This window comes from Lepisosteus platostomus, chromosome 6, assembly GCF_059453375.1.
Source record: "Lepisosteus platostomus isolate fLepPlt1 chromosome 6, fLepPlt1.hap1, whole genome shotgun sequence".
Taxonomy (NCBI): Eukaryota; Metazoa; Chordata; class Actinopteri; order Semionotiformes; family Lepisosteidae; genus Lepisosteus; species Lepisosteus platostomus.
Window position 1 is genome coordinate 20123267 of NC_142616.1, and position 143581 is coordinate 20266847.

The following is a 143581-nucleotide window of genomic DNA, read 5'->3' on the forward strand; positions in this document are numbered from 1 at the left end:
ACAGTGTCCAACAATACCCCTTATATGTACAACAATATATATATGTACCTGTAACTTGCCTTTCTGTGTATTGTTTTTTTTCCTTAAATTACAGTTAAGTACAAAACCAGACACAACATAACATTCAGACCAATACAGATCTGTACATATGTAATGCATTTTGTTTTAGAAATAATGTAGTAATAGATCCCCCCCCCCCCCCTTTATATGCTGCATGGTGCATACGCAGTACTAGGAACAGAATAGCTCGCTGTCTGCATTGTGAAGGATAACAAATGAACTGCTGATGGGGCAGACACAAACAAAACGCTCGCGCTGTGCCATTGTGGAGGAGCCAGGACTAGAATTGCAGGGGCTGTCCAGCGCGCCGCTGAAACGTCAGTTCTGCACATCCCCTAGAAAAAGGTAACCACAGCACTTGCTGCACATACTGTTTAACAACATGCAGAGCAAACCAGCTGTGTAATATTTAAATTTGTCGTACGACGAAATATATGTGTTGTAAGCTAAGCCTACGTGTAACAGTGCATGCTTGGTATGCTTGGTATGACGTAACCTTAAATAGGAAATGAATATCCTTTCTCTTATTGGGTGATATTTACGCCTTTTGCATTGCTTTTTTACAGGAACATCATGGGATGTTTGCCGCCGTGCACGTTACGCACCAAGACCTTTGCAAACATTTTTTTTGTCATCATCATTTATTTGTGCACCGTGGAAGAGGTCTACTTTGCTAGACTCCCACACCTCTGTGCTAAAGAAAGTCGGAGCCTAACGAACACACCCACCTGGCGAGGCGACAGCGGGAAATTGTTATTGGCTTTTGAGCTGTCCTGCCCCCTCTTCTCTTCCTCTAGCTCTCCCACTGCTGGTCTGACGTCACCTGCGACTGTTAAGAGGTTACTGTAAGTCACAACTCCCCTTGGAAGTTCACCAGCCGCACAACAGCCTATAACTTCTGATCACAACAGAACCAATCAGTTACTGGGCTAGTACTTGTGTGATTCACTCTCGACCAATCCGGTGCTCGGTAATTTTAGAGAGACAGATGCGAATACCACTATGTAAATGACTCTCTTCACACTTCGTCGCTTTTGTGACAAGCATCCTTTCATAATACACAGACGCGTCGTGAAACGGCGCTGGCAGTCCGGCAGGAATCATTAGTTTTAATTCAGGTGCAAGCAGTTCTGGGAAAACTCGTCAGGGCGTTTGAGGTGCCCAGACTGAAAACAGCTGCCAGTGCAGCTTCATACCCGCTGCTAAGTAACAGTAACAGTAAAATACAAACTGGAGATTCACTGCATCCCTTGACCATTTAAACGTTAGTTAAAAAATTATAGGTATTAAGCCTTGCTTTGGAGACACTTTCCAGGCAACATGGAAAAACACTCTCTATTAAACTATTCACGGACAGTTTCGTTCTTATAAAGTTTTCAAGTTTGGAATAAATTAAAAGGCAAGGGAATTTTTTGTGTGTGTTTGTGCCAGATCTTTAATTTTCATTAAATGTTAAATGAAGTTCGGATTTTTTTCTCCTTGAAGCATGTGAAATAAGTAACGCGTTTTTCCACACCAAAACACTTAACAGAACATTGCAGGAGTATTCAGACCCTTGAACTGTTTTGACACCTTGTTGCTGTAAAGATGCTAATATTAAAATCTGTTACGTACACAACCTGCTACACACATTCAGACCAAAAATAAGTAAACTGATTAATGACAATGGGGTATGCAAAAGTGTACCTTGAATTGTTGTTACTAGAGTTGCTTTCTTTAGTGGGATTATTTTAATCTTAGAGGAGTAACAGAGTGAGCGCAAGTATGTCTCCCAGGTATTCTAGGTAAACCTGCAATTCTGTAAGATGGCATTCATAAAGTCTAAAAAGCAAACAACAACAACAACAACAACAATAATAATAATAATAATAATAATAATAATAATAATAATAATAATAATAATAATAATAATAATAATAATAAACTGCCATGAACTGTATAAAACATTATTATGAAAGGTCTTCATTCTCTGAAAAGCCAGTGCTCACGTTTTATCTAGAATCTTGTATATCTTTTCCAAACGAAAAGGTATGCAGGGTCATACCTGGTCAAGACTTTGTTTACATTAAACACTACTGCAGCAATGAACATTATGTTCTGCATATCAGATGATTTCTTTATTAAAAGTCCAATGTACTCAGTTTGGAGCACTAATACTTTTCAGAAAAGCCTTTTAATTTCGGAGACCCACGGGTTTCTCGTTTCCTCAACTTTTAAATGTTTCAGCATGTTACAATTTCCTTCTGACCTAGGAAAGGCTTTACACCCCTCCTCTGGTGCAGTTTAAGGTGGACCGCTCCACATCATGAGAGGGTGCACTTCCCTTTAATTTAGGCTGTATGGTAAAGGCAGCTGAAGACACACCCTGTAATTTCTGCTGCTGCAGATTAAAAAATATCAGTGGGTAGAGCGAAGTGTTGATTCCTGACTGATTAAATGTGCTATACCGCGCTGTAGGGAGCCTCAAAATAAATACGCTCTTATCCCGGATAGTCTGATTGCAAACCAGAGGTCTTTTAATACGGTGAAAGATGAAACAATTTAATTGCTGTTTGATGTTTTCTGGAGGCATACATTCATTTTAATGTGACTTGTGTGAATACAAGAATGGGTGAAAAAAAGGTCCTTTTATGTACTACAGAGAAGGTGAAAACTATCCTGAGAAGGAAACAACTACAAATTGCCAAATGCAATAAGACTCTCAAGAACTTCAGAAAGGTTCCTAATAGGTCATTCAGACCTATTTGTTTGCTAGGACCTACTTCATCTGAGAATTTCAGCCATTTCTTGAAAGACGTCAAGACATCAGCCTCTACCAGCATGGCTGGGTAGTTTCATACAAACTCCTACCATTTCTGTGCAGAGTAGTGTCCCCTTTAAAGCCACTTCGCATTATTTTCCACTCATAACTGGTTCATGTTTCACTGTTCTTGTTCAGCTTCATGTGAGAAAGCAGATATACGAAACTATTTAAAGAAATATGAAAATGCTAAAAAATAAAGTTACAGAAACTGAGCTATGGACTGCATGCATGTCATAAGTTCACTGCTGCTTAGTGATAAAAATAATGACATTGATCGAATTCTGGGAGATTATACAGCCACTCAACTAATCTACACTGTTATCAAGTGTGCTGAGAACCAGGAAGAGTGACGGTTTTGAAAGCGGAAAGATCAATCAGTTGCACACAGTTCAACAAGTCAGATGGAAATTAGTGGAAAGCTCTTTCTTCAGACAAAAGCTTCCTGAATTAAAAAAAGAAACAAAAGCTTACAGTGAAAGAAGTAAACGCATGGTATTGACTCTCATCAGGGAGACAAACAGTACAATATCTTGCCTCTTCCTTGACAATCACAAAATCAGAATTGACTGATTTGCTTGTTTTTTGTTGACTTGCAAATTAAATGATATTCCCCCTGGTTTACAGAATCAGAAGATTTTTAGTGCTTTTGAGCAACGGTACCTTTTGTTATGGTTTTGCCATTGATTTTGCTTTGGCTCAGTATTTGTGCTTAAAACGATGAAAAAGAATTAATGCAGAAAAGACGGTCTGCATGTAATTATAATAAAGTTTTAACAGTTTCTTTACCTTTTACTTATTTTGCTTTCACAACATAGTTTTCTCCTTTAAATCATTGATTCAAGAACTTGAGAACCATATAAGTGAACAATAGAACATTTTCCTCTGATTGCTGCATTTAATCTTTCACCTCTGTTCCTTATCGCTTTGATTAGGAACAAATTATTGGTATCATCTTATGGAAGTGTCAATTGAATTGTGATGATTATATTCCAGGGAGGTACACAATTCGGGTTTTAATTATAAAAAAACACTATGCCTGCACCAGCACACTGTTTACACATATACGGATGCAGTGGTCTGTGTCTCCACCTGCTGTTCGTCTTTTAGTACAGCAGGATCAGGCGATGAGTCAACCTTCAATCGAACCACGAGCCTAACGAGCATACGGATAAATGGTGATTATCACCACTAGTCTGATGCCTTCTTACCAGATTCTTTTTCTTTACTTTATTGTATCTATTATTAACTATTTCTGATCCTATTTTTTGTATATTAAAATTCTGGAAATGTTCGTCTGCAGAACTACCTGAAAACACGGGACACATGTGGAAATAACGTGGTATTGTATTTAAAGGAAAGAACAGGAAATACTTTACTCCAAGGGGTGTGGGACAATCTACCCAGCATTTCGTTAAAACTGTTACCCCAGCTTCCTTCGAGAAAGAGCTAGATGAGCTCTTGGGAGCAATAGGCAGCTCACTACCAAATGGCGCGGGAAGAATGGTCGTTTGTAGCCGGTCTTCTATTATTACGCGGTGGGTTTTATTAGTAAAGTTTTGTTGGTGTTGCCTGAATGACAGGAAATTGACCCTCCAACTACATACAGTATGTTGAAGTCGGCGACTATTGTGATTTCATGACGCAGAGCTTGTTCTTTTGCCAAGGGTAGTGAGGCGCAAATGAATCTTATTTCGGTCTGTCTATTACCTACTATTTTTGGTCATTTTCATTGCGTTTTAATATTTACCCTCTCCAGTAGATTTGGAACTGTCCAATTCTAATTCCCAGGCAGTATGTTTTAGAACAGTTCAATTCAGCTGGTGGTACCAGTTTTCCGCGAGCTTGCTAGAGTGTGCGCCATGTAGCTCTTGCTATCTTTACCGTTTTGAGTGGAAGAACCTCAACAAATTTATGAGTGTGCGTTCTTTTCCTAATGCTAGGTTATGTTGTCCGATGACTCCTCCTGGTGGTGAGTTTGTCGAGTCAGTGCCGCGAGTTACCCACCCTTGCTATAGAAATTAAGAATAAGGAGAGTAGCCTGAACTTCGCTGGGGGTGCTGTTAATTACAAGGAGCTCTCTGCGTAGGAGCGGAGTGACAAAATGCAAAGGAAAAGGAACAGCCAACAGCGGGAGGATGGAAAGACTCACGGTAGGTGTCTAGAGCTGGGATCTTGGTCCTGGGGAGCCGCAAACCAGTTTTATAGATCACACCGAATCACCTGCTTGTTAAAGGTTAGGTCATCTGCACAGTTAATGGGATTCTGGTTCTGTAGGACTGAAGTGCCTTCAGATTTGTTCCAAATGATGCCTAATTTATGTAATTAGATAAAAGGAATGCCCGTTTAACTGATCCCAGTCGAAGTTTCCCAGGTCCTTAACAGCTGAGCTATTGGTTTATAGTGAAACTTGCTGGAAAAGGAGCTCTCCGGCATCAGGATGGAGAGTCCCAGTCTATTTCATTGCCTCTTCGCCTGACATATTACCTTAAAGCACTCATTATTCTCATTATCAATGGCTTTTATAATAAAGGCACCACGAGAGCACAGAGATAAAGAAATGTGTGACTAGGAGGAGGTATGAGGCCACAAAACAGCCAGAGCACTGCACCAACCACAGAGCCCTGTACAAGGAGGTGAGGGGACAACTGGTCTCCGACAAAAGGCTGCGGGTTCCCAGACAAGTCTGGGAAAGGACACAACCGAAGGAATTGGACAACAAGCTGAAGGTCCTCACCAGGAACCCGCATTGCCCCCAGGACACATGTTTCGTCAAGGAGACTCAGGAGCACCTGTTCTTGAGCTGCCCCTTTGCCAAAGCGGCGTGGGGCAGAATGGACAAAATTACTGTATGCAGCTCCTGGGATCGGGAGCGGTGCTTAGTTACCAGTGTATCCTGCTGGGGCTGGCACCAACCGGATTGGACAAGGGCACACAGTTCCTGCTGTGGCTGCTGTTGTCCCTAACAAAACAAGGTCTGTGGGAGCGAGGAACACTCTCATCCCACACAACACAGAGTGGGGAGGGAGCGGTGAGGGAGCGCTGGAAAGGGCTTTAGGCCCTGTACGGGGACTAATGGACAAAAGCAAGTGGTAGGGCTTGGAGAGACTCTTAAATTGCGCAAATCTGGCCCCATCATCCACTTGCATGGATTGAAAATGGACAATCCACGTTCTGAAAGTTTTTATTGCATGTAAGATTCATACCATGCTGGAATGTTTTACTGATTGTGAGAATGTTTCTATTGTGAGATGTTTTTTTGGAAATAAAGTATATTTTGTTAGAAAATGAAAATAGTATCCTCATCCCTATACCGGGGCATTAGGACCCACACAGGCCACAGGGTGAGCACTCCTTACTGGCTCCACTAACACCTCTTCGAGCAGCAACCTTAGTTTTTCCCAGAAGATCTCTCTTCCAGGTACTGACCAGGCTCACGCCTGCTGAGCTTCAGTGGGATGTCAGTGATTAACTGCAGGGTGACATGCCTGCTGGCATATGCAACCCCCAAAACCTTCCAGGATACAGTACTCAGTGATACAGCCAGCTTCTGCGTGTATGACTCTGCCTTTGCTTATTACGATCTGCATGGAAAAGGAGTTGTTTGTATCGGATTTTCGGTGTAATTAACGCGTTTTCCATGGATTAAAGTAATATAAAAAAATTGCCGCCGCCATATGACTGAAAGCTTAAATTACCGTTACACACGACAGGGAACCCGAAAGAAATAATACACAGGCTATGTGCAACTTTCATCCTGTTGTCTTACGTATAAACCTTTTTATATGTGGAGGATGAGAAAAATAATACGAGATAAACGCGCATGCGTGTTTCAGAGGGGGATACAGATTTCCAGGAGATACCGAGTTGGATGAGACGCCGCGCTTCAGGGGAATGAAATCACCTTCTTAAAGCTAAATGATAAAGAAGTTTCGAACTTGACTTAACAGACAGAACATTTGTACAGTATGGAGCAAAAAAGGTAGAAGAAACAGAAAGTCAACTTTTTTGATTTTATAAAGTCGATTTCATACCTTTCCGCTTTGAGTCCTTTTCACCCGGGGAACCAAGGGAGATTTTTAAAACTCTTTAAACTGTCTTTGTTACAGCAAAAACCAAGATTGTCCTGGATAAATTATCTGTTAGTTACTTAATTATTTAAGAAACCGAATGTCAAGCCGGATAGAAAACCAGCAGACGAGGTTACCGACAAAAGAAAGGATTGTATTGGTTCTCAGTACAGTAACAGGTACTGAGCTCTAACCCTGTTTCATATTAGCCCAACTTTACTCTAAGATCGTTGGCAAAAACCATAATCAGCTCATTGATTAGGTTATTTTAAGCGTTTAAGTACTAAACATCTATGCTCGCTTCATACATGAAAGAAGAACATAAACAGAAATCGATCCTTACAGACATCTAAAAATGGAACAGTGTTACAAAGCGTTTTGGCCTATGACTATACGAGTAAACACATTTAAAGGTAAATTATATGTATTGTGCTGCTGTTATTGCATCTAAAATAATAATAAAAAAATGTTTTCCCAAATATTGGTCTCCCTTTGCTCAAAAGCTTAGTCACATACAGGTACAGTATATTTAAAAAGTGGGCACGTCTTGTAGTTTTTCAAAACCGTCTCCTGCGTGACTACTTTTCACCACTAGAGGTCCATCTATTTACATGTGTGGAACCTGAGGAAATGGACCGGGCGTGGCAGAAGTTGTAAATGAGCACATCAAAGAAGAGCAGCCTGCACGTGAGTTATTGATCGGCTGTCTTTCCGCAGCCGATTCCGCGAGCTTGCTTTGCGGGTCTTTCTGATCGTTTTAAAGGTTCATCTTTCAGAAACCGTCAAACGGCTTGGGGTAGCTTCAAAGTTTATATTGGTAATTGAATTTCTGGGCTATACTCGATCTGTGCTTTCATTTGTCAATGTATCTGTTCTCAATATTCTGTTTAGGAGGAACATATTATTCCACCTCAGTCTCTGGCCTCCCTGTCTATACAATTACCTGTATGGTGTCTATACACACTGTACACTTTCAACAGTGGGCAGATCTGTTACAACACTCACTGTTTTTGTAGTTTTTATTAGCTGTGCCACCAGTTTGTTAAAGAAAACCCCAGGAGAAATATCATAAAAGGAAAACATCGAATGGGCGTTTTATGGTTTATCATAACATAAAACACGTATAAACAATAAGAAAATACAAGAAATAAAATAACACTGAGCCAAGAATCCTCAAATGAAGGCTATCTAACATCTAACAAATAATATAGGGCCAACGCGGGGTGAAGACGGAAAGAACAGTTTTGGATTTCATAAGAGATGCCAGACTTCGTTTTTCATTTAGCAAGATGCAATTAGGGAAAACAACCTTGAATTATAGAAATAATCTTTTTTTTCCCCTTCTTGTCGGGCTCAATAAAAGACAATCTTTACAATAGTATACTAATGAATTTGCACCCTACGGTATAATGGGCGCTCAAATGACTTTGTGTTAATCCTTATTTGCACACAACAAGGCTCGGCGATATCAAAGCGAATGGAGCCTTTAGCTGCTTAAAAGGTCACCCGAGGGTCTCACGAGAAAGGAGCCCGGGTAACAGTGAGTTAAAGAAGCGCGGTAAGACTTCAGGTGGGACTGAACCTTGAAACACGACCGATCTCACCTTTTTAACACATAGAAGGTTTAATAATAACTTTGTAAATATTTTTAAAAATTACTCATACTAATACCCATCCCCTCCTTTGCTATTTATAGAAGTCTTTCGACGCTACAATCGTCTATCTGATAAACAGGCTATCTCACAATTCGCCGGCCGACACACATTGAGTCCATTACTAGTCTATTGATATGATTATCTAACTGGATCAGCACCAAAAATAAACAGCTGGCTCTGTTTGATTTTGACATTGCTTTTTCAGTTTGTTCACATTTAGGGTCTATTTTTGTTTTCATTCGCGCGTTGCCATCACCGTACATATTCAATTAAAACATATCCTAGACACGTACGCTATTTCCACTTAGAAGCATACTTTCCACAAAGTAGCGTTCATGTAGTTTTCAGGTCTAAATCAATTGCCCTAACGAATTAATAACCCTTAATTAATCACGTTTGTTTAAAATAATCTCAAGAGCCTTTTAGTCATAAAATGTTAAAGATTCATCGACGTGTTTCGCACTTCACAAAAACTTCCTTTCTTTCTTATTCTCATTGACTGATTCTCCAAAGACTAGTGGACGTGAGTAACTTAATGCTACCTTCAGCAAGACGAGAAATGTGTACCTTGTATTTAAATACGAGTCTGTTCTTTCAGTCATCGCCTTTCCCAGCTGCTTTAATAGTCGATCTTAGCTAACCGATAGTTAATTGTTTCAATTACAGAAAAAAATATATCCATCGAGATAGAAGCAAAATATTGCTCGAAGAAATACAAGAATTTTGCTATTTATATACGAATTAATTACAAGCATACAGTTAATCACGGTTAAACAAAAAATATTTTTCTCATTATGAGACCCATATATAAAATGTGATTTATTCGGAGAAACCACAATTATTTTTTGATAGAATATTTAATTGAATGGAAGAAAAGCCGCTGATATATTACTTACTGGAAAGAAAGAGAAAAGCAAAACGCAGGAGAATGTTATTTTAGCTATAGACTAAAACACCTTACTGCTTAAATCAATTTTATATTTTCTAACCCCATATAGCTTAGTGAGATATTTCGCTGTGGTTTACGACGTTTTGTCCGATATGACATAACTCTTTACGTCTTGCTGTCTGTAATTATTGGTACAGCACTGAAAATATGTTAGTTATTTTTCCATGAAAAGAAGAATTCCTAATATATTCCTACAATATATTGTTTTTATTGTTTTTTTTCAATGAGACAAAGATTCAGGCCACAAAAAGCAATCTCACTAAAAGAAAGCCAGCCAAAAAGGTATCGACATGAACTCTTCTCGATCAGCTTAAAAGAGATAAGCCACCCCATGGATGACTGAGCGTCATGGGAGAGATTTGACAGCTTAGAGTCATACTGCTGCGCTACTCTCACCATATTTTCTACTTGCTCCATTTATTATTCCCCTTTGAAGGTTTTCCCTGCCTTGATCGATCCATTTGGACTTTTAAGTCGTTTGGAGAGTAAAATGAAAAGTACAGGTCTGTTAGTTCTTTAGGTGTCGGATGTTCAAAAGTTTCTTATAATCTGTTGTTTATGTCAATGGTGAGGGAAGACCTAGAAATATAGGCTTTATAGTGGCTCAACACTGCCTCAACTGCCTCATCCTTTTCGATGTTGAGCCTGGTGAGGGAGTTACACCCAAACACCTCGATATCCAAACAAACAGCGATGAGCTGTTTTGCATTCAAGATTTTTGTTGACGGTCAACTATCAGTTGTAAAGTCGATCCTATTCCCTCTATCCTGAAAACTACAACCGCTGATCCAAAATGACATTGGTGCATCTAAATCAAAAATCTTTTGTGTATTCTCTCATCGATATCTTCTAGAACCATACACGACCCTTTGGGGACTTTGTGTATTGAGTAAGCGAACTTTTAAACCAGGGCTCGGGGAGACCAGTTATCCTGTTTTGATTTCTTAGTAGTTTACTTTGGCTGTTAGGGGCTGCCATGCGGAGAGGCTCTTCTCGGGGTTTGGTGTTTTTTGCCTCCAAGGAGCCCAGGGTGCCCTTCTGATCAATTCAATCTCTCTTTGGTAGTTTAGCCCTGATTGGCTGGAAGACTTAGAAGGAGAAAATCTTTAATTAAGCAGATAATCTCTTGTTGGGATAAGAGGAGCTCCATTTCATAACCCCCCTCGGCTCTCACATAAACCCTTCAACCTCCTAAGTAGTGAATGTAGGTAGACATCCCCTCAGCGAGACAGCCACCGGGTTTCCACATAGACTCCTGGGATACTCTCTCTTCAGGATGTTTCTACATTTGGATTTGTATTATTACATTTTTATTTTGATGGCCCACATGAAGACATGTTGCAGTTGGTAAGAATGTTTTGTTTTCTCACCCTTTTGGGGATTTTGGATTCAGACATAATGGAAATGAAATGAACACACCCAAATGTTCAAATTGGCTTTAAACAGTACTGCGCATCAAAATATCGAATTGATTTTAATACTTTATATAGAGGTTCCCTTCTTTAACTCCCCCTCCAATTGCGTTTGCACATGCCACAGACGTGTTAAATGTAAGATACTTATTAATGTTGCGTTAAACGACTGTACAGTAAGTAGCCTGCTTCAGAAACAACTGGGTAGAAGAACGATGGATAAGAAAAACGAGTCACAATATTTCATTTTCCTGAAAGTCTTCTTCACGCCGGTAACTTCGCCTTTCACTTTGGTTGATTAGTATTTTGATTTATTTAATCATGAGAGGCCCAAGCACAGATGATATTCTTTCTTACTTGAATCAAACCCTGTTAGACTTTCAAAAAAATTTTACTTACATCAACACCTCTCAGTTTAACGATTAAGGAGAAACTCGATTTGTGAGCGAGATTCGGAAACACGAACCATTCCTTTAAGCTGTGATTCGGATTGCTTTTAATCTTATTAAATAATTTCCGTTTTTTGGACCCTCAGAAAGCTGTTATTTGGGTTTCATTGCTAAAACGAAAAAAGATAAACTTTTTTAAAACAGGGGATCAGTAAACGTATTTATAATTGTGGAATTAAAAATAACCTTCAGTCCACCAGTAATAGAGTTACATAAATTTCTTATATATAATATAGAAAAATATATATACTTTTATATAAGACTTATAAATACGAAATTTTACTTTTAATTACATTTAAAAAATTACATTTCGATAAGAACATCTTAGGAGTCACAAGCTGCTAAAATATAAAATAGTAACTTTTGGTTATCTGGTATTGTTTTGCTTTCACATCCCAGATGGTGCTACTAGAATAATTATATTAAACAGTGTAGTCAACGAAGCTGTGAAATTCAAACCTATACCTTATACCTATTTAAATTAAATATAATGAGAGGCATCAAAAACGCAACAAGTGTTAGGACCGGCAGCGCTTGTCTCGCTGTCTGGCTGATGACGGCTTAGCCTGGAGTTTATTTATGGGATGCTCTTCCATTGAAGTACAAATCTAGGAGGAAATTTCCAAAGGTAATGGAAATCTGTAACTTCCGCGATTCTGATAGATGTATTCGATAGAGACTGTCATCTTTGCTTAGCCTATTTTTTTAAACACTAAATATTTCAAATTGTTCAAAAAATCCCCGAAAGCAGAAAATGTTAAAATGTAGTTATGCTACTTTCCTTGCAAATAATATTTGCACGGCAAGTAGCACATAGTGGTTACATTTTTGAATTTTCTACTTTCATGCCCTCCACGAAATATGCCTTTTAACCTAAATTAACTCATTAGTGAATATGTATTACATTGTGTTAGCTTTTATAAAGTTGACAAAATCTTATGTTCTTAAATTCCAGTGCTCGTATTAAATAACAGTGAGACCACAGAACACCAACTACATAGAAGCAACATCAGACTTAGCGCGTTCCGTTTTTGTCTGTTTTATATTGGCTGTTGCACATACCACTACAAAAATCTGTTCACGCAAAAAATAAATACATTTCAAATAGATCAATTATTATTCCTTGAAACTCCAAATGCATTTCGATTTTAATATTTTTATTGAAAATTGTGTAGGTAAGAATCCATTCATATCTTCACATTTTTTTGAGTTTTTCAAGTGCAGATATACTGGGGTTACATTGACAAAAAAAATAGTAAAGGTGAAATTGCACAGGACTGGTGAAGGGCAAATTTAGCTTCTGCAAAATAATCGGTTGTTCCTTGTCTTCCAGGTCAGTGAATAATTTTCTGATGACGGGCCCAAAGGTGAGCCATTATTCTTTTGATCTTTTGTTTTCTAATTAATCAAAAAACAGAAGATAGTTCACAGAGAATGGAAAACGTTAATGTTTGCATATTCTATACTCTTTCTAAAGGGAACAGTAATGTTTAAGGTGGTCCATCTCGATTTTAAGACCTTAAGATATACTCCTTTTCTGGGCTGTACTGAAGAAGAGACTGATGGGATGGTTTGGCATTATTTTAATCCTGGTCTTTGTTCCAGATTGTTACACGTAATGCCAAGTGACTTCTTCTTGGGAACTTAACATACATCACTTGAAGAACCTACATCTACTTGGGATTAGTGATCGTTTTGAAGTGACGCCTTTAATTGCATGCTTGGTTAGAGCTCTCCCAGCAATGTAAAACAGTGAGGGCTTTACACATTTTCCAGTTGAAAAGCGAAATTTCTAGTGCCTAGGAAAATCTTTCTAATTGTACACATCCAAGATAGGAATGGACATGGTGGTTTTGGTGGGTGGTCATCATTAGCACGCGGATTCCTGTGAGAGGAGGAGCTGCTCTGTCTCGCTGGGGCTACTTGAGACTTATTAGCACGTATCGCTTGCTCTCTCATTGTCAAAGGCGAGGTTCAACCGGCAAGGGAGAGCCAAGTTAAAAAGCAACAGGTTTAATCAGTAACACAGCACCAGCTACTGCCTATAGCACCAGTTACTTAATAAAATTTAACTGGCAAAATTTAACTAAGCTCTCAATGGAGATACTGATGACTTACAGGCTTATCTTTTCTGTTCCTGAGTCATTCAACACAAAACACATGGTTATTTTAGGTGGTTCACTCATTGTTTGCACTTACTGTTCACAGCTTTATTAGCCTTTCTTTTTCTCATGTACTTTTGTTTCCAAAATTACATTTTGCTTACCCATCAGTACTGAATAATAGGGGTGTCAGGCTCAATCCCCGGAGAGTCCAGTGCTTTCTGGGCTTTGTTCCACCCACATTCTGAGTTACATAGTTGTTATTAATGAGTGCTTAATTAGTTATATCATTGAAATACTTATAATTAGGCTCTGAGGATATATATAGGTAACTGTCTTATTGAATTAGGGTGTCTTACTGAATTAGGGTGGCACAGTGGTGCCATGCAACACAGGGGTCCTCCTGAGATCAGTGCTATCTCTGTGGAGTTAGTATGTCCTCCAGGTGTTTATGTGGGCATCCTCCAGGTGCTCTGGTTTCTTCCCACAATCCAAAAACATATTGGTGGCTTAATTGAACTCTGGGAAAATTGGCCCTGGTGTTTGTGTATGCCAACATGTGTCTGGGTCACACATGTGATGTGATGGACTGGCATCCCGTCCAGGGTGTAGCCTGCCTTGTGCCTGTTGCTTGCTGGGTTAGGCTCTAGGTGCCCTGTGAGCCAGTGTTGGAATTCAGTTCAGTTTAGAGCAGAAGTCTCAAACTCAGTTCCTGGAGGGCCTAGCATCTTTTTTTTGCAACCTTTATGTTTCAATTAAGTAATGAACCTAATTATTTTCTAATTAAGACATATAAAGGATTTTTTAAGGTCTTTTATAGTTGATTATACTAGAGCCTGTTAGAAAATAATGGATAGATGTACTGAAATAATGAAGCAAATGCCTTGTATAATCAACTATAAAAGGCCTTAAAAAATCCTATATATGTCTTAATTAGAAAATAATTAGGTTCATTACTTAATTGAAACATAAAGGTTGCAAAAAAAAGATGCTAGGCCCTCCAGGAACTGAGTTTGAGACTTCTGCTCTAAACTGAACCTAGCTAAAAGCCTGGAATTAATAATACAGTCAAAGGGTATTCTGAAAATCTCTAAGATTATTTTATTTTTTTAAATAAAAAGGTACTTTTCTAGGTTTATTACCTGGAAATAATTTACAAATCCTGCAGTTAGGGGTAAAATGCTGGCCTCAGATACCTGAGAAATTATTTTGTCGAGGCACACCTAATATTCTAGAACTGAAGAACTGAATTCACATGGATTTAAAGTGATTTCATTATTAAGGCTAATGTGAAATATCGGTTCCAACATCAAGGAAGCTTCTGGGAACGGGTCTTTGTCCGTGCATGTATCATTGACCTGGACTGGCCTCTTCCTCTTCGCGTTTTGTCTGTTCTAGCTGTTCAAGATGGGCTTAGTTCAAGGCTGAATCACTGCCACACTGCCAGAGCAGGAAGGACTTTGTGATTCACAAAGTCTGGCATGCATGCTGGTCTTCTTGTGAAGAAACTTGATCAGGTCTGTGCCCTGTGACTCAGGTGTTGGAAGCACAGAGGCTGTGACTGTGGAAGTGGCTCGTTGTCTGATAGAAAGTGGGATTGACTCCACCTGCTGCTCCCTCTCAATCTCCCCTCAAGCACCTGCAACAACTGTGACCACCAATTCACTTCCTCCAACCGGCTTCGTTCAGTTTTTAGGATGCATGGATCACAGCAGAATCTCAAGGTTAACGTCTTTGTTTCTTTCGGCTTCCAGGCTTATCTGATCTACTCGAGCAGCGTGGCAGCCGGAGCTCAGAGTGGCATCGAGGAGTGCAAGTATCAGTTTGCCTGGGACCGCTGGAACTGTCCAGAGAGGGCCTTGCAGCTGTCCACACACAGTGGCCTCAGGAGTGGTAAGAGGAGAGAGGGCTGTGCTGGGAAAAAGACCACATGTGTTCAAAACACCAAGGATAATTAGTTCAGGCTCACAAATGACATATCTTGCTGAGTTTTGCATGGTGAGCAACTAAACATCAACAGGCAACTCATTTATACGATTACATTGAGATTTTTGTTCAATCCAAATGTTTTTTTTTTAAAGTACAGTTTCCATTGACTTCTGCTTCTCTTGAGACCTGGAAGGCTTGGTAGGCTACGATATAACTGTACTAGGGCAACGCACCAGCCAGACACACATCAGCATTAAACTGCTCACATTCACAGTCTGCTGTGTTTGACAAGCACAACAAGCTGAAAGTGTATTTACAGCCTACACATGGTCCTTTTCAGAGTAGGTACTGTACACACATTTATCTTGTTCAGTTAAGATACTCTATTTCTGTTTAAGAAAAGGAAGGAAAGGACAGGTCGGTCCTCAGACTGATTTTATTATTTTGAACTTTTATTCGTCCTGAAAGAATGAACCATTACTGGATGTTTTCTCAAATTAAGGGTATCTATTGCTTATGTGAGTATGCAGAGCACTGGAATAAACATTTGTTTGATTTCCTGTGCACATTTCTGAAATTCTGACCAGGTAATACAATATAGAGACACAAAGAAGCACTATGCTTTGTATCTGTTGAATGTAGTGAGCCCAAAACCACTATGAATGATTTGGACATTCTGACCCTTGCTTGCTTGTATTCATGAGTATCCACATACTGTAAAGAATGAACTGATCTAACAGGGATAAGAGTCGGTAACTCATCCCTTTTCTTGTCTTGAAAAAAGATTTATGTAAAGGGGAAAATATGCCATTTTTTAACTTTATTACCATCACCCACGGCTGTCAAATCAGTCAATAAAATGTAAGATAACCTTGAAGCCAGAAGCAGCTTAAGGCGGATATTCACTCTGTGAATGGTCACGTTTGAAAAAGTAAAAGACTTTTTTAAGGTTAACCTATGAAAGTGCTCTATCGTCGGATCCTCTGTTAACTGCACTGCAGCTCATTGTCCTGGTCCGGCTTGCCCCTACTTACACAGTGACTTTGCTCCCAGCCAACAGAGAAACAGCTTTTGTCCACGCAATCAGCTCTGCTGGAGTCATGTACACCTTGACCAGGAACTGCAGTTTAGGTGACTTCGACAACTGCGGGTGTGACGACACGAGGAATGGCCAGCTTGGTGAGAGACACGCCTGTCCTGTCAATGATTAAGAACACCGTGCCACGATATTAATATATCATCAGCTTAAAGCAAAAACTACAAATGTGACAAGGGGCATGTGAAGAGTCTTGAATCTTGGCAACCGATATCCTTGTAAACTTCTCAAAGGATGTGTTCGCTGAAATCTGTAGTGTAGGCAAGTCCTGAGAGCCGACAACTTGGGGAAGACAGACGCTGACACGTGTGCTTTTCAAGTGAAATGAGCATAAGTATAGATGGAATGAATAAGAGATAGCGATGTAAAGGCCACACATAAAAGGTTGCAGCAGTACAGCACAGATCAGCGTAGTAAAAAGCACAGTGACATGGTGAAATCGTCCATGGAAGGTTAGGACATACTATTATGTACATCGTGGGGAACAACGACCAGGTAAGTGCAAAGCACAGGCATAGTAAAACCATAGGAAAACTGGACATTTACCATGCATGAAACATGGTGAATTTCTGTACGGGCAATTCAAAAACACCAAGTGTTTTAAAACGTGTAACAGTACCAGTGCTGTCGTGTGACCCGGTGATCGGGCCTTTTCCTGGAAAGAAGGTGTGTTTTTTCCTGTCCTCTGCAGGGGGCCAGGGATGGCTGTGGGGGGGGTGCAGTGACAACGTTGGCTTTGGGGAGGCTATCTCAAAGCAGTTTGTCGATGCCCTGGAAACGGGACAAGACGCCAGGGCTGCCATGAACCTGCACAACAATGAAGCCGGGCGCAAGGTAGATTCCAGTTTCTTGGCCGCAAAAGAGGTGGTTGTCCAACAGCATGGGGGGGAGACCGCAGATAGGCAGGTCTTCTGGGTGTGTGCTACAGCAATTTCCCTTGCCCAGAGAAGCCCTTCAAAAGTTCCAAGGAACTGAACTGTGCACATTCTGATGCAATGTCATTAAGATTTCAAAATAAGAGATAAAAATTCACAAGGCCACCTACACATCATTGAAGAGAAAGTTCCTTTTATTGTTTTCTTCCCTCAACAAACACTATGTACCACCCAAGAATCCTATTCAGACTCTTATTAGTAAGGTGCCACTCTTACCCACAACACTGTGTGCGCTGTACCAGAAGGGCCTATTACTAGTATTGAATGTCTTTTATGACAAGATTTCAACTCAAGATTCTTGGGCCCAGTGGTGCAAGTCTTAATTAGGAGACCCAGGGAGCCATACATTAGAAAGCTTCTTTATTATCTGGGGTTTAAATAAGTGTTTATTTTCACTCTTGCAATAAGGATCTTACATTTTATATTGGTCTTTGTGACACTTAAGAAAGCCATGGTGATCACTGCCATGGTACTTAAGTGCTCTTTGTTTTTACTGCCAGTGCTCTCCCCTCCAGTCCTGTATGATTCCCATGGCACCTGGGGCATCATTGGAGGAGAAAATGTACCAAAGAAACCCTTTTTAACTTCCTCCTCAAAAGAGCTTCTATTTAGTCTTCTCATAGCAGAAACATATTGACAATGGCCATGCTAAATAAATTCTCCTTTTTTCACAAGCAGAACAATCTTTCTCAATGTGAAATTCAGATCCCCTCCACCCGACCCCCCCCCCCCCAACTCTTCTCCTTAGAAAGCACTGTGACAAAAAGAGAACGTCTCCTTTTCAAAAGACCAGCTGTTTGTTTCGGCTGAAGTCAAGAAATATCCAGGAAGTGTAAAGAGTGAGACGGACCTCAGACTGAACCCTGACTCTGCTCTGCTTTCTTTTATTTCATTCACTTCTCTTTTTTTTAAAAAAAAAGCACAGAACAATTCCCCACCTGACTGAAGAATGTGCAAATTCAAGAACCAGTGTTGCCATCATGAAATAACAGGCTGAAAAGCTTTGCTTCCCAGGGACAGTTTCTTTCAAGTTCACAATTAAACACAAGCACCACATCTATTAATTCCCTATCCTGGATTTCCACTTCTAGATTCACGAAAAATGGGTGACAGAAAAAGCACCTCTGGGGCTCAGCTGTCGTTAAATAGCATGTTTTTCTATGGGCGACAGTGGGGTCTATGCTGTCCGTGATTGTGGCTGAGGCTGTGTTAATCAGAGACGTCCCCCCCACCTCCATCCCATCCCGTTCCTCCTGCAGGCGGTGAAAGGGACGATGAAGAGGACCTGCAAATGTCATGGCGTCTCCGGGAGCTGTACCACCCAGACCTGCTGGCTGCAGCTGCCGGAGTTCAGAGAGGTGGGCAACTACCTGAAGGAGAAATACCACAAGGGCCTGAAAGTGGACCTCCTCAAGGGGGCGGGGAACAGCGCCGCCAGCCGGGGGGCCATCGCCGAGACCTTCAGCTCCATCTCCAAGAAGGAGCTGGTCCACCTGGAGGACTCGCCCGACTACTGCCTGGAGAACCGGACGCTGGGCCTGCCGGGCACGGAGGGCCGGGAGTGTCTCCGCAAGGGCAAGGGCCTGAGCAAGTGGGAGAAGCGCAGCTGCAAGCGGCTGTGCGGCCAGTGCGGGCTGGCCGTGGAGGAGCGGGAGGCCGAGACGGTGTCCAGCTGCAACTGCAAGTTCCACTGGTGCTGCGCGGTGCGGTGCGAGCAGTGCCGCAAGACCGTCACCAAGTACTTCTGCGTCAAGAGGGAGAGGAGGGGTCGCAACGAGAGCGCCGGCCGGAGGAAGGGCGCGAGGCCCGGGAAGAAGCACTAGGCCCCGGCCGCTGCGGCGCTCCTACGGCGACGCCCATGGGGGGGAACCACGGCGACGACCCGCAGGGGGCTGCAGGGGGGCAGCGCTGCCCGCTGTGCCCCCGGGCCTCTGGCTGAAGGCAGCAGCAGGGCGGCTGTGTGACGGCAGTGTGGGGCAGAGGTGGGGAAGGAGGCTCCCTACTCCCCCGTTTGTGTGGCGTCCGGGACTCAGGGAGGTCACGCAAACGACAGCGGTGTAGAAATAAAGGCCCCGTGTGTACATTTTTGTTTTTGCGAATGTAATTGCTCTGCGAAACTGATGGAAGTCAACTAAGTTACAAAAGTGGGTAAAGCCGATATTAAATGCATTTTTTGCATGCGTTACACAGAACTGGCTTTGCTTTGCTTAGCGCTCTACGGTCTGTCAGCTTCCTTTCTGTTAGTAGTGAGAAAAGTAGTGAGGAGTATCGGACTGTCTGATAATTATGCTAAGACGTCTAGGAAGCAGGTACTCTAACAAGGACCTGAATGCACTGTGTAGAGTAGTAACTAGCAGTAGACAAGCTCAATTCTGAAAGCCAGCAGGAGGCCAAGAAAGGAAACCTTAGAGTGAACACTAACATCTGTTGTTTTTTAACTGTTTGTGTTTCCCTTAAAGCGCACATACAAATATATATATGCATACATAATCTCCATTATAACTGCACATTCTCAAGTAGTTATCAGAACGCAGCCTCTTTCTTATACTGTACATCACCTTATCATTTAACTTCATGTTACTTGATGTATCTTCCGCCACAAGTTAAATCTCTTTCACGTGTCTGCTGCTCAGCTATAAATTCAGATGTACAGTAACCTGAAAATAATGCATTTTCTTAACCGTCAGACATGTTATGCAAACATGGATATGCTGTAAAGAATCAAAAAGCTTCCTGGTTTTACACACTTCAACCTTTCATCAAAGAGGAGAGCAGGTCTGCAGATGCAAGCTAGTGTATCACTCTGACACCTACAGTAGAAAGGGGTTTAACAAGATTTCACAATGACAAGTTGCAAACAGTGCACCCTCCTCTTTCCCATCAGAGTATTTAATTGTACATAAATTTAAGCACTTTGTACATTGTTAATTTATTGCAGTTATTCTGAAGTTTGTTTGTTTTATTTTTGTATTTTTTTTTTGTAGTTGAACTTTTTCATTTGCTTGTAAGGGACACATATAATGGAATATCACCTCTTAAATGTCTGTTTCTTAGTAGCACGTTGTATTTCCAGATGCGTATACTTTACCTGTAACAGTTAGAGGTCTATAAGACTAAAAGGTTGCCTGTTCTTCAATAAACAATTGTAAGGGATTGAATGTAATCTGGATGTGCATTTGTGTGGCGAGACAGACAGACAGGCACTATCAGCCAGTTAGAGGGGAGGTGAAGATCCTGACTTGTGTTCCATATCGCAACACAGGTACCAACATGTTCCATCCTCAAAAATTATAGTCCAGAATAACATTTTTTTGTTGTTGTTTTAGGTTGGAAACTTTACAGAATATTTACAATTGCCAATATTGTGGAACCCAGTTAGTACATAATATAATTAAAGGATCAAGAAGAGGATAATGCCACATAGAAACGTATAGAGAGAGTAAAAACCTGTGGAGGTGCCTCAATACTAAGGCCTTGTGCATTTCACTCACACAGATCCGTGCTCATCTGTGATGATACATTATAGTAGCACAAGAATGAAGACATAACACTCCTTCCATTCTCTAAAGTCCAAATCCTCTAGTTACAACAAAATTGTTTTGTGTTCTGTAGGAACATTCTGAGTTATGTGCCTTTTCACCTATAGTTTGCAGGAACTATATTTTCACCTATAGTTTGCAAGAACAGGGTGTATCTTTACTATCAACAATTATTTCTTCTAGTAGAACATTTACATTTCGACAAAATACTTAATTGGGAATGAGTCTAAAATTTGTCAGTTGTAGTTTATGCAAAATGCTTCAATAAAGGCATATAAAATAAAGAATAAGAACTCAAAACTTAACTCATAAAATCTGATGAATTACTGAAGAACTTACTTGGCAAATTTCAATGCACCAGAATTTGTACAATGGAAGTGCAAACATTTTTTTCCAAACTCTTACATTCTCACCAAAACTAATCTAAAACCTCATTTCAGTATTTATGGACAAATCAGTTCCTTAATAGTAACTGTGATTGCACAGGATAGCTGCAGTTTTATAATCAGGGTGAAAAGACTAACATTTTTGTACCTATCCACCTTAAGTTACTACTGTTTAATATGAAAGTAAAACAACCATCTTATATCCTATCCAAGGATATTTTTATTTATAGAATTTCTTTTTTGCTTTATGTAAAGAATTTAAATTTCAGGTAGTGGTCACTTTGGTATCAGATAACCCCGGGGCAAAGCAACAAGAAGAAGAAAAAAAAAAGCTTTAATAATGATCTTCCTTCCTTAGTGCCTTTCTCAATTTCGCCTATACAAATTCCTTCTCTTTGTCCCATCGTGGTAATCCTCAAAGAAGCCCTGACGCTTTGCTGATTGGAAGTTTCTTTACTGTTTAATACTGGTTTAATTAACTTTGTCGGGATAGAGAAGGGATCTGAAGGAAAACTTTAAACAAGTTACCCTTGAATCCTCCTGCCTCTTCATTTTGTATGCTAATCTCCTTTTTCACGCCACCGTCTAAAAAAAAAAAATGTTGGGAAAACTTCTTCTTGCCTGCCTTGGGCTTCCTGTGGATTTCTTATTCCTGGCCCACCTAACTGGCTCTTGTCACTCCTCCAGGGCCTTCCTTTGCTCGATTTAACAATGAATGGCGAGCTAATCAGCCTCTCCGAAACCCACAGCCACTGAACAAGCTAATCCCCCTCTCCTCTTTTTTCAATGGGCCGTCGCCTTCAAAAGGACTTTGGGAAAAGACTTTGCACGGATTCACACTGTTTTGTGAATAGAAGTTAGTTCAAGTATTGTACCCAAACAAGTGGGTTTTATAAACAAATACTTGCCAACAACCGCCCCACCTGCAAAAGCGCCAACCCCACAGCAACACACCGAGACAAAACCCGGGCCCTTCAAATGTGATGTGATCTGAAAAGGAGATTAAAGTTCCATTGACTGAGGGCAGTGCATTTCAGCAAAGGCCTAGTGAAGTGACAAGGAAGTACCTTATTGACATCTTACTTACAAAAATACATTCAAAATCAAAACTTCCCTTCACAACAGCTCTTAACGACCGGGGCGAGGAATGTTTTTTTCCCTCCAAACTTGAAGTTGACCCTTGATGGCTCAGTGGGGGGGGGGGGGGGGTTGGTGCTTTTTCCAGGTGGGCTCAAAAGAACAAATGACATCAGAGCAAAAGTCTGGAACGTCAGCTAAAACTGCAGGTTCTGACCTGAAACGTTCAGTAGAACCTGACCTAAAAGAGCTCAAAACTGAAGAAGGAACCCGTGCTTAAGTACTAATGATCACTGTCGCATTTGTACCAGAACCCTTACAGCTGGGTCTCTTCTCAACACTAAAAAACTTCACGCCTGCTCATTTCCACACATTACATACAAGGTGAACAATTAAATAAAAAAATAACATTTTTATATTCATTTGCTCTAGCACCCCACTACAAAGACATTTGAATGCAACAATCTTCACGCATGCTTTCAAATACTGTTTCTTGTTAGAGGATTCATAGGCTCCTGAATTATAATTATTAGTTTTGAAAAGAGCTCTTTCCAAGAAGTGGTTCACCACCAGCTCTGCTAGTGACAGTGAAAAGAACCCCTAGTTGTACATCACACAGACTGGGAAAAAAAAAAATAATACGCCCTTATTTACGCCCTGTGAATGCTGACATTCATAATGTTGACATTACAGGGGACTTGTCCCTGTCTATTAAATGCGAACCTTATAATCAATTCATTAACACTCACTTTGTAATTGACCATATTTTGCAGTAAACACATCCAAACCTGCCCTTTGGGGAAAAAAATCCCTAATGTAGATGACTGCAGTGAATATTTTCCTTTGTATATGAAAGCATTTTTTTTTTGTCATGAACAGCACTTAAGAGGCTCAAGTGAGAGATCAGTTCCTCAGAATGACAGCCTGGGTTCAGTTCAGAGATACAAAAAAAATCCCCGAACAACCTAGACTTAACCTCATACCACCTAAAAGCAGCAAGGCAAAAACGACTCGTTCACATAGCAGTCTGAGACAATGCTTTATTTGAAAAAAAAGTTCCATTACATCACTGAATGACAATATTGGTGGAAATCTGGTTGTACAAATAACGGCGCAGAAGAGGGAGCATGGAGGCACTTGTTTGCCTTCAATAACTGTAACTGTACCCTCCAACAAGTGACTGCCCAGCTAACATTGACCTCACAGCTGGACTGCATCTGTTTTTTAACTCAGTGCCAGATTTCTGAAGAGCAGAAGAATCTGAAAAAAAGCAAAAGCTCTTCCACTGCATTTTAAAGGGGCAAGCAGTGAAATACTCCTCCTAGTAGGAAAGCAATACCATTGTTACAAAACCAACAATTCTGTTACAGACAGAAGTTACCTCTTATTTTATCAAGCACTGACAAACTGCTTGGGGTAACTGCTCTGGCTCCTGAAACAAAGATGCTCAACACCATTGTAATTTTCCTCGAATTCTACATGGAACCAGAGCTAACCACCTGACCAGGAGGAAGGGCTTGTGGTCACACTGTGGGCCATTCCGACAGCTCCTCGGTTTTTAGGTTAAATACAGGAACTTCACCAGCTGGACAAAAGCCTGATGTGAGGATTTTGTGCAACAGCTGCCTTTAACATTAATAAGTAAACTGTTGAATGCATTACAACATTCATTTGTAACACGTTGTAACGCACATTTCAGATGGGGAAAAGAATTAAACCGTAAAATTAATTTCATAAATATTTACTGCAGTTGATGCACAAAATTCCTAGGGCACATTTAAATAAATATGTTCTTAAATGGTGGTTGATATTTTCTTAAACAAGACCCAAATCTCACTGAAAATTATTTTTCAATTATAATTATTTTATAACTTCAACTGGAATTTCAGCATTGTAAAGCATAGCCTTGGAAACAGGTGTGAAATCCACAATGCATCAATACTTTTAAATTTCCTCAAATAATCTATACGTAGGAATGCACAAACAACATCTCAAGGTGCCCACCGCTGTTTCAGTGCTGCAGAGTGTCTCAAGGAGAAAAGATGTGACTGTACAGAAAGTATATAAGAGACCCCACAATAATAATCAGGTCTCAGTGAAGCAACTTACTTTCACGTTTGTATCAAAACTAATTGAAAACAAAGGGGTTCACCTAACAGTTCTGATAACTGAAAACTGCAGAATCAAAAACTGGCAACATCTCTAAAGTTACTCTCCGAGTACATTAAACATATTATGAGAAACCCAGTTCTTAGACTGCGAATGCCTGTATACAGAATGTAATCTTTCAGGTTTTGCATTTCTGCTCTTTTTTAATATATGTGGAGAAGCTTAATTGCAAGTAAGGTCATTAGCTGTCAAGACCCTCAGTTAAAAAAATAAGTAAGCTTTTGTGATCTCTAGAGTACCAGGCCACCTCCCACAACAGTAAGCAAAAAATTCACCTAAGAAAAGATGTCTACTATCTGGGTATACCACTGTGCACATTCATACACGATCGTTTTGTATTCCATTAATGTTATCTAGATTGTTTAGATTTGAGCAGCAAACCTCAGTAAAGCTCCCGACAGGAAATGGCACATTTGTTTTTTCTTTAAAAAGCTTTTAAAAGATTTTTTAATGCTATAAATCAATAACAATCAACTGGTCTTGTGCATGTAGGTATTCTTTGTATATTTTCAATAAGCAAATTCTGTATACCTTAATATCCCTCTCAGTTCGGAAATCTATTCTGCTACAAAATTGAACTCTTTGCCACAGCCCAGGCTCGGCTGGGGGGAAAGAAGACTAACGTGGATCCTCTAGGATGAGCATCTCCATACCCTCCATCCTTCCATTCCCATGGATTGAAGGACTAAGGGCAGATGAAGTGGTGCTCAGTCTTGTCCGGATTCATGCTACACTGCCTGATCCTTTTCCTTCTTTTATCAAATTCATTAACCGACATCTGATTGCACTTCACTGATACGCACGAGTCAAAAACCCAAAGGGTAGCTGGAAAACGACATGGAAGGATAAAGGCGGGGAACAGAATGGGTGCCCTCCTTCCCCCCACAAAAAACACACAAACTGGTAAACGCCACACACGTTCTTTTGCGTGAGACAACACTGCGGAAAACAGGAGTGGATATAATGAAGAGTCGGCACGGCATTGTTCAAAGCACATTTGTACAGGTCAAAAATATAGATAATTTAAGTATCTCTAACACTGGACTACTGTGAAGACGTCAGTGGCTTGCACTGGCTCGACCTGCTTCTCCGCGGTCAGACGCCGAGCTTGTTCGCGATGGTCATCACCACCTTGAGGACCGGCATGAAGGCGGAGATCTCGCTGAAGTTGCTGCTGCTGACGATCTGGGTGTGGACCGCCAGGGCCTGCTGATAGTTGCGGCCCTCGATGCAGCGGCCCACCTCGTGCAGCCCCGCCAGGATGCTGGGGGAGAGCTGGAGAAGGAGAAGGCAAGCGAGAAGTGAGGATTTCCAGGGCGGCGCTTCTCCCAGGGGACTACCAGTGGCGCACCAGCTGGGCTCAGTATTGGACTCGGCAGCGATATTATTAAGTACTTTGGTGGGGGGGGGAGATAAAAAGAAAAAGACACCACTCACGGCATGCTCTCTCAGCTTGTCGTACAGGTACTCCAGGCGCTTTGAAGCATCGTCAAGTTTCCGTTTGGTTTGCTGCAACGCGAAGAAGGTTTCAAGTCAAAGTAATGTGATATTTCCGTTCATTACGCGAGTTTTGGGCCTTCAGTTCTGATCAGTTGCCTGTTCCGACATGAGCACCTCGGATTATTTCTGTTATTCCATCCCCAGCTGTTTGTTTGTACTCCCTGGTTACTTTCGTTTCCACTTAGTTCAATGGGGAAAAAATCCCCAAACTGATGGCACGGTCTACTTTTCTCAGAAGAAACCTGTTTTAATAGGGGGCCACTTCTGGCACGCTAACCAAAAAACAATGAGGAAAACACATCTTATAACCTAAAATAGCCCACTAGCTTCTTTACATTTGCATTATCTACATTTCTCGAAACCTTCCTGGATTTGGAACGTGACTCGGTGTCAAGTAGGTAGCTACGACAGCTGCAAAGGAAAAAGTAAAGGTTTATTCCCTGCTGAAAAGACAAGAGACGCAAGGTTTCTTTTCATTTCAGTATGGAATGAACCTTCACCTGCTCCACTGCTCAGTGTCCGCCTGCTCTCAAGGCGGATGTGTGCTCATTCAAGTGGCCAGGGGGGCTGCAGGGGCTCCTGGTCACCCCGAAGCCGACTGAGCTGCAGGGTGAAGGACATACCGGGTCTCCTGCCGCCAGCAGGCAGCGCTGGACCAGGCTGTCAAAGGTGGTCTTCAGCACCAGGTGTTCTGGGGGGATCTCTCGTTTCTCAATCTTTTCCGCAGGCAGTTGATGGAGACTCTAGAGGGGAAGGCAACAGCAAAATGGAATCAGCCTTGGGTCTCCACTCCACACCTTACCGACAGGTGTGTTGTGTTAATTCAGCGGTTTGACATTTCAACTGATATCCACTTTTTAAAGTTTCATGTTGTAACCATTGAAGGTTGATTACAACCAATGCTTGTGGAGATTCTATCTGCTTTGGACTGTGGTACAGTCTTAAATGATCTATCGGGGGGTTTTCTGACATGAATAGACATGCTTGCCCGAAACGTCTGAATTCTTAAACAATCTGCTCAAAAGCATCACGGACACCATTTCTCTCCACCTTGCTTCCTGGGGAGGCTTTTGAAATTTTGTTCAATTAGCTTGTTCAGTTGGCACGCTGCTCATAACATCGCCAAAGTCAGTTGGCATACACACTGAAGAGTGAAGTTCGTGGACACAATAAAATATTCCCTTCTTATAGTTACCCTCCACATAACAGGGAAAAAAAAATATTTTTAAATGAACAAAATGAACCATGCAAATCACAACAGCAAAAAATGTTCGGGACAATCAACCCATTGTGTCCTCATAATGAGGAACTCCTGAATATGGAACTCCTGTTGATCCGCATTGTTCCCACAGGGGGAATTCTATGGCTGCACCTGGACGCTGGGCTCCTGCGGAGCTCCTGGAGGGGCCTGCACGCGCTCGTGAGGCGGAGAGACCTGGGGCTGCAGGGCGTGCTGCTCCACGGGGAATCCCATTACCGGAGCCGTGATCGGAGCAGGAGGAGTGTAGTTCTCTGGAAGCTACGAGACACAGGCAACGGAAAAAAATAAAGCAGGCCAAATTCCAGGGAGACTTCAGCCTGCTACTTGTTTTGAGCACCTCAACGGCCACACCGAAACACAGGGCCCCGGCACTGTTACTTTGACTTTCTTGATACAACTTGAGAAGAAGCCACATCTGTACGGAAATTCATGATAAGTATTAGTTTACACAGCTGATTAAAGAATATCATCACAATGAAATGTTTTCTGCTTTGATTACGCATTCTTTGCAACAGCTTCATTCCCACTAGTCTAACACTGACTTCAAAATGTTATGTTCATTTTTTCAAGTTGCTCAATAAGACTCAGCTAGACACACAGTAAAGTAAAACTGGGCAGCACTGTGCATATCCAGTAGATGAACTTCTGCACACATACAGTACATCTACTTGTGCATACTGTTGAGTACATTTAGGAAGGACTATTGCACAAAATGGCATTTTAAATGAGTCTGCGTGGAAAATCGAAAAATACAATTTCAAATACTTCCAAAACAATACTCTCCAAAGTACCATTTTTTAAATTTTAATTAAAGCTGGTCTTGATGTAGTTGATCATAAATCCAATCACATGGATAGATGACAGAAAAGTATGGAACCCTTAAAAAAATAAGATTTAAAATATATTTTTAAAGTCTTGTTTTTAACGATCCACACTTTTCCTTTTAGTCTTTGACTTTTCAGAAGCTAATTTGGCAAACACAGACTTTGATTAGTTCTGGGCCTCAGCCCATCTGCACATGCTGCTGCAAAGCGTACTGCTGTGACACCATTAACCCGTTCGGTCAAGACCAATTCCTTTAGGGATGAAGAGATGAAAGAAAACGACTTTAATGATGAACTAATCCGGCTCTAGTGAGCAGGATCTTTAGCTAATACCAAGCTTAACTCAAAATCTGAGGAGCTGTTTTCACGTTTTGATCTTTGGGTTTGTACGAGGATGATATGTGCAGTGTGCTACAAATGGCAACTACTCTCACAATTTACTACACCCTGGTATCGACACAATCCCAAGAGGTTTGAGGTTACTCTGGGACCTTTAACAGTGGGGAAAAAGTTGGATACAACAATTTTGAAGAGGAGGATTCACACATTTGATAAAAACAGTACTTTTACTATTAACTCCTTAACAAACTAAACCTTCTCTTTGCATTTATGATGTTATGCAGTGTCACACTCAGCTGAAAGGGAATTTGTTAAACGGAGGGGGAGAAGATATACAAAAACAACGTAGGTGAGCTAAGACTTAAAAACACCAGTTCCTCAAACTATCTTGACCTCTGACCTCTAAGCTGCACTTCCTTCTTTGACTGTCTGGACAAACTAAGGGTCAGGAAATGAAGCCTGCCCTTGCCATGTGCAATTTGTACAAGAGAACAAGTCAGAGGCACCTAAGAATTAAGGCCTTGCCTACAAGGGCTTACAGAAAAGACCAGCGTAGCCAAGTTCAGAATGCCATCATGGGGCTTAATCATCTCCTCTCCTACACAGGGAATGTACCAAACTACTACTGTTTCCAGTCTGCTTGTAATTTTTTCCAATTATTGTCCAGAATATCTAGATATCTTACTTCTCTATCATTAGAAGGTACTTAAGAAATCTGAAAAATTGTACCTCTTAATGTTGCCTTATGTTACTACGACTGGCAAATCTGCATTGTTTCATTCTTAATTAAGTCATGTTAATCTGCTTAAAAGTGGATAACGGTAATAAATATCTGTGAGTAAGGATACCCCCATGAATATATTACCCAAGTAGACTGACTAGATTTAACCAAATAAATCCATCGCTTTGGTCTTATGACAAAGATGATAGTAAGTGTAAATGACAAGTGATGATACAAGTGCTAGAACATGTGAAAATTACAACTAATGCTTCCAAGAATCCCTGACTAATAGGATTTGGGGCTTAGGCCTCCTGTACACAACATCAAGAGGGGGCCAGGGTCAGTAGGGATGAGAAAGTCACCAGGACAGCAGAGCTGCTGGGTAAAATGAGATTTAAGTTCTAATGTATTGGCCATTATTTACTGTTTTAAGGAAATGAGGACGACAGCAAACAAATAGTTAAAAATACTTCATAAAGGCATGCAAGACGTGAAAAAAACATGAGAGCGTTCCCCCAGCCAGTATTTTCCACCTTTGATACTTCATTTAGAAATTCTACATCTGAAAACACTAATAGGCTATTTCCTTGCTTTTACAGAGAACTTAAAGTGTGTGACCTCCATGTAACCCCATTAGGTATCATAAAAAAACAAAACGAAGAAAAATAGAGAGGCTTTGTACGCAATTTTTCTAGGTTGGACCTGGATGAGCATTTTCAAATACTTTTGTCAAAGTGAGTTTAAAATGAAAATGACTCAACAAACAAATACAGAGTTTTTGAACAGCTCTGAGATCTTAACCACCTGTGTCTAATCTCATTACACTACAAAGGTGAAACGCTTCTGGGTCTCTTTATTAAACTGCACACAGATTACTAAAAAAAATGGGGAAAAAAATGAACCTAACAGATCTTAGTTGAAAGGTGTATTATATTATGTGGCTTCATAAAAGCAGACTGTTATTGCAAGAGCTAAGCAGTGTCCATTGAGACAGCAGGACTGATTTAAGAGTGCAGGGAATACCTTCTTTTTTCTGGGCCCTCCTCGCACTGTCGGGGGATCATTCCAGCCATCCTGAGGGCCTGGAGAAGGAGTAAACATGGACAAGCACAGTCAGACAAGCACACAGACACGTTTCCTTGCCATCTGTCAGCATAGACACTTGCAAGTGCAAAAAGCAAGGGTAGCCCAAGGCAGGCCAAGACTGCACTTGAGTGTGAGCGCTGTGCACATCCGAGTCATGCATTCAAGTCTGCCAGCTTGACCCTCAAACCCTCACTGTTGCCCCCAGCTCCTCCTGGGACACACCAGGACACGTCTCCCTGTACTTCTCAGTTCTGTCTGGGTGTTTACTACCTTCATTCCCAGAAGTTGGTCACAACCACAAACTCAGCTAAATGGCACAAACGGAAACTCAACTATACAAGAGCACGAGCTGTTAACCATTTTGCGCTTGTGTTCCAGATGTACACATGTACAGGGGTTATTTCTCTCTTGTCTGAGCAAAGATCAAAAACAAATTGTAGACAACTTATTACTGTGTAGTTACAACAGATCTGATAATTACATAAAGGCTTCAAAATGAAACCTTAAATTAAGGCAAGGATGCAAGCCGATCACCAATACTTTTGCTAAAAATTCTAAATTGCTATACGTGCAATTCGCTGTAGGGCTGTTGAGTCAATCACAGCTTCATCCAAATCTCAGGAGCAACAAACATGAGAAATTCAAGTGACTATACTTGTTTTTAGGTGAGATGCAAGGAAAAAAAAACATCCTTAGCTTAACACAGACTGAATATTCTTTCAATTATTATGCATTTAACATCAAAGAACACTTTGCTGCCACACGTACAACTATGTGACAAAGGACTATTTGAACTATTTGAAGGAGAACTTGCTGGCATCTCAAAATCACTATTTCACCACTATAATAAAGTTACAGCATATATAAAACCTTGAATGCATTATAGCCTTTTCTACATTGTTCCATCACTACACCTCAAGCCACAGCTCAATCTGCCTTGCAGTAATTCGTCCTTTTGAATCTTCCGTCTCAGAAAGCCAGCTGCTTGTGTCATGACCGCTCGAAGCGGTGATTTCTTGTGAAATCACAGTTAGAAAGATCTCCGCACGTCTAACAGAACTAGAATTTGAAACTAGCATGAATGCAGGGTTTATGAAAAGGATTGTAAGTAATTTAGGAGGATAGTAGCTAAAAAGTCTAAATGATCAGTCTGGGGGAAAAAAGGCAGGTTGACGATTTAAAACAACCTGAGAATTCAAAAGCTTTAATTTACAAAGAAAATATGCCAAAGTCACCGAAAGATTTACTTCTGAAATTACAATTGTTCAGAATTTGAAATGAAGAAATGTCAATGAATCCAGTTAACAAAACAAATCAAACCCTGCAAAGAATTAAGGTACATACATGTATAGTGTTAGTTAAAAAAACAACACAAAGAAGTTTAATGTTCAACCAGAAATGTCTCCACATTGTCAGTGCAGCAGATTGTGTTATGGGTCACAGGATTGCTCTTTAAGTCAGAATTAACCTGTATGTCTTGAAAAACAGAAGATTGTAACAAATCACTTTACATGCTACCCTTGCATTTATACTTTCACTCAGTTTTAAAGACTTGCTACTAAATATTACATACGTGTCTGCACAATTTCAGAGAAGACCTATTAGACAGGATAGGTCAACGTTTTGTATCAAGATGTAGTTTATGTCACAAAAAGAAAATGGTCTAATGTAATATATTTATATTTGTTAATGGAAATGTATTATTTATATATAGTAAAAGTTGGTTATGACAGGCTTCAGTATAAAGTGTTTAAAAATCACCTGATTCACCAAAAATGTGTAGACAATTCTTGTTAGCAAAACCAGTGCAAATGGTCAGTGGTATTCCAGAAATGTAGGTCATTACTACAACTTTTAAATAAAAGGAAAAGGTAAATTCTACAATCCAAACAATCTGAAGCTTTGAAGAGGAAAGCAGAGTTAATTTCCTGGAAGAGACCAATGACAATGCTGCACAAAACGCAACGCACTGCACAAAACCACACAGTGGCGTGACACGGCCTACAGCACAGCCCTTTTCCCTTCACCTTCATCATCACAATGGAACTGCAGCCATGGGAAGTACCCTGGAAATCAGACAACAGGGAGGTCTGTACAACAGCACACTGATGAGCATCTCACAGAACAAAGCTCACGGCCCGATCGCCTAGATAATATGTGGAGTTAGAAAAGATCGCATGCTGTATATCACATTTCTTTCTAAAATGAAGATGTTCCCCATCATCATCCCCACCCTTTTTTCAGAGCCTGTTAATATTCACGCTGAATCAGCACCAGGCCGCTGCAGACCAGGAAAGGAGACAGCAGGGCCTGTGTGCCTGTGTGGGCCATCGCCACCCAAGCCTGCAGCTGCTCAGCCTGGCCGCCTGGCTACAGGGCCAGGTCTGCCCCTGGAGAAGGCACTGTCAGCAGGAGAGGGGCTCAGAACCCCCCGGCCAAATTCTAAGATATTTGCAACGTTTCTTTACTTCACTGGCATGAAATGTCCCCACCCCCCCCCCATAATATATTTAGTACAACCGCTAAATACACTTGTGGAAAAGTATAATGCTTCTACACTGAAGAGCAATCACACAGCTAAGACCCTGTTTCAGCTGTGGACATGTATGTACATACAGCTGTCACATCTGTTTAATGGTTTCATGCCAGATTAGGTTACAGACCAGAGGAGGCCATTCAGCCCATCTCGCCTGTTCGGTGTAGTTAGCAGTTAATTGGATCTCATTCAGCCATTTCTTGAAAGAAGCCAGGGTATCGGCTTCAACAACATGGCACGATGACTTGTTCCACACTCCCACCACCCTTTGTGTAAGGGAGTGCCTCAGGTACTTGGTTTTAAAGGCACTTCCAGGTAGTTTCACCTTGCGCCCATTTAAAGGATGGCAGCCTGCGCCACTGGCAGCGGACTTCCCGCTCCGTACCTGTGGGTGGAGGAGGAAGAGGAGCAGCGGAAAAGGATTGGGAGGCTGGGGCTCCGGGGCCGCCCTGCGAGTATCCCTGGACGGCGGGGCCGTAGGGGCCGGAAGGCTGCAGCGGTGCCACGGAGGCCTGGGGGTGATGACCACCAGGGTACATGTGAGGAGGCCCCCCTGCCTGGGATGAGGGTGGCACAGAAGCCGAGGGGCGGCCTGCCGCGGACATGAGGCTGGGCGGCGGGCCGGCAGGGCTGGGTGGCGCTGGAAGGGCTCCGGGGGCAGAAGAAGGAGGCAGGGAGGGTCCGGCCAGGCTGGAGGCTGGCATGGTGGGCTTGGAGGGATAGCCGCCACCGAGAGGCACTGCTGGCTGGCCGAAAGGCTGATGAGGGGGGAAACCTGAAAGACAGAAAGGAGTGTCTGGTGGTCACCCAGTTGAAAGTTGACCATGTTAAACCTGCAGGGTATTTTTTTTCAGACTTCACTGTGTTTATAAGAGATTTATCTTGTGAGGGCATGGTTTGACTGTGCCCCTCTAGTCAATATCATGTTTTTCACAACACGTCACTGAGATTTTTCGATGGCAAACCTCTAAGCGATGAAGGCGTCTGTGCCAGCTTCGTGCTCTTTTTCTCCAAAAAAAGCCAATACCTTGTAAACTGCAGAGCCAGACTGGAATCAAACACTGGGAATGCTTAGACTGCTGCAGTCCTAGGCCAACTCGGAGCTCAACTACACCTTTGTCTCTAAAGACAAAAAGGATCTCTGGACCATTTACTGCAATAGTCATTTTCAACATAATGGAAGGATCTCTGGTCTGAACCATGTGACTGTAGGATGGGCACAAATATAAAGAACAACAGCAGCTCCCTGTCACAGACTGAGAATAAGACAGTCTTTCAGAATCTGAAGAAAAGGCCCTGGTCTACCTGAGGCGGTGGCAGGGTGCTGAGGGTACGGCGCTCGTGGGCCAGCTCGGGGCAGGCTCGTCAGGGGCACGTGGGCAGAGTAGGAATGGGAGGGCATGGACTCGGCCGGCTGAGGAGGGAAAGCTGTGGGCACTGGAGGCTGCCCTGGAGGTACCATCGGAGTTGCAAAACCAGGCTGGTATATCCCCTGTAATGAGTAGCAACAGCCCGTCAGAACTCTTTCAATGTCTCTTTTCCACAGCCCTTACCAAAAATGCCTCTGGCCTTAAAGGCACACTACGAAGAAAAAGTGCCACTTAACACATTATGCAATGCAAACAAGCCAAGACACCATGAAGAAACCTCACCTGATGAAGGAGTTCTAACATTTATAAATCTGGCTTGTAAACTAGGTTTTACAGGACAAGGAAATCAAGCCCTCTTCAACATTTTGAAGTCTTCTGTGAGTCCGGCTAATGCACCACAAATGCAGAACGTCCATCACGAGCAGATAAGTTTATCCAGCTGTGTCCTGGCTGCACTCATGCCTTACCGGTTGGTGCACTTTCTGGCCCAGAGGCTGTGCTGGAGCTGGGGCAGGAGCAGGGGCAAGCCCTCCCACGTGGACCCGGGTGTAAGGGAAGGGAGGAGGCTGCTGGCCAACGACAGCCTCTCCCTGGGCGTGAAACAGCCGGTCCCACAGCTTCATGATCAAGGGCTGCAGCAGGAGGGGTCAGACTCGGGTTAACACCTCGCGCCTTTAACTACCTTGAGTCACACCGTTCCATGCTTTCTAAAGCTTCAAAACAGAACCGATAGGACTAGAAAAAGTGGCCACTGATTAGTGGCCCTGATTGTACATTCTCATTCTATGGCTAGAAAAAGAGGCCCAGATTGCACATTCTTTGACGATTGTACATTCTCTCTTTCTCTAAATATTCTCTATACATTCCCTAATTAGACATCCTCTCATAATTATACATTATCTCTTTCGCTACATGTTCTCTATGTACTCCCTGATTACTCATTCTGATGATTATACTGTACGTTCACTCTTTCGCTATAGATTCTCTATGCATTCCCTGATCACACATTCGCTGACAATGATAAATTCTCTCTTGCGCTATAGGTTCTCTAAAAATTCCCCGATCACACATTCTCTCATGATTATACATTCTCTCTTCCACTATATATTCTCTCTACCTTCCCTGATTATACATTCTGTCACGGGAAGCAAGAAGATCCCTCAACGTTCTTGCACACGGCGATCATGAAGGCCCAGAGGAGGTCCTGAAATTTTAAAGCGCCTTACCCACCTGGTCAGAGCCCAGTGGCAGATAGCTCATTGCCGCGACCAGGCTGCCCTGTGCAGCCAGCAGGCTGGCATACTGGGTGAGCTTCTCCGCCAGGAGGGGGCTCTGGACCTCCACCTCCCCACCGCGCAGCTTCTCAATGGACCTGCGCAGTATCATCACCTTCTCCACAAGGTCCTGCAACACGACAAAGACCTCTATTACCTGCAGGGCTTTCCTTTTGTCACCTATGTCTGCATTTACTTCTGCCTAATAATAAAATAAACATAACGATTAAGAATCAATTAAAAAGGCCTGACTTTGTTCTAGGCAAATTTATCCTTTAATTGTTAAACTATTTCACACGAGGACTAATTCGGCCTTAATAACCAGCATGAATTGAAGAATCTAAACCGACAGTGACAAGGGCTGATGAAAACAGTGAACCGTGAACGAATACTTCGCGATCACCCCTGGAAAACACACCCCAAACAAAAGCTAATGTGAGGTTATGCGTTTCCAAACACAGCTAAACTGATTTTTTAATCATAAAATCCATAAACACACAGATGAAGAGCTGCTCAGAGCAGCGTACCCCTGCTGGACACCAGAACAACAGAACACCCCTCCTTGAACAAGTCAGCAGGCACAGACCTCCAATGCCAGAGGAGAGGAGCAGTCGTTTCTATGCACCCAACACTCCACCAGCTTCTCGACGTTTCCAGAGCAGATGTAACACAAGCAGGCCTGTAAGAAATACCTCTCCTCGCCCTCACACTCCAGACGGGCCCCGAGAGTATCTGAGGGAGGGGAGAATTTCAGTCAGTAACGCCTGTGGCTGGACCTCTTCAGTTCACATTCAGGGCTTTGGTAACAACGAGTTCTGCCAGACCCTTTGTTTCAGACAACAGCAAAACATTCTCGCTATGCACGCATCACTATCCTGCGTGGGGAGAATCTTATGTCTTACAATGAACACTCTGCTGTGGTCACGTGTAAATAATCTTCACAGTCGTAGGACCCCTTGAACTTGGAAAGGGAATGTTTTAAAAGAGGGGACAACAGCCTCTCAAACCGAATAGCGATGTTGTCAACTGGTCAGAACTACTTTTGAGTTGTAAAGCTACCTTTAGCGTTCAAGTGTACAACCCTCAAAGTCAATTATTCTGACGCCACAGGGCAGTCAGTATTGTGTTCGTTGTTGTGACTTTCTTACCACACAGTTCGGAGAAGTCCTCGGGCTGGGCGTAGGTCAGAAGGGCAGCTAATGCTTCTTTCCAGTTGTCCAGATCACACAACTGCACAATGTTAGTCCAGTTCCGGGTGACTATGGAAGATATGAGCTGAGGAACCAAATAAATGGACATTTCCAGGTTTATTTTGTAAATGCAAAAAAAAAAACATCGACCATGAATTTACCATGAGGGCTAGTTTAAAAACAATCGCAATATGTATTATTTCAGTTTTCAAAACTTGGTTATAAACAATTCCTGTAATACCATAAATCTTTGAAAACTGCTAACCATGTTAAACTGCTAATCATTATTTTATTTTAATGGAACTGGTTAACTGCTAACCATGTTAAAAACACATGTCAGGTGTGTACAGTATGTACTGCACCTGTAATGGCAACCACGCCTTAAAGGATAATTAAAACAGCTATATGATACAGAGCATCATAAAAGGGGACTGTGGCTCCTGTCCACTTAGCTGTGTAAGTCAGCATCTGCAGTGCTGGGGGGTCATTCCTGTGGCGAACTATTGTCCCACTCAGGGGGGAGTCACTTTCACTGTGGTAACCAGGATGAGCTCCGGCCCAATGAGCCCCTGTGCTCTGGTATAGACTTTGTCTTGGTCTAAATCCACACATTTTTAAAAACAAAAAAACTCATATTCAATTCTCCACGTACCATTGAAATGCTGGTTCTCTGCTTGTCGAGGTACCTCTGCTGGGTCTTCCTCAGAAGCTCCTCTCCCCCACTGATCGCCAGGAGGATGGCCTCAGCGTAGCGGCTGTCACTGAGACACAGCTCCACCGCGCTCTCGAAGTTCCCCACCAGAAGAGCCTGACTGATCAGACCGTCAGTGTCTGAAAAATCATACACATTCACAAGCAGTTACTGCAGTGAAGGCATTCGGCATTCATGCTTGTTATGATGTTATTTTACTACATTAAATCTGCAAACTCGGCAAGATCTGCATCTGTGCTCCAGACAGCCTGGGTTTCATGGGCGGCGGCGTGATTTTTGTATCTTGTGTCTGATTTAGCTCCATGAAGTGGGAAGAGGGACTTTGGCTCATTGCCCAAGGCTGACCACTGTCAAAAAAAATAGCAAACCGTCTAAAATCTGATTTTGTACCATATATGGCAACAACCAATCACTAGAATGTATGTTTTTGTATGGAAGTTTTGCGCGTCTCCAAAAATAAAAGCCTGTTGCTGCTCTTGAGAAAGTGAGGGAAAGGCAAGCTACTGGCTGCTCTGTCCTCCTTTCTTTACTGCAATCACAATGCAGAAATCTCCAGCTTGGTCCACCAGAGTGGTTTTCTGAGAAGGGACCAACAATAGGAAAAAAGTAACAACTCCCAGCACTCATATTACTCCAGAATGTTTTAAATTGCCTGATATTTCCTGGGGTTTTGAGCTTGTTGAGCTGTGGTGTACTGTTTATTTTGCAAAAATAAACTGCACTCCAGTAAGATTTCATGGAGGAAAAGGAGCACCTTTGACATTGAGAAGCGTGTCTTCCTATATCTCTGTGGAATTGGTTACCGGCAGTGACGGGGATCTGGAATTTGGGCTTTTCCTTGGGTAGGTGGCTGAAGAAGTCCGATGGCGAAGAGGAGGAGGGGGAGGAGGGGGTGTCTCCTGTAGCACTGGACTCGTCTGACCTCTGTGCTTGGACAATCGAAGGATGCAGCTCAAAATGTCAGCAAAATATTGTATACATACAAATGTAGCTTACGTACAGGGAATAAAGTACCCTGAATTACCATACTCTACATGGGAAATGTAGAGTGTGCGTTAAATACACATTAAAATAAAAAATGAGATTTTTATCCGAGATTATTGGAAAAGTCTTATGGAAGTACAAGTTAATTCTCAGTTTCAAGCACTACATGAATTTTAACGATGGATTTTTTGGCTGACCTGTGCAGACAGGTGCTGCATCTTCTCTGCCAAATCGTTGGCATCAATGCCGAGTCCGTTAGGCCGGAAGTTTCTTCCTAAACCTGAAGAAATCTGCAACAGGAAAAAGACCCCATCAGCACGAGCCTCCGGAGAATCAGACCTTCCCGAGAAGCCCTACAACAGCTAAAAATGTGAACTAACATGACACTATGGTCCTTAGGTTTGAATGCATAACACTGAAATTGTACAAATATCTGCCTTTACCTTTTTTTCAAGTTCTTCTTTACTGAAACCCAAAAGTCTTAAAAACTTGACACGAGCATCCTCTTCAAAGTTCACCTAGAAGGGCAGAAAGCAGGAATATAAATACAGCATCTCGCGCTCATCCATATTTTCAAACCACAGCCAACTTTAAAGCCTGAAAGCTCGATTTTGTGTAAAAGAGAAAGATGTCCTCATATAACAAAGGCCACTATTCACATCTGGCTCTCCGGAAGACGAGCTCTAGCCAGTGTCCACTTTGATTCTTGTCTTGTCACTGCTGACTGACAACCCTCCCTTCCTCCCCTCTGAAGCCCAGAAACAGTTCATACTCTTTCTACTGGTGGAACTTTCAAGCCCAGACAGGCCACAGGGGGTTACAGCCCACTTCATTACTGGAGTCGAAATCCTTGAACACAGTAAATTACAAGTCAGCAAAGACTGCACTGTGGCTACAAAGGCAAATCAAACTGGCGTTTACAAATTCTTTAAATGGAATGACAGCAAGCTCTAGTGGTCATATGCAGTACTACTAGTGTGTTTTTACTCACTGATGTTAGTGTAGCTCTGATCTCTGGAAAACAGAAACTCCTTTACATAAAAGCTGTATTTCCTTAGAAAGAGATTATCTTGTGCATTGGTGAAATGTAAACACTATCTCTTTATCTCTTTCTGTGCTTTCCACTTGCTCAGGCTTTTAGAAATTCACAGTCATAAAAAGATTTAAAAAGGCCTAACCTACTTTAAAAAATGACACTGAACAATAAACTCCCCCATGAATCAATATTTTGATCAAGTCCTAACCATTGGTTTTTATAAACTTTTATTATGTGAAAAGTTGGGGCAATGCCAACAACGCATTACGCCGAAGGAAACGAACAAAGACATTGCACTGAAAATGAACGCCAGTTATAAAAGCAGGGCTTAAGAGAATGTTCTAAAATCAAGACTGACGGGCTGAAGGAACTGGACCTTTTTAGTTCTGAACAGAGAACACTATGAGGGGACTCGATACGAGGTGTTGCCCATATCAGCCCTGTGGATTCCTTCTGAGTGAACACTGAAACATTTGAAACAGTGAAATCATGAGTGGCATGAGTGGAAAACGCATTTCAAACAGAGAACAAGAAAAACTTCTTTATCCAAATGGGCTGCGGGTGTCTTGGATACTCTACACACCTACTGTATGTTAATGAAGTCAATAATGTGGCTACTTCCCTGAAATGGCTGGATGAGATACTTGGATCAGTCAGTTACCGATGGCTTCGGTAACTACCAAACAAGCAAAGTAGGCCGAAGGGCCACCTCTCGTTCGCCACTGTTCTTATGTTTTCCTCAGGGCTGCCAGCAGGGTCTGTACCTTGAGGAAGCTCCACATGTTCTGTTCGGAGTCCGTCGGAGAGCTGTGGATTTTGGCTTGGCAGTAGCTGGAGTAGCTGCCAGACTGCAGCGCGGCCTGCAGTTCGCTGGAGCGCTGCAGGAATTCTGTTTCCGTGGTGACCTGGCTGACAAAAACCTTCCTGGGGAGGGGGTGTGGCCCCTGAGGCTGAGGGGACTTAGGATTCTCGAAGGTGATTAACTTTCCTCCAAACTGCAAAGACACAAGAACACGTGTCTGTGAGAGTGGGCAGTAACGCTGCCTTCTAACTACATACAATACTGGAACTGTCCACGTATTCTCACACAGCGCTGACGACCCCGAGTGAATCAAAAATCAGGCCACCTCCCCCAGCCAGCAGCCATATCATCCTGCAGCTCACACTAAGCAGGTGAGCTTGGTTAGCACCTGGATGGGAGACCTCCTGGGAAAAACTAAGGCTGCTGCTGGAAGAGGTGTTAGTAGGGCCAGAAGGGGGCGCTCACCCCAAGGTCTGTGTGAGTCCTAATGCCCCAGAAAAGTGACAGGGACACTATACTGTAAAAAGGCGCTGTCCTGAGATGAGACGTTAAACTGAGGTCCTAACTCTGTGTGGTTATTAAAAATCCCAGGGTGTTTCTCAAACAGAGTAGGGGTGTTACCCCAGCGTCCTGGCCAAATTTCCCATTACTCTTTTACTAATCATGGCCTCCTAATAATCCCCATCTATGAATTGGCTTCATCACTCTGCTCTCCTCCCCACTGATAGCTTGTGTGTGGTGAGCGTTCTGGCGCACTATGGCTGCCAGCTCATCATCCAGGTGGGGCTGCGCATTGGTGGTGGTGGAGGGGAGTCCCCATTACCTGTAAAGCGCTTTGAGTGGAGGGTCCAGAAAAGCGCTATATAAGTATAAGCGGTAAGCCGTTAGTTTAGATACGGAGTATTTATCTTCAAATTTGCTTTGCAAATAATTTAATTATTTGCAAAATGCTTCACACATAAAAAACCAAAGCATTTAAGAGCCCCTTATACAGATATGCCTAGTGAAGTTTATTTGAATGAAGGCAAACTAGGCCCATTTTACTTACATGAGAGGCTCTGAACATGGCATGTCTGGTGAAGGCTTTGGCTTACTCACAGCAAAGGAGGCGCCCACGTGCCTGCGGATCCACTTGGGGGGCTTCTTCAGGGGTGGGATCATTGTGGTCTGGGCCATCTTCTGAGGGACCTGTAGTGGGGGGAGGGCCTGTCCCGTTCCAAAAGAGTCCAGGGCACTGAAGGAAGAGGAGATCTGTGCACCACACGGTTCGCACACAGAGAGGAAATATCTTTTACTTGAGAGAGTTTGCCACAAAGCAAAAAATAAATCAATCAGGAAAGCCAGCAGTGGGAGCGGAGGGGAAGTTAGGGATCTGGACTTGGAGGTGAAAAAGATTGTGGGTTCAAATCACAGGTGAGGTACTGCTGTCAAACCCTTGAGCAACGTACTTCAGTCAGATTGCTCCAGTCAAACACCCAGCTACAGGCATGGGTACGAAATACACCGCTTTGGATAAAAGCATCAGACAAATAAACTCATAATAAACACTGAGAAAATATGGGTATAGGCTGTTTATTATTTTTATTTTGATCAAAGCTGGAAAGCTGGAACTACTTACTCCCTTGTTAATATGTTACCCATGAGAAGACTGCATGGAAATAAATATTAATCAACAGGGATACGCGTGTGGTTTCCACGTTCAAATTTTTAAGCAATATAATTTTCAACAGATTCTAAGTGTTAAATTCAACGTCACCTGAAAGTTTCTAACTCTATCTATCAGTCAAGCCTACTGAGTCAAGTCTTGCTTTGCTGGGACTTTAGGAAACAAGACACTTTGTACATTCTCCTGTCAATTTAGCACATTTTCACTTTGAGCATGATTATAAAAACTACAAAAATCACTCACAGAAAAGTAAATCTGTAACAAATGCCAGCAGAGGTCATGACAGAACAAGTTATCAGAATTAAAGCAGGAAAGTTTTTCAGATTTCCAGAATTTCTAACATTCTAAGAAGAAATCCAGTACAATTCAGTCAGTAGAGAAATACAATTCGAAACATTTAAAGTGCAGTAAAATCAAATGCCGTAATATTTTCCCGATAAAATAAATTTAGACAGCGCATTCACAGAATCTGCAATACTTGTTTGGGACTGAAACCAGTGCATGTCATCTTACAACCTTATCAGCACACATCTGCTGCTGAGCCTCCAGGCTGCCTCCCATGACTGAGTAAACACAGATCCGGCCATCAAAGGAAGCAGCAGAGAGAAGAGCAGGATTCCTGGGACACCACTGCACATCAAAGCACCACTGGCTACTGGTAGGCAGCTCATAGATCACCTGGGAAAGAAATCGCAGATAAACAGTTAGCAAAGCAGCTGGACTGCGTCAGCTGCTCCATGGATCTGTCTGTGTGAGCTGTGAGGACTGACTGCGTCTGACTTACCTCTCCTGTGGTTGGATTCCAGCACAGGATCCTGTTGTCTTTAGCACTGCTAAGAAGGAGCTCTGGATCTGCCTGACTCCAGGACACAGACAGAATTCCCCTGGAAGGAAGCCGCATTCAGACACTTTCACACCAGCAGCTACACACGGCCCTTCTAAATGAGAAGAACTGTGTGGCTATTTAAACAAAGCACTTGACCAATCCTTTACATATCTTGAAAAGGTGTTACTGACTACAAGTACAGTACGTGGCCATTGTTATCTTCAAACGGACGGCTACAAAACGAAACAACAAGCAATGACAGACAGCATCCAAGAAAATCCACACACCCACGCGAGTCCTTTTGAGTGCCGCAACAGCTTCGGACTTGTGCAAATGACGAGATTTACCCTTCAGTTCAAAAGTATCGATCGGTCTACGGTAATTTTATTTCCGGTCATGAACGGGCATAAAAAAGCACCGACCTCGTGTGGTTCTCCAGAACCTTCAGAGGAGACGTAGCGAACCGCAGATCCCACATCTGGATGACGGGCAAGCGGTCGTCTTCGGACGCCAGCACCAGCTGAGTGGCCACCTCAGGGTGCCACAGCATCCCGGAGCAATGCATCTGCAGTCCGAAATCAAAGATGTGGTCATGTCACAAGGAGAGGCAGAGCAGAATCAGAAATACAGTGGACGCAGTTAGTCAATCAAGTCACCCAGAAATACGATCTCCGAGACAAACTTGGACAAATTTCCTAGCTGTTTCTTTATTACAATGTGACAATGCATGTGATCGGTTCTCAAGTCCAGACTGTGTGTTAACATGAAAAGCAGAGGTGGTGAGACCAATCAAAAACATCCCTGGACATTGTTGCCTTATTGGGAAATGCCTTCATTCATGCACACTCACCCTGTTGCTGTGGTCACTGATTTTAATGATTGGCTCGTTTTTTCTCAGGTCCCAAACAACAGCCTTACCACTGGGGTGCGCTGAAGCCAGGATGTGCTGGACCTGCCTATTCCAGGCAACGACACTAATGTCTTCATGTGGCTGCAAATCAAACAACATGGAGGTGAGACAGGGGAAACTGTAAAGCTGAAGGTTTCCAACTCTGAAGCTGCAGTGCCCCAGTCTAGCTGGTTTTATAGGCAGCCATTACAGTAACAACTGATAAGGGATTGGAAACATTTGGAATTGATTAAGGAGGCCAGCTGCTAAATTAGGCGCTTTGGAGATCATTTTGAACCAAAATCACAGAACCCTCAGGATCCGAGTTCTCCTATTTGAATCAAGTACATGCTGAATTGATTCATAATGTACAATTGTGCCCAAGCTTCAGGAACAGGTGACCTACAGGACTAATTGAATTAGGGCTCCCATGATCCAGGGAGTGAGACCCCTGCCTTACAACATCTCGGTCACCATAGTGACGCCAAGCAACACTATGGGCAATAGGAAATAATCCACTTTAATGTTATGTATTTTTAGACTGTATTTCTAAACTTCCTTAAAGACTAATTTGAAAAACAAACTATCTCAAACAGACTTAGAACAAGCACTTCACATGTTACGTTGGCAAGACATATCATTAAAGTGCCCTTATCACAACATGCAAGGTTACTTTGCATAGATAAACAATTTACCTCAAAGGGCTCATGTATCACATTGATTTTACATATCTTTACTTTCTTCTCTGGATTCCCAATCAGTTCATATGATCTGACAGTTCACCTAACATTTGCATTCTGAGGGTCAATGTTAAAAATTAAATGTAAATATGCTCCTGTCATTTCTGCTTCCTCAAAGAATCAAACCACATCATGGCAGATAACCGTGATACCGCTGTCCTTCCAGTTAAACATTAAACATGAAAGAAAGCAAGCAAGAAACTCCACCATCTGGTTTTGTGTACATACTGGTCACTCCATGGTTGTCGATTGTTTTCCTTATTGGGCATTGATCAAAAAGATTTTTGAGAAAGGCTGTGCAATAAGATTCGTAAGCACAAAAGAGCTACACATTTTTAAATTGTTCAAAAATTATCCTCCAGAATACAGCTTTTGAAAATATTTGTATCAAACTATTTAGGAAATAAGAAAAAAATCTAATAATACATGATTTCCATTATGAACCCTTTAAGAATTTCTAGAGCAAATCTTAACTACAGCATGTCCAGTTAGAATAGCCAGACTAGCAAAAGCAAACCTCATTACATACCAAATTAAAAAAACAGCAACAAAGGTTTATAAGTAGAACCAAACAACATAAAATCGACAGTCCAAAATACAAGGCACGGGATGGTACTTGTGAATAGATTCACAACCATCTGCAAGCAGCAATTCATATAGTAACTATAATACTGCTGGTGGTGTTTACAGTATCTGCTACAGTATGTTGTGTGAAAGAGGCTCCTGGTCCTGGAGGAACATTGTATCTGCTCGTTTTCATTCCATCTGAGCTCTATATCTCCAGTGCTAATTAATGACTCACTTGATCACCTTGCTTGTCTAGAATTTTATTTTAACTTGTTTCTTCTTTCAGTCCAAAAGGTGTCAACAATAAGCCATTCCAAGGGTGCTGTTTCTAACATCTTCCACGCACATAACTTTGTGTAGTGTGGCTGGCCCTTTGTTTTACATCTCACTGAAGGACAGTGCCTTTTGACAGTATAGTGTCCCCAACGCTATACTGGGGCATTAGGACCTACACAGACTATGGGGTGAGCGCCCCCTTCTGGCTCCACTAACACCTCTTCCAGCTGCAGCCTTAGCTTTCCCAGGACGTCTCTTACCCAGGTACTGGCCAAGCTCACATCTGCTGAGCTTCAGTGGGTTGATGTGACAGGATGATAGGCCTACTGGCTATAATGAAAACATGCCCCAAATGGGAAACTGCAGCCAATGAGCCTTTGATTAAGAACTCAGTTGGAGCAAAAACCAGAATACACAGTGTTTCTTCAGGACCAGGGCTGGGAACCACTCTCGTACATACAAGAAACTGCAGAACTACTTTACAACAGACAGTAAAAGTCTTGTGGCTGCACCACATCTCATTTATTCAGTGAAAGAAGAGTGGAAGAGCCAAAAAAAAAAAGTGTCACTATCCCCCCCGAGACCACACAGCTGTGATGCACCGTGCAGGAAACACACATGGACAGAGACCCTTCCAGTTCACGGAGGAGTGCTGCTATTCTTACCTCACACAGCTATAAAGTAAAGAAACACAAAGACCATTTTAAAACAAAAGGTTTGAATGCCACAGATAGCCCTAATAATAACTGCTGGGCATCAGCAACATATAGAAGAACAAATTATGGCTGCCACTCCTAAATGTGGCTCCTAAGCACTTTACATTTCAGAGTGTGTCTTAATATCTGTATTCCCGTATGGATTGAACAATATCACTTTACACAGGTCAACAAATGTACTCATCTAAATTAACCACATGGTTCTTGAAAAGCCCTCAGTTTAAAATTGCAAAGGTGTTCTTTTTTCACCTTACTCATGAAATACACCTCTGCATCAGTTTTCTTATTACATTTTTGTTCTGAAAGTGTTTTTAAGATAATGACAAAGTCTGTCAAATACTTTATAAGATTATATAAGCTATGTACTACATACGATATATTTCTATGTAATATTGTCATGCACATGAAGTAAGCAAAAACACAACTGAAAACAAACCAGTAGAAATATACCAAACATTTCAGCACAACTCTATCCACAGGTCATTATATACATGCATATTTAATGTAAAAAAGATTAACAAAAGAAGTGCTCAATGAATACTGATCCTAACAAAGATATGTCTTGGGTTTTGGACACCATGTATAGGTAATTTTATTATCCTGAATGTTGTCTGAGAAAAAAACAGCAACTAAAAAAAGAAAAATGAATGCACAGCAGCAGATGCACAACTCTGAAAGTAAATTACCTGTGACTTTGTCCCTGGTGTCATTGGATTGTTAAAGTTATTCAAGTCCCAGATGTATATCTCTGAATCATTTGCTCCTGAAGCCAAAAGGTTGCTCTGAAACAGAATGCATGTCCTCAAACTTAGAACATCTTCAAAGGAATATAACAAGAAACAGTACCAGCAAGAATAAACGTAAATCATTTTTACAAAGAGAGAGAAAGCAGACAAGAGCACCAATTATTATTAATGCATTTAAAAGGAAACGACAAGGGGACCTCTTGCGTCACTTAACCAGTAAAGGAGGCCTATGTCCAAGCGCAGGTAAAGCTTATGATCACAGGTTCGAGCCTGGGTCATTACAGTCACTAGCTGACCGAGACTGGATTCCCTGAACTGTGGCCCACAGTGGGCTGAGCACCGCAGAGGGTGGTGGTGGGATTGGTCAACCTGGGTCTCTCATCTCTGAGGGACGCACTCCTCACTGAAAATCAGCACAACTCAATGCACTCTCCCTTGAGAATCAGTTTAGCTCCTCCCGGCAAGCTCATCCAAATAAACTACCATTCTGTTCAGGACTACGGGAAACCTACCTGAAAAGGGTTGAAGTCAAGAGCCCGGACAGGGCCGGTGTGCTTCTCACACTGTCCTATAATTGCCTCTTTTCCCGACGCCAGTATCTCCTCCGGACTGTAAACGGTGACGACTCCATTTTCGCCTCCTCCCACGAGCCTCCCGGAGGATCCGTCCACGCCCATGCCGAAATTCACCCAGATCAGGCTGTGGAACCTGGGAGGGGAGGAAGACCATGTGCACAAAGGGCTCTCTTCGCTCTGATGCAATACACCGTGGGAACTATAATAAATGTCTGCGCCATTCTCCGCTGTCAAGCTGAGAGTCTGAAGAAGGCCAGGTCCGTTCTCAAGGACCCCAGTCATCCCAGTCACAAACTGTTTTCTCTCCCACCGTCCGGTAAACAGTACTGAAGCAGTCGGTCCAAGTCCAAAAGATTACGGAACAGCTTCTACCTCCAGGCAATAAGACTGCTAAATAGCCAACCTGCAGCTCCTTCAGTAAATCACCTGTAATGGCTACATGGACACACAGTTTTCACTGTATTCAGCATAACTGCACTACTTGTATATATTGCATACACCATGGACACATAGCAGCTCTACTCATATTGAGTTTTATTCCATTTCTATTACATCTAATATTATGTAACCTTTTTTTTGGTAACCTTAATTTTGTGATTTTTGCAATGCTTGTGATTTTTGTGAGCTCGCAGAAAAGACACTTCATTGCCAGCAACTCCTGCTGCACTCTGTATTGTTGTGCATTTGATAAATAAACTTTGAAGTGATTTTGATTGGATTTGAGTCCGGCTTTCAGAGGTGAATCCCCATTAAGTTAACTGGGTCTGCTCTGGCACAACAGTATTACAAGACAAGACCCGCGGGAGAAGACAGGCTTCACGTGCAATGCTGCCACCCGTGCCACCTGAAGCAGCTCTCAGACAAAAACAAAAGGCTCGGGAGGACAGGGGCTTCTCGTTTACCTGTTGGAGGTAGGAAGGGTGCCTCGGAGTTTCATGTCCTGTGAAGGATCTGCAAAGTCCATTTCAAAAATCTCCAGGGCGGCGCTGGTACTGAAAGACGCGTCCAGCTGCTGTGCCGAGGTGCCTGTAAAAGCACCAGAAAAGTGTTTTGGGAGGGTTGACCCTCTGCAGTAACCATCTGTTGAAAGAGCTGACAATCTGCATGCCAAGTGGATTGATATTACAAAATAAACATGTCAGATAGGGGGTGTTTAAGTAATACATGACTTCAGAAGAATTAAAGGTGCTTAAAAAAATACACACAGGATTTCTTGCTAATCAGTGGAAGTGCCAGTCCTGATCTTGTCCCAGCACTGCAGCTGTAAACTGTGTTACTCTGATAGCGGCCCAGCTGTGAGACAAGCAGCGACTCGGATTCCCAGTGAGTGTGGGGAGGGGTCGTACCTGTGGCCAGGTAGGCCGGGTGAAGAGAGGCCGGACTCCACGCTTGCTGCGCGGTCCTTTGGATTTCTTTCAGCTTCATTGTTCCTCCAGATGCCAGAAAGGCGTCACTTCGCACAAAAAAAAAATCTGTCTTCAATGCGTACAAAAGACAATAATAAACTTAATGACAATAGCAACAATAGCAGGGTGCAGTTAACCATCTCCCACTCTCACGCGCTAAGTGGAGTATGAGCAAACATGTCCCGTATTTCTATGACTGTAATTTATCATTTGAAAATACGTTATAGTTCTGTACAGATCATACAGAATGACAGGAGCTGGAAACACGGACATGTATAACGGTAATGGCATCTAGTAAAACTATTTTCAGGGTGGTTTTCAATTTAATGACTATTGGAGGCTAATTCATTGCACTTCTCGTAGAGCTTCATCATTCTCCTAAATCTGTTATTAATAAACGTTTCAGTATGAAATAATAACTGCATGACTGATACAATTAAGAAAAAAAATGGCCCACACAGATAAGATAAAAAACACAGTTTTATTCTCTATTTCTTAACAAATGACGCCAGCAAAAATGCGATCAAACTAATGTTAACATTTGCGGATCTAAAATTTATATTTCTTTCAAAATCTGTGCAATGTTGCAAAGGGTAACGTGGGCCTGCTATTCCCTTTCGGCTACACAGACTACAGACAGTTCCATTAATTACTGGGCACAGCTACCCTCTAATGCAGTCCATTCTAAACCAACAAAGGTGTCAAGGATTCAGGCAATTAGAGTATACTCACAGTTGATATCAATGCGTCTTCTATAGCTGTTCTTGTCTATTTCAAGCCCGAAAGGTGCCTTGTCCACCCAACACTCCCTGCATCTGCGTCGGGATGTGTAGTTCTTTTCCCTCGGAAGCCTCACGCTACGGAGGCCGAGAGGGACAAAACTGCTTGGCAAAAAAACAACAACAACTGAAGCGATGAAATTCGCGAGAAGTCTTTTGCCCCATCTAGCGCGTATAGTAGTTAGTATTTAATTGTTCCAAGGATTTTATCTCGCCTTTTCTAGAACGTAACCTGGGGTACAGGCTTTGATAACAGGTTGGGCAGCTTGTTCTCTACTCTAATTCCACTTTGGATAAAAAGGTTGTAAATGCATATACCTGTCGTTTCTACTCGTTTCTTTCAGTTCGTGTTTCAGCTCTGTATTCTGAATAGGCCCACTGCGTTAACTTTGTCAATGGTTTTGAGGATTTTTTCCAATATTGTTATCAGGGGAATCAGGTCCTCTTGTAGTCTTCTCTGTTCAATAGTAAAAAAAAAAGATTGTTTACAAAGAACTCATCACTACAGTTGGTGCTTACAAGTTCTTATTATAGTTTTGTATTATATTATTCTTATTGTGTGGTGATAACAGCTACAAGTGGGTAGGTAAATGTTCAGAGAAAACAATCACTCCAGTGGTGCTGGAAGCTATATTTATATTATATAAAATTATAGAAATAGTTATGTATTTCTTGTACTGTGGTGCACCAACAAAAAATGTCCATTCTTCTAAAAACGGCAAACACCTTTATGGTTACATATAGCATAGCTACATATAAAGAGACCGGTAAAGTTTATTCCATGCTGAAAGGAAAAGATAAGAGACACTGTTTTGGTTGTGGAGCCTTCTTCAGGTGTCTTCTTCAGGACACCTGGAGAAGACTGCAGATGAAGCGTTGCATCACTCCTTTTTCCTTTCAGCAGAGTGCTGTTACTTGTTCCTTTGCAGCTGCTGTCGCAGCTCCCTACTCAAACTCCTATAACTACATATATGCAGAAACTTCAGTACATACAAGTGGCACAGGTACTGTACTCAAAGTAAACTTTCCTGTTGTTTTTCTGTGAGAAATAACTGCTGGCAGATACTAAAAGACATTCTTATAAAGCCAGGACAGGGGTTTGTGTTCAGTGCACATCCAACTCTTCCTTTTTTCTTTCTGGGAGTTAAGGTTTTGGTGCACTTAAGCAATTACAAAATAACCCATTTTACAGCTGAACCAAACTTTTACTCTAACAAATACCTGTGCTGTGTGACTGTGTCATACCTACTGTAGAGTAAACCACACAGGAATTGAACTTAACAGGACTGATGCAGGCACATATAATTGTGCTTTCAATTGAATGGATAAAATAGGGGTTTTGGAAGACCGCTTCATCATATATTTGTATTTATTTACATGATATACAGTATTAGAACACACTAGGAGAACATTGAGGAGGTGTAATTTCAGCTTCTTGGTCCATCCACCTTTAGAAAGCTCCTTATTTCCGGTCATTGTCCTAGAAACCAGGAGCCCACTGTATCCCCAGAAGAACAGGGCACAAGGCAGGACTACATGCTGGAAGGAACGCCAGTTGATTACAGGGCATGCAAAAACACTCAGGGACAACTCAGAGACACCTATTAACCTCTCCAGTATGTCGCTGAAGACAGAAAGAAACCAGAGCCATTTAAAAAACCCAGGCGAACATGAAACTAACCTGCAAACTCCACACACAAGCCCGAGCTAAATGTATACAGTTAAAGCAAACATAACAATAACATTGTTCATATAGTAAAGTTTATTAGAATAACAGCCATAATAAGATTCTATACAACGGACACACTCAGTTTAAACACTAGATTTCATAATGTTTCACTTCTTCTGGCTCCTTGCTGGGGTCCCCTCCCCTTTCCAGATAGAGGTTATTGTAAGGATACTGCTTGGGAGCCTGAAAAAGCAGAAAACAGCTGAATTACTAAACATATGACGACAGTTTGTAAACCAGGTATACACCTTCTTGTGTAGAATTTAAATTGTTAAAGGGATGTTATTTTAAACCGAATCATGCAGTGGCAAGACCTTATCTAGAATACTGTAAGCACGTCTGGTCACTATCAGTCCACAGCAGGAAAAGTACAGTAGGTACATTCCCCAGCTTCAAGGAAAGCCCTACACTGACTCATCTTTTTATTATTGTTGTGGACAGTGCCTCTCCCTCAAAGGCATCGACAAAGTCAGCCCAACAGAATCAAAAGTATAAATGATGAATCCAAGGATCTTTTTTCAGCCATTTCTAGAAAGAAAGGATTTCGGCTTCAACATCGTGGCTTGTTCCACACTCCCACAACCCTTAAGGTGAAGAATAACCCTGTGTTCTCTGCTTTAAATCCATTCTCACATACTTCCTGCCTGTGTCCTGCGGTTTGTCTTTCACTTCTGAAGATTTCCACTGAGTTGATTTTGTCAATGCCTTTGAGGATTTTGAATACTTGTATATAAAGCCCCCCTGCAGTCTTCTCTGTTCAAGACTAAAGTCCAAGACTCAACTCCTTCATCTTGTGAGTGTAGGACATTACCCTTAAGATTCGATTAAAAGATCATAAAGCCAACCTCCTCTATATAAGTCCTGTATATGAACCCTGGTAAATCCTAAAGAAAATTAGTTTTGATCATCTCATTTTTTTAGCTCCTCCAGAACGAACTCACCACAGGTTGGTAACAGGGAAATTTCTCTCCAACCCAGAACATGAAGAGCATGAAGCCAACAAATCCTAAGATGTGTTTACACATTGTATGCCAGGGGACCGGGAAGGGGGATGTATCCACTCGGTTCCGGGTGAACATGTCGAAATCCCAGTGCATCTGGTAAGGAAGCACACACACCCTTAGCGGCCTCAAAGAAACAGATCATCACGAAAATAAAAAGAATGCATTCTTAGTAAATCTGCTTTCACATGGAATATTTTTACCCAAACTAAATACAGTTTTACGCTTAAGGCATTTACTTCTTGGTCAAAACTAAAAAGAGAGTATTGAACAGTAAAAAGGGAGCTGTGTGTGCTGCAAATTTATGGTCCTTATAGTTTTGTCTCGTTACATTCCTTGAAATCTTAACAAGATGTCATGATTTTTTTCCTCCCAGTTAAGAACATTAAAACAGCAATCAAGACCCGAGCTGCTTTTCGCTTATTGTCACGGGGACTGAGTGTTTCACCTGAATCTCTCAAGCAGAGTTTAGAGGTGATGGTGAGGTCATCACTAATCCCAGAGTCCATTTATCTCACATTTCAGTCCTGCGGTTTAGGGATATGCTGGATATTTAATTGCCCATTTGTTTTCAACAGTTCTTAAAAGGTAACATTATTTTCAACAAAATAGATTGTTAATAATGTTTACAATAATCATGATTAATAACAAAAAAATGCTAGGATTTCAGAGGGCAAGGAGTACACTGCTTACTACACAGAGATAGAGTGAAGAGGCAAGGACTTGAAATTCACAAGGTATTTCATTGTAAAATAAACACTGAAAATGCAAAACATTCACTGTATCCTTCGGGAAACTCGTTAAATCATAATAAGGATGAACAATCTGGCACAAGGTTTTATGCTGCTAACACAAACCTAAACCATAGGTACGCACAGCTTTACAAAAAATAGCAACAAGATAAAACTATCATGAGGATTTCAAGAAGAGAAAAACTTTTCTCAATATTGCCATGGACAATTAAGTTTTTAAGTGTTCCTAAAATCTTCCTTTTGCCAGAACACATCAGGTTTTAAACACCCCTCTGGGAGTTCTCACCAGCTGGAGGCCGAGTGTCACACACTCCTTACCGGCTCTCCCCAGTTCCTCCTGAAGTCAGGGTTGTCCCAGGTGTAATAGGGATCTCTCTCGTGCTGAGATCTGTCGGGAAGCTTGGGATAATCACCAAACCTACACAGAAGGCAAAACAAACACCATGACATGGGAATCAGGGCCTGCAACTAAACAAATCAAGCCACACTCAGAAAAATGATATTGCAATATTGTTCCTTTGCTCTCCGGCAACATTTCTATGAGCTTACAGAGTATTTTCCTGAACATGCTCCTAAGAATGGAGAAACCTGCATGCACTCTGTTTCAACTGTTCTGCATTTAACAAAGTTCCCCTATGGAAAGCAAACATCTTCACACCTTGAGGTGGGTATCCAGTTTTGGTCTTTTTAATGTCATAAAACTGAACCACAAAAATTAACGTTTGAGACTGTGTGGAAAAAATAAATAGAAAAAAACGCACTTTTTTTTTTTTACTGTAGTTACAATCACACAATCACACATTACTTTAGTTTTTAGGAAAGCTGGTTATGGTAACGGTCAAGCTTAGTTGATAATAAATGCAGGTGAATGGTCATCGACCACCACCTCTAACTTGGGCAAAGTAGCATCTCCCCATTTCCCCATATAGTGGATAAAGAGGGACCACAGTACCCCATGCCATCATCGGGGTACGGCTTGTAATCCTCCACCCGCATGTTGTACTTCTTGGCAGCAGCGGCCCTCTCCTCAGGGGTTTTGGGGTACGGTCCAGGCAGCATATCCTTAGATACGCCAGAGGCTGTCAAACAGTAAACAGCAGAAAGGTTTCAACACAGAATAGAAAGTCAAGGGTCAATTGCTAACTTCATAACGTCTTCTAAAAATCTGGGGTTTTATGTTGGAATGGAAATATACGAGAACATCGGTATAGTTCAAGAAAACGTCTTAAACACTCGTGCAGGTCTCACCCCGTATCATCATGTCTACCCAGACAAATGTCAGTATTTTTTATAAGGTACATTTACCACTAGATTGAAAAGATGAAATACTATTAAACCCTAACAGTTCAATACTACTTATATTTGAAGGTGTACCCAAATTGTTCTCAACAGCCAAAACTTGCATTTACAACACTTTTATTTTTGAGACTTAGAAGGAAATACTTTCCCTTTCAAAAAAAAAAAGCAAAACATCGCCAATGTAAACAGAGCGAAGCGATGAACTTGGAAAGGTTGGAACACGTCGTCATCAGAAACGCGACATTAAAGATGTAAGATAGAACACATTTCTGTTCGTGACCTTAAACCTCCCGCAAACTCACACAAAAGTGGCCACCGAAAATCGGAAGATTAGTGCATCTATACCAAACTGAGCTATTTTCGATGATTCGATTATTTCCCAAGGTTAGATGCTTTCTTCCTTTCTACCCAAGCAATGCCCTTTTGTATATTTCTGAGCGTCCAAACAACGCCCCCATTCCAGGAGTTATTAAGATGCAGGATATGTAAGCGGAAAGCCCACCTGCCCTGGCCCCGGACACAAGCGCACTCACGCCCGTCCATTTCCCCTTGGACAGGGTGCGGACCCAGCGGACACCCTGCGCCGCCATGTTGCCTGATCAGCTCGGAAACACCGATTACGCATGCGCGAGCCCTGAGGCTACGGAACCTGAGAGGGACGGAAGATTAAAAAAAAACCAGTACTGAAGATCACTGGGGAGGGAGTTCATAGCAGGTTGACTTTTATTGGGAGGTATTGTTTATCAGCAATTCCCCTGCCTATCTGGAATTATATTTCATTAAAATGTGTGTTTGCAAATGTTAACACTGAAGAGAAGTACTGCTTGACTAAACTTCAGTCAAGTGTAAATGTACTACTGTGTGTGTTATTTTTACAGTATTTCTGCTCTCCTGATAATCAAATCTGCGTAATAAAGAATATTATTATTCTTGTGGCCAGAGTTATTAATTTGAGTGAAAGGATGACGTTTAATATATAACTGCACTTACAATGCAGACAAATGCCAGATGATGACAGTTTGTTAAACATACAGTATGATCTCCAGATACCAACTCAAGATAACAATAGATCAAATCAAATCAAATCAAAGTTTATTTATCAAATGCACAACAATACGGCGTGCAGCAGTAGTTGCTGGCAATGAATTGTCTTTTTCTGCGAGCTCACAAAAATTACAAGAATCACAAAAATCACAAAAATTCACAAAAACACAAAAATCACAAAATTGAGGTTACATTTTTGAAATTGAATAAAACTCAATATGAGTAGAGCTGCTATGTGTCCATGGTGTATACAATATATACAAGTAGTGCAGTTATGCTGAATACAGTGAAAACTGTGTGTCCTTGTAGCCATTACAGGTGATTTACTGAAGGAGCTGCAGGTTGGCAATTTAGCAGTCTTATTGGAGTCTGTTGGACTTGGACCGAATGCTTCAGTACCCTTTACCAGACGGTAGGAGGGAAAACAGTTTGTGACTGGGATGACTGGGGTCATTGAGAATGGACCTGGCCTTCTTCAGACATCTAGCTGAGTAGATATCCTGGATGTTTGTTAGCTCACAACCGGTGATGAGCTGCGCTGACTTCACCACCCTCTGCAGTACTTTGCGATCCCGTGCGGAGCAGCTCCCATACCAGGCAGTGATGCAACCAGTCAGGATGCTCTCAATAGTGCACCTGTAGACGTTGGCCTGGATATGTGACGGCATGCCGAACTTCTTTAGCCTGCGGAGAAAGAATAGGCCCTACTGTGCTGTCTTGACCACGGTGTTGGTTTAGTGGGTCCAGGTTAAATCCTCTGAGATGTTAACTCCCAGGAACTTAAAGCTGCTGACCCTCTCCACTGCAGTCCCATTGATGTGAATAGGTGTGTGGTCTCCACCCTGATGTTTCCTATAGTCTACAATCATCTCCTTAGTCTTACTGATGTTCAGAGCGAGGTTGTTCTCCTGGCACCATACTGGCACCACTCCTCAGATGGTGCTATTACTCAAAACACTTGAGGTAATCCTACAGTCAATAAAAATATCTAAGAAGTGGTATTTCCATTCGATCACAATTTCTGTGCCCTAGACGATTTAATTCTTTTTTTTAAAAAAACGTACTATATTCCAAACTAGAAATGACAACAACTATCACAATGCGGGGAAGCAGGATCAGTGTATGTTTTCCCTCCCGCCGGTAGACGGCGCTGTCCTGCTGGCGCGCCCCTCGCAGAGCGGCCTGTCTTACAGGTTTCAGATTCTTTGGCAGCCAGTGTGTGTGTTTACAGTCTCCCTGCCTGGCGCTGCGGCGGTGGAAACACCTTCTGGATGTAGCAGTTATTGTCGTGCGGTTTGAAATGACTACGCATTAAGTAACAGAGACCGATATCATCTGGTTTTGTTGTATTTCCTACCGAAAGAACGGGTGTCAAAGTGAAAAAAAAAACTGAATCTCCGGAGCTCAGAAATGGCAGCAGCAACTGCCGTGGCTGAAGCGGATCCTGCGGGTACCGAGGGTGGTACCGGATTCTCCGGGGTCCAGAGTTCGGGCTGGAGTGAGTCTCAGCTCCGCAAGTACCCCTTCCCAACCCAGCCCATACCCAGGCTGTCCTACAGAGACCCCAGAGCTGAGATTCTAATAGACAACGAGGTAAGGAGACTTTGTTGTGGTTTCATTTTTGCATGATATTGTCTTGAATGTAGAATATTGTTTCCTGCTTCACCAAGCGTGCGGCGGTTTTCGTGCCTGCTGTGTTCCAGCTGAGTGTTAATTCGACACTGACGTCCTTGCCTGACGAAGACAGTCTATATCCAAAATTAAGAATTGTTTTTTTAGAAAATGCGATAAGACTGACTGTTAAACGTGTGGTGTCGTTCTAAAAATAGTACTCTTTTAAGTGTTTTAGAGCTCCTTAAGACAATACAAGTACTAACCAGCATTTATTTTGAAATGTTATATGGCATTTGTTATAAAAGATTAGAAAAATAATTTTAAGCCATTAATGCATTAAGGTCATCACAATGTATAACACGTTATTTACGATCTTGAAGAGTGTGTAATGTTTAAAATCTTGGAGATCTTACATATGACAATTCTCACTGTTACTTGGAGACTAAGCACATAATATAGGAGAAACTCTCAGGAGTTTTTGTTGACCGTTTTGTCCCTGTGGAAAAGAACATATTGATTGAGTCAGCTGAAGTTACTTCAATTGTATTTTGTGTCAAATAGAAATATATTTTCCCTTGTATGCCAAGTAAAGTCCCTCTTTAAATATATGAGAAAAGACTGGAGAGAGAAAACGAGCATGTGTTTTCTAAGACAGACACATCAGTCACCATTACTGCAGGATACATTCATCAGAATAGACAGGTTTTGGAGCTCACTTCTAAATACCTTTTAATTGATCCTCTATCAGCTTCAGGGAGCAGACTCTAGATAAAACAGTGTAGAAGTGCAGAAGACAAACCTGAAACTGGATCAGAATATTTTACAATAAGTAGGTGGAAAACAAAAAAAAATGTTGGTGCTGTATTTAATAATGACAATTGGAAGGTAACTGGTAGTAACCTTGGCCTTATTCATAAAACTGTAGTAACTATCATATTGTAAATGCAGTACACCATAAGAATCTAATGGTAATCACATTCTTGTTAATCTCATAATCACAATAATATTCTCAAAATATCAATGTCTTTTTGGTGCCAGTGTTTCTAAGACATTAGAGGCACTGTAGGGGCTATAGGCACAACATTGTGTAAGTGGTCAACTTTTACCTACGTACTCAAATGTGATTCTCTTCATATTAGATTTGGACAAATGTGCCATCTCTCATAACATTAGTAGAAGATGTAGGTGAAGAAATTTATATTTACTAAATATACTTCTTCCTCTGTTACATTGTTAACTTCTCAGTCTCACTCCTCTAATTTCTAAAAGAAAATGCGATGGTGCTTCTGCACAGCCTTGTGGCTCCATTATTGGGTCTTTCATTTTGAATTAACATGTGGGAAAGCTGTAAACTGCCTTAAAATGTGGGGGGGGCGGTTCTATGGAGTTTTATGTTTGCAAGTTAGGAGGAGCTGCTGTAAAAAGGACAGCTGGGGACTCTCCCACCTATTGACACTCAGGGACTTCCACTGGGAAGATGGCTTCAGTGTATAGCCTCATCTGCAAAATGCCTGGGATCGGGATGCACTGTAATGGCTTTAATGAGTTGTCCTAGGCATCGCAGAAAACAGGCAAACCATTCTGTAACAGCATCTTCTCAGCGTGATTAAAGTTGCTAAGACCTGAAGAAGGGCTTCTGGTTCCTTTGTGGCCTTTGTGAATGTTGCCCTGCTATGCTAGTACCTGCACCGATATCCCAGTTTCTGTGCAGATCCTTTGCTGGCAGGGCTTCGTTTTTTAAATTTGAATTCCATTTTTTCAGCTGGTGTGGTGGGAGCAGCCCTGACATCCGCAAGTAAATGTTGGAGTGTTTGTGTTTTTATTGACTGGTTGTGTTTGCAGTGCTAGCAAAGTTCCTGTTTGATTATTGCGGCTGCTATAGTCCCTTCAAAATGGAGTATGCTATGCCTGAGCTTTGCATACACACGACCTCACATACACAAGACGTCTTTACCTCATCTTTGCAATTTAAGAAGTGCATACCTGTGTGTGCACTGTTACACATAGGTAAATTATGGCTGGAGAGGCAAGAGTGTAATTTCTGCCTTAAGGGTAATTGGGTTCTACTATAATGGCTTTAGTGAGGTTTAGTGATTACCTGCATTCTCAAGTAAAATGTTAGTTGTCGACTAGAGGTGTTTTTAACACTTTAAGAAATGTATAAATGTTCATAAGAGAAATTGTGTATCTGATTATAATATATTATTAGGATTTCAACACAAGATTTTTTTTTCCTTTTGGGTACAACAGCGTGACACGTTAATATTGCGTTACACCGTCGCAATCCGTTTTAAAGCTGGGCTGTGTCGAAAAAAAATATTTCGCCATCTCGGCGAGTTGCCTCGTCCTTATGGTCTGGAGGAGCCTGAATGAACTGCTACACTTTAACCGATAACAGGCTTCTTTCGAAAGGCTATTATTTTGCAAGCCGTGATTTTTTTTTAATGCAAGCCTGCGCGTTACATTTTCTGCACACGAAGATTGTTCAATTTTTTTTTTCCTGCTTCCTACTCTGTCTCGCAACTACCCTGCAGGTCTGCGGTTGGAGCTGATAGTTTCGAGTGTGGAGCAGGCTGTACTCGGAGGTGCCCCACGTGCTCAGATTGAGTACGCTCCTTCTGTCACGTAGCACAGTGCTCGAGAAAGCATCATCCCTGCCGCGTGCCAGAATGGTTACTTATTCATGGTGCGCGTGGGGCCAGCCTTCTCCAGTTGCTAGTTTAGGTCACAACAGGTGCGCGGGAGTTGTTCTAAACTTAAAGGGCTGTTATTTTATAAAGGACGCGGCTTCTTAAATAAAGCAGCCTATCAAAATGCTTAAATATATGGTTCACCTGATTTTCAAATCTGGAAACAAAAACGCAAGCATTAAATCGTATCACAGAGGTTCTGTTACCTTATTGCTAGTTCGGGGTTTCTTTTTCATGAATGTAAACGACGATGTTTGAATACAGACTGACAACTGTCTTTGTGAATCTGAAGGGGTATTACTGTTGAATGAGCTGGCAGTGGGGTTCTTCTTTATTCTTTAAAAAATCTGCTATCAGCCTGCTTTTAGGAAGAATTTTGATTTGAAATGTCTATTTTATTTCTCTCCATCCCTAACTGACTTATTCCTACAGTACTATAAAGTAGGACTGAATAATAAAATAAAATCCCACCCTTTGAAAAACGTTTTTTTTTTCTCTCCAGCCCTCACTTGTTTGTCTTAAGATCTTGGATCCCAGAAGACGTGTTGTGTAGTAATGTGTGACACGTTTTGTTTGGTGAGGAGGAAACTAATGTCATTAACGTTTATCCCGGGAAGGGGATTTTTTTTAGAAATCCTCAAAGGCAGCTTTACAAATGTCTGTTTCCATTCACAGAGGAATGAAGACGCTTGCTGCTGAGGGATGAGAAACATGTAGCAGTTTTTCTCTGTCTAGCACACTGTCCCTGGCCGTCCCCGAGTTTCCCCTCACACACACTGTCGAGAGGAGGCCATTCAGCCCATCCAGCCTCGCGGTAGTTAGTAGTTAGATCTCATCCAGCAGTTTCCTGAAAGAAACCAGGGTATGGGCTTCAACAACATGGCTGGGCAGCTTCTTCCTGTAAAAAGATGCCTGTCAGGGATGCTGCAGGTAAAAGCAGCCCTGGGCGCTTGTTGATTTTTTAGCTTGCTCTGAAGATATGCAATTGCAATTTGTAAACTGGAGAAAAGAAAGTCAGATTGGCGAGACCTGCTGCTCCAGGCCCTGTTCAAATACCACTTTGGGCGATGTACGCAGTGACGCACAGATGGCAGCATCCGTAGGTGTGGAAGGGCTTTTGATGACGTGAGGCTGCAGCGCCCTAGCAGCTGAATGTGGGGAGCGTGAGTCATGCTCCGGTCTTCCGTACACTGCTCTCCCAGCTCACGTGTGAGGCTCTAATTGAACTTGGGTGGAACAGTCTCGTCCTGTGTTGTGTGTGTGGGTCCTCTGGGGACCCTGTAGGAGGCTGAGTAGTAGCCATTGACCCCCTACCTTATACCCCTTTTCTTCTGCTCCCCAATCAAGATCCAGTAAGTAGTTAGGAGGCCGTTCCCAAGTGTTAGAAATAGGAAAATTAAAGCAAAACATTATTTTATGCGCAAAATATTGTGCTAGTTTTTGGATCCATTTCAAAATGTGAATTTTGATTTTTCTTAAGTGGCAACGAATTTGACAAACCGTAAGCAAGAAACAAAAGTGATGGCCTTTTCAGTATTGTTTGGTAAGCTGTTTTGTTTCTCATGTTTAGGGAGCTTTCCTGTAGATTTCTTAAGCCATTGATTAGTACTTTCATAAATCTGGTACAAAGTTTCTGCATTAGTGAAAATATATAGATTCACCTTATTCTAAAGTGAGAAAGAGGTCCTTGTTAATTGAGTGAAGCAAAGATGTTTATGACTCTAAAATTACAGATTACTTTACAGTGGCTAGTATATTTAATTTCTTGTTGGTTTCCCTTTTGTTTTTTTGAATTTAAACAAAAAATGTTTTTTCACAGGAACCAGTTGTCCTAACAGACACCGACCTTGTCTATCCGGCACTCAAATGGGACTTAAACTACCTGCAGGAGAACATAGGAGGGGGAGATTTTTCTGTGTATATCGCTCAAACCCACAAATTCCTGTACTACGACGAAAAGAAAATGTCAAACTTTGAGAACTTCGCTCCCAAGTCGAGACGCGTGGAAATGAAATTTCAAGAGTTTGTGGACAAGATGCATGAGATGGAAAAAGCAGGAGGAGATGAAAGGTAATTTACCAGTGAGTGGAACTGAAAATTATTTTTGGTGTTCCTTCATTTTGTTCCCTTGAATTACCGGAGGTGGCAGGGAAATGTTCCACTAGCATGGCCCTCTCCTGCCACAGTGGAGCACTTCTGCTAAAACTGTACCACACGTTGATGGATAAGAGACCATAAATGTTGCATTTGCAGTCCGATGTGCTGGAAAACCATTCACTGTGAGAAGCTGAACAATTGTTGTTATTGCTTTTAATTAAAAACATTAAGAGAGTTAACAACTGGGGGAAAAGTGCTGTGGATTATTGGAAGAGCTTTGCAGTTCTAGAAGTCAAGAATCAAAGTTAAGTACTTAAACAGCACAAACATTCCTGGTCAAGGAACATTGTATGAAGTGAGGATCCAAGCAGACCAATATGCAAAAGTATCATGAGAGCTTTTCTGCAGATGTGTCAGTCAGTAGAATGTTTGGTCATATTTCATGAATTGAAAATGCTTTTGGACATGACCGTGTATTCAAGCAGTTTGGATAGCTACTTTGGGTCCCAACCACCATGCCATACACACGATTCCCCCAATACTGACTTCTCAGCCTTGCCAATTATCTTGAATTATTTGTATGGGTCTTTGTTTAAGTACTTTAAGTATGGGAAGTGGCTGATGCTGAAACATCTTAGATAAAATATCTGGAGAATGCATTTGTGATAATCCAGCAGTAGAGCAAAAACAAGTTTGCTCATCTTGTGAACAAAGCAATGGGCAGTAAGCAGAGGGAAGGGTCAGTGAAGACCCGTTCGGAGGAGGTTGAAAGCCAGCTGTGAAGGGGAGTGGAACAAGAACCGTAGCTCTATGCATTAGCTTTTATGATCATTATATAAGCAGAAGTGGTCCAGTCATTTAAATAAACTGCTAAAATAGTTGCAGTAGAAAGCTTGAATGCTGAGTTGTAACCTTTCTTAATTTCAGGGTTTATTTGCAGCAGACGCTGAACGACACAGTAGGACGGAAAATAGTGGTGGATTTCCTGGGCTTTAACTGGAATTGGATCAACAAGCAGCAAGCCAAGCGAAACTGGGGGCAGCTGACATCAAACCTGCTTCTCATAGGCATGGAAGGTAGTGACGGGGCTTCCTGCCACTTTGGGTGCAGCATGGTCCTTTTGGTGTTGTCTTAGCATGTTTCTCTATTTGTACATACAAGCGGACATTAACCGCTAAGGACCTAGATGTATCAAGAATGCATGGTTCCTCATGTTTTCTGGAGTGTAGCGATCTACTTCATAAAACGGCAGGTCTTGCATTTTGTCACTTCTGTGTGCATTTTGAATGACACGTTTCTATATTGTATTGAAGAATGAGCCATCTTTTATAATTACATTTTTTTCTTATGGACACTCTACTGAGAAAACGAGAACAGTAATTTGATCATTTACTCTGATCCAGCTTATCAGGATATTTATTTGTTGGGTCCAGATGTGCTGAAAATTGCATCATTAAAAGTGAATACTGTGTAAATTCTACACCCTGGTGCATGTAAGGAGTTGGGTTGTAATTTCCTCTCTTGTTCTTTGTAGGAAATGTGACCCCAGCCCATTATGATGAGCAACAGAACTTTTTTGCACAAATTAAGGGTTACAAGAGATGCATACTCTTCCCTCCTGATCAGTTCGACAGGCTGTACCCATTCCCCGTTCATCACCCATGTGACCGACAGAGCCAGGTGAGCTCTCGGGCAGGGTGGGGCCTGGATCAAACCTGCCAGTTGCCAATGTCAACCCCAGACCTTCGCAGGAGGCCTCCCCCAGCTGCCGGAAGACAATCTTTCAGCACGCGACACATGTTCTTTGGGATTAACAGGCATGCTGTGTGTGCTGTTGTGGTCCAGGCTTAATACTAAGATTAGAGTGCATATCCAAGGGAAGAATTTTCCATTTAAATCTAAATAACATAAAAGAAACATCAAAGTGATGTTCAAAGGTCCACTGAGCTGTCATCTTTTGCATAAGAAGCCCAAGCCACGTGGTTTTAAATAATCTAAGCATGAGTGCTTAAAATAATGCAACATTTAGAAAAAGCAACATTATTGCTTTAATATTGTTTTTGTCTTTCTAGGTTGATTTTGAAAACCCTGACTATGAAAAGTTTCCTAATTTCAAAAATGTCATTGGCTATGAGACTGTAGTTGGCCCAGGAGATGTGCTGTATATCCCAATGTACTGGTGAGAGAACAGTTCTAATGTGGTTTAATTTTGTATTGAATTGATTACTTTTGTAATATGTGGCATGGTAGTACAGTGGTTAGCAGTGCTGCCTTGCGAGCCCCAGGGTTCAATTCCTGTGTGGAGTTTGGATGTTCTCCCAGTGCTTGCATGGGTTTTCTCCAGGTGCTCTGGTTTCCTCCCACAGTATGAAGACATACTGGTAGGTTAACTGGCTTCTGTAAGACTGGCCCTGGTGTGAGTGTGTACGTTTGTGTCTGTGTTCATTGTGGACTGGTGTCCTGTCTAGGGGGTCTCCTGCCTTGTGTCCGTTGCTTGCCGAGATGGGCTCTCCTGTGCCCCTGAATTGTATAAAGCAGGTTGAAGAATGATGGATAGAAACTTACATCACTTACAGCTCCCAGAACAAGGCTGTTTGAGTTTTCACTATTGGCCCATCTAATAGCGCAGTGACTGTGGGACATGAGGTGCTTAAAAACAGTACTAGTCTTCAGGATTAGCCACTTAGTGCCACCCAGAACAAAGGAGGCACTTTTTTATAGTCTGTGTTAATATATATATATAGCCTATAAGAATAAATCCACAAAATGTCATTTACAATTTTCTGTTTCAGGTTTAAACAATCATGCCTTTAATGCCTTTAATGAAAGACACGTTTTCCTGACATTTCTGCTTTGTGGCCTATTACGCACTGTTTCAGAGCTTTTTAGATATTTATAAATGTTCTGGATCAACTCGTGCAACCTGCTGTATTCTGCACAGGATAATGCGGCCATAACAGCAGTACTAAACCTAATGGACTCCGACGGAATATACAGGCTCAGGATGTAGAAACACTCGGTGGGCTGGCTGTTTGCCAATGGAGCAGCAACACTGCTGTGCCAGCTGACAAGTCTCCCCTGCCTCCCACTCTTGCTACGAGGCTGTCAGAGACTGATCCAGCTGTGACAACCCCTTCTTCCAGACCAATAGCTCTCGACTTCTTCAGCAAATAGAAGAGAGGATGTTGCCAACCAGCTGCTTAATATTTAGAAGTTCATACTGAGATGCCGTCTCTTCCTGTTCTCCATGGCTGCTCGTGTGTTCATTTAGATTCTGTTTCTCTCTTTGTTGACCTGAGAGGGGCTGTGCTCACAATGGGAGCTCTTGCAGATTATGAACAGCACATGTAGCCTGAAATTAAAAAGTAAATTATTTTTTTTAAATAAGGGTCTGTTTCAACTTGGACAGATTTCTGTTGGGCTAGGATATCACCTAGAACTTGGCAGCATTTGTTAGTCTGTTCATCACAGAACTATTTCTGATCTGCTTTTTAGAAATGTTAAAACATGTACTGTATATAAGCATATTACAGCCAAGGAATACCTATTAGTTCAATTCTTCAGAACACAAGGGGTGCACAATATTTATCGTAATGTACAAGTCATTCTGTTTTAACAATAATCATTGTTTTTTTAAAATTTTTTAGGTGGCATCACATTGAGTCCCTGCTAAATGGAGGAACAACCATCACAGTAAACTTCTGGTACAAGGTAGGAAGCAAAATAATAAAATGAAATATTTAATTTTACAAGCCTCATTTGTATTGTCAATCCAAGCGTGTTAATCCACATGTACAGCTGTGTTTCATCCTTTGCAGAGTTAGTTGTGAAAACATTTCTAGTAAGACTATTTTGATGTATCGCATGGGATTTGATTTGGGGAGAATTAGCATAGGTGCTCATGTCATGCACAAACTGTGTGCATATTTACTTTTCGTATCTGCAGTGTACAAATTGTCAAAACTAAACAAGACAATGTACTGTACTTCTTTGAAGTGAAAAGCTTAACTATCTATATGAAATGAAAAAATACTGATATTTGTGAGTTGGGGGTTTTTAGTTTAGACTCCTAGAACTTTTACTGGTTTTGTTTTTCTTAGGGTGCACCTACCCCAAAAAGGATAGAGTATCCACTGAAGGCTCATCAGAAGGTAGCTATCATGAGGAATATAGAGAAGATGCTGGGAGAAGCTCTGGGGGATCCTCATGAGGTACAGCTGACATGTCCAAGAAATAGAAGGATTTACATATGCAAAAGGTCTAGTTAACTGACATGTACTAGTGGTTTATAAGATCAAGTTCAAGCACGTTTTACAGGAACATCTAAGCTGTGCAAATCAGGCGGCCTTCATTCAAATTAACCTAGGGTTCTGTACATGTTTAATTAATGCTAACTTTCTAAGCCAGGGGTATCAACCTGATCTGCTGATCTGATGTCAGTCTTAATTTCATTTAAATGTAATTTATGCAAGCCAGACATACCATAAATGATCAAAATAGCAGGCACATTCATTACAAGGTATTATGTCTTTGCAGTGTTTTGGTATTCACAACAAAATATCTCCTTTGAATTGCATCTCCACTAGATTACAATTTAGAAGGACGTTACCCTCTGAGTGTGGTACTGTATGTTGTTTTAGTATTATTAACCATGGAGATTTAAAATATAGAATAGATTATATCATATATACAGTATCATTGTTTTATTTATATTTTGTATATTCTATAGAAGTATAATACTGTAGTTGTGGTTATTTGTATTTTGTAAATCTGTCAGGCCAAATTAAATGAGCAACTATATACATCTGTACCTCACAAATGCTTGATTTATGAATTTGTGCTACACTAAAGCATGTATTTTAATACCCGTTTTTCATCTGAATGAAGTAATGTTCACTACAAAGATGATGCATCCTTGTATTAAACATAATATTGTCAAAAAGCAAAGAAAATAATGAAAACATTTCTCTTGTCTGTAAAATGTGACTGAAAAGGACTGAAGAAGATGAGCAGTTGAGAGACATTTGTGTTGCCTTCTGTTGCCTTCAACTTGCTTGCAATATGCAATTCACCAATGTACAATTTGTACATATTTTGTCATAAGCTACTGTACTATGTTAAATCTTCTAAATATCATTGATAAATATACAGTAATGTTTTTATTTGGAAAATTAACCCCCTTATGGTACAGTAACTGAATAGTATTGGGAGATTTTCAGGATCTTGTGTGTGAGTTATGAATTTTACATAGAAAGTAATGGGAACTTAATTTTCATTATGCAACATTTCTCATTCTGAATAGTTTCTGAGGAATGAATTACCTTTGTAGATGTGAGGGAGGGGTCTATATCAGTTGGTAAATTGCAGACTGAAATGTACAAAGTGTAGAATTAGTTACCACAATCATCTGCTTGAAGGACTAGCAAAGCCATTTGATAAATGAGGAGCAGCTCACCTTGTTTCATAATCAGCAGAAGTTATGTATTTTACTGGAAAACAGAACTGGCAAATTCTAAGATGAATATTGTGTAAAAAAAAAAAGAAAATGCAGAACAGTGCTAGAGATCAGTGTAAGAACAGCAGAAAATGTATGAATACAGCTATTGCTCTTTGGCAACGGCTACATATGATACAAAGAAAGTATGTTCTACTAAGAAATACAAACATTTCTAATTCATATAAATGGATATAAAATTGAATTCCTCCCTATAAACCTCACAAGTACTAAGGCCTCATTACTATATTAAAGTATCATCTATTGCAATAGATGCAATTGGAGCAAACTCAGTGAGATTGCTCCAAAATTTGGAGAAGTTTGGGTGACTTGTGTGAACAGGTCAGGTGATGTCAGTTTCTCTCCCACTGCTTTCACGCCAAGAAACATCCCTCACACGCTAATTCTGTGGCCTTATCAAACAAGTGCATGACAACTGATTAAATGAGTCAGACCGTAGAGAACACAGTGAATGCAAGACTGTTACAGTAATGCCACCAAATGTACCTGTTTTGTGCATGGAGTATACAGGCTCAAACAAGACTTGAACTGAATACTTGTTGAGGTCTCTTAACTGCAACTGACCTGTGGGCTCAACAAATGTACTTGACAATGTTTGACAGCCTTGTTCTAGAACTTAAAGTCAAACTCCACAGTATTTTGCAAATTTGAAAAAGATAATAGATCATGCAAAAGAAACTAAAAGGGTGTGCCATATTGAAATAAATCTTAGACCATGTTTTTTCAAATTAAGAAATGTGGCATTTATACACTCTGTGGATTTCTACATATTTTGAGATCAATAAAATTGTTTTTTTTTCTTCAGGTTGGCCCTCTGTTAAACCTCATGATAAAAGGACGATACGATCATGTTTTCAGTTAGTGGCTTCTTGAAGGGACTTTTTGGATGTGTTTTCTGCAGGAGAGACTGAAGTCGGCAGTATCTGTGTGAACTCCGGAGCCAGTATTGCATGGAAGTGCTCTGACACCTTGGAATCTTTTGTCTGTCCTCCAGTTTGCCTTCATTGTCAGAACTTAATTGTTACTGTGGATTCTCCTACCTGTTTTTGTTTCCATAAAATGATTTTGGAAGAATGAAAAGGTTTCCAATCTTTGAGACATTTAATATTGAACATTGCATATATGAAGAAATTTAACCCAGGGTGATGGGAATAATTTAATCACTACAGCTAAAGATGGGTAATACTGAATTGAACTAAAGTATATCAGCAGTTGAGTAAAATATTCCAAATTGGAAACACACTTGCCAGATTGAGTGGGGGCATTATCTTGGAAAAGTGTTTCAAACATAATGAAATCATTTTATTGTTCTCAGATTTGGTAGAATGAGTGATCTCCATTCTTGCTCTTTAAGACTCTGCACCTCAAATTGCACCTCATTTAGGCTGTTGTTTTCCTCCTCCTCGTGAGCTGTTAATGATGTGACGATAAATAGTAAACAGCACAATTGTAGCCATCAAGGAGTGAGGTCAGGGATGTCTGTCTTAGAGTCCTTTCACAAAACATGGGCCTCTTACTTGATTTCATAGCTGAAGACCATTAAGCAGTTTTGAGCTCACCAAAAAATCAGTTCTGTTGAGTTGTAACCCATTTGTAACTTGGTATTCTGCAGCCTGTGTAATTCATATGGTCTCTTTCAGTCTTTTTAAGGTCATTAAGGACATTTTTGATTTGGGCAAAAAATGCCCAAATACAAGTCCAATTTTCCCCCGAAATTATTTTATGTTACCCTGCAACATGTGAAAGGTTTTAGGTCATTCATGGCCTTTGTATAATGTAATGCTGATTTGGAAGTCTTCCCTGACTGTGTGGATGTGTTGGCACAGCATTATGCCTTTGATATACAGTAGTGGTGCATTTGTACACCTACAGCTCCCTGATAATAATTAAGCGTGAGTTCTTCGCTCCAGGTACACAAAGATGTTAACTTTCTACTCATTAAATAAATATACTCAGCTGGTTGCTCCAGAGTGGTCAGACATCTTTAGGTATGTACAGATTATATTACCGCTGCTGAATGTTAGATACTGCATTTCTTTACAGGTATCCCTTGATTCACAAAAGGGAAATGAATGCATCCCTTTTTCCTCTTCTGTATCCTCTTTGCTTGTGTCCAGTTTGACACATTGCAGGGCACTCTTGTGTGACAATTAATGCTGTGTTCCATATTTGGGATGTCTGTAACTTATTCGGCTGAGTTAAAATACCTTTTAAGTTTGTTTGGTATAGTTGTAAATTGTTTAAATGAAAATTGACTGTCATCCTGTAAGGATTCTGTGATGTAGTCATGGATGGATAACAGACCCAGGGTAGGCTGTCATTAAAGCAGCTGATAAATGCATTGGAATTTGCTGAAACCAATTACTTATTAATCTAGGGATACCTGTACTGTTTGTTCTGTGTTATTCTCTTATTACATAAGAGATTTTAGTCTAAAGCAAAGAAGGCTTATTGGAAACAGAACACAAATATACAGTATATTTGTAAGTGATGCACTGAGCAGAGATGACTGAAAATGCTTGTATATATGAGTGTTTTATAACTGAAGGAAAGTTTGTGGCATTTTGAATTTTTGGGGGGCTTAATAGGTTTAAGTTAAATTATTGCTGATTAATTCTAGGATATGCATTTTTGTTAATTGGTATTTTGTAACATTTATATACCGTCTTATGGCATGCCCTCATTGTTCACGTCTGGGCTTTTTTAAAACTGTTTATTACACTCTATATGGTACAGTTTAACTTGTAAATTGATATTGTTAGAATGTGCATAAGCATTATGACAAGTTTGATGTCTTTTATGTTGAAAGTCTAACTGTAAAGTTTGCTTATGATTTCAGTAGAGTTCAGTTTCAGGAAAAAAGCTAAATGTATTCATGCTCCTCAGTTAAATTAATTTAACATACTTTGTAGATGACAGGTCTTTATTTCACCGCTTTATCTTTTAGCCTTTGATGAACTAAGGGAATAGTAAGAGGAGGCCTGCAAAGCCCTCAGAAGGAAGAGCAGATGATGAACAGTTAATTTCAGTTTATAGGTCCTCCAGTCCATAACTCAGTTGTGTCCTAATACCCGGCTGAATGGGTACCCTAGGTATTATCATACCCTCACTCTAGGTACACTCCAGTCCTGGTCCTGGATGCGCACACACCTGCTGGGGTTTATTTCAGTTCTCAGTTAAGTAATTAAGCACGTAATTGACATAACAATAGGATGAATTTAAACTGTTTCTCAGCTCTTAAACTTGTTGGAAACTATTGCCTTTCATAAGAATATAAAAATCCAGAGCAAATGCTCCAATCAAGCATCCAATTAAGTAACTAAAATCATCTGTAATAAAAACCAGCAGGTATGAGGGCTTCGAAGACCATTCACGGTGCTAAATGACATCCCTAGATTTTTTTCAGCATTGGTGTATTTTTGGGAATCCAGTGCCACATAGAATTTTGTGACTTTTCTAAAAATATTAGCATTGTGAATTGTGCCGTTATTCATTTTTATTAAATTAAATTCATTAGATAATTTGACACGTGCAGTTATTTTCTAGAACCTTTTTCAGTTACAGTATGTGAGAACGGGATCATTGGATTTAAGTTTAGAGTGCCTATTTGTAATGAAGATCTTAAAAATACCCTAATTTCTGAAACATTCAGTAATAATATGGTCCTTCTAGAATACATAAGCATTTCTTGACCCGATATTTTGAGGGTTTAAGTAATCCTTTGCCACACCTTCATTGCCAGTAAATTTTGGAGATGGCTAAGAGGTTAGTAGTGATGTTGAAAATAATTTTCAAGACTCCTCTATTTTCTAGAGATGTCTTTATATTGGCCAATTCAGCATTTCTTGTGAAACGTATGAACAGTAAGTGAAATTAACTTACTTTCACAAGCTTTAAAGATCCCATTTTTATATTTTGGTGTTTATTCAACATTGGATAAACCTAACATTTGGATTCTTTTTCGATCATTCAGTATGGAGTTGCATGGAGTTTTTTCACTTCATTATATTTTTTCATTTTAATGTAGTTGTCTTCTAGGAATTTGCTTAATGTTATTTTTAAGAGCAAAGGCAGTTGCTGATAAGAATGCACACCTTCATTTTTGTATAAAATGCAATAAAGTTACCAATGCTTAGGGAGAGAACCATTATTTCCTATGTTAATAAGCACAAATGTCAAAGAATAACTGGTGGCTTGCTCACATGGTGTCTCATTTCAACATAGAAAGCAAACTTAAGTGTTATTGTGCATTAATACCAAAAGACATTTACTGTAGAAACTAGCAATCCTTTTAAACGGTTGTTTTCATGTACAGCTGGAGCATGATCTTATGTAAAAACCTAGCAAAGGATACAGGGAAAGGTTTCCCTAACCTTTAACGATCGCTCTTCCATAGCTTCAATTACTTGCCTGTCACAATAGGAAATCTAAGTTTTAAACTGGAACAAGCAAAGCACCCTATCTTGTGGTTTGAGAATTTGACTCCCTTGTCAGGTTTAGGTAGAGATCACTTTATTGGCCATATACAATTTCTTGTATTAGGAATTTCTTTTTGCATACCCCAGCTTGCTCTCCATGAGACACACAGACAGGGAGAGAGAAGCCTGGGGTCAGAGCACAGGGTCAGCCATTTATACAGCACCCCTGGAGCAGCTGGGGTAGAGCAAAACAGCTTGGACTTTAACAAGAAACATTTTAACAAACTAAATTCCTAATGTTTTACTGTGCCAACCACTGTGTTTTATTTCTGTACAGCACTGGCATCCTATCTATTGATGCTGCTCTTTGACTGTTGAATGCTGTTTAAGACAGGCTGCTGCTGTTTGTTTAAAAATACATTTTCAGCAAAACAGGGAGGCTGTATTTATTAAACACTGGGCCCTGTTCTTTACCGTAGTGGGCATAACTAAATTAAATTGCATTCGTGACTTGCTGAATATTGACTGAACAAATATAAATGCTGCATGTAAAAATGTACATTTGACATAATTAAAGTTAATGCTTTGCCTTTTGGTTTTCTATTGGTCATCTTATTAGTGTCTTTGTTCCATCCGGTCATTTATTTCCTTCTTAGTATATGTTTTGTTTTTCTTACTGATTTTATAAAAGTAAGTGGTTTAACAAAATGTATGCTTTAGTCTGTGTTAGCATCGACAAATTGATCTGTTATACTGCAAAATATGTAATTTTATGTGTCAACTGATACTCTTTGAGGAATTGAAGAATCCTCACAAGAAATGCTGTACAGCATGGGTAGTTTTCCACTCCATTCTGATACTGGATTTTGGCACAATCTTCTTATTAATTGATTAATTGTTTGATAATGTAGACATAATTAATAAGCTTGTTGTACCAAAGCCCTGCACTGGAATGGATTTGAATATCCAGTTTGTGGCTACCTCTGGATTACAACATTACTGCAAGAATAGGGGCAATACATATAGGACAGTTCTGTACACACTTACAGATTTAGGATGAGAGGAGTTAAATAGCAAGTCCTGATGCCATCAAAACACTGGGGATGCAGTCCTTCTAGGTTTGCTGGATTTGCTTTGAAGATAGGTTTTTATTTTTTTTTGTTTCTTACAAAAGGGAAGCTACTGCTCATGTTTTTATTTTTGCTGTGATGTGCACTGATTGTGAATTTGGAGTCACGCTTGGAAAAACATGTCAGAATAACTGTACATACAGTTCTTAAATAAAATGTAAGAAACTATAACATTTAATTACTATGAGGTTTGTATAGAACGTAACTTGTACTGTCATGTCGGGAAGTATTGACACCCTTTTTTATCAGCGAAACATGAATACTATTCCTTAAATACTTTTATTAAAACATAAATATGCTGTACATAGGCATATACATTGTTGTTGTATGAATTAAAGAATTCAGAGTCGTGGAGCAACATTTGGAATAAAAGCTAACACTACGAAACAGTCTACAATGTTGTGCTAAGCCCAAACATGAATGTATTATTAGGTATATAATTGTAGAATGTAATTAATGACTAATTTACTTTATCCTTTTTATTTCAAACTCTGGCTGTACAGTATGTTGAGTGATGACACATTTGCTTGTAAAAAATCTATAAATGTACATATTCCTAATAACTGAAGATTTTTTGCTTTGGAAAGACTCACGGGAGAGCTAAGCAAAATTACAACGGAGATAGATCTCACCTGATTTTGTGAACACCTAACTATTTAACAGTTAATTTCTGATCTATACAATACTGAGCTACTTCAATGGAACACATTAATTTCACCAAACCATTGTTTCTAAGAAGTACCAGAACAAAAATGCTATAAGGACAAAATGAATGAACAGTGCTTAGAGATTTATTAAGTTCAATGTGGAACACCTGTTTTTTTTTTCCTGTGGGTCCAGTGAACAGCAGGAGCACAGTGGCCTCCTGAGTCCCTGCAGCCAGCCAGCCAGCACGAGACCAGTAGGTGACGACACCTCTGTGTGAATGCACTGAAACAGAGTGTTCTCTCCTACCACTTCAGATACATCTCAGGTGCAAGTCCACATTTACCAAGAGATCTTCACACTGTCTCTGTGTGTGCAAAGGGCTGACCTTTCACGTCTCTGCTCCACGGAGGATGTGGCTGATTTCACTGGAATTAACGTAGGATTTTTAAGAGACCTGCAATGTCTCTCTCCACTTCTTTAATGGGAGTGTTTAGCTCATACCTAGAAGATAAGGACTGTTTTAGGATAATGATGATTATTTTTAATTGCTCCATATTGAGGGGGTTAGCACTGAAAAACAACTTACCACTTACCACCTTAGGAAATTCAAAACAACATTTTAAATATACACTAACATTTTTATCTTCACCATTATGTGTTAAACAACTATATGGAATTCAATAATCTCCTAATTACCTATAATGAATAGAGATAGTAGGTATAGTGGTGGGCTGTATTGGGATATTTTCAGTTATTTGAATTTTATGTACGAAACATTGGCCACTGAAAACCGCTTCAAGCAGCTCACCTCTTATAAGGTACTCCATTAGCCAGGACCAGGAATTTTTCAAAGTTCCAGCGGATATCGTTCACTTTGATGGGAGACCAATAGAATTTTTTGGGATCGCCAATAACTGGGTTGACAAAGGGGCAGGAATCCTGCAGCACATCCATATGGAAATATAAAAGAAAGAAAACAATTTACAGCATAGGTTCTGATCTTTCTGCATTTTGGAATTGATTTCATTATTCTGGCAAATAAGATATGGAATTTTGCAACCCAGCAATACTTTTGTTACAGTAATTTATAATATTGCAGCTTTACTTGATTCATTCGTGGATGTTTGTAGGTCTACATTTAGAAATCTGTCTTCAGGGGGTAATTCTAAAAATATTAATGTGTAGCATTAAAATATGTGAAATGGCTTACTGTACCTTTAAAAATGTGAAGAGAGCATCCTCACCTACTCCATTCACTTCCAACTTGCTAAACACTGGGAACTTTGGCATAAATCCGCCACCTGGTCTTACGTACTTTAGCACATTCAATGTTTCATGATCTTCCTCTGAGAAGAGCAACAGAATATTGTGAAAAACACAGATGAAGCTTTCATTTAATACTCTTTAAACATTATTCTGCCATGTTATCCCTGAATGTTCCAAGCTGAAATTGATTTATGATTCTTGTAAGCTTCTTGTACAAGGTTTGACACCCAATTACCTCTGCCAGCTATATGCATAACTATTGGAGATGGGCTGTACAGTATGTTAGCCATCAGGCTGTTTAAACCTGTTTCAAATTCATATTAATGAATGAGAACATACACTTACTATATACTCTATTCAGTCACAAAAAAGATTTTAATAGAACAAAGGCTACATCTTCAAAGGCAAATCAGCACTATAAACAGAATTATCAGTTGAGCTACTCTAGCAGGAACCAAGTACATGGACCATCGGAATATTTTTTATAATACAAATTATTTCTTTTTTGTGTACTTGGAACTGATGAAAAAAACAATTCAGTGCTGCTTTTGAAGTTGGATGACCTTTTTTTTTAACCATTTGTGTCAACCTCAAAACATCAAATCAGAACTACATTGACGTTTTCCAGATTTGCACAAAACAGATAAGGCATCTGGAGCACGGAATGTACTTTAATGAAAACTGTTATTGTTTCTATACAAAACGTGAGACAGATCTTACCGGGCTCCTGCAGACCAAACTGGTTACAGGGGAATCCCAAAACAGTGAACGGGGTGTCAGCAAATATTTCCATGAGTGCATTCAATGCGTGATACTGTAGAATAAGCCAAAATATCAAAACAGAATTAAAGTGCACTCCATTCTGGAATACTAGGCAGGGAGTGTTCCTCAAAATAAAGACGACAACATCAATGAATGTACCAAAAATAATTTACTAAAAGTAAACGTTAACTAAATGTACAATTAAGCAGAAAACAGACTGAATACCAGTGAACATAGTGCTGCATTTTCACCAAGCTAGCTAAGCAGAAATTGACTGAGTAATGCTCTTCTGTTTTGGCACGAAGCTACAAAGACCTTAATTTTCTGGTTCCCATACTCATATGGGAAACAGAAGACATATTTACCTCAGCCACAGTTGACCCTCAGAAAGTGGCCACGTTGACGATGAGCAGCACCTTGCCCTCATAATTCCTGAGAGAGAGCTGCTGGCCCTGGAGGGTCTGCACAGTGAAACCGTACACGGATTGGCTTGCAGTCGGGGAGCACGGAGTCGGAGCGCTTGCTAGGAGAGACATCTCGCCCAGGAGAAAGCACCCAGTGATCCACCGAGCTCCCCTCTCTTTAGTTTTAGGTTTGTATCTGTCTGGTCAGCAGTTGCTCCGCATGACTGGCCCCATTATGCGCGTACACAGAGGTGATTTGCCTGAGCCGTTATTTGTCCAAGCGTTTGTGTAGGCACGCGAATTTTACATGTCACATGCTCCAGTGTCTGTCTATGGACAGGTACTATGAATCTGTTCCTCTCGTAAATAAATAATTACCCATGGTCAGTTGTACAAATTATAGCATGGAACAAGGTCTTACCACTGGAATAACCCACACACGACCAGCAAAGCTAATTTCTTGTTTCAGCATACTGGTTTACATGATTTTATCTTCATTGCATCACTACTTTTGTATATATATTACTTCGCTGAGTGCAGATTATTTGCATGCAGCCAAGCTACTGTACATGTTCGTTTCTCACTCGTCAAAATACAAATCATGGAGTACATGTGTGCAGTGGAAATATAAATATTAAATTATACTACGCTTGCATCTATTCTTTTCGAGTATCCCATAACATATGTCAACAGAACAAATTCTACGTAACTTTTGCGAACTTTTGATAAACCGATAAATATTGAATATCTGTGATTTATGAAAACACTTTAGAAAGAGGAACTATTAGCGTCAGAGGCGGTTTCCTCGAAATTACGGGAACAAAAACAGAGGAACACAAGAACCCGGAACGCTGTGCTTGCGGTTTCATTGTGTAACTGTGCGAAAGCCGAAGGTCCAGGCAGCAGGGGCGGCTTACAGAAATGGAAGAAGAGGAGGGTTGCAGGTAATTAGTAACCGACATTTTGGCAGTAGCTGTTGAATTTTGAGTGCACTCGTAACAACATAAACGATGTTTTTAATTCCGGATCGCAGCTTTGGAAAATTTTAAACGTTTAAGTTGAATACAAAATGTGCAAGAATGATTTTTGATAGTGCTATGTATCGTGCTGTACGGATACACAAGTATAAAATATGTTTCTGTGTATTTCAAGTGCGATTGCTCGCAGCATTAATTGCATAGTTTAAATAAGTCCATGGGAAAAACCAACAGGGATATCAGCTGCTGACACTGAGGCGATAAACATGGCTATAGACTTTTCCTTCGTCAGAGCACCTGAGGGAAATGTCTGTATTGATTTTAGACGATTCAAACAAACAAGAAAGAGTGAGAAAGTCGGAAGTGAGAGAACCATTAGTATACTTTTATCTCAACGGGGTGTAGTGCCCATTCTTAAAAAGGGTGACAAGACTGAACAAAGTAATTACAGATCAATACGTCTTAATTTTATTACTTGTTAGGTCAGTCAGAACCAGTGGACCTCTTCAAAATGAGGCAGAGAACACGAATGGAAACTACAGGAAAGTACACTCAGAGGTGTCTTTGCCATGAATGTGAGCTTTGACACAGAGCACAAAGGAATAACCGTGCTGGCAGTCAGCGAGAGGGTGGGGCGATGAGGTGGGAGAATCAGGCAGGTCACAGATGACAACTGCCTCCAGACCAGCGGCTGCTCTGGGTCGAGGTGATATTTCTGTGCTGCCTCTCTTCTGAAGTGGAGGACCTCTCTCAGGGGCTGTCCTTTCACTGTTTAAACCAGGAGTGTCTGATCCTGGTTCTCAAGCACCAGCCTGTATTATGAATCTTCTCGCTTTACCTGCATTTTGAAGATTGGGAACACATGCAAGTTCTTGACGGATTAAACAAGTGATTTGTTCAATCAAAGGAACTTGGGTCCTTGAGGGCCAGAAAGTCTTCGGCCTTTTTCTTTTGAATTAATCTTGTTCGGTTTATCTCGGTAATTCAGAGATGACTGATTCAATGGTTACAAACATATAAACCTGCTGGACAGGGCAGCTCCAGGAGCAGGGTTATTAAACAATCCAGGCCAAATGAAGCATTCAGGAGACATCATTGTAACACCCTAAGCTTCACAATGTGTTAAGGAATTGGGGCTGTGCATGTTCCTTCTGCTCGGCTGGGGAGTGGGCCTGCTTCAGGTTAGTGGGGTTCAGCCCAAATCAACTCCAAACAAGCCAAGACAGGCTCCCCAGTGCAAAGTATACACTAGTGCAGCATTCCACTGTGGAGCCTACAGGGGAGGCAGGAGAGTGACAACCCTCTCTCTAAGTGGGGGGGGGGGGATCTCGTGGCTGAGCTATAACACTAATCCAAATGTTGGTGGTCAGAATGAATTGATCTCTCTCTCTGCAGGTGTCATCTCCTAGATTTGCCCTGGGAGGATGTGCTGGTCCCTCACATCTTTTGCTACCTTCCCCTGCGTCAGATAGTCAGACTGCAGAGAGTGAGCAAGCAGTTCCAAGCTCTCGTCCAGGTCCACCTGGCCAACTGTCGCACATTTGACCTCTCTCAGGTAAAGCCTCTGTGGATTTGGATTTTTGTAATGTGAAGGCGGGGCACGTTCGCAGTGGTCCCTGCTCTTTGTATATGATTGTGTTTTAGGATTTAGCCTTTATTATCAATTCTGGAAAAAAATTATAATGCTTTTAAAAAATGATATGTGATTATTAAGTGCCTTACAATATATATTGTAACATCTATCCACATTTTATTTTGTCTACAAAATGAACAGCTCCAAATCTAGTGCAATTTTTAGAAAACTAAACTTAAAGAGCACACTTTTTGATTGTTTAGAGGAACTTTAAATACTAACTCATGTGATGTTTTACTCCCTGACATTTTCAGGTTGGACCATCTATACCCAAGGAAGTGTTTTATACCATGCTCAGGGACAACAAAGTCCTGCAGAACCTGGCACTCCAGAACTGCTCTGGTTGGCTGACCGATAAGGAGCTGCTGCCGGTGATTGGCCAGAATCAGCACTTGCTACGGGTCGATCTGAGTGGCTGTGCCCGGCTGAGCCGCCACTCCCTGGTGGCCGTGTCCCTCACCTGCAGCCACTTACAGCACCTGGGCCTGGCGCACTGTGAGTGGGTGGACAGTCTTTCCCTGCGCAGCCTTGCCGATCGTTGTGGGGGATTGCAGTCCATAGACCTGACGGCTTGCCGGCAACTCAAAGATGAAGCTATCTGCTACCTGGCCAAAAAGTGTCCAAAGATAAGGTCGCTGTCAGTAGCGGTCAATGCCAACATCAGCGACATTTCTGTGCAGGAGGTGGCGAAGAACTGCAGAGAACTGGTACAGCTGGACCTTACAGGCTGTCTTCGGGTTAGGAATGACTCCATCAGGTACTAGAGATTTTACAGGATGTTTCAACATTTATTAATACATATGCAATATAGTGACGGTTTTAAATCAGTCTTCAGTCCTGATTGGTATGTGCATATAGACCTGATAACACTATCAGTAAAGAGAAATACATGGTTTGAAGTATTGGTCCAGAGACGTGCCACCTTGGATAACTCTCATGATGTATACTTGAATATTTACAGGTTTACACAGGGAGTTCTCCTCGATTTCAGCTTGCTTGATTTTGTGTTTTCTATTTAGTCTCCGCCTGCCTGTTTAAACACCTTTCAAAAAGTTTCTACTGCTCAGACATCTCATGCTGCCCCAGGTTTACAACCTGAGAACTTGAGAACTGCTAAAACCTATTACAAAAGACTCTGCAGGGAAGCGGGTTTATTATAGTTAAAGAAAGCAGACCTACCATACTGAATTTGAATGACATAATCTATAGTGTAATACATCAGGTGTAATTGTTTGCAAGCTGTAGCAATCTTGCATTAGCTGTTGCATGTTCTTTAAACTGGTCCTAAGCTAGAATTCCTTTTGCGAAAGGCAAGGTGTTATGTGAGGGATTTTGTGGGAAGTTGAAATACGGCAGCAAAGGGGGCGCTTGAAATAGTCTTTTCTTTTTCTGGACGTTGAGGAGAAACACTGTGGAAAGGTCTTGTGTTGTGCCTGCAGGATGGTCGCAGAATACTGTCCGAAGCTGCAGTCTCTGAAGGTGAACCACTGCCACAATGTGACGGAGTCCAGTTTAGGCCTCCTGCGGAATAGGAATGTGCAGATCGACGTGGAGCCGCCCCTGCAGAGAGCTCTGGTTCTGCTGCAAGATGTCGTTGGATTTGCACCTTTCGTCAATCCTCAAATCTAGGCAAAGATCTCCAGCACCACTCAGCTTTTCAATCTCCAGATAGTGCACAGGTATGATTTACACTACGTGAACCCTAAAGATGTACGCTGGCTGGTGTTTGTAAGATACAGAATCTGTGGTCAGTGCCGTAACAATGGTTGCTATTAATCTGTATAAAAGAGGAGAAACCACAAGCTTACAAATAGGCACAACACCATGCAATTATTGTCACTTTCATGACTTTGTGGGTTTGCACTTAAGAGGTGACACAATATATATTTTTATTACAGGGCACAAAATTCACTCACATGTTGGTCCACCACAAAAACAAATCCACATTATAATAAGTTTAAAAAATACAAAATAAAGAAATTAACTCAAATACTTGTGCTGCAGTTAATATTACTCCATTTTAAACTAAGGATCACTGTTTAAAAACATGCAAAACAACTGAATATTAAGCAGTGCAACTGTACTTAATACTACTGAAACATGTCAAAAAACTAATCTGCTGTAGTAAAGAGAGGATGCAGGATAAACACACTACACTGAAAGGAAACAGTGGAAGTAACATTATTAACAAAAGTCAGTTTTTTTAAGTGAAAATCTGTCTGGTACTCAGAAATAAATGTCTGAGTTATTCAATATTGTTACAGAGACTGTTTTACACAAATGGAAAAATGGCATAATAAAGTTTTGTGTTTCAGTAGGACCTTACTTTGGATTATCAATCATAAATTACAGTATTAATTGCTATAGAAGTCTCTGATGTCTAACTGCTTAGTGTGGTACTAGCAGAAATTGTGCCTTTTGGTATCTTCTTAAACTGTGCTTATCTGTTGAGCTAATGGCAGTGACAAGAGCTACAAAGTTATTTTTTGTCACTGAGAAATGTAATATTGCCATATACTAATGTGCAGTAGTGTGGGTGGGTAAAAAAAAAAAATTGTGATGCGTTTCACAAAGGCATCAAAAGATTTACTTAAAACTAATGTAAACAGGTACACAAAACTCCAGCTCCCCCAGTCACACATAATACAGTAGACAGTACTTGGTGGGTTTTCCCTTGGCTGACAGAGAAAAGGGGAAGTGTCCATTCAAAATGACAGGGACAGAACAGGCCAAGTGGTCCAAGTCTTGGCATTGCCTAGGCCTTGGCCTGACCCCAACTGGATGAGTCAAAGACCAGCCAATAAGGAAATCTAATACTGCAATATAAAGCCAAGTAAAAAAATGACTCCTATTAAGATATACGGAGCGGATGTCGGAAAATGAGCCATTCCCTAGGACTGGGAATTGCGATCCTGGAGTAGACCTGGATCTGCTACCCTGTCTTGTGCTCAGGACAAATCCTTTCAAACTGTTTCAGTGTATGACTTGATTATAAAAATAGACACCGTGCACTTTTCAGTATTTAAGAAGAAGCGTGCACACTTGGTGAAAGGCATTTCCTTCCCCCAGTACAGAGTCCTAAGAAATGACTTTCCTCAGAGGACTACAGTGAGAAGATCATTTTTTTGAATACCAGAGTCATGTAATATATATATATATGGTGGAATCTACCACCCCATGAAGAATTGGATGCCTGGTGTGTTCTGTGATTCCACATTGATGCATGTCAGGAGATAGTCAGCCACCTTCATTACTGATGTAAGAATGTAATAATAATAATAATAATAATAATAATTGCTTACACTTATATAGCGCTTTTTCTGGACACTCCACTCAAAGCGCTTTACAGGTAATGGGGACTCCCCTCCACCACCACCAATGTAGAGAGGATAAGACGTTTGAAAATTGCAGACAGGCCTGCATGGAAGACAATGTTCAGAAGACAAGGTGACAGTGTCCCTAGGATCCTCAGGCCATTGAGCTGCTAGTAACTAAACAAGAATGCAGGTTTAATTACCTCATCCCTGTTATAGTACAAGATATTTGACTTATAGGGGTTTATATGATGCAGCCATTTTCCTAAATGATCTGGGAGATTGACATCCTCTCATGTACACCCTGCTAACTGCCTTTACACATGTTCAATGCTTCTACCCAGTAGAAATGTACTATACTTTATTAAGATTAATGATCAAATTCGATTTTTTTTTATTTTAAATTATTTGAGTAAAGTATAAAATTCAGTTTACCCTGAAAAACCCTTAGCACTTTATTGGGGACATCTAGTAGTAAAACATGAATTTAAATGCCCGGCAGTGCCAAAGATACCTGCAGTAGATGTCTCGAACTTAAACCTAAAAATAACCTTAAACCTAAACTAAATGCATCAGTGTAAAAAACTGAACTCAGTGAAAACATAAAACAAGAAGAGAGCCAGCTCATCCCTTCAGGAGTGCGGTCTTGGTCCAAGTCTTTCTGGTTTTGGTTGCTGTATGGACACTTTTAGACCTTAGCTTAGCTGACCCCCTCAGTTCAGACGAAGCAAAACAACGTGGAAAAAACAGACTGCTACCTAACTTCTGCAGGACCCACCTGGGGACACCTGGAAATGCTACACAAAAGCATCACTCTTTGTTTTCTTCGGGATATGGAGCTACAGTCGAGGAGGCCGGGGCAGAGTCAGTGGAATCTGTATTTACGGGCAGGTTTGAGGCTGATATAGGTTTTCTTCATTTCCTCACTCTCCTCTTTCTTGACTTGCTGGTATCGCTCGCCCTTGGTAGTCACCACCTGGTTACCATGGTATCGAATCAGCTTCTTCGGAGCCTGTACACAGGAGACACTGAGATGATCTGGTGCACAACAGTGTACACTTTGAAAGACTTGCCAAGCTGAAATGTTGAGTTTTTTTCTAGGTACAAAGAAGGTCCAAACTCACATTCATTTTGATCCTTAAACATCACCTGCAGTTTCTACAATTCAAGGTCTATATATCAGCTAAACAAAGACCTGCACAATTCACAGAGGTGTCAGAACAACTAACTAAACAGTTTTCAACACAATGACCTTCTGATCAGTAGCACAACACGTACCACACATAACAGCTTTTCTGTGTAACAGCACAAATACCAATGCCAGGTTACTCTTTTTCTGCATATTTACTTTCTAGGAAAGTCTATTACCCTTTGTTTTTTCAAATTAAGTATCAGTGTACTATAGTTAAATGTTAAACATATCAAATACAGAATAACCATAACCGTCTTTCACTATGAGAAGATATTTTATAATTTGCCGGTAGCTTCTATGTAGATTACTTAATTATCCCTTGGAGAAGACTGATTGACATCTTGAGGTTTTTGGAATGAAAACCAAGCTATTAAACTTCACATTCACCCATGAATTACAGAGTGCCTTAATCGTGATTTATGAGATGTCTCTTATGCTTAAATTCAAAAAACGCCACCTTTATGTTTTTTTTTTCTTTCCAGACAGCAAATGGGCTTACCTCCTTAGGTGTAACAGGCCTGTGAATTTTCTTATCTTCCTCATTGTCCACTAACATATACCTAAAAGAGGAACAGTTATAGCTTTCTGAATATATACAGGCTGCAAAGACATCATTCTAGATATCATTCACAGAAAACACATTTTTTTTCCCCACATTACATTTAGATGTAGGTAGTTTAAATACATTTAGATGCGCAAAATACATTTAGATGTAGGTAGTTTAAAACAAATTGTGTTTTGGAATCAGAATAAAGACAAGATGCCCGAGGTACAAGTCTAAACTAAACTGATACTGTATTTGCATCGCTGTTGAAATGTTTTCTTGTTATCCAATCATCACTCTAATCCGTGAAATCAATTTCATATAAACTTAAGAGTGAAAAAACATGGTTGAACTGGGACTCACTTCTCCAGAATGCTTGCTTTCAGCTTCTCATCAGGTTGTGGAGGAGCCGTTTTACCACGGTTTACCTGCAAATATAAAAAGGGTGAATGCCGCTCACAAAAATGCAGTTTTAAAATGTTTTTTTTTCTCTGTTTCCAGGTTATCTGAAGATCTGTAAATGAATCCATTTCAAAGATGAGAAACACCGTGTGCTGGCACATTCGTAGAGCACTTCTGTGTTGAAGATACTTTTCCAGAGTATTGTCAAACCATTTGAGCACTCAGTAATAGAAGTTAAATATACTGACTTCTAAACTAAACTGACTGAATTATGATAAATTATGTACCTTGTACAGCGGCTTATATTAGAGGACTGCAGCACTCTTACACAGCGGATACAATGTGTTTCTGTACCAAAATGAACATTTCCATGGCTCATCACACACAAATATTGTTGTACTTTGAGTTTCATATAATTAGCTTTTAGTTCTAAAGCTTACAAGCTGAGCTAGGGAGAACTACGTCTTGACAGTTATTTCTGCCATGAAGGAAGAGGCTTCTGAAAAAAATAGAAGCTGACATTTTATGAAACAAACATGCACATGATATGTGCTCCACAACCTTTTAACACCAGACAGAATCTGTTTCTCTAAAGGTGTTACAAAGTTAATTATTTATAAACTGCTGAAATTCAAATAAAAAGAAATTGTTTGCGTTTCCACACATGATACGTTTGTGTCAAGAAAGCAGACAGCCTTACACCTTTCTCTCTTCACTGAAAATGTTACAAATGCAAATTTAACTATGATTTTTCTTTAAAACTTAATTTCCATTACCCTGGATGGCTATATCTCGACAGAACTTATTATAATGAATCCTCTCATTGCTGTAGAATTAAGTAAAGGTCACAATACCCATAATAGATAGCAAGCTTGCGTCTGTAAGTGTTTGAACTGTATGGATTCTGAAAGTGAGTTTTCAGTTATCGACAATCACATATGCTTTTAGGTTTTAGTAAAAAAATATATATATATACTTATTTATAGTACAAAAACATAGTGACATATTTAGCATGTATTAATAACTAAAGTGGTTAAAACCTTATTGTTATTTGCTAAAAGTGCAAAATGGTCCATTTTAAAAAATAACTGTTTTGTATGGTTTGTAGATTATTAGAAAACTAAGTACAAATCTAAATTGCTATGTTAGAATGAGCTCTACAAGGGATTATAGTGTTCAGAAATATTTTGTAGGAACAGAAAGCACACAAAGTCACTTAATGACTTAAGATGACAATTAAGCCCTTTTAAAATGACACAAATTACTAATTATTTTAAAAACTTCCCACTGCAGAGAAGCAATGCATCTAATTTATGCTTGAAACATCTTATACAATAATGAGATCACTGGCTTATAATGATGATCATTACATTCACAAGGCAAGCTGAAAAAAAGTAATGTGCTAAGAAAGGGTTTTGCTCAGCCATGACAAAACTTCAGTAAAGAACAAAAGGAGAGTGAATTTCTAAAAATTAGCAAAGGACAAATGTATGTTTTATAAAAATTACAGAAGGAGATTTCGGTCTTCATGCACTTAATCATACGCAGCAGAAGAGTGAAAAGGGGGGATTTGCTTTCAGAGTTTTGTTTTTAAAAACACGTTGAATGCCAAATGGGAGGAGCTGTTGAAGATGTGGCCTCTGTACCTGCTTTACCTTGAGAGGAGGAGTCTGGCTGAGCTGCACGTCACCCTCTACGATGAGCCGGACAGCCTCCTCCATGTCCCACTTGGCGATGGACAGGGCGCTCCTGGCTTCGGTCACGCTGCACTTTGGGAACATCTCCACAAGGAGGCGCACTTGGCTGTCCCCGTCGTTCATGGAATCCTGAACGCCAAAGAGTACAAAACTGCATCCGCTGCTGCACAGGTTTGCGTCTTCACCTTTGGACTACTTAGATACTTTAAGGACTTAAGGGACGTTTTAGATCCACTAGCTAGTTGTCTGTATTTTTCTGTAGTCCGGCACATGGAAGTTTTGATTTTATCCAGGTGTAAATTCTTTTGTTTTTTAGTGTTTTCTTTTCAGTATTTAATGGTAATCTGAAAAAATAAAGAGATACCGTGGCTGTAGCGCCCTCTGCCGGTGCTGAGAAGTAGTGTTCGCTGCTCGAAGCTGTCTCTTTACTGCAAGGGCTGTCTGGAGATGATGAAGCCCCTCCTGGAGTCTTTGGGGGGCTGTTAGCTTTTTCATGGCAAGGAAAATACACACAGAAAAAAATATACAAAAGGATCAATTACACAAATTCCATTCCTTTTTTAAAAAAAATTACCACTCGTTCCACGGAAATCAAGGTGAGAACTCTGTGCGGCTTTTCAAGTTGTTTTGAAGAGCACTGCATTTATTTATAACACTGCTCAGATTTAAAACCACAGAGCCCAGTTTAATGACTCCCAGTCTCAGTTTTACTACAGGAGAATTTAAGATGCATTTTGTGGCATGCTTAACAGACTACACCCCTTGATTATGTACTTAATGTACCATGTTTTCACCTTGAAATTATTAAAGCCGGGGTTTCAATCATTACAAAAATCCTAAAGTGTACAGCCTTTAGTCTCCACTTTAATAGATACTGCATAATTCAGCAGACCCTTTTACCAGCACCATTTAATTAGCTTTAAGAAAACATTAAAGTCTCCTTAACAAAACTGCAAAGTAATTGTATTTACAAATTGGCTTTGAAACAACACATAGGTAATTTTAACACTTACACTTTGCTTTATGAATTTTCTTCTTTTAATTATAGCTCCCATCATTTCGATGAAAAAAGATGTTGTAACATGTACCCAAGAAAATATATAGCTGTATTTTCACCTTTAAAAGGTGCTAATGTAATTGTCCGGAACTGCATAACATATGTAAAAGGACTGTGGTTTTAATGTTCAGTGGGAATTCTCAACAGTTCATTAACAGCTTAACAATAAAACAGTTCAATACCTCGGTTCCGGGCTGTAGCTAGACGTGTTGCCAGGCTAAACATCATCTCACAGACTTTCACACTACAGAAAGAATGAGGGGGAAATATGCTAATGTTAACTGGATAATAATATTCACCTTTATTGACAAAAATGAGTTGGCATGCTGCCTGATTGATTTCTGGGAAGCAGTATGAACCCTAAAACTCAAGACTCTGCAGGTCTGGAGCTCCAGCTGTGCTCTTTGACAGCTGAGGCCAAGGTTACTTTGCCTCACAACACTGGGTTCGCAGACACGACGTTCAGGGCCGGAGCCGTGTCGGTGTGGCCCTTTGGACCTGCTGTTTTTCTTTCTGCTTCACAAGGTGAGAATGTCTGCTTCTTTTGACTCTTCTGAAAACCCTGCTTCCAGACCAGCACCAACATGAACGCCAAGAGAAGCAGAAGTAGAAACAAAGAGATGAACGCTCTAGGCGAATCCTTTACAGAGTGGCTGATGCCGGTATACTTCTAGGAATGGACGGATGAAGTTCGTGGTCCAGTCTACTATGAGCGACCACACAAGCAAGTTGGGCTTAATGGCTTCACTTCTAAACTCCTTATGCCTGGCAGCAGTGAACATAAGAAGAGTTAAGAGAATGGGAGAAGGCCATTAATCATGGGATGCCTGCCTGGTAGTAGTTATCTAAGGACCTCATCCAGCCATTTCTTGAAAGAACACCGTATATAGCTTATTCCATCCTCCCACAACCCTTAACTGCGTGAAGAAGTGCATTCTGTTCTTGGTGTTAAATGGTACTTCCAGCATATTCACAGTGTAATGCAGGATGCTGCACGTGAAAGTCTACATTCACCAGTTGAAATGATTACCAGTGAAGAGAATTAACAGCAGGGATTGGAAAATCCAAAGCTGCAGGTCCCACATTTGTAGAAAACAAGCAAATGACCACAAAGGCTGCATTTTACACTTTCTGAGGCCATTCCAATACATCTCAGAGAAGAAACTGTGAGGAAACTGCCTTAAGCCATTTTTAGAAAGCAAAACAAGATCATAAACAGACTTTTGTTCTGTTCTTGAGCCACTAAAAGACAGTTTGCCAAACCTTTCTCCTAACAGCAAGCATGTGTGATGTACTACAAATGGAGAATCAGTGTCCAATGGCTGTATGATGCATTACTGAATTAACTGTACTGTATTAAGTCTTGGCAGAGCTTAGCTAGATGTAACACATCATCACAACTGCATGCACAACAACATGTTCAAATTTAAAGATGACAAAGTTTCGGTTTTCAGATCAACTGCAGAGCCGACAGAGAACGGTCTCTAGGGCTCTCCCTACCTGTCAACCTCGGCAAAGCCAGGAATGTATGCCTCCAGCATTTCCACAAAGACCTCCACGTCGAAGTTCTCCTCCACACTCTCCTGAGAGCCCAGGTCTTCCAGGACCCCCGTGATGTAGGAGAGAATGACATCATCCAGCGTGCTGAGGATGACGGGAGGCAAAAAAAGAAAAGCCTGAGTTCGATACATTCTGTCAGACTAAACCAACAGCGCACCTGAAGCACAGTTTTTCCTGTTGTGCTAGCTGACAAAGTAACATTTTCAGCTTTAGAAGTTAATGCAAAGATTACACAGTACAGTACTCTGCCACAGTCAGGACATACTACTGCTACATACTTTGATCTGGAATACTAGTAATGCTGGAAAAGTCTGTGAAGATCCCAGAGCGCAATGCTTACCTCAGGTCAGCACTGGGGATGTGGGACTGGATGAACTCGTACAGGGCCTCTTCAATTATTTTATTGGCATCCATTTCACACCCCCCAAACTGCAAACAAACACACAAATGGCTGACTTGCTCCTCTGCTTTGATCAATTTCTCCAGTGTAAAGACATCCTCATTTACAGTAGTTTCCCTCACCTGAAGCCTTTCACCTGAATTCACAGAATTACAAACCTGTGCTTAGATGTTATATATTTAAAGAGCTTGATTATGGGGAGGGTGGGAAGTATTTCTGGTGTCCAGTCTCTGAATTACAATACTCTGCACTTTGCAGCTACACAGCACAGCACTTACATGGCTTAAAGCACTGTAACATACTGCACACCACAAAAACTCTCTGAAGTCTTTTTTTGGAATGAAATGAAATCTAAAACCCTACACAATAATTATCCAAATACTAATATTAGCATTAATGTTATACACTAGATGGACTGGTGCCCTTCCATGAAAAGTGAATCTCACTCCCAAGTTCAGATGTACGTATTTCTCTTTTTTTGTACTCAAATACACCATCATGCATCTTCATGCATCTTCCTAGACAACAAGTACAAGATACGTATTCATTGTTAAAAAAGCAAAAAGGCAGAGTTATTATTTCCAATGCATGTCATGGGAATTTCAGGTGGCTTGAGATGACAAAAATCACAAAAGGCGCTGTATAAAATAAAGATTAGCTTTCTGTACTTCTCCTTGGAATGACTCTGACGAAATCCGCTGCAGATAATTCAGGAGAAGATGAATATATCGACGTGTCTGTAAAACTGCCTAGTAATCTATGATAGATAATTGTGCTTAAAAAACAAAACACTAAAAATGAAAAGGGGCGATGGTATATTTTGCACCAAGTTACAACCTTTCGTATGTTTGATATCAACCTCACATATTGAAGAGTTACTTGTGTAGCTAATTGGTGCATTTAGCATTCTAAACGTGCAAACTGAGAATGAGAGGCAGATCTCATTCTCAATGGACACTTAATCATGCGTGAAAATAAAACCGGATCCCTACAATTGTCCAAATATACCATTTCAGAGAAACAAACGACAGCTATAGAAAACAATTCTAGATTAATAAACAGACTGGGCAAATGGTGTTTGTTTAGATGCTAAGACCAAGATAAATTATCTAGAAATTTCCTTATGCGCCTCCTGCAACACAGGCATCTACATTGCAAATACTCGCCTCGTAGCTACGAATCCACACGCTCGGAAAAAATGTAAACAACTCACTTAAAAAGAAGGCGATATTGTTTTTTTTAAATCCAACTCATAAAACAAAATAAATATGTTAAAATCAATTATCGTTTATCATTTTTACGACCAAATGATCCGTGCCATCAGGAAAAAAATGCGTGTTTACAGCAAAGACCTAGCCCGCCGTCTTCCTTGTTTAAAACGTCTGACATCACTTCCCTCCCTAGCACCAGCATCTCGACTGCCATAGCCATGTGTCAGGGGGCGCCCCCTGTCGGTAATGTGCTTGTTTGTTTTTGTTGTTGTTGTCCCAGTCCTGTCGGTCGCCGGTTGTGGCAAGATGAATTCACTATCAAGGACGCACAAGCTAACAATCAATCGTAATGCATGCGTATCCTTTAAAAATAAATATGAAAATACGTATGTGCAGAAAAATGTCACATTCCAGCCGATTCTATAACGAACTAGCCTAATGCAATGCTGGAAAAGGCATTTTGAGACTCAAAGTACATAAAAAACTAGCAATTCCTACCCTGCCGGAAAGGCACTACAGATATTTGTTTTCCGCCAAATAGCTTGTAATAATAGAAGCACAGGGCTCTACAGTTGTATCGCTAATTAACATGCACAGCTAAATTTGTAACTGGGTAAGTAGCTTTGGATGAAGCTGTCAGACAAATTCATAATTATATCTGAAAATAGCCTTTTCTTAGTTTAAGAGCTAGCCTAGTAATCCTTAAAGAAATCAAATAGAATAATTGTTCAGAATTCCTGTGAGCAATCTTTGTTTATTACATTTCCTCTTGTTTTTGTAATGCTGCTGTAAACGATGTGAATGGATTTAAATAAACTGACAGTAGAAGCGTCTTGAGTCCAATGGTTCTCTCTGCGCACACACACACACACAAAATAAAACAGGAAGAAACCATTTTTGGCAAAGCTTTGAATGAACAGACATGGACTGAAGCTAGGGAGGGAGGAGGGCCTATTTAAAAACCTGGCAGTGCTGGCTTTAAATCTTCCCATTCAAATATTTATAATGGCCTGGATGTTCATACAGATAAGACAGCCACAGTATCATTTACGTGCTGTGTTGTGTGACAGCCTAATATGGAAAGAAACATGGCTGATAAGGGTAGATTAGATTTTAGACTTGGATTTCATGGGTTTGAGATGAGAATCTTGGATCATTTGCTCATTATGTATTAGCTTACGTTTATGTGTTTTTGATGACTGCTGTTCAAAGCCAAGACAGAGGAGCCATGTGATTAAATCAACCACTGCCTTGGGTAATTGGAACTCTCCATTGATTGTTTATTTTACACTGTTTAATCTTGCATATGTATTGCCTCATTTTAACTGTCCTATAACAGGCTCGACTCTGTATAGATCTTTGAAATAATTTCCCTTGATAACTGTACAGTCAGGTGAAGTACAAACTGTTAGGGGAAGATTAATATATTGTGTTTAAATATACTGTACTTATACAGCAGTAGATACACAAACACTTCACTGTATACAATATGTGCGTATTTATACTGATGTACAATACAATTTAAGCGATTATTATGTATTCTGCATCGATAGCTTACTAGGTAAAGTCTTAATGCTGTTTACAACTTTAAATACTGAGCAGGTAGAAACAATTTGTTGATTTGAGCAGCATTGTGCCTTTAGAGAACAAAACACTGAACCCAAGTCATTTTGTTTCCAATAAACACAAGGTACTTGGTGTTTAGTATTTAATGCGAGTTGAAATTGCCAGTGTGAGTTAAGGATCCTTATAGATAGCCATTCAAAAAGATGCAATTTGAATGAATACAAGAACAGCATCCAATATGGTCAAACCCAACTTTAAAATGAAGATCACTGGGCGGCTAACTGCAAGATTGAGCATCACCTGTGAAAATATCAGTTTGCTTTAACAGACTTGCAGACAAGTCCAGGAAAACCAGGGAACTGATCCATCTTCATTTTCAGACAGCAGTGCCAAAAAATGAGGGAAGGTTTAGGAAGAAATAAACTATACATCAGTAGAATGACATGAGCTTGCCATCTTCTGCTGCCAGAGGATAGAGGTAGCAGGGCAAGTTGTGGAGTCTTTTCTTCCCAGATTTATGCTACTTCAAGAAGGCCTTGTGGAAGCTAATGGGAGTAGCGATGTCATACTGAGCGTTAGGCTAACAGTTGTCTTGTGCTAAACAGGCTTTAAAACCAGAACGTCTTTGATTCAAGCTAAAGCCAACTTTACTGCTCAGTGATACATTGATAAAGCCAACAGTTTTTCCATTTCTGTAGTTTGGAAGTGTCAATTTCCAGCGGGACAATGCGAGACCACACAATGCAAGGATTACAATGGCACAAGGTCAAGTAAACAATGCCATGATCCTAGCAAAGGCATTTTCTGGCCTCTCATTGGAAATTTTTTTTCTGATGTTCCTATGTATTGCATTTATTGTATAACTCGGCACTTGCACTGGCACTTAACATGTTAAAGAGGTGATATTGCCCCCCTGATAACCTAGAGAGGTGATATCACACCTGTAATTTAAAATGCACTTGTAAATAACAACTTGAAAACTTGTAATTTACTTGTAAATTAACTTGTAAAATACAAGTGTAATTTAAAATACACTTTTTAAAATATCACAGCATTCTATGTTTAGCATAGGCTTCCACATACTTCACCTTTATAACTTTGTCCAAGGAGTGAGTTTCATCATAACCCTTAGATTCAAATGCAGCAGCATTGAACAACATGGATACAGCTCTCATTTGTGTTTAATGGAAGAGTTAAACAATTTCTTAAATCTAAGGCTGTTCACCCATTATAATTTTTTTCTTTAAAATTTGGAATAATAACTTTTTTATGCCCATGGGAATTTTTTACTTATTTGCATAAATATGATGTTTACTTCATTTATAGCTGTTCACAAAATCAAATCACAAGGCCATTGTAGTGATAACGATTTCCTGGGACAGAACACTTGAAAATCTTCCATTTTTAAAAAATGAAGTTCTTAAATTCAGCAGCTTACATGTATATCTCAAAGGACACCCTCTCCCCAAAACACCTTGAAATCCACTCATTCGTTCAATCGCATCAAAGCAATGCATGATATTGATCTTGAATGAAAAATCAAGCTTCCCAAAGTTTGGATCTAATTTGTTTATTTAGCATTATGCATGCTTACTGTCACTTTTTAGGCTTAGTCATTCCATAGGCCTTCCAATACAATTGTATCAGTTACGGTCTAATTACCAAAGTTTTGTTAGCAGTGGAATTAGAACTACAAGATTCTAACAGGTGCCAGTTTTTATAGAATAAACAAGAGGCCTTTAAATTGAGTTTGCCAGACAGCTGAAAAGAGGAAAAGACAGTGTTCAGCAACTACATGTCCACTTCCTTGTCAATGTGGGCATTTGAATTGCACAAGAAGCTTTCACAGTTTTTCCATCTAGTCAACTTCATTGACAAAGCACTCAATATCGTTAAGTCCTGGCAGAAGAAGTGCTGGTTTGGTAGGCCAAGAAGAAAAAAAAATCTTTAGATCACTGTCATGTGATTTTCCTCTTCATGAGTACTGTCATGTCCTGCACTAAGAATTGAAGAGAACCTCAGCCATATCTCCCACTGTTCTTGAGATTCAATAGGTCCCCCCCACATCATGCTAATTAACTGTTATTTAATCTAATTCTTTTAGCTTTACAACTGTCTCTTTTCTGTACGTGGATACATATGGTGAAGGAAGTCTAATTAAAATGAAAGCAGAAAAAATGATTAATGATTAATGTCTTCAATTATTTTCCACTACCCAAGAGATGGTTTAATAACTTGTGCCAGTTATACCTTTTTATCAAACACTGATAAATGTTGCTGATCTATTATACCCATGAGAACGTGTTTCAGCTTGGATGGACTCTGCCCAAATCTGACTGGAGTCACAGGTACAAGCAGTGGTAAGGTAGTGGGAGAAAAATTCTATCTCAGTTTATCAAAGCAGATCATCCTCTGCCATCACCTGCAGGGAGACACACCTTATCTTATTGCATATTCATGCAACATATTGTAGCTGGTAAAAATCCCACTAGATAACTAGATAGGCAAGTGGGATATTGATGCTCCAAAGAATATTTACCCTGAAAAGGTAACTGACCAGGAAACTTCACTGCTGAGCCTGGAAAACCACTTCTCTGATTTTTTTTACGGAGTACTCAAATGCTTGACAAAAGAATTAGAAACAGTGGTAATTAAGACCAATTAAGTCAATAATTTATTCAATTATGTCATTAGGAGCTTAGGCAGAATGAAAGCCAGATGACCTTGTAGCTCTCCAGGAGAACAGATAACTGAAATAGTACTCTCAGCTCCACCATGTGAAAATAGTACTCTTTGCAATTAAAGGATTTATTTAAGCAATACATTTGTATACAAAGACTAAAGTACAAATACCAAGTAACTGACACTTAAAATAAAAAAAATGTATTGCTAAACATTTTTAGCTACAGGCAAGTGGTGATTCTTTTGAGGTGGGAAAAAGTTCCTATTACAAACAATATGGTGTGGTCACAATTATCCCTAAAACCTAAAATCTTTAAGTACGTAACAGTTCCCATTTTAAATAACTTTAAATAATTAAAGAAGAAAGAGACTCCTCGGTCTGGACTGTAGTGAGCCTTTAACTAACAAAACAGATGCGGAATAAACATTATCTCTTTTAAGATTTTTTTCAGAGCTGCATATGCTTGTATGTTGAGCATAGTTAAAAGTCATTAAAATATGACAGGTTTTTCTTTAGGCAGCTCACATGTACAACTCTAAAATGAGTTATCTAGCAGCTGCAGCATAATGTAAAAAATGTAGTGGTGGTTACAATGTCCTGCAAGGGGTCTTTCTACGTTGTAGCTTTTCAGCTCTTCAACAAATCTACAAATACATTAGTAAGGTCAGGTAAAACATAAATTAAATATTGTGTAAAATTCCATTAGGCTGTTAAAAGTAACAAGTGTACACTATTTGCAGGGGTTTACAAATAACCCCTAGGGCAGGCCATGGTGCTCCTTGTCTGGACATCAGTTTGCGACTTGAGAAAATAAAACCAAAGCCTCTTGTTCACATGTTTGTACTCTTTATTTAAAATGAGATGTCCTAAACGGGGCAGGCCGGAGGGATCTTTAATGGACCTTCTGTGAAAATGTGTGCACTGTTGCCACAGAAAGTTCTGCAAAACAACCCTGTAAAACTAGAGTGACCTGCTCAGATATTGACTTATTTGTAAGTTGTCAAAGATTTGTTTGGCCACATGTTCATGAAGGGGAGAATTGATCATCCCTGAGATGTCTCTTAGCTGAATTAGATGAATAAACTCTGATGCCCTTGTTTTCCTGCCAGCAGGATTCTTGGGTGCCCAGCTGAAGCCTTAATATAGTTAAATATGTAAGGTATCGACCCTTCTGTTGCCCCATGCTCCTAAAAGGTTGTGTTTTTCAAGTTACGTACAAATATTTAGATGTAAATTTAAAATCACTTAGGGTTGCAGGGCTAAAAATAATGCAGAAATGTCTAGGAACAATTAAATGTGGGGTTTAATTAACCAAGATCTCAGCTGGAGCAAAAACAGAAGATATTGGGTCACCTTTGACTTGGATTGTGAAACCCTGCTTAAGAACTTGTCTCTGTTTTTACAGGTTAGACAGCTTCATTGAAAGCAGAGTCACTGTTTTGGTCTAAACAAAAAACATGAGAAAAATACAGTCCTTATTAATGCGGTGACACACATGCATCCTAGTCCTGTTCACATTTAGGCAATATAATGATTAAAACTGGGAATTAACTGGAAGTATTATTTGAGCCTAGATAATGGTCTAAATAAACATTACAGGTGACCCATTGTGTTTGTTTGTCTTGACAAGTTTACACATATGTAGCACATAGAGTCAAGCCTCTCACGTGCGTGGCCTTTAACATTTCACTCTCAAAAGACACACAATCTCAATGTACAAAGTATTTTGGCGAATTGTCTAAGCAAACAGTTAGTTTAAGCTTCTACAGTATATCACAGCCAAAGTTCAAGACTCTTTAGACCAAAGGCAAATACCATCATCAAATTCAGTAGTTTGGTCAGATTTTAGTGATGAATTCTACTGATGATTCTAGAGATGAATAATCACAAGCTAATGATTATGAAGGGAGGGCATCCTTAGTACTTTGCCATTAACATGCCTGGCTAAGGAAACGACTGCATTGGCCAAAGATCAGTGCTGTCAGCACAAACCCCCTCACTTACAATGAATGAATTGGGGAGGCAGCTACAAGGGTGAGGATAGGATAGAGAGAGAAGGGCGAGAAAAGGTGTGATTCTGACTATTGGAATTTCAATAATTTCTGATGTAATTTATTTATCTAGTTTCATGACGTTCTTCATATAACGTGTTACATCAGCACTGGGTATAACACGAGTGTTACATCAGCACTGGATACATTTTTGATTAAGTATATACATTATTTTCCAATACATGTCTGGACCACGTAGGGAAGAAGATGGAACCTTTACTGGGCCTCCCACAAACCAACTCCTCCACTGAAAATACTTCTCAGTTCCATGACATCTTGTCAAAGACAAGAAAGCTCAAAGACTTCCAGCCTTTGCATCTGCTTTTTTTTTGTTGGTACATACAGGTTAATTATAAGGTTGCTAGTTTCATTCCAGTATGCAGGCGACAAACAGGGTCATGCCAGATACACACTGAGCTTTTCGATTACGCCAGCTGAGCGCTGACTTCAGTGCCAAAGAAAAACTTCCCAAATGCTAGCTGATCTTGGATTTCAAACAACAATGACAAAACCATTTGCAAGCAGTTCTCTAAGTGGTGCAACTTAATTGTATTTGTTTCAGGACCAAAGCTTTCTCTTGGCCAGTTAGCTATGCATTACCAAACTGAAGTGTCACTTAATTACGCTAAAAGCATTGAGCACGGTGCTTTGAAGAGTCACCATTCTACCACAGCAGCCCCTTTAAAAATAACAGGTCTCGCTACATGGAGGCTCTGTGTGTATGAGTATGATATATACAGCGTGAAATGGCTTTTCTGTAACTGAAGTAAGCTCTTTGCAAAGCGATAGAAACTGCAAGCTGTAGTTCTGAAAATAGAACGCTAGATGTCAGCCTTGAGATACATTGCAGTTCATTGAAAATTGTAACTTTTCACTTTGTTTTTAAGATGGCCTGTGTACTTCAGGTTGCAGCAGCAAACAGGCGGAGGTGGTTATTTATAACGAAAAAACTCTGAAAACGAAAATTTATCTTTTTTGTTCTCAGAGAGAGTGTAGCGAAATTCAAATGATATTCAATGAAAACCACTGAAACCAATAAAGCCACAAAACTTCACATGAAACAATTCTAACAAGTATATGAGGGACAGGTGATCTATTCTAAAACTACCAGAGTTTATGTTTTGGATTTATATATACCAAATATATGTAAAACCTATATACCCTTTGTGAAGTCTCAGACTGAAACCGTAACTCACACCTGGTTTCATTAGGGGAAAATAAAATAGGCTGCAAGTGAAATTTGTAGTGCTTTATGTCAATACCGTTTATTGATTCAAACATTAGCATCCGGCTTTAATTAAATAATGTTAATTTGTTATTTTTTAATATGCCACAAAAAATCAGAGTATTTAGGAATAGACGATACAGACCTTTCCAGCAGCAGACACTGTCACTGGTAAGCAAGACTTCACTTCTGGAACTTTGGCAGACAGTGCAGTCTTGCTTCAAGTCTTCTTCTATGCCATTACAAACACAAGAGATCTATTTTCCACTTCATGGCACTGTGTGCCCCATCTGCCAATGTGATGGAGACCAGGAACTCAAGGTGTACCTACAGAGATTTTAATATTAAGGCTGCTGGGAACCAAATCCCACTGTGGAAATTGTGATTCTGTGAAGCCGGTTCTTTAAAATAAAATACTGTACATGTTTGTACATGTACATGATTGGTGTTCTGTACAAAACATTTTTAGTTCTGTTATCAGATGTGAATTTTCAGAGTGTATTGGTTGTTTTTACAAATGTACAAAACCTTGGCATTTAGTTAAGCAACTGACAGCAGTTTCACATTTCTTTAAAGGGCTGTTTAAAAAATGTCTCTCTTCTTAGGCAAATTGTAACTTGTGTGAGAAATATTTGTTTGGAATGCTCGCCCAAAGAGAGCTGCTGAAAGATCACAGCACTACAGCAATAAATTCCATGCAATGAATAAATATTTTGTAGAGAGTGAGAAATAATAAATTATAAGGAGCCTTGATCTACATTTAAATTCCACGGTATATTAAAATCAACTTTCATAAGTACAATTAATTGTATCCTCATTAATGATAAATTATTCCAAATGTTTTTAAAGGAAGCAAAATTGTGAAACATTAAATACGTGATCATTTTTTAAAATAATTTATACCTAACCTTTCAATGAAGTATTTTTGTTCAGAGAACTAATATCTAGTAATCAGTTAATGTGCCAGTAAAGTTCTTGGATGTAATTTTAAGAATTATAAAGTCAAAAATAGGCAGCTGAATACAATATAAAATGTTTTCACTTCTGGTTTTGAGAAAAAAAAATGCTTTCTACATATTCAAAGCTTCTGTTCAATAAAATAGCTTTCCATTTCACATAAATGTAAACTAATTAAAATCAGATTCAAGTGTAGTATTTTATGCATTGTTGAAATCAAATACAGTACATTAATGAAAATCACTCTATTGACTGTACTAGAAGCTGTTACACCTTCACAAATTGTTGACGTTCCTTTAATTGTTCTGAAGCCTGCAAATTATAGTTCTGAGACAGTTTGTAATGAATATTTTAGAGATTTTGATTGTAATGGAAAACTATTATTACTTTTTCCTATAGGGGAAATGGAGACAGTGGTTAGAATTTCTAAATTAGAACAAAGAACTTGAGTGCGGAATATTCATGTGTCTGCGTTCTGAAACCCATGCATGAGGGAAGCTAAAGGAAAAAAAAATGTGTGTGAACCCACTTCATGTATTTGAAGGAAATTCTGATCATGCATGACATTAATCAAATTGAGAATCCAGATATACAATATTTATATTGTGTTTTTTAATAGTTAAATAAAATAATAGTTTTCATTATTTCGAATGTGTTAGTGGAGTGAGGGAGGGACCTGATCCTTAATTTCCTTTCTCTTGTAAGGTTCCCTAAACACATTTTCCAGGGTGATAATTATTTATTTTGCCTTGGCTGTAAATACCTTTTTACTGAACGTTTTCACAGCAATATTGTGGTATTTTCTCGAAACAAATTTAGAAATACATTTGTATTAAAGTTTATTTTGTCAGTTCTGACATGGCATGTTAAATATTAATATGATATTGTACTAAAATCTAATTGCACATTTGATTTTAATATTACAGATTAGTGAGGAATCAACAGCGCTATTTGTTGTTCTAAGTTGCAGAAGGTGACGAAGTGATACTGCTGTATGTTACTACTTACATATATATAGCTTCTGACATCTTCAAAAAAATCATATCTAATATGAATATTATGGTCTAATTAGGTCCAATCAGTTCTTTTTATCTTAAGTGTAATCAGAAAAAACATTTACCATATAAATTTATATAATAACTTTTTTTACTACATGCATTTGTGAGAAAGAGTAATGCTTTTTTTTGTAAAGAAATACTTTACAAGGGATTTATCCCACATATTTAAGAAGATTTAGGAACATCATATAACTTTTCCTGAAATATGTATTGTTCATCATAAATCATTCATTTAACACTACTGCATTATTTCCATTTAGCCCAACAATAACCAGTTAGCTCTAAAAGGCTGTTCACAGAGTGAAATTGTTTTCTGTCAGTGTCTGTACATCCATGGCAGTGAAAGACCTTAAATATTCAGCTTGTGAGATATACGGTATATACTGTATGTACTGTACAACAGCTTTAAAAGACGGGTTAGTAATATTTTCTTTTTGTAAACATAAGAAGCAAAAATCCATATTTTTACAAATCTGATGTACATGTTTTGTCTTTCAAAAGTTGTTGCACATCTCAGTAATTAAATGGGCTTCATTGATTAAATAAGGAACAGTGAAGAACTCATGATGAAAAGGTGAAAATGTTCCCCCTGCTTAATGCTCACTTAACATCAGATACTGAAAGGTGACACCACAAAGACCCTAACTATGCCGTGTTAGATTATTTTTATAGTGGTTTGATTAATAAGAGCTATCATCTTAATAAAATGATTTACTGGAAATAAGATTGATTAAATTGCCTCACAGAAAATCAAATTTTTACACCTATTTAATAATCCTTCTTTGCGTAAAAGGCCCATTTAAACTGGACCATTGATTATTTAAGGTTACAGGGTATGGGCCTCTGTGGAGTTACCTACAGGAAGCTAGCAGTGTGAGCATTAAATAAGACAATGTTCAACCTCAAGGGACACTAACCCTATTGCTCCTCTGTGAAGAACAAATAAGTGATCTAAAGAAAGCAAAAAATAAATGTGGACACGTGTGGAACTATATTTTACTATTTTGTCTGTAAACCTTGGAATTATTAACTGTTTTCTGGCTCATGTTCACTACAGTTAAACTCAAACCTGGGGTGATTCTCGAATTATATCCAGCATTACTGATAATCTAGTGAGTACAAAGCTTCGGTCTCAAAAGCACCCCAACACTTTCAGAAGGATGTTAATGAATATTTATTTTACTGAAAAAAGAACACAGCTGTGGCATGCTTCATGATCAGAATTTAAAAGAAATACATGAAAAAGGCACATCCCACCATGGCTTTATGAGTGCTGCAGCGATGCCTTGGCCTGATTTACTAAGCCAGGGTGTCAAGTGTGGGCCTGGAGCTGTATCAAGCCATCAGAGCAGTTTTATCTGGCCTCCTATGAAGCTGATTTGCCTTTCCGTCTGGCTCCAGATTATGTCCTTTGTCTCACATAAATTTCATTTGGAGGGACTTCTGTTCTGTCAAGATGTGGGAAAGCAGGAGAAGGTGGCACCAAAGAGAAAGCAGTGGTTGATGTGCACAGGAGGCTATCCGGTAGTATTTGCAATTTATTACATAATTTACCAGCATCCATATCTGGCTAATAAATTCCCCGCAAAATAGACAGTAGATACACACAGTGGAAAAAATACAATGGATTAAAATTCCAGAGTGTCCATTGTTAAAATTAATTTTAATTAATCTGCTTTAAGACAGATTACATACCACAATATTTTTTTCATAGATTTACAGAACAGGTAGGTAAAGCTGTCTTGAATAAGGGTATCGTCTTTATTTCAAATAGTTAATATTGGATAAATACAATGAGGTAAGTTTGCTCACATTGAATCAATGCTCTGGAAGGTGTTTCAATGGCTTTGTAGAGATGGAGCACAGAAGAACAGCGCTAGTAACACGGTACACAAGACAGAACTGAAAGATTGAGATTTTCATGGACCTGTGCTGGTGATCAACAATGTGTTTGTGTGGGACACATTCAGAATGTGCAGTCCACCTCTCTTGGCTCTGTATTTAAGGGGTTAAATTTGTTGCAGACCACATCAATCTTCTGGGGCCCTCGTCACATTAGCATTGATCTACGGGGAAAATAAAGAACACGGTTGTGTTATTATATACAGTGGAGCAATTTCTGTTTCAGTGATTGAGTGTACAGGCAGAATTTTTGAAACATGGCCGCTCTAACATATTTTGTCTTCCTGTCAATAACGTGGCACTTGTCCAAATTATGGATCAATAGCAGCTGATCTTTTTATGTTAAGGCATAATGAAGTTGGCTTTTTTATTGGAGATGTAATTTTGCTCCTGGCAATTTTTTATTTATTTATTTTTTACTTCTTTTTAACAGAATAAGAGAGGGTTTAATGCCTAGTGTTCTGGAGGAGGGGAGGAAGGTGAAAGGGGAAGTTTTTAAATTTGGGGGACATTTTTCTAAGCCCAATAACTTCCCATCATGCCAGTAACTGCTCAGTAGAAAGAGGACTCCCCTCAGAAATAACATCTGTCCCGATTGTGAAGCTGTCCGATTTCGCCACTGTGGGCTGCTATGTGTCCTTTCAGTTATTCTAGTTTTCTAAAGACTGTTGTCTGTTTTAACAAGGGAGAGTAATTTGCTGAAAGAATATCTACAGTAGCTAAATTTGAAGGTTGCCATCATTAAGGGTAACATCTTGAAAATCCAGCTGAACTGAGTGTAGTGTGCTTTCTCCTGTTCTGTTTACTCACCAAACGTAGTGAAGATAACTTTTTGCTGCAGTGTGTCACTTTTATAAAAAGTGTGATATCACGTCTCCTGGGCGGCTTTGTGCCTTCTTTGGAAGTTGCAATGCAACCCTGCGATATCTCTGGAGGACTGAATGTGTCAGTGGCATTAAGGCGAGGTAATATGTATTATTCCCGACTCATGCTTGAGTCAGAAAATTCCCTTTCCTTGAAAGCTTTTGTGAGTTTGCACAAAGAGCGACTCCCTAGAAGGCTTTTCACTTCCTCCTGGTTTAATTTTATTCGGAAGGTTTGATTTAAAGATTAGGAGAACAACAAAAAGAGAAAAAGCTATTAGTTTTCCAGATTGTTAGTCATAATAAGGCCGGAGCAAGTACCAGCACTGAAAACTAAGCACTGAAAAGATTTGCACCTGTTTATGCTCCCCTATCATTTCAAATAGCATAACCGTTTTTATCCACAAATCCAAAAATTTACCCTTGGATTTGAAACATACCTGCTAAGGAGCTGATAGGAAAACTAGTAGCAAGACTTCAAAAAGTCAGTAAATTTAGAACGGCTAAGTCTTAAAAAGGCTACTACAGATTCACCTGAAAAGAACTTTACAGGTCTGTCTGTCATACTTACAGTATTAAACAAATGTATTACAAACAGAGCTAATTGCTGGTCTTAGTATTGTGCAAGTCAATCCGTTGAGGATTTCAGAAAAATGCTTAGCTGGCTTACAGGTGGCTTTGAAGTGTATTGTTCAGATTTTTTATATCTTAACAGAAGATTTAATTAAAAGATCTCTCCTTCTTGAAAACCTAATAGTGATTCTGAGGTATAAAAATATAGTTGTGTTTTTTATGTAGTTACTGTACTTGTTCACATTTTCATTTTTTCTGTTGTTTGAGATCAATGCCTATTCTTTGGCATTCATCCCTACCTGAAAACTTTGGTGAACTTTTTGACTTTAGCCGGTGCTTTCTAGCCAATAATGCATGGAGCTTTCTTTATGAGATACACAGGAAATGTCTCAGGAGCAACTTTCTGCAATGCCAAAAGGCTGCTCACCTTTCTGTGTCTTCAGGTCAGTTGCCATTTGTCTTCTGTCATAGAGCACCTCTGAGTAATTCTTCATCTACACAAGACATTAGTGTCCAGTCAAAACAAGGGAACAGTCAACTTCACTTCAGGGAATCCATAAATAAGGCCACATCACTGTAGGCTAACAGACATCCAAAACACAAAACAATTCAATCTGTACATGCAGTTATTACTTTAATGAAACTTTCAGTATCCCTTTTTTTGGCAGACAAATAAGCTCTGGGCAAATTGGGTTGGTTTAAAGTTACAGTATCCCTTTATATGGTAACAGCCACTCCATCTAAGAAGAACCCCTGTACTGTGCAATGATAGATTTGGCCTATTTTGGGATCTTACAGATAGGACTTTTTAATGAATTCTTTTGAGGGATCTGAAATCTGAAGTATAGAACAGTTATTTTTCTCACTTCATTTATTAGCATCATTTTATAGTAGATTTTAAACAAGCTGTGTTGTGTTTCATATGATTATTAGGTACACATGTGGTAATATTGAAATTCTTGCTGTTTTGGGGCTTTTAATGTGGTAGTTTTATTAAGAGGAGACGACCTACTCTTTTTCAGTTGTTACTAGATTATTCTGATTTTGTTCCTTTGATATAGTTACCCCATGTTATGTAAAATGTTATAGATCACAACATAAAGCCTTTTACAATACATTTTCATTGACCTGTAAAGTATATGTTGTTAAAAAGAGTATTAAAGCTTGCTTTCAGTTTTGTTTATTCGAGAAACCCCTTTACCAGAAACAAATGGACAGCACACTTTTTATTGTGTTAAAACTTGAACCTTCCTGTTAGTGTCTGTGTCTTATTGAAGGGACTTTTCTGGCACTGAAAACAATAATCACTAGAAAGATCTGAAATGTGTGACTTGTTCAGCAACAAAAACTCTGCAGAAGACGTTCACGTCCACAGTGAGGGATTCTTTTTAGGATTTGTAATTTTTTGGGTGTCTAGGCTTATTTGTTTTTGGTAAAATCCTTTATACTGGTCGAGTAAGGACAAAGGTGGCACAGTAAATATAAAAATTGGCATTTTGGGAAGAGACACTTCAGGTCATCATTAATCCCTTTAGTTTGAGAGTATGGCCTGTTGTCCCATTAGATTGACACCTAATAAAATGCCTGATTACATGTTCCTGTCCCTTATCTGTGTCTGCCCCCCCTCCCCACCTCTTGTTTCCCCCTCAACCAATTATCAGATCACATTTCCAGCTCCTTTCACAAAGACAAACGCACCTGCTCATAAAAGTTTTTTTATTACTTAAAGCTGGAAGGGAGCTTAATTAAAGACACCATATTGCCAATTTTATGTGATTATAGAGACTGTTCTGCAGTTATTTCAATAGTCATTTCAGTTTATACTAAGCTAACTTAATAGGTGTATAGATAATAGTATTTGGTGATTTAAAGAAAAGCGGCTATGCTTTGACAGTGCGAAAATAAAACATGTTCGTCCTTCGTGTGATGGTGGAATTATATTTTTGCAAAGCCTAAAAGAGTTATTACTGCTGCAGTCCTGCACAGAGAGGCTGCAAAATGGTTTAAGATTCCAGTTCTCTTGTGTTAAAAAAGACTGAATACAATGCTCTAACAACCTTCCTACTTATTTAAAATACAACTGCACTTGCTCCCATAAAAGAAGCTGTACAAGATGTTTTCAGTTAAAACACCGGTGTTTATTGGTTTGGATGATTGTTTTTGAAAATCCTTATTTTAATATTGTGTGAATAGTTTATTAAATTCCACAAGCAACTTGGTGCTGTTTATTTAGACAGTGGCCATTCAAATTTCAATATTTAATGCAATTGTTTAAATAATTACACAACTACGTGAGATGAATTGTAACAGAGTGGTCATGGATCAGGCTTTTTAAAAAGTTTGTAGTAAGTGAAAGTTATGCAGAAGTTGATATAAACAGTACCACATGGTGGTAGCATCTCTTTGTTAAATATCAATAAAAACACAAAGGGTTTAATTTTTTGCAATTTTTTTTTGCACCATGGTATGGTTGTATATTACACTTCATCTGTTCTTAATAATGTGGTTTTCTATTAAAAGACTACACCTGTTTTGTGATTGAGCTATTTTGTGCATCCAATTACTGTAAGCCATACTTATTTATGCGTATTTATTATTGGATATTGTTTGCTTGTTTCCTAATATGTTCCATTTTGGTCGCTTTAAGTGAATCGGCTTGAACATTTTCCATGTATGTTTTCAGAGTGCACAGCTAAGCCAGTGCCATTGTGTGTCCAGCAGGAATTATGACCCTTTACACAATGAGTAGTGATGCATTAGGGCTCCAGGGGAACTGTAGCGTTGAGTAAATAAATATCCAACTGAACAGGCTTGTTGACTGCCAGGTGGAGGAGATTTTTTAGCATATATATTTCAAAATAAAGAAACTGACAAGTGCAGCCATTCTGGTATTTCTACTTATCTGCTCGTCTTACGGCTTAGTTAAATACAGTTTTGACAGCATAAACGTTTGACAAAATAGCATGTACTTGGCAGAAAACTGCTCGACTAAGGAACACCCCCATCCGGCACATTTGATTTCTTTTCCTGAAAGATCTTCACAGTATCGGATCATTTTGATTTTCATTCTAGTCCTTTAGAACATTCATAGGTTTAGATAAAAAAAAACATTAACTGCAACACACTGACCTCTTGACAGTAAGTAGCAAACACATAACAAATAACGTCTGTTCTCTACAAAGTATTGTATTTAGAGACTCAAAAACAAAGTTAAGCTTTAAAAACAACAACGAGGTGTGTTAAGTTCTGATCTAAGGAGAAAACTTGTGTGATTACATCACGAAAGTTTCACCAAGTTATTCATCTTCTGTGATGACAAAATGAATTTTTGTTTTAATGAGTAATTATTAATGAGTAAAAACATGATTGTGTTATCGATAGTCCTCTTCATCAAGAAAACTGGAAATCTTTCATTTAAATGCCTATAACACTTTGGTTTTTCGAAATTCTTAAAGTATTAAACAATAGGCTGAGGTTTATAAACAGAAGGATTTCACAGAGGGTGTTTTACAAATGTTGTGTGTTATATTAATTTTTATTTCAAATGTAATTTCCATTTTTATCTTTTAAATGTCTCTTTTCATTAGGTTTGCAGGAGTCAGTGTCTTTGTCTTGATGTAGCGTATTTAATTTCGCTTGTACATTTAAGGGATTCTGGGACTTTAGGATCAGTCTTTTGGCCACCAGAGAAGCATAACTAATGACAATATCAGAGTGGCTTTGTGAACGCTGGTGACCGGATGTAGGTTAACCAAGCAAGAAATAATCTAGGATTTTATATTCTGCATGAATAAGCATGAGATATGTTTAGAGTGATTCTGTCCAAAAATTGTTTCGTTGGGGGGGGAGGGGTAGTTTTCGTGGCCTAATTGTTTTGTGAGCTTTTTTGTCTAAAAGCTGATAATTGCACTCAGTTGTGTGGCTCTTCGGGGTCAGATCAGCTGCTTCAGAGCTAGAGCCTGGACTGGCTTTTCTTGCAGACTGACTCTTTGTGTAAATTGACGACTTGCACCACTTTTCCTCTTGTGCCCAAACAGGGCTTTAGAGAATGGGTGACACAGGCATACAAGCCCTCTTTGGAATTCTCCTTAATTAAACTGACATTTGAAGCTTTTTGCTGGACACTAATAACCTTCAAAACCATTACGATCTTCCTAATTACTCCATTTAGCAGGGAAGAAAGAGCCCGGCCTTGAAACACATGGACAGCCAGGACAGGGGCAGGCCTGCTGGAATTTGGCCCCATAAGCTGAGTGCCTCACAAAAGGAACTGTCCTGTGGGTTACCCATCCCTCTTCAGGGAGTTTTTTTTCCCTTGTTGTCTTTTTTTATGAATGAAACTTTATGACAGTTGAGGCTGACAGTCCCTATTCACAGAACCAGAGAATGTGTGAATGCAGGCTTTAATTAGAGAGAGGCCCCAGCCAGTCACCTGATTTGTCATTAAGTTTGCTTTATAGTGGTCTCTTGTTTTAATACGGGGGTGGAAGGAACATCTCTTTGTTTATGATGCCCCATCTTAGATCCCTCATAGAACAGCCACCCAGGAGGCCAAAATAGGAGAAAGGTATTATCTGGGCTTATACACATTTAATTAGAAATTCTATTTTTTTTCTCCCAACATGTTTTGTTTTGCTGATTTAAGCAAATGTTTCATCAAAAGGAATTATGTTTGACATATATGAGCTAGTGTTCAGAATAGGGCATGCCAGTTGGCACTGATTGGGAGCAGACAAAACTCCTCCAAGCCACCAGCCTGCAGTGTGTAGGATACCTTTTGATTTTTTGGAACTGCTAACTCACGTTCTGCAGTCTTATGGAGGGGCAAAGGTAGTTCTGTTTTTCTTTTCACAGATGATTATTTTAAATTGGTAAGGAAACTTAAATGTTCACAGATTCGGAGGCCTTGCCTTAAACATCATAATCATTCTGCAGTCAGAGTAAGTTTACAACTTATGTTGCCCCCCGATTTCTCTTTTTAGCGTTCAGTTTCTTATTTTCCATAAATGCTGTATTATTTTGTGCATCTACATAAAGTGAAAATAATTGCAGATCATACTGCTGTGATGGTCAATACAGTCTATTTCTCAAATCCATAATTATGCATTTTTCAAAATCACTGTCAGATACACACAGAATTCACCATGCTTGTTGATGGGATAATAACACTAGTGGTCTTAAAAATAGGCAGAAAGCCAAGGTCAGTTGAATCCCAGATAGTCCAATTGTCATTTTTCATTACAATAACGTATTTCAAGAATTTATTGACCTGAGCTCTATTTCCTTTTACTATATACCAATCGATTATAGCAGTGAACCATTTTTCGTTACATGTGTGATAAACTAGTGCCTTATTTTAAGGTAAGTTCTAGTATTAGTGTTGTGCCCAAATGTAGATATTGTGTACAGAAATGTGGAACTGAAAATGTTGGATATATATATATGAAATAGGATAATAATCTAAATTATACACAAAAAAGCATCACAAGACCCTGCGCCAAGGCACCATTTAAAGTGGGTACTTGTAGCTCTTGAAAGTAAATTCATCCTGAATCAGGCTCATGTTTTCAATAAGAGATTAGTACTCTCCAGATGGCTACTTTTCTACCACTTCTTCTTTGATAAACCCTTAGTGCTTTGGGGTAGCCTAAACTTCTCAGTAGACCTGTCAGTGAATCTGAGTTAAATGACACTTGAGTGACATTTTGTGGCATTAAGAGTTTGAATGTTTAAATAGATACTTTAAAACTTCATGCTTCAGGTACTTCAGAGCTGTGTAAACACTTAAAATGTGATGTGCAGTTCAGTAGACCCATTTTGAAAGAAAAATGCAAGAATTCTATCCTGAAAGCATTTTTGTTCAAAGGCACATTTTGTGACATTTTTCCCCTTACGTTTAGTAAGTTTAGTATAAGTTATTTGTTGGATAAATAACAATTTGCTTTTGGTAAGAAGGATGCAGAGTGTTTACTCTGTACAGCACCTTATGGTTTTTCTAATAACTATAAAAATAATACATTGTTAAGAGTTGTTTTCCATTCATAAATTGCTACTTTACTATTAATATTGCCCAGTCGAAGATTTGCAAAAATATGATTTCAGGGGGAAAAGGTATACTCTTTGGTTTAGGATATTATTATAAGAAGTAAGCACTGAACTATACACTGAGCTATGAACTTCACTGAAATACACTGTAGCAGCTAGCAATACGGACTTCAGATCAGTTAAAAAAGACGCTTACTAGCACAATATGCTCAATTCTGTTGAATGCAAAAGTTCCATCTTTGAAATGGTATGTTTGCTGCACAATGTTCTGGAAGGGGAAAGATAATGGCACCTCTTGGTTTGATAATTGTCTTTGAAGTGTTGCACATCCCAAGGCTTAATATAGTGCTTTGGATGATGATCAATGTATACACTCTTCAAAAACAAAGGTACTGCTAATTAAATGGATTAAATGCAAAAAAGGAATGTGTTTTTGGGAAGGTCTTGGGCCTTACATTAAAGATAATCTGTGATCATGAAGTGTTAGAGCTTAATCCCAAATCCCTCACGTCTTCCACAGCGTTTCTGAGTGATGAGGATTAGAATGTGCAGGAGAATTGTGCTTTGCTGGGCCAGAAGGAATACATACTGAACTTGTGTCCCCCAGCAAGCAAGGATCAGAGTTCAGCAGCAAGGCGTTTGCACTAGGCTTTTGGTATTATGTACACAGACCTCTTCGTTTTTGCATTTTAAATGGAAGCCTTCAGTAAATTGCAGCAGGAAGGTGACTTTAACTGAGCTCAATTATAATACAATTACTTTTTCAGCTTTCCCAAGATTTTTAACATAAACACTCCAGCTGTAGCTTCTCCAGCAGAACAGGGAATAATTGACACCTGCTTTGTGATTTGTTTCTGTACCAGGTTCATATTAGGGTAATAGTGTATTAATTGGAGGATAGACCATGACCCAGGTCTAAGTGCAGGTCAGAATTAATCCTTACTTTTACTCACATGCCTGCCAAGGCTTGTGTTGACAGGTGAAATTTTGCTTTGTACTGCCGTACAGGAAGGAAATATTCCTCCAGTATATCAGTATATGTCCTGATAATTTAAACACAATGATGCGTGATGTGTATGATACTTCAGTAATCATGCAAAGAGAAATTTATTCCGGTAACAAATGCTTTAGCATCTGTCCTCACTAGTGTGTGCATGATACTTTACATAAATTATTGAACAGGAATTTTGCTAGAGCATGTGTTTTCAGCTTTTTTTTTTGTTCCAAATGAACAAAACAGGTTTTTATGGAAAGATAGTAGGGGTCAGTTAATTGTGGCTCTCCTGGCCTTAATCATCTCTTGAGGTAGGGTTCCCGTTCACATTGGTACGTCCTAGAAAGAGAATCTTCCAGCACTGCTGAATATTTGTTTTTAGGATTATATCAGCAGGGTTGGGCTATTTACAGGTGTTTTGCAATCAAATCCCTTTTCATCTAAAGTCTATGTTTATGCATACATTTACCTGTTATTTAGACTTTCTTTACACTGTAAAAAAATAAAACTTTCTAAATTGAAAGCGATTGTAGAAAAAAAAATCCATCTGGTTTTGCTGTACACCTCACTGCTTTCTCACTGTCCTGTTGCTGAGTCTGACCATGCTATGGCAGTATTCTTTATAATCATTTCACAGTTGTCCACTGAGGTCTGTACCGATGACGTTTGTACATGCTGATTGTGGTTGGCCCGAATACATCCAAAAACCCTGGAGTCGTATTGAATTGTATACGTTTTTACTGTGTTATGAGGTTAAATTTAGGCATGGTTAATGCCTCATATTGAGGATTTGTGAATTAATCTTCATACCCTTTTCCACAATCTATTTGTTTTTTTACAGGTACTGGCAGTTGTTGGTCTTTACAGCAGTTTACCTATTTGCTTTTACTGATTCCAATGATTTTTTTTCACATTTTAATGTTTCAGAATGCATACCTTGTTACTAATTGTGTTTAAGCAGTATAACCCAAGTAGCAAGTAAATGAGGAAAAACCATCTGTGATAGAGGAAGAACTATTCTTCCATAGACATTCAATGCATGATGCTGCCCCAAAAGTCCCGTCTCTTGGTAAAGGCAATGGACACTCATTAGGACCATGCTTTCCAAAAACACTATGACTCTAAACAGCTCCTGGCATTTTTCCCTAAAGCCAGCACAAACAGCCCAATGTGTGTTTAGTACATGTCCTGGTCTGCAGATTAATGACATTAACGAAGTTTCCATTAGCACGGCGATGGGGGGAGACAGAGGCGTCCATGCGGAAAGCCACATGACTGAAGCACTGATAAGAGAAAATGAAACACATCTCCACGGGCCAAGAGGGCCCAGGAAATGCCACTACAAATTAGCCGCAGGCCCAGTTTGTTGTTACTTCATTAGCCCAACAGCTCCGGGAGAAATGAAGAGGGAGGTTGCGACCCCTCTTGTGTCCAAACAGGAGGCCCAGAGGAGTAGCTTTCCAAACTTTGCTTTCTGTGTGTGCGCAGACAGGTGGCTGGGGAAGGATTGGTCTGGCACCAAACCAAGGATGACAAGGACTTCAATGCACAGCAAATTTGTTTTGTTCTTAGACAGAAGCTTAGAGACAGTCTTCAGGTGGTGCCCCCGCTGCTGTCCGGGAATCTCAAGTATGGCATTTCAGCCTGTTTGCAGACCTACAGTTTATTTTGTTGGTATTGTTAATCTGGCTTCTTTTTGAGGTGGGAGACTTAATGCTTTGTAGTAACAGTGGAATATGTTTGCCATTTGTTCTCATTTCTCCATCCCCATTTTTTAAGCCTTGTGCATGTCAATTACTCCCCTTTAATTAGTATTAACTTCAAAGGTTTGGGTTTTAATCTTTCGAGCTGCTGGTTTAGTTCCCTCTGTGTGAAATCTTCATTTGATTAATGCTTTGAGCCTCTACATAGGAGACCATGTGAAATGCCACATCCTTCTGCATTTTAAGGCCTTTGACTGGTATATGCTTGTCTTTGATGATCCTGGAAACTGTTTTTATTTAACAATAGCTGTATCTTCATTATTCTGGGCTGAAAGCTCTGATATTTTTGAATGCTCTAACGTGATACAGAAACATTTTCGAATGAGAGAAAATGTCGCTTATCTTTGTTATGTTCTGACAGTTCAGTTGCACTGCAGAGTCTTCCAGTATAGTGGTTTACACGTGGGAACTCTGAAATGAGAACAACAAATAAAAACCCTTGTTTCAAAGAAATATTAATATTGTAAATATATGAGTGAGCGTCATTTGCGGTCGAATGTACTGTTAGAAGTAGTTGTTTGAAAATATATCATTGTGTAAATCAGTTAGCCAGATTTGTACTTCAAACTCTAAAGGGAGTTTGGCCCAATGCATCTTGTTAAATGACCCTCTTAAGATGACAGAAATTTGTTTTCTGACCTTTCAGTTTTCAATGTCTTGTTTATTAAATGCTGTCATATGCACCTCCTTTTAATTTACTGTACCAGAGTGCTTTTTTAAAAAAAAGCAGCCTGAAGTATAATAAGCCCTTTGTTGTTGGTAACTTGACACAGAAGGCAACTCCTTATTTGCTGTCAGTGGTTTTATTAAAGTCTACAGTTTCAGACCCCAGAACCTGAGGTATTGTATTCTCACCCTCCACAGGCATGGTTAACTCCTCCACTCCCTGAGCATTTCGAAAATATCTTATTAACGGCACAAGGAGGCAGAATATTACTATGATTTATGTTCATAGCAGACAACCCTTTTCATATTTTCACAGAAACTTATAACATTTACAATAATACCTTCAGTAAATCTTAAAATGAATCACTCAAAAATAGGTGAAGAATGTAAGAAATGTGTGATGATAGGCCCTTTGTAACAGCTTTGCTCCTGTACCTATATATTTTAGACTGCCTATACCTGAGTGATTGGGCAGTGGAGAAACTGCATGTGAGATAATCATCTCATTACTTTCTCTCTGTTAAGAATCAGACATAGTTCCTATTTCTTCTTTATCATATATCTGTAACTTTAAGGTGTATAAGAAAATCTGTATTACTTTATTGTGATTTATTACATTCTCCTATGAACTTGCCTAAACTTGTCTCATAGTGTTAGGAAATCTGTCCATTTGAACATAGTAAAAATGTCCATGTTAGCATAAACTCTTTATTTAAAAAATGTTATTTTTTGTTTTGAAATGGAAGATTTAGTAAAATAGACAAATACATATTTTGATATTTATTGTGTTCCCTTTTGCATACTGGAATAAGCTGATACGACTGTAATGAATTATTGAAATATTGAAAACATTGAAATACATTTTAAAAACAGTAGTTTTATTTACAATCTGACCTTTTTTTTGCATTAATAAAGAAATCTGTTGGGATTTCAGCTAGGATATGGTGATGAAATTATTTCAGATTACTTTCATTTTTTGCGTTTAATTTTCTTTCTGCTGTAGAGATTAGTGAGTCTAAAGTTTCATCATCAGGGTGGGTACAGTATGTGAGTTTTATCTGTACTAAACACCTGTACTAAAACAGCAGTTTCACAGCAGCCCATTCAATCAGGTGCACCTGAGCACTCTGACCCTGGAGGTCCCCTCATTGCTGCTCCATACTCCCTCAGCTTTGGCTCAGTATCAGTACGGGCAGCTCATACCACAGACAAACTGTGCCTGAGGAGTATGGAGAGGGCCAGACAGTTAATTCCCCTCCACTGTGTCATTCAACTGCAGATTGCTGTTTGAAAGCATTTATCATTTAAAACACAATGGCAAATATTAGGAATTAACCATTGTACCAAAAAGCTAAAGGAACTGACACAGTCCAGAAAAACAATGCAGAAAACTTAATTTAGCTTATTTGTTAAAATTATGATAAAATACAGTAGTATCAACGTTATTTCAACGTTTTAGTAATAAATTGCATTACATGGAGCCATATGTGTCAAAGGCAAACACTGTATCCGCATTTATTTTAGGTAGTAACACCTTTGCAGTTGCCCTACCAGCAGATGTGGAGCAGGGTACCCTTGGAGCTTACCTCTTTGTGCAAATGTGCTTAAATGCTATCATTTTATATTAGTGGTGTTTCCAACGCAAATTAAATATATATCCTTTCATACATCTGGACATTTTGCTGAAGCAGTAAATTTCTGAGTTCAAGAGAACGGGAACAATGACCCACCTGGGGAATCGGACCCACAACTGTTTCGTTTTGAGGTCGAATCCGTAATCACACCTCCCTTTTGGATTTTCAGAACGAGGTGGCTTTCTGATCCAACAGGCACATTTAGCAACTGATCCAGCAGTTGCTAAATGGGTGTTGATTTGTCTCTAACAAATCTTTTTTCACTTTGTCCGTAAGTTCTGAGGAACCCAATAGCCTTGATCAATATTGAATTGAGCCTTCTTCATTGATCACTTTGGCTAGCTCCTTTAATTTTACTCAGTGGTGCATGTATCAGTTCAAAACATGTCACAGGTTTTCGACAAGAGAGCTGAGTTGTGCGTTTTGGGTTGTTAAAAATAATTTTATAATATTGAACTTCACTAAAACAGCTGATAAATGCTATGGATTTGTGAGTGAGTATGCATGTTTAAGAAAAAACTTTTTCTTTAGTTTATTAACTGTAGAGCAATAGTCTGCAAGTAGTTTAGGTTTTATGATGCACCCAACTTCATTGATAGAGCTCTCAGCAGGCCAGTATCATTGGTTCTGTTTGTTAATCTGAGGCTACACTGCTAATTAACAGACTAACACAATCCAGGGACCCTCTGAACATGTTTGCTTTCAGTGGCAATTATAAAAAAGAACATTTTTAAGACATTTATCCTCCATCTGAAATTGCCCATTTCTTGCTTTTATTTTTAATTCTGAAAAAATGACAGTCTTCCAAGAAGATCTAACCTGCATTTCTAGAAAATCAGACAGAGACTTTTAGGAAAGCTAGGCATAATATATTAAGAATTGGTTCAGCAATCACCAGTGATAATATTTTGTCTTCCCCCACATTATTTGATTAACTCTGAACAACACGATCAGATGAAAACTGGACTGTTTTGCTATTGTGGTCACCAGCAGGGTCCAGTAAGTTTTCATTGAAAGAAGTGGTCAGCTTGATTTCAGGTGGTAACTGAGCATGTAATATTTATCACAGGGCTGAAATGCTATCAGCTGCCAGCGGTTGGCAAATTACTCTTCATAAGCGGAGCCGTGGAGAAGGGATCGTTTACATTCTTCTCGAAGAGGGGATCTGTGAATGAAAGGAGGCCTGTGCCAGTGCTTCACACGCATGCTCATGGATTGACTCCTAACGACGGTCGATGCTAACTTTGCCGCTAAAGCTCAGTCGTACTGCTGTGTCCAGTGGACCTCATGCTGTTGTCCCCCCGGCTTTTTGTGGACTGTGTTGCCCTGAGAGCTTTAATTCACATGTGTCAGAGACAATGTGAACCCTGCTGCCAGAAGTTGAACAAATTAACTGTTATTTTCTTTGAAGAAGTTACTGGTCACCAAGACTTGCTTTTGCACGGATACACTGGCCAGCCCTATGTGGCGTCTGGATACCTTTGACAGCGGTGGGCTTTGTATTCCTTGTTTGGGGTCCGTCTATCTTCTTTTGCCAGTGAGGTCTCAGGTGGGGTTCCTACTCGGCTCCAACTCCATGCTGTTTGGAATGAGCTGTTATGGTGCCATCGTCCTCTGGAATTTCAAAGCCTAGTAAACCCACCAGCGCCATGTGACCTGTTTGGTGGCCCAGAAGATTTGCTTGTTGGCCTCTGGGGCCTGTCTAACTTCATAAGAACATAAGAAAGTTTACAGATGAGAGGAGGTCGTTCACCCCATCTAGCCTGTTTGGTAGTGAGCAGATCATTGAACCCAGACTCCCATACAGCCGTTTCTAGAAAGAAACCATAGTATTGAAATCAGCAACACAGCTGGGTAAATTGTTAATAATAATAATAATAATAATAATAATAATAATAATAATAATAATAATAATAATTGCTTACACTTGTATAGCGCTTTTCTGGACACTCCACTCAAAGCACTTTACAGGTAATGGAGACTTCCCTCCACCACCACCAATGTGCAGCCCCACCTGGATGGTGTGACGGCAACCTTAGTGCGCAGAATGCTCACCACACACCAGCTAGTAGTGGGGAGAAGAAAAGAGTATTGAAGGCAATTCATAGATGGGGATTACTAGGAGGCCATGATTGGTAAGGGCCAATGGGAAATTCGGTTACACCCCTACTCTTTTCAGGAAAAGACCTGGGATTTTTAATGACCACAAAGAGTCAGGATCTCAGTTTTACATCTCATCCGAAGGACGGCGCCTTTTTACAGTATAGTGTCCCTGTCACTATATGGGGGGTATTAGGACCCACATGGGCAACAGGGTGAGTGCCCCCTGCTGGCCCCACTAACGCCTCTTCCAGCAGTAACCTGTTTCATACTTTTACAACCCTTTAGATAAAGAAGTGTCTGGTGTTTCCCCCTGTTCATTCTGAGGAAATCCACTGGGTTGATTTTGCTAAGGACTTTGTTCTGACAGTTCTCTTTGCAAAGGAGAGGATTTTGAATACTAGTGACATGTAACAGGTCCTCTTATAATCCCCTCTGTACAGTTCCTTCATCTGTCAGTGTTGGATATGCCCTTAAGCCCCAGACATCATTGGTAGGGAGTGAATACTTTTACAAAGCACTGGAAGTAAAACTTTGGGTTTTACTGACGAGGTTGTTTTAGGCACATTATACTTGGTTAATAGTATCTTGGTGTTTTACAATTTCTTAATTCATCTTTTATTTGCTTTGAGATTTTTTTTTAATTTTGAAAAGTGGTATCTAGGGAACTTGCATGCTTCTGCATTGTGAATTAATTTCAGCAGAGTTTCAAAAGTTTCAGAAAATAATTCACGAAGAGGCATCTTAATGGTCAGTGAAGCTCATACCAAATCCATATAAAAGTTCCGCCTTTCTTTAGTTTAGGAAAGGTCTGTGTAATATAAACTTTATTTCTGAGTCAAACTATAGACCCCTAAGTTTATAGTTATAGCAAATTAGTACTATGCATAATAACCATGACACTACTAATTAAATACAGTCAAACCTCAAAAACATTTTTAACAAAAGGGGCTTAGTAGTGATAACACAGTAAGTTCTCTGAAAACATATTTTCACCCAAGTGTAGGAGTTCTGACAATTCCCAAAACTATCAAATCTCAAAAATCTTTTTGGGTGGCTTCTAATAGGACTTTAAAAAGGTTTTAAAAAATCAGAAAGTTTTAACAACAGATTTTCTCTTCTCAATGGAGGTGGGTACTTGCTTTTGACATTTAGTTTATTGTAAGCCTTTTTAAATTTTTTAATGAGAAACAACTTCCTAGTCTTATATCATCTTAAAGTGGTGCTATTTTCAAGGTAAACATATGTTTTGTGTTTTCTTAGCAAAAGACAATATAACATGGAACATATTGTTACTTTATTTGATTAACATATAGCCAGGATCCATAATGAAACAAATGGGAGAAAACAGTTTGTCTTCAGAGTGCTGTCTGTGACCTCCTAGGTAGTTTATTCTGTGTATTCCTGGGCACACAATAACATTTTATGTTCTTGAGACAAGAGTCACTTTTCTAATCTTGTTTCAGGAGCATAAAGAGAGGTCTTTAATGCCTCTTGTTTTCCCCAGTGCTCACAGAAGAGCTATTGACTTCCTCAGATTGAAAGCAGGGCTTTCAGCTGTGCTTTTCTCCTCCCTCTATAAGGAACTCAGAGAACAGCCATAAAGAAAACAAGCAAACTAATCAAAACACCACTGTCGTTTCAGGTCCTTGGTGTGCTGCTTTCCGTACATGCTAAAAACACAAAGCCGCTTCCACAGAATCTCACTGGTTTGCAGAACATCCACTGATAAAACAAATCTTCTATTGATAAGTCCCTCGTGTTTGTCTAGTAAATTTGGATCAATACCCAGAAGCCCATATGCACTAAGGCTCATCTTGAACTAAAATTTGCAATGGCCCGGCACTTCACTGGGCTGGTTTTTGTGTTGCGATAAAGTTAACTTTCTTCAGGTTTTTGTTTTTTACAAACCTCTTCTTTGTTTTTTTTTTAAATAATTATTTTGACAGTTTGTCTCCCCTGAGGATGTTTCATTTCCATCCTGCATGAGTATTTTTTGTTTCATTTACATTTAGGCAGCAGCACTCTTATAAGTTTCTATCAATTTGAAAGAAACTAGAAGCAGTCTGTTCATTTCAATGAAATATGCCCTGATTTGATCATTGTTTAGTGTGTGTGAACACCGTGATTAGAGAATGTACAATAACTGGGACTAACTGAAAGATCCTAAACAAGAGAAGAAAAGAAATGAGAAAGGCAGATGGATTTGATTAAAGAAAGTTTCAGATCTGACTTCAGACATGCAGTTCCTGTTCTGTAAATGGCAACACTTTTACAATGGAAGAGCATTTCTTGTTTTGTCTTATTTAGTGTTAGAGCTCACCTACCCTTCATATGTAGATGTAACTTATTGACCTGATCTCAGGCTAAGTTGCTGTGGTATGCTTATTTTCATTCACAGGTAATAAACACCTGATTCCTGTGAACAAATAGGTAGGAGAGACCCCCTCCCCCTCCCCCTCTCCCTCCTTCCCCCATGCATTCACAGCCATGTGTTATTTACCTTTTTGTTATGGGAAATCCCTGTTAACAAACAGTCTGCTTTACTGCCCCTTTTACAGTGCTTCCTTTGGTAGGCAAAGTGTTGGATCAAGGTCATCTGTGCTGAGGATGAGAGTGATGAGGCATCAAAGGGAGCTGAAAGACTCCTGACAGACAGAAGAGGGTTTTTATTGACTCTAAAAGCTCTTATCAAATAGCAGTATTGCTGGAGTAAGATGGGAAGTCACTTATCTGCCTGGAACCTCCCAGTCTGCAATACAAAGGGCCTTGCAGGTGAGGGGAGGCAGAGTGAGCTACCCCTTCTGATCCCAGAACAAGGGCTGGATGATAAAGGAACACTGATATCTGATGTGAACCCATGCAACAGATACCTTCCTGCCCTCCACTCCCTCCTGAAAAACATCCTGCAAGGGCCCTGTCTGAGATCAAGAGCCACAACAGTAAACAACAGCCTTGCACCTGGACTTACCTCAGAGTCCCAGTTTTACATAATCGACATCAATGTTTCTAAAGCAACGGAAAAGGTTAATTAATGTCAAAAGAGGCCATAGTTGAAATGTAAGAATCTGTTGTTTCCTCTGAGTTGGAACTGGTTCTGATGCATGTGAAATCCGAAAGTCTAGTAATCCTCTCTTTTGACAGAATTCGGCTTATTTATTATTCAGCATGGGAGTTTTCCCCACAGGCAATGGCGCTGGTTGCTGTGTATGGGTGTGGTTTGAGCCCAGTGCACGAGGTGCCCATGGCTGCTGTAGATGAGCCCACAGCATTTGTGCTGTGTGATGTTTAATGTGCGCCGTCACAGTTTGGGCTGCAGACCAGTTTGTGATGGTAGAGAAGAATGAACTAAAGGAGATTTATGAATAAGTGTTTTCAAGAGTACGTTTGGTGATCATTGGGTGATGACCAGCATCCCGTGAAATTCAGGACGTTCACCGTGTTCTGCTGAAACATCCAACAGTCCGCGGCGCTGTGGTTTGGTCCATTGGTCATGCCGCTCAAGCCCCGCTACTCACAGTAAAACCCGCTGGCAGTGAGTCTGTGGCCTCTGAGTCCGCCTTCTGAGTCAGCCGAGTTAGCCGTGAGTCATACCAAGAAATAGGAAAATAAGGATCTGAATTAAGATTACTTTCAGTTTTGATTAATATAAGATTAATTCCTGTTTGACACTTAATTTCCTTGCCGATATTCAGCCTAGTAAGGATAAAAGGTATTTTTTGGGTAAAACGTCTTTTGCTAGTTGAAGACCTGATTACTGGGCCGATGCGATAGCTGTTAATCTTTTTACTTTTATGTTGTTGCAAAAACACTATTCTTTAGGAGTTAAATGAGTGTTTGTGAAGGCTTGTATTTAAACTGACCCCTGGGTTTTGTCTTTTAATTCGTCCTGTCTCAAATCCATGATGCTTTGAGTAGTACAGTATAGGGTAAAGTGATCCTTTTCACTAGACGTGAACTTAAGACACTATCGCTTTCTTTTTTCTTGTAACAAAACAATCTCCCAAACGTGGCGCTGGTTAGGACTGTATTGTAGCCAAGGTCTTAGATTGCGTTGGTGAAATTAAATCATTTTCAGGGCTGGATGGTCAGCCGCCTTTCTTCCCTGAGAGACCAGGACAGTGCCTTCAGCTTGTCTGCGAGTGAGGCGTGGAACACGTCCTCGCCGTTGTGGACTGGGTGGAGGTCACGACTATCTGTACAGTTCCTCCTGAAAAAGGGGCAGGAGGGAGAGCTGTTCATGAAGTGGATTGGAGACAATTTTCCTGCTGAAAGGTGGTCTACCTGCGAGGCCGGGGCCCAAGCCAGCTGCATGTCATTTCTGTCAAACCCGGCCAGGGTCTGTCAATTAAGGAAACACAGGGCAATCTGTGGCCGCTGAAAGAGATCCCTTCACCCTGCTCTGTGGCTGAGAGACGGGCCTTTGTTCACAGGCATGTCTCACATACTTTCAGAGGCCAGATAAGCTCGGGCTCCATGAAAACCCACATTATATTTGGCCACTGTAATGTCTCTGTGGGGGCAGAGCGTATCTAGGTAGGCGCAGTCAGTGAAAAGGTAATATGCCCCCCCTCATTACGGGGTCAGCAATAAAAGCCACAGGTTAGGTGGTCCTGAAGCCTGCCTAGGAACACTCGCTGAATGATGCCCCCACCCCTGTCTGCCTTCGCAGCAGTGTAAAAATAAGCTGGGAAGCTAGAGGGCGGCTTTGGCTGTTTCCTGAAATCGGATTAACAGCTACTCTACACTTGGATCTGTGGGGAAAGGGCCTTTATGCTTAGAAAGGCCCAAGACCACCCAGTGTCAGGTAAACAGGTACGTTAAGGTGGTCCTGAAAGGAAAAGAGAGGGAGCAGGAGGAGGGAGGCCGGCTGGCTGGCGGATCGCGATCCCTGTGTGGTGCACTGCTCTGCTGGATGGGGAAATTTATCTGCGTGTTCTGTGGTAGAACAAGAGTCTAAATTCAATTGAATGCCAGAAATTCCACCCTGGACACTTCAGGTGTATCAAGTTTGTCACCTGACCAGCATGGGACAGTGATTATAACCGAAATTTAGGCCTTTGTCTATTATTGTGCAATTTAAATCTGTATTAGAAAATACCGTCAAGTGCTCAAGTACTCAATTTGTGGCATATTATAGCCTCTCAGACTTTCAGTACATTTTCAATTTTCTATTAACATCATAAATGAATAGCTTTGTAGCCTTAGAAATCAGACTGGTTTAATTTGACACTTGAATAAAGTAATTTAAACCCAATTACTGTTGAGCATAATTTGTATTTATTTTCTTTTGTAGGAGTCACACATAATCTAAATTGAATAACTTGAATTTTCATATATAATATACATTAAAAATATTTTACTAGAATGCACAGAAAGTACAAGCTTTTTAAAAATAAAAGTGATAGTAAGTACCTATAGATGCATTTATCCATTCTATTTAAAAAGTAACTAATGAATTATTATGTATTTCTAGAGGTTAAAGCTCTATATATTTATGAAAACTACATTTTTTTAAAAACAAATCATATTTTTGTGTCATTTAAAAAACTGCACAGTAAGGGCTTTATTTCTGTTGCCACATTGCTGTGTATTATAAGGAGAATATATTTACGGAATGTTTCAGATAACAAGCTGTCAATGAAAAGAGATTTGACGAGAAGGAGAAACCAAGAGAAAACAGCTAGAGCAGCAAATGAAACATTTGTTTGCATTACACTTTCTTCTGAAATACTTATTTATGCAATAATCAGTTGATTGATCCTGCTGAAGGTGCAAGTGGAGACTACCATCGCACAATGGCCCAGTTATAATGTGCTGGTACTTTAGCTGAAGCCTGTTTCGTTGAGAATATCACTTTTAAGGAAACCCATCTATGAGTACTCTTGAAAATGAGTTTTTGGCAACTTTGCGGGATGCAGACTCTCTGCACGTCACCATGGCTTTGTTAACATTGCTAGTTTAAGCCCGTAGTCTTTCAAGCCACCCATTATGCTTAACTCAGTGGGGCAGAAAGCAAAAGAGCCTTTTCTCCAGTCATGTGGGCACACTGGCATTATTCACTGTTCAGTATTAGATATTTGTGAGTCGTATAAACAGTGCAGAGGGCTGTGAGGCTGCTCTGAGAAGTTTTGATAATTGGGAGTTATATAAGTGCCTAAATCCTCAGTGGAGGATTTAAAATTTTTTCCTATTGTGTATTTTGAAAAGCTGAGAAGACCTCACAGCAGAGGCGACAAATCCTTTGACACAGACCATTCTGCAAAGGTTAGGAAAAAGTGAAGTCCTGAGTAAGAAATCCGGCTAATTGCCTCCTACAGTGAAGGTTTTGTGCAAGGTGTTTTGTGAATTAAACTTAAGCAGTGATTCGCTGCAGATTAAAATGATATATACATGTATTACGTTTTAGAGATGTTACGGCATGTAAGTGGGGCAAACAGAATTATAAGATTTTTCAGCCATTTTATTAACCAATGATAGGCAACTGCAATATGGCCAGCCCATTAAGTCAAAGCATACAAAGCAGTTCTTATTTGCAAGATTTTGTTGATACAACATCGCACTTGGGAACATTTATATTTGAAATGCAGGAATGTGTAAACCCCCTGTGTGTTAATGCATGAACTGTTAGAAAACCTAGTTCTTACAGTGCTTTATATGTTAATAAGATGCAGATAGGGAAAAGAATACAGATGTAATGTAAAGTCAAGATCAGTAGTTTTATGATACGCTATTGAGGGTGAGGCAGCTGGTGCATTTCAGAATCTTTGTAAGGAATTCCTAGAACTGCATGCAAGCTATTCACTCACACGTGAGGCGATAAGGGAGAAAAACAGGTTGTGTTGGGTTAGTTTTCTGCAAAAGGAAGAATTTGATATAAAGTATAGAATTATAAATACATTGAATGGCAGTTTTCAGTTCCAGGAATTTCAAAGTATGCCATCTCATTGAATGCTTCTCATCATTTTTTGAAGTGTATCGGTGGTTTTCAAAAGAATTATCAGATACAGGAGGTGTTCAAAAGTGGTCCTCATCTGCACAGAATTTGCAATATTCTACAGCTTGGAGCTACAACCCATTATCAAAATATTTTCTTGATCAAATGCTTTTTAGATCTGCAGTATGTTTACAGTCAACTTCAATATTTTTATTAGATATATTTGTTCTTCAGAAACAAATGTTGTGGAACATGTTTCTCCTAATGGAATGGCTATGTATGGTATCTCATCACATACAGTTCAATCATTTAATCATTTAAATTTCTAAGGTATCTGGAATTAATGTCAACTCCACTATAACAATTGTTTCCTTGTTATTAATCTGATATTTGGTTTATTGAGTTTATTTAGTTTGGACGCCTTGTGGTTTACTCCTGGAAAATATCTGGAAAATAATTTCAAGGAGAAGTGTTAGCATTAGTTCAAGTAACCACCTTGGAATCAGTTTTAAGATGTATTTTTTAGTATTTTATGAATAATTAGAATAGAAAATAATATGTAGGAAAAAATAATTGTGGTATTATAGTCAGTTAGAAGATAATTTTACATAAATTTTACATCACAGAAAAGATTGTGTATCATTTCTAAGATAGGTCTGTTTTTCCTTTGTGTTTTTGCAACCTGTTCTAATTATTAATAATGCAATTGTGGTTGCACATCATTAACCCCATGGCAATATTCTTGACCTTCTTGTAAAATATATTAGATACAATTTAAATATTAATTTAATGTTCTACTTAATATACCTTTAATTTCAATTGGATATTTTATAACAAAATATTTCATATATCTAAAATTGACTTTCACATTATAGGTATTGCCATTTATTGAATAAGCAAGATGTCATACATTTTTAAAAGCTGTAAATGCATGATAGCAACAAGCAAATATAATACCTTTGATGTACTAGAATCTCTTGAAATACAATTAGACTGAAATAAAAACCGAGACATTACAGTACATGCTTCAAAATATGGCTTGAGTTCTTTTTTTTAACTGCAGCCAAACCAAAGGTGGAAAAAAAACGCTTTTGTCGCACTTTTGTTTAATCAGTCAGAAAGATGCTGTGCTGTAGGTATACTTAAAACATCCGAAGAATGTTAACAGAGGAATGAAAAAAAATATATGCAGTTATTTCTAACACCACAGTCTACACTATTGCTCACTTTAAAAACCGTTCAGCTTAATGTAACCCTTGTGAAAGATTTGTGAAGATTCTTTTAATCCTTTTTCTGTTTTTTTTTTCCCTCGCCAATTATAAATTGTATGAATTTTGTATTTCCCCCAGCAAGCGCATTCTTTTCCAATCTACAGTTGGGAAGTGTGCGTTTTCTTTCTGGCTGCCTGGCTCCAGCCACCCCAGCTGTGCGAGTGTGTGCTGTGTAAATCTGAGGCAAGCTCAGGCAGTCGGGCATGACCCCGACTGTGTCAGCGCCTGTGTGCTGAGGCCACAGAAGAAAACCGCCTCCAGCTGGGGCTTCCACAGAACTTTCAAAGCCGCCAGCAAGGCTGGACAGGAACTTCACTTTCCGTCTCTTTTTCCTTCAGAGAAGTTTATTTCTGAAAATTATTTTATCCTCTCTGCCTTTCTTTTATTCTTGTGATGAACCCTTACTACTACTACTACTACTTTTTAATGAGTGAAATCAGGCGATATGCGTTCGGTAAACGACAGCAAGGGGTGGAAAAAAGACGATTTAGTGCTCAGGACATCTACACTTTGAAAAAGGAAATTCTGAGACTTTGTGGTCTGCTGAAATGAGAACAAAGATAAGGATCCGCACTTACATATACATATTTTAAGATTTGAAGAACTTTTACATTTCAAAGGCGTTCATTTTAAACCTAATTTCTGACTGTAATTAGCATACATTAAAGTGTTGCGAAATCCCATACTGGGAACCTGGTGTAAAAAGCCCTCTCCTGTTGGATTGTCAGGGCCAGTTTCCTTAGTCCTGAGTGGCAGGCAGCTGCAGGGAAGGTAAAAAACCAGCTTGTGAAAGAGGCTGCCGTTTAAGCATTTTCATGGTGGATTTGAAATCAGATTATATACGGGTTCGCTCAATTGACTTAATGGATTTTAAGAGACTAGATCCTATTAATGAAGTGGATGCCCTGAGGCGCTGCTCCTACCAGAGACAGGCTAATCTGGCATGCAAATTAAATCCTGCCTCAATATGCCAGCCTGGTTAATGTGATCCATTACACACTTTTACTTGTTTATATCTAATATTGTAACAGAAATAGGCTTATAAGCGCCTGGGCCCTGCAGAATAGAAAAGTAATTACTTAGGAAGATGAGGATTGTTTGGGGCTGGGTGTTCTGGTTTCCCTGCAGAGTGGCCCCGACTCCAGTGGAGGGAGCAGCGATATGCCTTTTTTCACTGAGGCTCGTAGTCCGTGACTCTGTTTACTAACTCCCACTGTCAGGGTTATTTTTTTTTTTCTTGGTTTATGAACAGGGAGAGATCTTAAGAGTGTCTCTGCCCAATCAGTAGCAGGATGCATCCAACTTTTTTTAGACATGTTTATATTACACCTCAGTGGAGTTTTTTTGTTTTGTTTGACTGTGTATGAATATCAGAAGCTGAGCTTGACTTACACAGTATGTTAATGCTACCAAATACTAACCTATGTTAGCAACAATAGTTAGTCACAAAACACTGATTTTGCGAGTTAACACTACCAAGATATTCACATGCAAAGTTATGAGAGGTTTCGTCTTTTTGCTGTTATTCCTCTGGTCTGGCCTCAGCAATATAATAGCACTGAATTCTCACCCCTATCTAGAGAACAAAATACAGGCTTCGTTAAACAAAGTCCACATAAAATAACATGAAGTATAAATAAAAATAGAGTGGGTATTCAATTTGAAGGTATGTGTCTGTCCGATTGCTCTGGGGACGAGGCTGATCTGTGGTTTAATTGGGAACAGCAGAGCGCTATGGGAACACTCATCCCAGCGAGCCCAGGACCCTGGCAGCATTCTGCCCATGCGCCTTTCTGCTGGTCTCTCCATGCCTGGTTAACTCCGGACTTCCACCGTTAACAGCAAGGGGAAGGAGGTCGTCAGAGGTCTGAGTTCTCGCTCCTGAAACACTTGGGCACGCACATTGCTTTGTGTGCAGAAAGTGCCGGCCACCTTCTGTACTCCAGATTGACAAGTTCACATCCCAGCAAGGGAATTTAAAACTCAAGAGGAGAATGTGGCAACTTTCCAGAGTGGATGGCATTGTGCCTTTAAATGGTGTCTCACATGTCTGGTACTGATGGAAAGAACACAATGTTCTGATGGTAACACATGAAAGACCTGTCTGTACAGACGAATACAAAACACACATGGAAACAGCTCTAAAATAATACAGATAACGTGCCAAAAATATAAATCTCTACAGAAAAATATATTTTTGCTCAGTTTGGAGAACAGTCACTTCTCCAGTAGAGGGTCTGGCTGTTTAGATCAAGGAATTTACTGCAAAAGATGTCAAATGACAGGTGTGAGACGTACTGTATTAGTGCTTAAATGAATTCAACTTTTGTGCACTTATTTGGATCAGTTATTTTTCTCAATTGCATTATGTAAGGTAAAATGTTACCTGGTTAATGTTGCTGCCTCACAGCTCTGGGGTCCTGGGTTTGATTCCAGACTGATTCCTTCTGTCTGGAACTGGAGTGTCTAAATTGTCTCTGCGTGTGTGTGTGGACTGCGATGGACTGGCTCCAGTCAGTGGTCCTGCCTTGCACCCTGTGCTTCTGGAATATACTCTGGGTTGCCACAAGATTTTCCAAGAATAAGCGGTTTTCTGATAAGTGCTGAATGAGGCATGCTTTTAGACATTTTGAGATAGTGACATAAGGACTGTAGTTGTCTTTGAGATGACTCTCCTGATGTGCTGACACAGAAGTTAAAGTTGGGGCACTATACACATTCGGTATGAACTAGAAGTTTGTGTGTAAGAAAAGCTTCACACTGGTGGAAATTCATTATGCCTTGAAACAGAGACATTGGCATTATTATCCGTTTCCCATTCCTTTATGAGCACTTTATTGGATTAGTAGGCCACAGTGCATGGTGTGTGGAACCTGTCAGTAGAATTGGGCCTGGAACCAACTTGTGATGAGCAACCTTTAATAGCTATGGGCATTAAGCCAGTCAATTATTTTCCTTCACAGTCTATACCTTCCACAAGTGAATTTATTGGTTACGTTTTTTCCCTCTCTATGTTTGAAGTCGTAGCAGTCAGTTTGTTTTTAAAGTGCTTTTTAACTATACATTTTAATTAAGGAAAGCCTAAGAAATAAATTAATAGACACAATTCCTTGTTGAGATACATATGTTCATTGGGTACAAGTAATAGCTATTTAAAAATATATCCTGTTAAACAGTTTTTGTCTGAAACCAAAACAGGCTCACACTAGAAGGGTTAAGGATCAGTAGTGGGTACTGTATGTATAATACATTTGCCTGAACTGAAGAGGTATCATCTTCAGGAAGTTTTATTAAATTGAAATGAATTCACCCCACATATGATGTTTGATTATTGAACTATGTTCCAACTCTTTTTTTTATCAGGAAAAGCTAACTGAATTACGGTCAGGAGAAGATAGATTTGTGAACAAATGTTAAATAAACATTACTCCAGTTTTATTAAATGAGAATAGACATATTTCTTTTCTTTAGAAAAAAGTATTTACTGTAGTTGAGATGTGTAACTGAAATAAGAATATATACACTACCAGCATCTGGGGGAGTAAGCTACCTTTTTAGGAAGTGCACCTCAAATGTATTTATGTTTTAAATGAAACTTGAGAAATCAGATAATAAGTTTAGATGTAGATTAATATTGTTCCAACGTAATGTTTTGACTTGCACCATATGTGGCATCATTACATAGTGACACAAAGCTTATTGATCGGAAATCAAGTTGTGAAACTGAGGATGACGTATATTGGAAAAATTACAAGTTGAGCCTGCTCAAGGCCTTTATTCTCTAATATAACAGTCTTTAGCAGAAACCCTATTTAATTGGAGATTGACATGGTTAGAGTTTATTGCTTAAAAAAGTTCCTGATGAAAATCTGGTGACGCTGCATTATTCCCCTGGGATGAATATACCACCAGGGTCCTGTATAAGGATTCTGGGGCACACATGGACTTGGGCTCAGACATAGGCTGTCAGACGCAGGACACGCATGTGCAGATTGACTACTATTACACATCAGCAGAATTCAGACGTTGCTCTTGAAAATTAAATACAAAACCAAATGCGAATGGAATATTTTCTGTTTATCTTACATCAACAGTCTGGAAAATATAAATAAATAAAACCCCGTTACCAAAGCAGGTATGCCTGAGAGTGTGCACCTCATTTCAAGCACAATTAACTTGAAATGGAGTGCTGCAGGATCAATAGTCCCTAGTTGATCCAGAGGGGCTGTCACTCTATGGAAATGGCACACATATGGTATTACCCCCAGCTTAACAACAACTTAGAGGATTTACTGTTGCCGTTTTCAGACCAACATGAATAACAAATAGTGGGCCACCCCCTGGGAGTCATCTTCTTTTATTTTGGCTTCAATTAATCTTTAGGGGGGAGGATACCATTTAAAATAGATGGTGGTGGTGGTGGTGGGGGGGGGGGGGGGGTTTGGATAGGATTATTAACAAAAAAAATGGGCTATGTTAATCACAGGAATCAGCTTTGTTTTTACCCCGGTATGTAAATTGTATGCAGTGGTAAGATGAGTGCCGATTGCTTAGGTAATGTATCAGGCACGTCAGATGCTTTTGCACAGTTTGATGAGCAGATTCTCGTGAGCTCCATCCTGGGTGTGTTAGGGAACCATACAGGGCATGGGCATGGCTTGTATGGTATATGTTCCATAAACCATGCGCAAGTAACAGTTTCAGTTTATTGGATAAATGTAGCAAGTACTTTCCATAAAACAAATGCCTGCAACCCAAAGGAAAGAGCTCTAGATATTGATGTTTTGTTAGGACTGTCATTCCTACAGGAACAAACTGGATATTATTGTGGGAGAACTGGGGAATGTTCTTGAAGGCTGTTGCTTTTTGCTATGTACTGTATGCTGCATTAGTGCTTCCCTTTTATTACCCAGGCTTCTCAGTCTCTAGGAAGATGTCATTGTCATTGAGATTGGATTTATGATTATAGAAAGGGTTGGGACTTGAAGAAGAACTTCCTGAAGGAAACGGCTGATGAAAAACCAGTTGGACTGATGGTTTTGATTTTTGCAAGTTTTTTGGGCAGGAGGGGTGATCATTTGGAAGTATTGATTTTCTGGACCAGCTAGTGGGTGGGCTTTCCGAGGGCTTGGCCATTCACATTCACAGCTGAAACACTTGTTCTATGATGAGCTTGGTTGGGAAAGCTTCCTCACAGTGGACATGCAGATCTGGTCAACCCACTCAGGATAATTCTAAGCTGACTAAGGAGATGATGCAGTACAGCTTTCCAGGAGTCTGGGGTGACTTTTTAAATGATTAATTTCTCAGGTTGATGATCTTTGACAAAGTGACTTATGTGCGTGTCTCTTTACTCAGCAGACTATTTTTTTTTAAGTAAGTGAATATCCTTTCTCAAGGGTGAAAGGATTTGATCACACAACCTAGTGCAAGGCTCTAACGTCCTAATCACTGCTCCATACCCCTGCTGGTTTAACCAGAGGTGTGTACTAAACAAAATGAAGAGAATAGAAGGCCTATACCACTAATTTGGGACTTTCAATGAGCCCTACATCTCAGTGTTCAAAGTGTTGCCAATGAAAATACAAGGATAATTTTTATCCTCCTAATGAAATAACCATTTCTTGAAAAATGTATGCCACATGGATGTTGACCGATACTGTATACCCTTTTCAATATCAAGAATAGTAACACAAACATTAGTCCTTTATCCAGTTTGGGATAACCCAAACAAGCAAATGAACTCCACATATGAGCAAAATTGTTCTTATTTAGTGAGAAGACATTTGAATATCATGTAGTATTCCAGCCAATTATTCCAGTAAATATTACAAATTACAACTGGAATAATGATAAAATATTAATAATAATACCAGTAACTGCAATTATTCATGATTTTAGGTTCAACAGTAAAAAGGGAGATCAGTTAATAGTTTTTAACATGCATTAAAACTACCTATGCTTCAGTGCTTAGCTTCAACTGCTATTTCTGTTCAGTAATTAGATAAATGTCTCAAAAATATTTGTAAATAAATGTTTTACAAACGCAAAGATAATACAATCAAGTTATAGTACTGGATGGAAAATCTGAAGGGTATCTTCGATTAGGTTACTGCAGGCTTAAACAGAAAGGTTGAGAAGAGTAATTATTATTTTGATTAGCAATGTACGTCACAGTTTTGTTCTAAATAAAGCTCACTATGTAAACAGGGTACAACTGTTGAGTTAGAAGTCAGACTGTATTTATACATAGTGACAAAATAACTTGTTTCAAAGGGTCCTAAAGACATGCATGCACAAAGGGTATTAGTCTTACCTTAGTCCTAGATAATGTGGTATTAGACAGGCCACCTGACCCTGTAAGAAATCTGTGTAACATAAAATCCTGCCAAAACTCCTACTCCAGCAACCTGCCCCTTATGGAAAGTACCCTATTTATGGAGCTGGGAATGGTGCAAAACATGACATGAAAGCTGCTTTCTGGCAAGAGCCAATGCTGAACTGGAAACAGTGCCTTTATTTCTTCAATGAAGCACCCGTTGTGCCAGCTTGCACAGATCTCAAACTGTACCGTTTCCCAGACCCCAAATCTCAGTCTCTCATGGATCCCGGCCAGGGCATCATACTACAACTATATAAATATAAACAGTATATAACTTTTCAACATCACTAAACAGGGCAAGGAAGGAAGCTGGTGAGTCCACACTGGAAAGTTGAATGGGTATAAGATTGCTTGTGTGGAAAGAGGTAGAGTGATCCAAGTGAAGATCATATACTTTAAAGGTAATCAACTCTATGCTCACCTAGCAATGAGTGTCCCATAGCTATTTGAGATGAATATGCAATTACACAAAGCTTCTCATTGATTCCAATGTAGTAGAGCACTGTAATGGGTTAAAGATGATTTGAATATACTCTGTAACAGATCATCGTCTTCTGGAATGGCAAATGTTAAGAAAAATATGTCATTTCTCAACTTAAAAATAAATAGGATGCCGTGTTTAATAGAATTAGTGTGTAATGATCAGAAAAGATGTCGAATTTCAAGAGGCACTGCTTACCTGCCATTATAGTGAATGTAATGAAGACTAACAGGAGCTCTGCGATATTTGTATTGGCATCAATGATTTGCTCTGTGGCAATGCTCTTCAGAAAAGGTGATAAAATCTGCAGGTAGTGTGTGAGAGTCTGTGCTTAAGCCAATTCCCCTCCTTTTTTCCTTGGAGTGCTTTTGTTAGGCCTGACATAAATTGCTCTTATGATTTTCCTTAGCTGGCTCTGATTGAAGCAGAGTAATGTTAGTAAAGAAATGAATAAACGAAAGCAGCATGGCTCCAAGCCTTGTCCCTAAGCCTCTGCCTTTATCATGCAAATAACAAGAATAAATGGAGGGAATTCCCAAGCCAGCACTTGAGTGAAATGCAACTTTCCTGCATCTCAGGCCCACGAAGAAGAATTTATTTGGAGAACTCAGTTCTAATTTAAAAGGAATGGCAGTTGAAGGAGGCACCAGGGACCATGTCTCATCGTCTCCACTTACCTCTCACATAGGAAGCCAGGGAGACAGGGAAACCTCAGCTGGCTGCTACATTTTAATGTGAAAGACCTCTTCCAGTCGATGTAATATGTGTAATACTCTGCTGACTGACTCGAGCCTGGCTGCTGTTTTTCTTCAGTTCTCAGATTCTTTCATGGACATTTTGTTTTAAACCATGCATTGGTTTTGCTATTCTGTTTTTAAAATCCTCACATTATCCCCGAGAGTAAAGAAAAGAAGAAGAAAAAAATCAACTAGTGAGGCAGTACCTTGAAATTGACAGCTGTTACTGCGTTCTGATGCGCTCTGCCATCTGGTATGGATGCCAGCAAGCAGGAGGGGTTAATTTTCTGTGATGTATTCTGCTGGTACTGTCTGTGCAACAGCACCGAATCAGTCAAAATGCAGTTTGAGGTGTGGTAGACATTGAATTACACATTTATCTGTGAACACAGCAACATTATATGGCCATATTGCAGCATTCAGGATGTATTAATGGAGAGCAGAAAATACTGGAGTTGACAACTCAAAACACAAATGTTGTGTGTCCCCACCTTTTTCATGACTGTTATCTGACTGGCAGAATACACAGATGGGTTTTCTTGAAGAAATGTATGGCATTTGTGTAGCACTGATATGAGTGATAGTATTTTGTTTTACATACAGAATGTTAATTTTTTTTGTTGTCTATTTTCTCCTGATACTTTCAATGATAATTTCAATACTTTGTATTACAAATTCAGTGTTAAACCTTAGGGGAGTAAACTTTAAAGAACATTGTTTTGACAGTCTCGAAAGCCTTTGTCACTACTGTAAAATCAAAACTAATATAATACCCTTACATTAACATTTGTCAAAAGTCGCACGGGAGACTTCCCATAAATGCAGTTTACAATGAATAATGGGAGCAGTTGATTGATATCACTTTACAAGCAGTTACATGGGGAAAAGGTTTTTTTAAGACCAAAAAAGTGCAAGAAAAGAATGTGCTCTGAACAGTGCTAATAAACGTAACACTTGAAGATGTGAACAGCAAGCTGCTTGTTCATTATTAGGAAACTCATTGAAATAGGTTTGGCCAAGCAGGAGAAGTTGACAATCTTACACAATCTTAGGCAATAGCAATTTGTTGTTCAAACTAAAGACTCACTTCCAAAACTCCATTGCGAGTGCATTGTATTTTAAAAAATCCCTTTAACAATGTGGTGAATTTTACGTCTTTTTTTTCTTAGTGTCAAGAAAAGAATAAAACAATATTAAAAAAATGTTTTATTTCTCTGTAACTCAAAACTGAACACTATTTTATATATAATCTTGTCTTTCCATATTTAGCATAACTGTCTTTGTAAGGCATAGGCTCATCCAGAGAATATTTGCCTCCTTACTGGAGCCTGAATACCTGACAGATTTATTTCCCAAGATACTGGTGATGTAAAGGATGCTGAGAGGAACAAGAGAGATTTTTCTGCTCCCAGCATCAGGTCAAACCCTAACAGTTTTTTTTTCTTTGAATAGCAATTTAGTTTTTAATATTTGATAAAACTGTGTTCTTAATTCATTGAGTGCAGACATTCAATGTCAGAATTGTTTCTGTGTAGTTTTATAATTATCTCAACCTCTTGAACTTTTTCCCCTGCTGAAGGTTTTTGTTAATGAAAATTTGAGACAGACTGTAAGTAATTACTTATTGGGAAAAAAAGTTGTGTAGACACTAGTGGTTGTTTGTGACTTCTCCCCCAAAACAGACTGTTTCATGTTACTTCTCAAAGTTCTTATTCAAGATTTGAAAGACAGCTATGTCCAACATTTTTGTCTTTTTTAATTTTCCAGATAACGCCTTAATCCAGTCAAGATATTTGTAGGACCAATTTTGCCGTAAGCAAACACTCAGTCTTGACCCTTGTAACTGATTCTGAAAGTAACTGGGTTTGGTAAATTTCTGGAGACCATTAATTGCTTTTCACAGAGCCTTTTTGGCCTAATTTCACAGAGCTTTTTTTTTTTTGGCCTAAGAAAGGGAAGTTTAATAATGTTGGGACACTTAATGGGTCCAACATTTCACATCTGGTAGCTAATGGTTGATCAAACCCATTTTGAAAACAAATCACTTAAAATCCTACTCACGGGATTTTTACTACAGCTGGTTAAAAAAGAAACAGCTATTGAATATAAGGATACATATATTGAAGCTAATTAGGACACTAATACTTCAGGACACCAGTGTGTGTGTGCACGCACGCTTGTATTTCAGGCTTACCAAAGTGCCGTCATTATTCTTTGACTACAGATGTAAATATATCTAAACAATGGGACACACGCTGTATATTGATAGCCTCTAGAGAGGACAGACTCTGTTGAAATTAATAGGCTTCCTGCGGCTAAATAAGCAATGGTGTAAAATAATACTAAACGTCCCAGAATTATTTGACAGACAGGGCGGAAGAATCAGAACAGCAGGTAGTTATTATGTGAAGTGGTGGAGTGGGACGTGTCGCAGAGCTGGTGTTCTGCAGAAACAACGGTCTGAGCCGGATTATAAAAAGCCGGCCGGGGAACGCATCTTTAGAAACGAAACAAGTTTGATACATCCATCTGCATCGTCGCGATAGCTGATAATGTCATGCTTTGTTTTTGATATGAATCGCTCATTAAACCAATGATTCCGTTTCGGATAGCAATAATTCAGATTTGTATCAATCGTACTTGCAATAATAAAATGTTATAAACGACATTGTTTCGTTTGACTTCCCGAATGAAACGCTAATCCCGCACAACATGTAGAATTTAAAAAAAAGATACATGTAATTTCTAGCAAGTCTCATTAACATTTTAGTTCTGGTTAGAATTTTTGTAGGTTACAGCGCAATAGCACAGCGGAAACGGTGCTCAAGGCCCGCAGTTCAGGCGTAATGAAAGCGTGGGGGGCAGTCGTTTCTCAACTAGGAGCAGCAGAAGCTCGGTGCGTGGAGTTCTCCAGAGTTGTGGTTCTTCAGCGCACCGAATAAGCACGCAACTCTGATGATGTGAGTTACTCTTTCTAGGGAACACGAATAAGAACAATTTCACTGCGTTAAAAGTGAAGTAATGTTATTTCCCATTGCGCTGTGGTGTTCAAGACCAGCCATCTGATCTCCAAGGCGCGGTCCTGTAAAATTCATGGTAAAATCCCAAAGCCGTTTAGCTCCTATTTTCTTGTTTTTATGGATTATTTGTTTCGAACCTCTTGAAAATGCGTGTTTGACCGCTGAGATTAATAGGTGGTGGTGTACCTATAAAACAAAACCGAGGCTTGATGTGGTGTTAATAACAACCTTTTCTGAAATTTCCGTATTTCTGAAAACTGTATATTTTAGAATTTCCGCAACTTTGACCAGGTATTTGACAGACTTAATATGATATTTTTAGGTCTGTTTCGATTCCTATTTTTTAACTTTTGATTTATTACTTTCTACCATAAAACGATGATTTATATTACATATCCTAATATCCAGGTGGATGCTGCACATTGGTGGTGGTGGAGGGGAGTCCCTATTACCTGTAAAGCGCTTTGAGTGGAGCGTCCAGAAAAACGCTATATAAGTGTAAGCAATTATTATTATCATAGTGAAAGGGATAAAAAAAACAGGCTGTGAATACTATACGTGCGAATTACAGTACAACATCACGTCCACCAGGTCGTATAGACGGTATTTTAACCTCTCAAAATGCCACTGTTATACTAGAAAATAGCAAGAAAGCTGTGTCTTCCAACAAATCTCCTCTCGCTCAAAATAAAATGCACAGAAAAATCAATGCATAGTCTTCACTTGATGGTGATCAAGTAATACTATATATCAATATATTGAATACATCTACTTCAGAGCAATACAAGGTACAATTTCAGTGGTCACTGCCTCTGTTTCTGATAAATATTATGTACTGATACAGAAAATTATTTTCCTTCTGTTTATCTGTGACCTCAAAGGCATTGATCCCTTTGAATTATTATTGTTAATCTTTAAGAACAATGTAATCTTATATATTCAGCAGATACAAATATGTACGTTATTCGAATTTGGTCATGTTGTGCTGAAGTCAAAAAGTGTCTTGTGCCTAAAATGTGTCTTTTGGATGGCTTTTTTCACTTTGAAGGCTAAGAAAACACTATCAATTTCTTATACGGTCAAAAACATCCCATATGGGCACTAATTTACCTAAGGGGTTAATGTTGAAGAAAAGACAAACAAATATGTCCATAAATAGGTGCTTTAGCTGGAAGAAAGGCCTTTTTTAACACCAGCTCATTTAGAATTCTGTGGAATGTTTCACAAAATGGTACGACACACAAAGATAACGGCAGGGGGTAAATTAGAGCTCCGAGATGAATTATCATACAATTAAAAATCCCAGACTGTGCCAAAAATAAAACACAAAATGTTTATCAGTTCTGTAGATATTTTCTTAAAACATTTTTGGAAACTCTGACATTTTAGACATCTTTTGCATTTTAGTGATTTTCTTAATTTTCTTTTTTTTCCAGTCAAAATGTCTAATTTACTTTGCTTCTCTATTTGTGATTAAGGTGCCAGATTGGTACTGCAATCTAAAAAGGTTCATTTGCCTTTGTTACCATATGGACTCAAAAAAAGGGAAACAGCATCTAACTGACTAAATCAAGTATGTCGACAAAATGTTGACAAAATGTTATGAACTGACATTATGCCTATATAATTTTATACCATTTGTTGCCATCTGTTTAACTGACTCTTAAAATACGCCATTTTTGGCTTTATGCACTTTATGCTGGTGTTCTTGTTGTTTTCATTAAAATATAATGTGATCCTTTGATCCTGGGTAAAAAACCTAATTGTTCTTAATTAACCAACTTACTGGCGATTATAACTATGAAGTTAATGCCTACAAATGCTGTTGTTTTCCTTCCCTGCTAAACTTTTTTTGATAACGTCATCTACGAATCATTCACATCCAAGACTTCGAGTCCTGCGATGAAAATATCTTTTACTTAGACACTCTGTCCACCCTGTGCTACTTATTCCTTTTGTAATATTTTATATGTAGGATAAAATGAATCGTTGTTTTTTTGGGAGGGCATACACATTACATTTCCATGCGTGACTGAATAAATATGACATATTGTACAATATCCAATATATTTGTAATTATTTGTGTAATTTATTAATCATTTTTGATACCAGTTTCAGTATTGGAAATGGCGGGACAGACATTAGTAGCCTGTCTTCTCGAATACGTGGTGGTTTTTCCATTTGTGATAAAGAAGCCTATAGGAATTGGGCCACATAGTACGCTGAGGCTGCACTGGGCTGGTCAATAATCTATTACCACTGATGGCCTCGACAGAGTGACAAATGCCTATCACAGAAAAGAGCCTTCAGAGGTCAGTGCTGGCCTGGTGACCCTGGCTACTTTCTACAAATACTGTAGTCACTTGACATCCTGATCTGATGTGCCCGTTTTACTTCACAGCCATGAGAAATCTCCAGGGCCTCTGTGTAACCTGTTCAGAGCCTCAGTGGCTTTTCCATTTAGTTATTAGTTTTAGCAGCAGCAGGCCCAGGACTGGAGTTTCTTAAGATGCCTGCCATGTCAGAAAGTAAAATGGTGTTCACTGAAAACATGTGCTGTTTTTCATCTCGGACAAATGACTCTAATTGAGATTTTAGAAACGAGTAGGTGGGTGATTTGACAAAAAGCAGTGTGAAAAAAGTACTGTAATATGTGTTAATACATAAGCCACTATGCCATATGACTTAACTAGCTTTTGTCTTTTTTACTGTGCTTGGAAACTACAATAACCGAGTTGAAGTTTCTCCTGTGGGTGTGTTTATCTCATTCAAGGAGAAAATTTAAAGAGTTGGTACCTTCTGGTGACTCAGCAGGGGTTGCTAGCCGAGGCTGTGGCATATTTCCTTGTTGCAGGTTTTCCCTAGGCTAAAGTGGAGTGTTTCCAATCCTCTCCTTTTCTACAGCTTCTAGCGGGTGTACAGAGGTGTGTTCTTGTATGGAACCAGATCTCCAGGCAGTCTCAACTTTTTATGATTAAACAAAAATGGTATAAGACATATTTTAATCCATATTCTTAATAGCCACTAAAACAAAGCTTTAACTTTCTTACAGAACACATTGCTACTTACTCCAATATAGAAGCAACGTGTGTTTCAGTTATATTATGTTAAATTCCACTTTGGTTGAGATGTTTTGCTTGGTCAACAGCTGTCACAATTGATGAAAGACTTCCATCAGTGCCATGAGTCAATATTGCCAGGCTTAGGTGGCAATATTCTATAGTCATATAAGGTAAATTGCTAAAATACATATATTTTTAGGTATACAAGTATTGCAATTACTTCAAAATGCAGTAACTCCCATTTTAACAAAGGAATAAACTTTTGTATGTACTCCAAAATAAAAGGTACTCTACATCAATAAATATAACACAGACATACAACACTGGTAAAAATCCTAGTATATATGGAGTCAAGGAGGTATCCTTTTTTTCTAGGGCAGGGTCAAAGCCTTTTTAGATCAGAAAATGAGATTAATTTAGTAAATGAGTCACTCCTCCACCAATGACTTTAAGTGTACAGTATGTACAGTATATACACATGTGCATGTATATACATACATGGATCATCTGCAGTAATATTTGCTTTCAAAGTGATCACTGCCCATACCTGAGTCTTGAATGAAAGACAGTGTTAGTGCCCCAGTACAACCTGAGATCCACCAGTGGGGCAGGGCTGTGGCTCTGTGCCTCAGGATCTGTGCCTGTGGCTGGAAGGTTGCTGGTTAGTATCCTGCAGCCAGCAGAGGAATCCTACTCTGTTGGGGCCCTGAACAAGGCCCTTAACCCCAACTGCTCCACGGGTGCCGTATGAATGGCTGACCCTGCGCTCTGACCCCAAGCTTCTCTCCCTGTCTGTGTGTCTCATGGAGAGCAAGTTGTGGTATGCGAAAAGACAAATTCCTAATACAAGGAATTGGCCAATAAAGTGATCTTATCTTATTTAGAATATCAAGTACAATTATGGAGTCAGTCCAGAGAAGAGCAACAAGATACATACTGTACCTTTTCAGTCTTGGACAGAGAATGCTGTGAGGGGACCCACCTAATCCCAGGATATAAAATCTTCAAAAGCATTGATTATGTTGTCAGTGGACTTTTTCAGAATCAACAGTGAAATAAAAACCCAAGCAAAAAAATGGAAGTGGAAGTCTATTTAAAACTGAGAACAGGGGCGCTTCTTCTCCCAAAGGGTTGTGGGAGTGTGAAACAAGGTAGCCAGCCATGTTGTTGAAGCCGATACTCTGGCGTCTTTTGAGAAATGACAGGATAAAGATTAGATCAATTAGCTACCAACTAGCAGATAGGCTCAATTCATGTAGTGACCAGAATTGTACACAGTACTCCAAATTGATCATTATTGAGGTGGAATATGCTTTATTGCCTCATAAATAAAGCAACATACTAACTTGGAGATTCTGAACAATCTCAGCCTATGCAATACTACACAATTTCTGAACTTGTAACCTCAGAAAGCTAGAAAACATTACTCATTGGATTGGCATTTAAGGAGAAAAACAGAAGAACTTCATTACCCAGAGTACATTTCCATTGATAATGAGCCGGCCAGTGCTGCTACAACAGAATTATAGGAACTATATCTTTTGTATGTACGTGTCTGTGTGTTCAGATATAAGCACGTTTAATGCACACTAAAATGTGATTAATTGCCTAGAAGCTATTATGCAGCTTATAAGGTAGACAGTTTGAGGCTTACCATTTTCGAGAAGGTGCTTCAGTGTTTTTCTGAGAAAGGGGTGAGATCAGCTTTTAAAATGTAAATGGCAGACTCTGGAAGTGATGAACAGGTCTTTTTAGTTCACTCTGACAGGTATAGCATCACGCTATTCTGCCAGCTCCCAATTCCAATCAATTTATGCCACTAATTCTAATTCACAGTCACTCAAGCATTGCCTCTGCCTCGCTCCTTACTGTTTGTCTTTAAACATTTCCCTTTTTCCCAGGCAGCATCCCCCCTCTCTCCCTTTCCACCAGTTCGATAAACAACACTCAACGTGTCAAAATATTTATCAGCTGGGCTTTATTGCTCTCTCAACAAATCATTCCCTATTCATTGTTGGCTTCCATTTTATGGCCTAGGAACTCCATGCTCTCAAACCCTCAGCCTTTAGCTGCATGACGGTACATCCCTATATTGAGATAGAAACCTAGGAGGATTTTCTGTTCTGACTCCTCAGTTTTTTTCTTTAATTGTCAGAATAAAACCAGACTTGTCTGTTTTATAACACGGAGGTGGGTCTATATCTTTAGAAGACAGAATCAACAGCTATTAAAAGCATTGAGGATAAAAAACACCAAGAAAGTGTAATAGTTTAATTTCCTAGAGAATTGTAGCAACCATTTCCTTTCCTACCATGTCTTCTCTAGAGCACTTGAGTGTATATCTCAGCAGAAACCACACACGAGGCAGAAATTACAATATGCAGCAACTGAATGGCTGGTATCTCATTCAAGACATTGTTAATCTTAATCTATAATAAGGACTAATTATACAAAAACAGATGCTGACTTTCTTGGAGTAATAAGCTTGCCGTCTTGACTCATGCTCTGATGTGACTGCGTTTTTCAGTGTATTGGCAGGACAGCATCCATGTAATAATTATATGAACAGGCATGGGGCATTTTAGTGAACAAATCAATAGCAAATTAAAATTTTAAGCTCTAAAGCTTACAATTAGAATCACAAATAATTAGGCTTGACAGTGTCAGTGTAGCAGAATTAAGCTTCTGTCTCTAACCTGTTGTTTTGTTTTAGGGTCCAGTACGAATTGTTTTCTGAAATGCAATTTTCAATATTTAATTAAAGACTAATTTTTTAACTAAAGAAAATATCTTTCTTGACATTGTACCCAGATTTGTACATATTTAGTATTGCGAGCTCCAGATTACATATTAGGTTGTCCATCCATATGTATTTTGCAAACATGTACCCACATTAAAGAAACAAAAAGAAGATTATGAAGAACCGAAATCCATAAAACTGAAAGAATATAATTATCATTCTGGAGATGTTTTCTTCACTAGTTGAAACCTGGAAAACAAAGTAATAATTGGTTGCCACCTTACAGTAATGGTTTTTGAGGCTTTTGTAGTTGACCTGTGCAGATTATCTCTCTGTTAGCAATGGTACATGTAAACTGGCATTAGCATTTTTTTGATGATGCCATTTTCATTAACGTATGTATTACCACTCTAATATGCAATTCAGTGTACAAAGATGTTAGCATTGCTCAGTAAAAGAAAACTGTATTATATTGATTCTTTTCAGTTATCCAAAATGTCACTTCAGGTTTCACGGTGTTATCAGCTTCTTCACTTGCTGCCCACAGAAATGAATTTCAAGAGATTGCGACCACATAAAGCAGAGACTTTTCAAAAAGACAGGTGAAAACAGATAACAGGTGTATTTACGGTTCTATATCCCATATTGCCTTCAGTCTTAAAGAATGCTGCTCTTTGCAGTACTATCAAGAGCAGGATTGCAGTGTGCTAACACTTTATCATCTCCTGACCACTGAGACAAAAGGAGCTGTTTATTTTGGGCTAGAACTACAGTACATATTCAAAGCAATTATTTGCAGTCTAAGGTAGATAAACGTCATACCATTATTCAATTGGCTAACCTGACAATAAAAAGAAAATGCTCTTCTCACTACTGACCATAGTGTACTGATTGGAAGAGAATCCAATTTTGGATAGCACCGCTCTCACATGTAGGACTGCTCATTAAAATCTTTTACAGATTTTCAAAGTGAGGACAATCAATGCCCAGCATCCTTAGATGCACTAAGTAGGTTAATTAGGCTACACATGGCTCTTTCCTGGCTGTTCTGCTTTCCTAGAGAAAAGGCTGGACTATCGCATTGAGATGCCGAAGAGAATGGGAGGATTCAGAGTCGCTTCCCCTCGTGTCATATATTATTACAAGAAAACGTGACTTTGCTTTTCTTTGCTAAAATAACTATTTTCTTTTCTTTTTTTTGTTACATTTGTTTATCAATGTTCTAAAAGTTTTTAAACAATTTTACCCGTAACTAATAGTTCCTATTATATGATTAAAAATGAAAAAACTAAAATGAAGGCTGAATCCTAACCTTTGCAAATAGAAAATACAGACGCACATCAATTTCTCCTCAGTCATTGACAGTCATCCAATTGTCCCTAGAGCTACAAAATCTCAGCTGCATAACCAGGTAGATAAGTCAAGACTTAGAATAAGCTTGTAACTATAAGACAAAACAGAGAAAATGACATACAGTTATGCTAAGGTCCTTCGAACAGCCCATTGATTGCTGAGTCTCAATGATGCTATTTACATATAATTTCTGTTACTTTTTGTAGTAGCGGTGGCCATGGATGACATTGTTTTCAAAGGGGCAGATTACAGGAGAGGCAATCTGCAGTTCCTTTTTGCAGCTTTCTTGAGCGCGGCTACCTTCCTCCGCTTTGCTTTGAGTCCTTCTGTGTTGATCAGAAGGAAATTAACTGCACCTGAATGGCATAGCAAAGACCCCCAGCGGGACTGTGATCTGTGCACAAACTCCCTTTTAATAGACTTACACCTCATTTGGCCTCTAAAGCCCATTGAAGGGTCCCAGAGGATGGGTGGAATCAGGCTCCTTAGAGACCATTGCTTGCATTTGCTGTAAACTAGCCGGGATGAAAGGAGGGCTTCATTAGTTTGTGCTGCACAGCCAGAAGGGACTTTAAGGGACAATGCAGCATATTCTTTTTTTCCAAACAACAGGGCATCTTGTATGACCTCTGTCACATGCAATGCTTGTCAGGATGAGGGTGGTTCTCCGATACTTCGGCTGCTCAATAAGAACAGCTTCCAGTTGGGATAAGTTTGCATAGGATTGTTGAGCTCTTTATGATTGCATCAATTTGTAATGTTACAGATGGACATTGTTATCATTGACAGTAATAATTATGACGATGACGAAAGGACAAAAAGAGACCGTTTAAAATGTCCCTTGCACAGAAAATGACTATGGGCAGGAAGAGTGATGCCCACAGCTTTTCCTCGTCTGATGATGAGTCTTTGTGCTTTTTTTTTGTTTATAGACACTAGTCGAGGGACTTGATTCAAGTCAGAACAGGAGTGTTTTCTTCTGTTTCATTCCTGTACTGTTCTTCAATCAGAGTTTTTCAACACAGTCTGGTCATGTTGTCAGTCGTGGACCTCAGTCATCATTAGGAGGAGGAAGAACATAAAAAATAAATATAATATTATAGGACCAATCAATAGGGTACTGTATCAGGCCTTTATGTGTCTGACGTGTGCTGTCTTTTGACGTGGGCAGAGAACACTTAATCCAGCTCCATGTTTAGACACAATGATTGTGATGTGATGTTAAAAAAATAAAAAACATGTTTTTTTGTTCATATATGCTCTTCTTCTTCATGTGTCATACGTTGAAAGAATGGCTAAAGCCTTTTGGACTGAAAAGAGAGTTGAGTTGGGAAAGTGAGGACAGCTTGCCGTTTGCCCTGAAATCTCAAAAGCACTGTATTACATGGCAAGAAACTGAACAAATACAAAAAAGTCACCTTCAGTGCCTGTGAAAGCCACAGAAAGCAAAGATTTATGGTAATTTTTTCTCAGTATTGCATTATATTTGCATGAAAAAGTGATTACCCCTGTGCTACAGTGGACATGAGCATTGTGGTATTGTGGAACTTAACTGTAAAGCAGGAATGGGTGAGGTAGTCATTAACAGCAAGCTTAACCATTTACAGTGTTATTCAGCTGAACACTGGCCACTCAGATTAATATAGAGATGACCTTCTGGATTTCCTGCTTTGCAGGTAGCATTGAATACCAATTGCTGTGTAAGATGTGCTG

The 143581-nt window shown here is 39.7% G+C and overlaps 7 protein-coding genes and 1 long non-coding RNA gene across 14 annotated transcripts; 4 read left to right on the forward strand and 4 right to left on the reverse strand.

Moving 5' to 3' along the window:
* Positions 1-4183: 4183 nt before the first annotated feature.
* On the forward strand, positions 4184-6154 carry LOC148661239 (uncharacterized). Its single transcript, XR_015939815.1, has 2 exons — positions 4184-5013; positions 5394-6154. It is a non-coding gene; the product is annotated as an uncharacterized LOC148661239 (long non-coding RNA).
* Positions 6155-6701: 547 nt separating this feature from the next.
* On the forward strand, positions 6702-20610 carry wnt8b (wingless-type MMTV integration site family, member 8b). Of its 3 annotated transcripts, XM_088634679.1 has the most exons (7): positions 6705-6842; positions 7526-7617; positions 12729-12762; positions 15252-15390; positions 16480-16605; positions 17214-17356; positions 18717-20610. In XM_088634679.1, the coding sequence occupies exons 3-7, from the start codon at positions 12748-12750 to the stop codon at positions 19278-19280; spliced, it is 987 nt and encodes a 328-aa protein (XP_088490805.1). In that variant the 5' UTR covers positions 6705-6842; positions 7526-7617; positions 12729-12747; the 3' UTR covers positions 19281-20610. The 3 variants fall into 3 exon arrangements, with proteins under 3 accessions (XP_088490806.1, XP_088490805.1, XP_088490804.1); XM_088634680.1 differs by having other exon boundaries at positions 6702-7617; XM_088634678.1 differs by lacking the exons at positions 6705-6842; positions 7526-7617 and adding an exon at positions 10458-10881.
* Positions 20611-23485: 2875 nt separating this feature from the next.
* sec31b (SEC31 homolog B, COPII coat complex component) lies at positions 23486-49546 on the reverse strand. 3 transcript variants are annotated; one of them, XM_088634681.1, is made up of 27 exons: positions 49403-49546; positions 48611-48717; positions 48167-48290; positions 47202-47397; positions 46630-46725; positions 43606-43746; positions 43178-43320; positions 42714-42813; positions 42446-42607; positions 41362-41514; positions 40226-40456; positions 38869-38943; positions 38623-38715; positions 38245-38365; positions 37382-37560; positions 36688-36814; positions 36126-36271; positions 35496-35669; positions 34733-34897; positions 34201-34387; positions 33281-33670; positions 32387-32425; positions 30297-30355; positions 27501-27647; positions 26752-26871; positions 26066-26137; positions 23486-25903 (listed from the first exon to the last, which is right to left on the reverse strand). In XM_088634681.1, exons 2-27 carry the CDS (start codon positions 48687-48689, stop codon positions 25724-25726), a joined length of 3699 nt encoding a protein of 1232 aa, XP_088490807.1. In that variant the 5' UTR covers positions 48690-48717; positions 49403-49546; the 3' UTR covers positions 23486-25723. The 3 variants fall into 3 exon arrangements, with proteins under 3 accessions (XP_088490807.1, XP_088490808.1, XP_088490809.1); XM_088634682.1 differs by having other exon boundaries at positions 48611-48740; positions 49403-49532; XM_088634683.1 differs by lacking the exon at positions 32387-32425.
* Positions 49547-51193: 1647 nt separating this feature from the next.
* On the reverse strand, positions 51194-54873 carry ndufb8 (NADH:ubiquinone oxidoreductase subunit B8). Its single transcript, XM_088634685.1, has 5 exons — positions 54733-54873; positions 53884-54010; positions 53250-53349; positions 52120-52275; positions 51194-51361 (listed from the first exon to the last, which is right to left on the reverse strand). Exons 1-5 carry the CDS (start codon positions 54818-54820, stop codon positions 51269-51271), a joined length of 564 nt encoding a protein of 187 aa, XP_088490811.1. The 5' UTR covers positions 54821-54873; the 3' UTR covers positions 51194-51268.
* Positions 54874-56471: 1598 nt separating this feature from the next.
* hif1an (hypoxia inducible factor 1 subunit alpha inhibitor) lies at positions 56472-72202 on the forward strand. The gene is made up of 8 exons (XM_088634686.1): positions 56472-56867; positions 61398-61648; positions 62603-62751; positions 63210-63355; positions 63748-63854; positions 65323-65386; positions 65776-65886; positions 67996-72202. The coding sequence occupies exons 1-8, from the start codon at positions 56685-56687 to the stop codon at positions 68050-68052; spliced, it is 1068 nt and encodes a 355-aa protein (XP_088490812.1). The 5' UTR covers positions 56472-56684; the 3' UTR covers positions 68053-72202.
* A 1309-nt stretch (positions 72203-73511) lies between these two features.
* gpx9 (glutathione peroxidase 9) lies at positions 73512-76011 on the reverse strand. Its single transcript, XM_088634691.1, has 5 exons — positions 75780-76011; positions 75373-75466; positions 74602-74732; positions 74195-74325; positions 73512-73887 (listed from the first exon to the last, which is right to left on the reverse strand). Exons 1-5 carry the CDS (start codon positions 75948-75950, stop codon positions 73818-73820), a joined length of 597 nt encoding a protein of 198 aa, XP_088490817.1. The 5' UTR covers positions 75951-76011; the 3' UTR covers positions 73512-73817.
* Positions 76012-76635: 624 nt separating this feature from the next.
* fbxl15 (F-box and leucine-rich repeat protein 15) lies at positions 76636-84541 on the forward strand. The gene is made up of 5 exons (XM_088634687.1): positions 76636-76762; positions 78191-78350; positions 78683-79185; positions 79868-80107; positions 83980-84541. Exons 1-4 carry the CDS (start codon positions 76740-76742, stop codon positions 80055-80057), a joined length of 876 nt encoding a protein of 291 aa, XP_088490813.1. The 5' UTR covers positions 76636-76739; the 3' UTR covers positions 80058-80107; positions 83980-84541.
* cuedc2 (CUE domain containing 2) lies at positions 82103-90003 on the reverse strand. 3 transcript variants are annotated; one of them, XM_088634689.1, is made up of 9 exons: positions 89804-90003; positions 88535-88623; positions 88135-88278; positions 86817-86878; positions 85942-86063; positions 85527-85706; positions 83842-83906; positions 83434-83494; positions 82103-82754 (listed from the first exon to the last, which is right to left on the reverse strand). In XM_088634689.1, the coding sequence occupies exons 2-9, from the start codon at positions 88606-88608 to the stop codon at positions 82608-82610; spliced, it is 855 nt and encodes a 284-aa protein (XP_088490815.1). In that variant the 5' UTR covers positions 88609-88623; positions 89804-90003; the 3' UTR covers positions 82103-82607. The 3 variants fall into 3 exon arrangements, with proteins under 3 accessions (XP_088490815.1, XP_088490814.1, XP_088490816.1); XM_088634688.1 differs by having other exon boundaries at positions 89761-90003; XM_088634690.1 differs by having other exon boundaries at positions 85536-85706; positions 89761-90001.
* Between the last annotated feature and the right edge of the window lie 53578 nt (positions 90004-143581).

Coding starts and splice junctions, on each gene's coding strand:
- fbxl15 (XM_088634687.1), top strand. CDS start 76,740: ATGGAAGAAGAGGAGGGTTGCAG. Junction 76,763..78,190: donor GAAGAAGAGGAGGGTTGCAG/GTAATTAGTAAC, acceptor CTCTCTCTGCAG/GTGTCATCTCCTAGATTTGC. Junction 78,351..78,682: donor GCACATTTGACCTCTCTCAG/GTAAAGCCTCTG, acceptor TGACATTTTCAG/GTTGGACCATCTATACCCAA.
- ndufb8 (XM_088634685.1), bottom strand. CDS start 54,820: ATGGCGGCGCAGGGTGTCCGCTGGGTCCGCACCCTGTCCAAGGGGAAA. Junction 54,011..54,732: donor TGTGTCCGGGGCCAGGGCAG/GTGGGCTTTCCG, acceptor ACTGTTTGACAG/CCTCTGGCGTATCTAAGGAT. Junction 51,362..52,119: donor TTCCCTGTTACCAACCTGTG/GTGAGTTCGTTC, acceptor CTGCTTTTTCAG/GCTCCCAAGCAGTATCCTTA.
- cuedc2 (XM_088634689.1), bottom strand. CDS start 88,608: ATGGATGCCAATAAAATAATTGAAGAGGCCCTGTACGAGTTCATCCAG. Junction 83,907..85,526: donor CTCCTCTCAAGGTAAAGCAG/GTACAGAGGCCA, acceptor TTATATTTGCAG/GTAAACCGTGGTAAAACGGC. Junction 83,495..83,841: donor AAAGCAAGCATTCTGGAGAA/GTGAGTCCCAGT, acceptor TTCCTCTTTTAG/GTATATGTTAGTGGACAATG.
- sec31b (XM_088634681.1), bottom strand. CDS start 48,689: ATGAAGCTGAAAGAAATCCAAAGGACCGCGCAGCAAGCGTGGAGTCCG. Junction 46,726..47,201: donor TTGACTTCAACCCTTTTCAG/GTAGGTTTCCCG, acceptor ATTCTGTTTCAG/AGCAACCTTTTGGCTTCAGG. Junction 32,426..33,280: donor TCTTCCTCCTCCACCCACAG/GTACGGAGCGGG, acceptor TCTGATTTCCAG/GGTACTTCCCATGGCTGCAG.
- wnt8b (XM_088634678.1), top strand. CDS start 10,811: ATGTTTCTACATTTGGATTTGTATTATTACATTTTTATTTTGATGGCC. Junction 16,606..17,213: donor CACGAGGAATGGCCAGCTTG/GTGAGAGACACG, acceptor TGTCCTCTGCAG/GGGGCCAGGGATGGCTGTGG. Junction 17,357..18,716: donor ACAATGAAGCCGGGCGCAAG/GTAGATTCCAGT, acceptor TTCCTCCTGCAG/GCGGTGAAAGGGACGATGAA.
- hif1an (XM_088634686.1), top strand. CDS start 56,685: ATGGCAGCAGCAACTGCCGTGGCTGAAGCGGATCCTGCGGGTACCGAG. Junction 56,868..61,397: donor AGATTCTAATAGACAACGAG/GTAAGGAGACTT, acceptor GTTTTTTCACAG/GAACCAGTTGTCCTAACAGA. Junction 65,887..67,995: donor CTCTGGGGGATCCTCATGAG/GTACAGCTGACA, acceptor TTTTTTCTTCAG/GTTGGCCCTCTGTTAAACCT.